Source organism: Carassius carassius, chromosome 49, assembly GCF_963082965.1.
Source record: "Carassius carassius chromosome 49, fCarCar2.1, whole genome shotgun sequence".
Taxonomy (NCBI): domain Eukaryota; kingdom Metazoa; phylum Chordata; class Actinopteri; order Cypriniformes; family Cyprinidae; genus Carassius; species Carassius carassius.
This window is the reverse complement of record NC_081803.1, coordinates 18,250,831-18,381,734: the sequence shown is the minus strand read 5'-3', so window position 1 is coordinate 18,381,734 and position 130,904 is coordinate 18,250,831. Positions and strand designations below refer to the sequence as shown.

General features: G+C 37.6%; 11 protein-coding genes across 15 annotated transcripts; 5 read left to right on the top strand and 6 right to left on the bottom strand.

Moving 5' to 3' along the window:
- Positions 1-6,835: 6,835 nt before the first annotated feature.
- antxr1b (ANTXR cell adhesion molecule 1b) lies at positions 6,836-27,882 on the bottom strand. Of its 2 annotated transcripts, none has more exons than XM_059545268.1 (18): positions 27,360-27,882; positions 24,312-24,383; positions 23,859-23,930; positions 23,485-23,566; positions 23,359-23,392; positions 22,593-22,672; positions 22,235-22,303; positions 22,008-22,088; positions 21,786-21,846; positions 21,450-21,548; positions 18,893-18,962; positions 17,569-17,782; positions 16,956-17,051; positions 16,408-16,449; positions 13,934-14,029; positions 13,679-13,846; positions 9,849-9,929; positions 6,836-7,508 (listed from the first exon to the last, which is right to left on the bottom strand). In XM_059545268.1, exons 1-18 carry the CDS (start codon positions 27,512-27,514, stop codon positions 7,062-7,064), a joined length of 2,019 nt encoding a protein of 672 aa, XP_059401251.1. In that variant the 5' UTR covers positions 27,515-27,882; the 3' UTR covers positions 6,836-7,061. The 2 variants fall into 2 exon arrangements, with proteins under 2 accessions (XP_059401251.1, XP_059401252.1); XM_059545269.1 differs by having other exon boundaries at positions 17,704-17,782.
- Positions 27,883-37,432: 9,550 nt separating this feature from the next.
- npffr1l1 (neuropeptide FF receptor 1 like 1) lies at positions 37,433-41,552 on the top strand. Its single transcript, XM_059544819.1, has 3 exons — positions 37,433-37,808; positions 38,087-38,186; positions 40,554-41,552. The coding sequence occupies exons 1-3, from the start codon at positions 37,523-37,525 to the stop codon at positions 41,368-41,370; spliced, it is 1,203 nt and encodes a 400-aa protein (XP_059400802.1). The 5' UTR covers positions 37,433-37,522; the 3' UTR covers positions 41,371-41,552.
- A 2,061-nt stretch (positions 41,553-43,613) lies between these two features.
- bmp1b (bone morphogenetic protein 1b) lies at positions 43,614-65,479 on the top strand. Of its 2 annotated transcripts, none has more exons than XM_059545150.1 (20): positions 43,614-43,957; positions 46,596-46,706; positions 47,262-47,411; positions 47,610-47,727; positions 49,810-49,988; positions 50,181-50,286; positions 57,026-57,150; positions 57,587-57,702; positions 58,000-58,102; positions 58,297-58,413; positions 58,504-58,649; positions 59,732-59,927; positions 60,005-60,130; positions 61,784-61,944; positions 62,074-62,254; positions 62,606-62,731; positions 63,548-63,675; positions 63,789-64,002; positions 64,077-64,327; positions 64,441-65,479. In XM_059545150.1, exons 1-20 carry the CDS (start codon positions 43,825-43,827, stop codon positions 64,573-64,575), a joined length of 2,922 nt encoding a protein of 973 aa, XP_059401133.1. In that variant the 5' UTR covers positions 43,614-43,824; the 3' UTR covers positions 64,576-65,479. The 2 variants fall into 2 exon arrangements, with proteins under 2 accessions (XP_059401133.1, XP_059401131.1); XM_059545148.1 differs by having other exon boundaries at positions 61,781-61,944.
- A 1,845-nt stretch (positions 65,480-67,324) lies between these two features.
- trim69 (tripartite motif containing 69) lies at positions 67,325-71,571 on the bottom strand. Of its 2 annotated transcripts, none has more exons than XM_059544488.1 (6): positions 70,563-71,571; positions 70,396-70,491; positions 69,445-69,678; positions 68,764-68,786; positions 68,544-68,662; positions 67,325-67,915 (listed from the first exon to the last, which is right to left on the bottom strand). In XM_059544488.1, exons 1-6 carry the CDS (start codon positions 71,082-71,084, stop codon positions 67,371-67,373), a joined length of 1,539 nt encoding a protein of 512 aa, XP_059400471.1. In that variant the 5' UTR covers positions 71,085-71,571; the 3' UTR covers positions 67,325-67,370. The 2 variants fall into 2 exon arrangements, with proteins under 2 accessions (XP_059400471.1, XP_059400472.1); XM_059544489.1 differs by having other exon boundaries at positions 68,544-68,659.
- A 3,363-nt stretch (positions 71,572-74,934) lies between these two features.
- Positions 74,935-77,315, top strand: pcna (proliferating cell nuclear antigen). Its single transcript, XM_059544639.1, has 6 exons — positions 74,935-75,392; positions 75,903-76,000; positions 76,177-76,244; positions 76,342-76,536; positions 76,633-76,756; positions 76,839-77,315. Exons 1-6 carry the CDS (start codon positions 75,172-75,174, stop codon positions 76,913-76,915), a joined length of 783 nt encoding a protein of 260 aa, XP_059400622.1. The 5' UTR covers positions 74,935-75,171; the 3' UTR covers positions 76,916-77,315.
- A 468-nt stretch (positions 77,316-77,783) lies between these two features.
- Positions 77,784-81,896, bottom strand: LOC132132436 (GTPase IMAP family member 8). Of its 2 annotated transcripts, none has more exons than XM_059544804.1 (6): positions 81,822-81,896; positions 80,952-81,534; positions 80,759-80,874; positions 78,994-79,573; positions 78,866-78,909; positions 77,784-78,723 (listed from the first exon to the last, which is right to left on the bottom strand). In XM_059544804.1, the coding sequence occupies exons 1-6, from the start codon at positions 81,829-81,831 to the stop codon at positions 78,086-78,088; spliced, it is 1,971 nt and encodes a 656-aa protein (XP_059400787.1). In that variant the 5' UTR covers positions 81,832-81,896; the 3' UTR covers positions 77,784-78,085. The 2 variants fall into 2 exon arrangements, with proteins under 2 accessions (XP_059400787.1, XP_059400788.1); XM_059544805.1 differs by having other exon boundaries at positions 80,759-80,868.
- Positions 81,897-82,384: 488 nt separating this feature from the next.
- si:ch211-139n6.3 (GTPase IMAP family member 8) lies at positions 82,385-84,569 on the bottom strand. Its single transcript, XM_059545069.1, has 4 exons — positions 84,498-84,569; positions 83,782-84,343; positions 83,659-83,699; positions 82,385-83,061 (listed from the first exon to the last, which is right to left on the bottom strand). The coding sequence occupies exons 1-4, from the start codon at positions 84,505-84,507 to the stop codon at positions 82,529-82,531; spliced, it is 1,146 nt and encodes a 381-aa protein (XP_059401052.1). The 5' UTR covers positions 84,508-84,569; the 3' UTR covers positions 82,385-82,528.
- A 157-nt stretch (positions 84,570-84,726) lies between these two features.
- On the top strand, positions 84,727-86,085 carry zgc:113625 (uncharacterized protein LOC553227 homolog). The gene is made up of 2 exons (XM_059544757.1): positions 84,727-84,775; positions 85,322-86,085. Exons 1-2 carry the CDS (start codon positions 84,727-84,729, stop codon positions 86,083-86,085), a joined length of 813 nt encoding a protein of 270 aa, XP_059400740.1.
- A 6,934-nt stretch (positions 86,086-93,019) lies between these two features.
- On the bottom strand, positions 93,020-93,863 carry LOC132132392 (GTPase IMAP family member 1-like). Its single transcript, XM_059544756.1, has 2 exons — positions 93,848-93,863; positions 93,020-93,648 (listed from the first exon to the last, which is right to left on the bottom strand). The coding sequence occupies exons 1-2, from the start codon at positions 93,861-93,863 to the stop codon at positions 93,020-93,022; spliced, it is 645 nt and encodes a 214-aa protein (XP_059400739.1).
- Positions 93,864-109,379: 15,516 nt separating this feature from the next.
- On the top strand, positions 109,380-110,375 carry LOC132132874 (trace amine-associated receptor 13c-like). Its single transcript, XM_059545415.1, has one exon. It carries the CDS (start codon positions 109,380-109,382, stop codon positions 110,373-110,375), a length of 996 nt encoding a protein of 331 aa, XP_059401398.1.
- Positions 110,376-118,978: 8,603 nt separating this feature from the next.
- LOC132132391 (trace amine-associated receptor 13c-like) lies at positions 118,979-120,025 on the bottom strand. The gene has a single exon (XM_059544754.1). The coding sequence runs from the start codon at positions 119,978-119,980 to the stop codon at positions 118,979-118,981; it is 1,002 nt and encodes a 333-aa protein (XP_059400737.1). The 5' UTR covers positions 119,981-120,025.
- Positions 120,026-130,904: the final 10,879 nt, after the last annotated feature.

Genomic DNA, 130,904 nt, shown 5'->3' with positions numbered 1-130,904 from the left:
TGGCCAAAAGTTTTGAGAATTACATAAATATTAGTTTTCAAAAAGTTTGCGGCTAAACTGCTTTTAGATCTTTGTTTCAGTTGTTTCTGTGATGTACTGAAATATAATTACAAGCACTTCATACGTTTCAAAGGCTTTTATCGACAATTACATGACATTTATGCAAAGAGTCAGTATTTGCCGTGTTGGCCCTTCTTTTTCAGGACCTCTGCAATTCGACTGGGCATGCTCTCAATCAACTTCTGGGCCAAAACCTGACTGATAGCAACCCATTCTTTCATAATCACTTCTTGGAGTTTGTCAGAATTAGTGGGTTTTTGTCTGTCCACCCGCCTCTTGAGGATTGACCACAAGTTCTCAATGGGATTAAGATCTGGGGAGTTTCCAGGCCATGGACCCAAAATTTCAACATTCTGGTCCCCGAGCCACTTAGTTCTCACTTTTGTCTTATGGCACGGTGATCCATCGTGCTGGAAAATGCATTGTTCTTCACCAAACTGTTGTTGGATTGTTGGAAGAAGTTGCTGTTGGAGGGTGTTTTGGTACCATTCTTTATTCATGGCTGTGATTTTGGGCAGAACTGTGAGTGAGCCCACTCCCTTGGATGAGAAGCAACCCCACACATGAATGGTGTCAGGATGCTTTAACTGTTGTTATGACACAGGACTGATGGTAGCGCTCACCTTGTCTTCTCCGGACAAGCCTTTTTCCAGATGCCCCAAACAATCGGAAAGGGGCTTCATCGGAGAACATGACTTTCCCCCACTCCTCAGCAGTCCATTCACTATACTTTCTGCAGAAGATCAATCTGTCCCTGACGTTTTTTTTTGGAGAGAAGTTCTTCAAAAGTCTTGGCCTCACTGTGCGTGCAGATGCGCTCACACCTGCCTGCTGCCATTCCTGAGCAAGCTCTGCACTGGTGGCACTCCGATCCCGCAGCTGAATCCTCTTTAGGAGACTATCCTGGCGCTTGCTGGACTTTCTTGGATGCCCTGAAGCCTTCTTTACAAGAATTTAACCTCTTTCCTTGAAGTTCTTGATGATCCTATAAATTGTTGATTTAGGTGCAATCTTAGTAGCCACAATATCCTTGCCTGTGAAGCCATTTTTATGCAACGCAATGATGGCTGCACGCGTTTCTTTGCAGGTCACCATGGTTAACAATGGAAGAACAATGATTTCAAGCATCACCCTCCTTTTAACATGTCAAGTCTGCCATTCTAACCCAATCAACCTGAAATAATGATCTCCAGCCTTGTGCTCGTCAACATTCTCACCTGAGTTAACAAGACGATTACTGAAATGATCTCAGCAGGTCCTTTAATGACAGCCATGAAATGCAGTGGAAAGGTTTTTTTGGGATTAAGTTAATTTTCCTGGCAAAGAAGGACTATGCAATTCATCTGATCACTCTTCATAACATTCTGCAGTATATGCAAATTGTTATTCTAAAAACTTAAGCAGCAACTTTTCCAATTTCCAATATTTATGTAATTCTCAACTTTTGGCAACGACTGTATACATGTATGTATATATATATATATATGTGTATATATATGTGTGTATATATATATATATATATATATATATATATATATATATATATATATGCACATATACACACACACACATATATATATATATATATATATATATATGTATGTGTGTGTAAGTGTATGTATGTGTATGTGTATGTATGTGTGTGTATATATATATATATATATATATATATATATATATATATATATATATATATATATATATATATATATATGTATATGTGTGTGTGTGTGTATATAGCCAATATGCTGCTGTTAACTGGCTCCAGCTAAAGACTGCTGGCAGATTCCACTGCTGTTTAAGAGCTCAAGAACTTCTTAAGTACTTCATATCTTTTGAAGTTGTGTGAAAGGGATTCTGAAACAGAATGGCAGCATGAGCCGCCTACAGATTGATTTCATATATCGACCTTCACCTTTAATTGATCACTTTATTCTGTTCTTTGAAACACCAGAGAAAACGGAAACATCAAAACGCCCAAGTTGCTTTTGAAGCTAGAAGCCTTTAAACACCTCTCTGCATCTGAAGCAGAATGGCAGTGTATTCTCTGATTTATGTAAATCCATTAGTCTCCTCAGGTATATTTTTCTTCATGTGTCCATAGTGCTTCTGCCAATACCAACACCGCTAAGACAAGGATACAAGACAAAAATCCCTTTGACTCTCTTTTGTAAATTCAGAAAAGAGGAGTGTCTTAAGTCCTCCAAAAGGGCATTGAGGTTCATCAAACTGCAGTTTTCAGCCCTCTGTGAATAGACACTTTCATTTGTAATGGAAAAACTTTGACTTGCCTTGACCTAAGGTTGTATATAGACATTTAATTTTATGTACATTAACATTCACTTTATTTTTCATCTATTATGTGACACGTAACATTTTTAATAGTTTCTCCATTAGTTTTGTGGCCAATTGTCCCTGTGAATTCCGGCACATTTGGAGCAACACATGCACAGAATGGAATTTTCCACCCTGTGTATTTGTTTCAAAACCAGCACTTTGTCTCCTGCTCCTATCTATCATGGTCTAATGACAAAGATTTGTTATAGTGGTGGTCCTGCAATAAACAAAAACTGATCATCATTTATACTCTAACAGTAACAATAAGAATAATAAAAAAAGGGGTTAACAAGCTATAAAAAATAAAACAACCTATATTTAAACATCTGCTAAATACATAAATGTAAATGTATTACAAACTTCTTGAAATGTTTACTGCCTTTTCAGGAGGGGCAATGCAACAAGGAATCAGTTACAGCAGTAACCAACCGTGAAGTCATTCTGACAGGTCAGTCTGCCACATTTCAGTGCGATTGAATCTTTTATCCCTCTCTTAGGCATTTACTACACTTGGCTCTTGAGAGCTGAGAGCTGATGTCATCAGCCACAGGACTGTGGGTCTGTCTGCCACTGAGAAGATTATTACACAAATCAACAAACGTGGCCACAAAGCCTTTGTGACGGAGACAGATATGTATTAATAGAGCCAGAAACCACTGCCACGTTAAGATCTGCAATAATAAACAGCATGAAGCCCTGGCCCCAGCGATGCTGGAAAGAATGAATATATTTAAGATATTAAGAATGAGAAGTGAATCCCACATTTATAATGTATTGTCTATGCTTTTATACTTCTGTAATTATTTCTATTTTCTCTGGCAAAATGCACAATACTGTATTGGTCACTTAATATTAACTCAAAGTTTAATGACTGGGCAGATGACATGAAGAAGCCTGTGTTTAGCTGCACTGTAAACAGACGCACGCTATAATCCAACATAAAGCTTCCGATCTGTCTGAAAAATCAGGGGATTTTGTCCATGTGTCTAAATGATTAGAACACACATTATTTTATTATTTTACACACAGTATTTTAACTGAAGCGCTGCAAGCCATGCTCATTTTCTCTTGTCAGCTTTGCCATAGGATGCAAGGCATTATTGCATTATGTATTGTATGGGAGTATGTGCAGCATAAACTTTTTATCTTATAAGCAAGTAAATGTAAACTTATGCTCCTGTAACTAGCTGCTAAAAAATTCAGCTTTACTGTGCAGGATTACATTACCTTTTAAAATACATGAAAATGGAAAGCAGTTATTTTAAATTGTAATAATATTTCGCAATATTACAGTTTTTACTTAATTGTTGATCAGGCCGGCAGGAATTGTGGGTGGGGGGAGTGCATGTACAGTGCTCTCTCCACCTTCAATACCACGACTAAGGTGCCCTTGAGCAAGGCACTGAACCCCCAACTGCTCCCCGGGCGCCGCAGCATAAATGGCTGCCCACTGCTCCGGGTGTGTGTTCACAGTGTGTGTGTGTGTTCACTGCTCTGTGTGTGTGCACTTTGGATGGGTTAAATGCAGAGCACGAATTCTGAGTATGGGTCACCATACTTGGCTGAATGTCACGTCACTTTCACTTTCATTAACCAGCAGAAAATTGCGGAAGCTGTTTAGAGCAATAAATTGCTATTTTTCTATTAATTACCTTTAAGTGACATCAGCCAAAGAACAAAGTAGTTTGAACCCTGTTGATCTGTAACATGTATAAAGTCATTTGGGTTCTTTTTAATGTAATGATGGCTTTATGTTCAGCACAAGGGCCCCCGAGAGTTAAAGCCCCAGGGCCTCTGATTGTGAGGTTTTGAGGAGAAAAAGGAATTTCTTATATATATATATATATATATATATATATATATATATATATGATAAATTAAAGTACAATCAATTTATCCTGTTTCCCACATAAATATTAAGCAGCACTACTGTTTTCAACATCGATAAAAATCTGAAATGTTTCCTGAGTAGCAAATATAATAATTTCTGAAGGGTTATGTGACATTGAAGATTGGAGTAATGCTGATAAAAATTCAGCTTTTTCATCACAGTTATAAATTACATTTTAAAATAAATCATAGTTCTTCTAAATTGTAACATTACCTCACAATATTAATATGTATTTTTGATCAAGTAAATGCAGCACAAGGGATTTGATCATAAAAAAAATTAATAGTAGTTTATTTCAATGGTTGTGGTCATTTGGTTATTTATTAACTTTAATAAAAAGTTGGTTACAACAGATAAACAAATAATGTCTTCACAGTAAAGCACATGAAAAACCCTATACAGGCTATATTAAAAAATGGCCTAATGGTTAGAGATGGACTATGTAACCCAAAGGTTGTGGGTTCGAGTCTCGGGACCAGCAGGAATTGTAGGTGTGGGGAATAAACAGCATTCTCTTTTACCTCCAATACCATGACTGAGGTGAGACCCTTGAGCAAGGCTCCAAACCCTCCCTTGGTGTCACTGCAAAAATGGCTGCCCACTGCTCCAGTGTGTGTGTGTTTGTTCATTACTCTGCTGTGTGTGCGCACTTGGATGAGTTAAATGCAGAGCATAAATTCTGAGTATGGGACACCATACTTGGCCACACTTTCTACACTATTTCCTTTATTAAAATTGTGGTACTTACCAAAATCCATTGAAAGCAAGGTATTGTGCTGTTAGCCCACATATAAATGCTGACACAGAAATATTAATTCCAACATTTAATTGAAGCGTGTAAAAACATGCTCTTCGTTACAAAGGAATAGCCTGACATGCTCTGAACATCTGTAACAGCTCAAGCACAAGTTTTAAACTCAGCATGAAAAACAACAACATCCAAAAAAAAAAAAAATGTTCAAGGTAAAATGAAGAAACAGAACAGTTCAAACTAAAAATCATAGGACTGCCATATGCTTAAATGAATAGTTTATAGAATTATTAAAAATTCTTTGGTAATTTACTCAATATCATACCATTTCAAACTTGAATGATATTCTCTAGCAGAATACACTGGAAAATATACAAGTTGTCTTCAAAACATTTGGTGTCAGTAGGGTTTGGGGGTCAGTAAATGATACCGATTTCATTTTTGAATGAACTATCCCTTTAAATGCAGCACTTGCAAACAGCACAACAGTAGACATTTTAAATAGAAAATCATAAAGTACCTTATGAATACTGATCTATTCTTAGCACAGCTGTTTGGAAATCCATATATACAAAACAAAAGCCTGCATCATTCCGCAAATCTTCATCCAGATCGTAACACTAAATATCAACCGCGTTTATTTTTCAGGTCAGTCACACAATTTTCTTTGGAATAATGCTGTTCAGGCATGATGTAGGCTAATCCGGAAGGCTAATTCATTCTCAATGGGTTGCAAGAATAGCTGTTTTCAGTTCATGAGTAAAATATGGTTTGTGGTTAACTAAATTGAGGAAACTTTCCAATGTTATATGTTATATGCTAATTCTCTCCTGGGTTTTAGGACTACAGGCTGAACTCTTTGAATCGTTTTGTCATTGTTTCCATCTATTCATGCAGTCACTTGAATCCTACCATTTTATCCTGCAGATGTTTTCTTGACATCTTCAAAAGGCATCAGAGCTGAACCGGATCTCTCAGGTACAACAGGACCTGTATTACAGCTGCTTCTCGTTCAAACTTTTCTTATGCATCTGCCAAGCTAAGTTAAGATGCTTAAAATGATGTCAATCATTTACAGTCATTATGTACTAACACTGGAGCCAGTAGGCATTAAAATGTGGCTACTTTTTAGCATAGAATAACTGTCAACAGACCGCTGAAGTGTCAAATATTAAAATGCATTAGTTTTCAATTATTTAATGGTCTATCGTCAAATTCCACAGTGAAAAAAAGGAACTATTTATTTGAAATGTATATAAAATAACATTATGTAATTTGCATTAAACAGTCTAAATATAATACAAAATAATAAACTTAATATGATGCATATTTGCCAGTCATGCATAAATGAAACCGGTAAGATGCACTTTTTAATTAATGACATAATTTTGTCTTTTTGATCTTATTTAAATGATCACAAATAATCAAAAAGCATTTGTTCAGTTTCTTTAGAATTAACACAAATAATTCAATTTATTCATTTAAAATGGTTGAAATATGGCTAGCCGTGAAACAAATAGCCTATTCAATTAATTAAAATGAGTTTGATTGAAAGTATTTTTATTTATAGATGATAAATATATAAACCTAGTTACTGTGTAAACGCATTCAGTTTATTAGTACTATTACAGAAATCCTACCCGTTTTCCCGCGACTGACAAATATGCATCACATTAAGTTTATTTTTTCATGTGAACTGTGCAAACCAAATGGATGGAAATTTCATATGCAAGTCAATACATAAATGTAAAATTTTAGTTTAAATATTTCAAAAATCTAAATGTTTATAATTTTTTTTATCTCTTTCTGGTTCTTTTGCTCTGACTCTCTTTGATGTTATGTTAATTTAAAACCACAAAACATTTTGCGAAGAACATGGCAAGTTGAAAGTCAACAAACCTCAAAACTACTTCATAAAGGTGCAGTTTTAGACATGTTTGTCAACCAATCAGAATCAAGTGTGCAATAATACAGTCACTGCCACGTTTAATCCCATCATTAGTCATTGTCATTTAGATCTACTCAGTCCAGGTAGCACTGTGGTTCCTCAGGGCCTGGGCGTGGTGGTGGACGAGAAGGGGGCGGGGCTCGTCCAGGCGGAGCTGCCTGAGGGGGCGGAGGCAAGGTGATGGCTGACAAAGGTGGTAGGAAGCTTGTTGGTGGCGGCGGTGTGGGTGGAGAGGGAGGCAGAGTCACATTGATTGTCAGACAGGTAGGAGGAAGAGCTCTGGTTGGAGGTGGTGTGTAAGGGGGAGGGGTTATGGCTGTTGGGGGTGGGGTTGATGGCAAAGGGGGCAGGATGGAGGTTGGAGAGTGGGCAGAGCAGCGTGGGGTGGGCGGCAGGGTGCCCTGTGGGACAGGAGGGCATTGGCTATGGGGGAGGGTATAGATGTGGCTGGAGGGGTTGTTGTAAAGCGGGTATCGAGGGGGCGGGCAGGATTTCACACGGGTAAATTTCATACAGCGACCCTAGAGAGTCAAACATTTAAAATCAATTAATTTAGAATGTATTTCATATAAGAAAACAAAAATAAAGTATTCAAGGAGTCATATAATACTTTTTCTATTGAGAGTAATTGGTAAAACATGTTTTTTAAGTTTTTTTTTAAGCCATGTATTTCTGAAAACCTTAAAAGGTGTTGACGCGTAAATGTGACATCATAAACTATTGTTCAATAGTTTGAGTTCGGTAAGATTTTTTTTTTTACATTTAACGTAAAAAAATTGATTATTTCAATCTTTCTATTTTATTTATATATTAAATATTAAACATTGATAATAATGTTTCTTGAGCAGCAAACCACAAAACCAGTCTTAAGTCACTGGCCTATATTTGTACCATACATTGTATGGGTCAAAATTGTTGATTTTGCTTTTATGCCTAAAATCATTAGGATATTAAGTAAAGATCTTAAGTAAAGATAATATGCATTGCTAAGAAAGTTCTTCATTTGGAAAAAATTAAATGCAAATTTTCTCAATATTTAGATTTTTTTATTTTATTTTTTTGCACCCTAAGATTCTAGATTTTCTAATAGTTGTCTCGGCCAAATATTGTCAGATCCTAATAAACCATACATCAATGGAAAGCTTATTTATTCAGGATGAAATCTCAGCTAACTGGTTTTCAGGTCCATGGTCACATTCTAGAGTGATTTCTGAAGGTTTGTGTGACATGAAAGACTAGAGTAATGACACTGAAAATTCTGCTTTGCCATCACAAGAATAAATGTCATTTTAAAATATATTAAAATGGAAAACAGTTATTTTAAATTGCAAATAGTATTTCATAATATTACACAGTAAAAGTACACAATAAGATTTTTCAAAAACAACAACATTTTACCGCAAACTTTTGAACATAAGTGTATATTAATATTTCCTTTTTTTATGTCAGGAACTTTAATTTCAAGGCATGCGTTTTGGGAAGATTATTAAGCATGTATATTGATTATGTCAAACTCTTGACTTTTCAAGATGAAGGAGAATCTAATTTCTTATGACACCTTTAAGAGTTTCTACTTTAAAAGAATTCTTATTCCACGGTATGGCTTTGAATTATAATGAAAGAATTTGTGAGATGAATTGAGTACAGTTTAGTGTTTTGTGTTATATAGTTCAGTGAAGTTTAATATAGCTCTAAAGAGTCAACAGAAGCTCTTGTTTGCCTGTGAAGATCCAAAGCAGTCTCACTGCTATAATTTTAAAGGCCATCTGATTTCTCTCCAACTTTCCTTTTCTGTTAACCACAGCAGATCAGACACCCCAAAACTCCCCTCAGTGCATTCTTCTGAGGGACAGGGGAGGGTGGTTAATGCTTTAAGCAGACTGCATTCCTTTAGGCAGGAGCAATATTAGCTGATTGGTCATATTGGTCTGAAGCCGAGCCAGTGTCCCGAGTACTTTCAATCTGCCGCTATTGCACTTATTGCTAACAGCTGGCCTTCTTTCATCCTCAATATACCTCACAATGTTTTTCATGTGTTCCTCACAAGCTGCCTGCAACTTTTTGGCATTACCTTCTATTACCTTGTGTGGAAACAGAATTTAATTGTTTTTCTTACTTAAAAATATTGTCATTGAGGTAAGAAATAATGAGTTTATATTTCTGAATGTCTATGCTGTATAAGTATCATTAAAAATAAATTAGTTTGATAAGAAGTTTATTTAATAAAGTATACACTACTGGTCAAACATTTGGAATAATAAAGTTTTTTTATTTTTTATTTTTAGAAGTCTCATAAGCTCATGTTCTTTTAAAATAATTTAAGATAACTGTTTTCTATTTGAATTTGTGATGGCTGATTCCTCTGATGGAATTTTCAGCAGAGTTTTCATTCTAATATGCTGATTTGTTGCTCAATTAATACGATTTTTTTCTTGGTGCTAACTCCAAACCTCTTAGTGTACCATGATTTCCACAAAGATTTTAAGCAGCAATTGTTTTTAACATTGATAATAATAATAAATGTTCTTTGAGGAGCCAAACAAAGCATATTAGAATGATTTCCGAAGAATCATGACTGGCGTAATTACGCTGAAAATTCAGCTTTGTCATCACAGGAATATATTACATTCTATAATATATTCAAAATGGAAAATAAATATTGTAAATTATGATAATATTTCACAATATTACAGTTTTACTGTATTTTTTTATTGAATAAATGCAGTCTTGGTGAGCATAAGAGACTTCTTAATCTTTATTATTCCAAACCTCTTACCAGTAGTGTGCACATGCCCCAAACTGACAGCATTGTTAATAATATGGAGCATCTGTGTTACAGTATGTATGACACCATTGGTTACCTTCTCTCCTGGCTGAGGTCTCATCACTGACACGCGGTCATATCCTCTCCTAAGCCACACCCACAAGGCATCCAGTTTCCCCTGGAAGATGAAAAACGCAAACACTCAGTCACAAAAATTTTTATTTTTTATAAAAAAAAAAAAAACACACAGAGCAGTTCATACGGACAGAGCCCTATGGTACTCATCTTTGGAATTTCATTTTATGCAGGTTGTTAAATGATGATTTTCCAATTTCTTGTCTGGATCAAAGAAATAGAATAAGCTGGCAGAACAGTGTCAGTTCCTAAAATTGGAATTTGGTGGACCAGACATCTGACTCCAGTACTTTCAGTTCAATGAATATTAACATTTCTCATTATTTGGCTGTAAAAATAACTGCTTAATTTATAGAAGGCAGTTTTTTTCATATACTACCTGTGACTGTCCTCAGGTACTGAGGACTGAGTGCCACACAAATAAATTGAAATCAATTATTAATGTATTCAGATCAATACATTTAAAGCTGTTTATGTAACAGTTTTTAATAATTTAGTTTAATGTAACAATAAACAAAAAATAAAAAAATAAATTTATTACTAATTTAATTTACTAATTTGCATTCACTGGTGGCCAAAGTGTGTCAAAGTTCATTGGTTAATTCCACATAAGAAAGTGGAAATCAATTAAAATAATTGAAATGATATGCATATTGTTTTTATTGTTACTTTTAACGACTATTTTAATCATTCATTAAATTGACTACATATTTCTATTTATTTGACTTTTTTTATTAATATGCTGATCTTAAGTGGTGCTCTGAGCCACACAGTAATAACTAAATGAGGATTTTTGCATTTTGTAGAAATTTCTTAGAGATTTCCATTTATTATTATCATACTTACATTAAACTTAACAGATTGAAACAGTTTTTAGTAAACAAATGTGTCCAATATGAAAAAAATTGAAATATTTCAGTGTAGCTCAACAGAATATTACCTGTTGAAACCTCCAATCGTACGCTGAGGTAAATAACTGTGTTCCTTTAGAAGTTATTGGTAACATTTGCCATACGCTGGCCTGGATAACATCACTTCATTACTCGAAAAGTTGTTGGCTTAAATGGAGACTTTAGTGAGAGTAAATATCTTGAATCTGGGTCAAATAAAATTTGTGTTTTGCAAAGTTTGCTGCTTCAGTATTTGTAGATTATTTTACGACATGTTTCTAGGGTTTACTGAAAAACAATGATGAGCATATAATACGTTTTAAAGGGCTTTTATTGGTGCAAAAAAATAAAAAATGTGTGTGCTTCTTTTTGTCCACTCGCCTTTTGAGGACTGAACACAGGTTCTCTATGGGATTGAGATCTGGGGAGTTACCTGGCCACAGATCCAAAATTTCAATGTAATTATCTTCGAGCCACTCTTTTATCACTCTTTCTTTGTGACATGCTGCTCCATCATGCTGGAAAATGCACGGATCCTCACCAAATTGCTCATGGATTGTTGTAAGAAGTCGCTCTTGCAGGAAGTTTTGATACCATTCTTTATTCTTGGCAGTGTTTTGGGACAGAATTATGAGAGAGCCTGCTTCCTTGGTTGAAAAGCAACCCCACGCAAGGATGGTCTCAGGATGCTTCACTGTTGGCACAACACAGGACTTTCAGATCCAATATTCTTTGTAGCAATTTCCTTGCATGTGCGGCCATTTTGATGCAAAGTGATGATGGCTGCACGTGTTTTTTGGAGGTACCATTGCCAACAAGAACATAATGATTGGAAGTGCTTCTTCCCTCCATCAGTCTGCTCTTACAATCTATTAAGTATGATAGTGATTTCACCTGACTAGTAGGCTATTCATTCACATTTTCACATGTGCTGCTGATATGATTAGTCAGTTTCTTTTTGTGAAAAGTAACCCAAAAAAATTGGCCAATGAAGCTTAAAGCAATTATTTACAATGCTTCTTATCACTCCAAAACAGCTTAAGCAGCAAAACTTTGCAAATCACAATATTTATGACACTGCCAAAACTTTTGGCCACAACTGTACACAGAATTTCTCTTTGTTTTTCTCAACCTGTATATGTGTTTCATTTCTGCCTCTCAGAGTGGACTGATACCCAGCATAATCCAGAGGAAAGAAGGTGGCAGAGAAAGATAAAAGGAGTTTGTTTTGTTAGGAAATGGACCAGCTCTGCAAAGCTCATCTCCCTTGGGTCAGCTCAGTTCAGAATCTGGTTTAAATTAACCCCGCTTCCATCTGAGAGAGACATTACGAAACAATACAAGAACTGCTTCCTGGACTGACTGAGACCACCACAACAGCACACGCCGCTTCTTCTGAGCTCCTTCCAGTCTTTCAATGAATAATCACGTCATTCGTTGTCAATCAGATGACCATACCATGATCATGACACCGTACTGGGTTATCTATAGCTGCCGTGTATTGTGTTTTTTGTGAGGACGTACTGGCATATGAACATTTCCTGCCTTTCTTTGTATTAATTCAAAACCTTTTAAGATGCCATCCCTGGCTTAATTATACCAGCATGAATTTTCCTTCTGGTTCAGGCTGGTTAGAGATGCTTTTCTTCTTGTCACCGGTTTGCCAGCAATGCAATCCTGTTCACCAGTAAAGCATGGTGAATTAAGCACCATAAAACTGTCATCAAATATAATAAGATATGTGACCCAGGACCACAAAACCAGTCTGAAGTCGCTGGGGTATATTTTTAGCAATAGCCAAAAAAAAAAAAAAAACATTGTATGGGCCAAAATTATACACTTTTCTTTCATGGCAAAAATCATTAGAATATTAAGTAATGATCATGTTCCATGAAGATATTTTGTAAATTTCCTACCTTAAATATATCAAAACTTAATTTCTGATTAGTAATATACATTGCTAAGTATCGTACGGACAACTTTAAAGGTGATTTTCTCAATATTTTTTCTTGTTTTGCACCCTCAGATTCCAGATTTTCAAATATTGTCAGATATAATAATCAGATACATCAATGGAAAGCTTATTTATTCAGCTTTTAGATTATGTATAAATCGAAAATTTCGAAAAAAAAATTACACTTAAGACTGGTTTTGTGGTCCAGAGTCACATATGAGATAATTTTAACAACTTTATTTTTGAAATTAATTTCCTTTTTTTTTTTTTTGTATTAAAAAAAAAAAATAGAAAATTACATTTTGTTTTATATATCATACATTGGAAAAACTTAAACAATTGCTTTTAAAAATTTTAATACAGAAAGATTTAATAGTATATTCTTATTAAATATACTCCAATAATCTTTGTTTTATCTACAATTATGAAAAATTGGCTATATTAAAACCAACGTAACTATATTACTGCACAAGCCAATGAAGCACTGATAATTAATAATCTCGTGTGTGACTTGACCCCCCCCCCCCCCTTATTGATTATTTAAAAACCTAATATGTATTTTTAGTTGTGGATGACCCAAATGGGATACAGAATTTGCAATACTCCAATTCAGGTTCAATTAAATCTTCATGTTACATTTTTGTTGCATTTCTGAGTTAAAAAAAATTTAACTAGTTGTGTAAAACAGACACACAAAACCATAATATGAATGTATCAATTGTAGGCCCCTGATTCTAATCAAATTGTAATGGTTTATCTTGAGGAATTGGTAAATAACGCATTGCTCTCTACGAGAATCAATGAAAGCACTGGCTGAAGCATAACATACAACTCCCCCAAAATGCATTTGAACATTTAAAATATCTAAATGTGATGTATTAGTTGTTTATATGCTTAATGTGGTGAACTAAACATGTGGTTTCTCTTCTAGGCCCCCTCAAAATCTACCTTGATTGGTGAGTACCACTTCTGATGGGAGATGGGTTTCCGCATGCCGTTGTTTAGGGTCCTTGTGGTCGAAAACTCAAATTCTTGCTCTGGCATCTTCACCCGAGCATTCTTTGCCTTCTCCAGTTTGGCTCCTTCTTCAGTGGATCCCTTATCTCCCCAGCGCACCTTTACTCACACATACACGTTCATATCATTGCAGCGGACTGGAGCGAATGGAAGCTGTTCTTTTCTGTCCTAACACCCTTGCCTTACTTCCATCCTTTTAATGCCACCAACTCCTCTCCCACCATAATACGAGGCATCCACCGTTGGCCATTTTTTCTTTGGGTTGGCTTCATCCTCTTCATCCTTCAGAGCAAGACAGTCTTAAGTACACATGGATTATCGATTAAGAAACCTTGTAGAGCGGGTTTTAATAATCAAGAATTGATTGAATTGTAATTATATGCCAAGTTCCATTAGTTTTAACTTGGCACTGAAAAACACCTTCAATAATATAATGAAATATTTACTATTGCTTACAAAAAAGGAGGATGGATAAAGATGCTTTGGCTCATGCTAACTAGCCAAACTGACCCTGTTATTATCAGGCACTAGAGACATGATCTGAAGTGTTTAGAAGAGCTGATTACATATGAATGCATCCTTTGTTTAATTTAATTATGCTCAAGGGTGCTCAAGAATGAAGTCATTATTTATTCTCATGAAAACAATCTAACACTCATTTATTCCAAGCACAGACAGGAAATGATGTCAGCATATTTCTGGATTTCATAGATCGTAACAAATCAGACGGAATCAGGCTTCCATATGTTCCCTCGCAGTCTGACTGCAACCGTTTTAATGAGGTCGGGAGAAAGAACTTTCTGAGATGAACTTTTAGCATGAGCTTGACTTATTGATTTTTATTTTGAGTACTACCCTAGATATCTTCTGCAGAAACAGAAATGTTATGAAGTCTGATGATGATTCTTGCTAATGATCCAGCATTGTCTTTAGGGTTTAAAACAAGTGTTTACATTTGAACGTTAAATTAATCAAAATAATAACTAATTTAAATGCAGCTTTGAACTGCTTCCATGTGTGAACTGTAATGACTTTATTGATAAATGGATAATAAGAAGCATTTTGCAAAAAGATAAAGGGGAAAAAAAGTTTATAAAACTAGTTTGAACATTGCATTTGAAAATTATTTATCAAATATATTGTTACATTTTAAAGCATGAGTTAAGCTTTGGGGTGGTTGGTCAGATTTTATTAAATGATTTTGAAAAAAGTCTCTTATGCTCATCAAGGCCAGACTTATTATTATATGATCCAAAATACAGTAAAAACAGTAATATTGTGAAGTATTATTACAATTTAAAATAATTGTTGTCTATTTTAATTTTAAAATAAAGTTATTCCTGTGATGCAAAGCTGAATTTTCAGCATCATTACTCCAGTGTTCAGTGTCAAATGATCCTTCAGAAATCATTCTAATATGCTGATTTGCTGCTCAATAATTATTTATTATTATTATTATCAATGCTGAAAACAGTTGTGCTGGTTAATATTTTTGTGGAATATGGAATCATTTTTACACCATCATGACCCATCCCTAGGACTGTACAGCACTGTTGATCTTTCTGAAGTTAAGTTCAGATATACATTTTTAAAGCGATGAGGGCAGGAGTTTATACTTCCACTGCAGACTGACACCTCAGACACCGAAAGACCTGCTCTAAGCTTCTGGAATTTCCTGTTTTGAAGGAGCAATCGGAGACTTGGAAAGTGGAAGAGCTACAACGTGTCCAGGTTGAAATGTGCTGTGGACAATTAAATTGTTCTCAAAAATTCATAACGTTTAAGAGGCAGTACAAAAATTCCTCAGCAGTGGAACTGCTCTTTGTCTTTTCGTCTCCAGATGTTTACTTTTATCCTGGTCAAAAAGGGTAAAAATCACTATGATTCATCTACATTAGAGGGTGGATTTTCAGTTGAAATTCGAGACCTGAAATCACATAATTTTCTGACACTCTCTGCCTTTTGTCATTATCAGTTTGCCACATCTGTGAAAACTTTGCCGAGCAAATGTTTGGAACAAATGTCATTTGGCGTCTCCTCACAAGCAAAGCCCTCCGATTAAAATTTGTTCCATGATGATAACAAAAACACTGCTGATCCTACCAAGACACCAAGGCGTAGCATTGAAAATCTACATTCAATTTGAATTATTATTTGCTAAAATCTCCCTCTCCACTTCAGTTCCAGCTATTCAAAATGTGATTTGAGAGCTACGGCAGAGGGGTAGATTTTCATAGAAGAATGACTTAAATATAGCACTGTTGCACAAAGTTATTGTATGGCTTCAGATGATTTAGAATGTAGTGTAAAAGTCATATTGACTATGCATGTATTATTTTTTTAATGTGCTTTTTTAATCATATTTTGAGCTTAATAGCTCCATGTACTATCCATTTTACATGTATACAGATATAACAACCTGGGCATTTTGTTAACTATCTCCTTTTTGTGACGCAGCAGCAGCCAAAGTATTACATGGGTTCATAACGACATGAAGGTAGGTAAATGATGACACAATTTTCATCTTTAGATGCATTATTCCTTTAAAGGTACTAAGTTACTTAATGTTCAGGTTTGAAGATGGACACACAATCAGATTTTCCCCCCAACATCTGGCTGTGTTAGTGTATGTGATCTTGAAGCGGTTCAGGATCTCTTACCGAACTGTCGTCCATGACTGGTGGCGGCGGCTCATGGATGATCTGTTGAGATAAGAACGAAAATAAATTGTCTTAACACTAAAATGTATGAAGCCTTTATATATAATGCATTTTATGGCATTAATTATGTCTGGTTAATGCGCTGTATAATGCATTTTATGATCCCATGAATAACTGTAAGCAGTAATAATATACTGTACATTATAATAATCACATTATAATGCTTATCTATTATTACACCTTTAGAAACTAGAATACATTAAAAAATATGACAAATCCAATCTGTAACCAAGGAATATGCAAATACTAGAATGCATATTAATTTCAGTTACAATTTTTTTGTGGAAAGAAGTACGAATAAATGCCTTTATTTTTTGATGTTGTAGCCCTTCATGTCACAGGTATCATTTTTGAAGGAATGGAAATCAGATTCAATGGAAATCAAATGTTATTTATTCCATCTCACTTCTTAGCAAGACTTTTGGGCTCTGAATGGGGTAACTTTTGAAAAAGAAAGCTGAGATGAGGGTCTCCAGTGCGAGACTTACCACTGTGCAACAGATGGGCCAAAACCACCAGAGTGTGGCCATAGTGATCAGCAGCAGCAGTATCAGCAGTGCTATGGCCAAGAACGTTCCGTCGGTCTGATGGACAGAGCAGAAACACACATCCAGTGGAGGTTTATAGTCCAAAGGACATAAACATTGAATAATCTTCCTCATGCCACACTCAAAACCCTTCTGGATGGGGGTCCACTTAAAAATGTGCAGTGTAATGTAGTTTAGTGAGAGAATGGTAATAGGAGATGCTGCAAGCTTTTTAAAACACTATCTTGATCTTAGCATGAGGGACTATGCAAGGAACCCCTTTAAAAAGACATCTTCTATTTAGTTTTGTTTTTTAAACCTTATGTGAAGTCAAATATAGTATCTGGTGAAACCTGTAAAAAAAGATCTTTCAGAGTTATATTTAACCCCACAATACACAACAATGTCACAAGGGCACATTCTGCACCGTGTTGATTTGCGTATGCATTTGGCTTCCACATAGCTTGAGAAAAAAAAAAAAAAATGCTGCGATCTAACAGTTTTCTCTTGGAATGGGACCCCACCAGATGAGTGTTAATTTTTAGAGAGGGCAAGTAGGACAGAATATACTGACTGTGTTCAGAGGGCAGACTGAAGATGGAGCTGAACTACAGGTACTGCCCAGTGTAGTGGTACTGGCAGTGGCTCTGCCCAGTGTAACTGTGGTAGTGGGCTTGGCACTGCTGCCCTGCAGGGTTACTGTACTCACACAGCTGACAGTCGTGATGGTCACAGAACTGGAGATAAAACTCAGGCCGTTGTTCATACTGACATGGAGGGAGGCAGTCCTATGACCGAAACAGAGAGAGACAAAACTGGGCTGACTGTCTCAAAAGAATGATCCAGTCAGGAAATATCTTGTCTATTATATTTCTCAGTGCAGTTTAACACATTGACCATATTTACAGGGGAGTCGTGGCCTAGTGGTTAAAGAGTTTGACTCCTAACCCTAGGGTTGTGGGTTCGAGTCTCGGGCTGGCAATACCACGACTTAGGTGCCCTTGAGCAAGGCATTGAACCCCCAACTGCTCCCCGGGCGCTGCAGCATAAATGGCTGCCCACTGCTCTGGGTGTGTGTTCACAGTGTGTGTGTGTGTTATCACTGCTCTGTTTGTGTGTGTGCACTTTGGATGGGTTAAATGCAGAGCACGAATTCTGAGTATGGGTCACCATACTTGGCTGAATGTCACGTCACTTTTATATTTAATCCCATTCTGCAGATTTCCTGCTGAATACAAAAAAGTATTCCAGTTGTGCTAAATTACACATAAAATACACTTAGGTGGTTGGTAAGAATTGTTTAGTTTTTGAAATGTTCACCAAGGATACATTTATTTGATCAAAATATGTACAATACAGTACAAAAACAATAATACTGTAAAATTACAATTTAATTTGTACCTTTTTATTGTAATATCATTAAATGTAATTTATTCCTTCAGTCTTCAGTGTCACATGATCCTTCAGAAATCATTCTAATAGGCTGATTTGCTGCTCCTTTGCCTCCTTTTATGTAATGGGTTATGCAGGAACATCCTTTTACTGCTTCCACTGTACAGTAAAATGTGACTACATGTAATTATATATTGCTTAAATTGATCTTTTCTATTCTTTTTTTTGCATTATTTTTACAGTAAAGTTACATAGTTACGTTTCATTTAGGTTAAAATTATGAACATTTACAACAGTTATGACAATTAATTAACAATATTAAAGCATTTGCAATGCTTCACAAGCAGTTTAAATTGAAAATGCTAAAGTGCATGGGAGAAGAGTTACTTTGAGAGTGCTGGGCGTCTTTCTGTCCTATATTTTAATTTAATTTTGGCTTGTGTTTTTCTCTTTCCATTCTAGCTTTATTTGCTTCAGATGATGAGAAAGTTTCCAGCAACACTTACGTTCCCTCCTCCTTCAGTACAGGCGCTGGGCAGAGCAGGTATGTGTCTTCAACTACCAGAGGCCTCTTCACTGGAGAATAACAACACACAGAAAAAGCAGCAGATTGGTGAATGTCCTCCGGCTTGAAATCTGTGATTTGTTATCATTTTACAAGGTGTTTGTGGATAATTTAACAGCAGCTCAACATACTGAATAGGCCAGTCTGAACCACCCTTACAAAAAAAATACACTGCCATTTAAAAGTTCGGAGCAAGTAAAAAAAATTTTTTTAAAGGAATAAATAATTTTTGCCAAAGTCTAAATAATCACTAAAGACATTTATAATGTGTCAATATATATTTTTTTCTAATAAATGCTGTTCTTTTGAGCTTTCTAAGCTTTTCTTATCAGAGTCATGAATGTATCATATTTCTCTCTTGATTCTTTTTCACAGAAAATGCAATATTATGGACAAGGGACTTTAGCCAGAAGCAACATTCTGAACTTAAAACAGTCATAATGATAGATTTTTTTCTCATAAACAAGCACTTTTTCTCTTCACAAGACATTAATTGATGGAGTAGTGTAGATTACTTGTGCATTATTGTGATGTTTTTTATCAGCTGTTTTGACTCTCATTCTGACAGCACCCATTCACTGCAGAGGATCCATTACATTTTTCCAAATATGTTTTATTGAAGAAACAAACTCATTTACACCTTGTAAAGCTTGAGAGTAGAACTGGGTATCATTAAAAATAAATACATTTAGTTTGCGATATTGATACAGATACCTGTCCGATACCTTGATTTCGATACCATTTCCTGAATGATACTTTTTTTTGATACCAGTTGTATAAAATCTGTTTCAACAAGATTACATTACACATTACCTCAAAAAATAGAAAAAAGTTGATGTTTTTACAGACTCGACGTATCATTTCCTGAGCCACTGCACAAAGGAGCAAAAAAACAAAACAAAACAAAGCAAAAGGGCACAAAGGAACAAAATGTAACCAACGTAAATTACACAGTGCCAATGGTTTAAAAAAAAGTTCAAATAGTTTTCAGTTTCCACATCTTTTAGGATACGTTTTAGTTTCCACATCTTTTAGTACTTTGAAGTCGAACATCTATTGATCTGCGAATCGAAATTTGGTACCGAATGATAAGACATTTTTCGATACTCAATGCAATGGTATTTTTTCGATACTCAATGGTTGATACCCTGCCCTACTTGAGAGTGAGTAAATTTAGGCAAATTTTCATTTTTGGTTGAACTATTCCTTTAATACAGTATTCAATGGCATGATGCTGAAGTGGTCTGGGTGACTGCAAGGGTGTATCTATATAGTTCTTAAACTGTTTTTGGGTGGTTGCTTACTGGCTCAAGTCAAAAGAGTCCACCCTCTATGATATTTTGTTTTGCAGCTATGACTCAAGTCCCTCTCTTATTGTAAATCCATCGGGTGTTGTTGATCATTTTCTTATAAAATTATACCTCTTCCAAATAAGCCGTATGATTTGAGCTGTTATTCATGTTTGTATCATAGTTCATGAAAAGTTATGCGCAGAAGTTTGAAAAGCCACTATGTATAGTGATGCTTGCCTTTGCAATAACCTCTAGTAATTATTTTCAGATGAAAAACACAGAAACTGTATTGCATACCCTTACCATTTTGGTTCAGCCTTAAACTAAAGGGCAGAATTTATATTCTCTTGTCATTTTTCCCCACATGAAAAATGAGAAACTGGAAAATGTTTGACTCCTAAGTCTATTTATCCTGGCCTAGACCCATGCACACACACTGGTGAGATGGGCTTTTTTGCATTCCCCCATGCCACCTGATATTCTTTAAGTAAAACAGCAGCTGTGAGAGAAGGATAGATGTTCAGAAATCATTAGGACATCAACACCGCAGCAGACCGATTTCTAACCATTTGCTTCCAAGATAAATCCAGCATTCCAAGCTGTGCGTGGAGACATTTTATTTGTTACTCAATATAACAGTTATGCAGGAGTTGACTATGGGGAATATAATTTGGCACTTTAACCTAAAATTGGTTTAACTCTGCACTTGCTTATCAAACTGTTACATACGGTATACAAAAAAAAAATAAAACCATCTAATATCTTTAACAAAAAGTTCTCGTAATATTTTCCATGGTGTGTTTTTAATGGTGTGTGGATGTGTGTTTGTGCACATGTGGTTTGCGTTGAAGTCAAGTCTTGTGATTTACAAGTGCTGTGGCCAAACTTTTTCGGGCAGCATGCTAGCTCACGTCCCATTGTAGAAAACATGACAGCCATACTGACATTTGGATTTAATTGTTTTTTTTTTACCATTACAAAAGACAAAAACAAAGCTGTCTGCACTGCCACATGAGTGACCACATTGCTAATGTAGCTACATTTGCCAGTGAGTTTAGCCTGGCCTGGACTCTGGAAACTGAAGGTTTCTATCAGTTGAGGAGATCACTGTTGGTAAGCAACTAATGCTAACACAGGATAAAGTTTTAATAATTCAGCAGCTGGCAGTGTAGGGAACAGGAATCGTTCTGTGCTGTTTTCACTTACTCACGGTGAGGGTGTTGTTTATACGGAAGCTGCAAAGAATTCTGTTCACATCGCGGGCATGAAGGAATCCGTTCCCTCGAACTACCACCTCAAAGGATTCTGGGATAGAGGAAGCACATTGTGTTTTATGTAAAATACATGGTGTTTCCTGATTTAAAAAAAAAAAGTAAAATAAAAAAAAAAAGCAGGGCTCAGTGGTAAGGAATTTTTCTACTGGCCCAGTTGGGGCAATGTTTAAAAGTTTTGTTTTTGTTTGGCCCAACGTTTTCATTGGCCCTGCCACAAAAAAAGAAAAAAAAGAAACAAGTCTTTGATTCAGGCCTGATGTCTGTTTACCTCCTGCACAAATACTTGAGGGCTCCACAGCGAGGATCTCTATACAAGATCTCTTCAGGATCTGAGGTAAGAAGAGACAAATGCATTGTATTTTAATGTTCTGAGCAAGACATAGATGTCCTTTTTAAATGAGCATGTCATTGCTCCTTTGATATATCAATAAAATCATCAAAAGAAAGAAATGATAGTAGCTGTAACTTAAACTTAATTCCATCCACTCACCGAATCAATGACCCCTTGCAGGGCTTCAAAGCCATCATTAACTGGAAAGACGTGATCTTTGCTGTCAGCTATTGTTGCCAGCTGCGACCAAATAAGAAATCATGAAAAATGCTTCTGTATTCTTTTGTTCTTACATTGTATTTCAAATACTGGAAGATCAAGATTGTGGTGACCTGCTCACAATGAATAGCCATATCATTCTGACCTCTGTGCAGATGCCACCTCACCTGGGTTTCATTAAAGTCTTTCACTCCAACGCAGTAAACAGAGGCTCCCAGCTGACGTGAGCGACCAGCCTGCCATTTATACACAAAGAAAGGGATCAGAACAATTTATTGGGTTGCAAATATGGGGTCATTAGAGTCAGCTCATGTGAAATACCAGACTGTGCAAATATGATCAAGATAATGAAGGACACACAGTTTGAGAGAAAGAAGGCTTATTTTATAAATAGCTGCTCTGCTTGCAGGTAAAGTCATAGCTAAAGATTGCTGATTTGAAGTTCATTTTTTCACACTCAGGGGAGAGAATAGGAATAGGAAAATATGTCAGTTCTGTAAAAGTATCCAAGGTTTAGGGTCTCACCTCTCTGGCTGCCAAGTCAAATTCATTCTCGCGTAATTCTCCATCTGTCAGAGCAATGATGACACTCGCTGTGCGGTATCCTAACAGCAAAAAGAGAGAAACTAACAGTCACAGAACCTCTAAAACTGTACAGAGCATGAATAATTCAACAACTTTCAGCATTGGAGATTTATTTATTTAAAAATTGCTGCCTGTAATTTCTTGAAGTAGACTGAAAGAACATGATCAGAGCTGTTTTTGTTGTTTACCATTTGCATGCAAATCCCCATGTTAACAAACTTTCACATTTATTACTGACTTGTCTTTGTAAAGAAACATGTAGCTTTGGAGCCGCTGCTGTGAAGCTGTACCAGGGCTGTACTAATGGGGTGCAACTGGTGTGCTTGATGAAGCCCAGCAGAAAACGGACCCCGGGAGACCGCCCTCCCTATGTGGCACCAGGCCCCGCATCAGCTAAGGACGGGCCTGTACTGTACAAACATTTCCAGTGTGAATAATGCACAGCTTGCATGGTTTTCCGAACCTAAAATTTGCATGTGCAAGTCTTCCACGAAGTTCCCTCTCGTGTTGAGTTTTATTGAAATCGCAGTAGGCCATATTTCGTAAATATGACCACCTCTTAATTTAACTTTTGAAGTTGTTGTAGCACTGCTGAAAAGCATATATAGTAGACTATACTTTAAAAAAAATCTATCAATCTAAAGTTTTAAAATGTCTGGTCAATATCATCTGTCACCTTAGAAGCCATCTAAATGTGATAACGTACCATCTCCTGTTCCATAGTATATTTGCTCGCTTGCCTAAAAAACACATAGATATTTGCTTCAATGACCAGTGCTTTTGTTCTTATTTACTTATTTATTGGAAGCAGAGGCAACAAAAAACTTCTTACCCTCTGAAAACCTTTGTGCATGAAGGTGTCTCCACCTGGTTGGACTATCTGAAGTTCCTCCAGCCCAGCACGAATCTGATCCCTGGACATTTAATTTTTGCCGTTTGACATTTTGTACTGCTTTTTGTTTAAATAAATAATAAAACATAGTTAACAAGATAGATAAAAATGTATGCAATTTTTTTTTTGGACCAGCTATGCCAAAAGAGCGGTCACCAGCATGGGAATGAGTGCTCCCTGCTCTTCTGGATTTGTTTAATAAACACAAGATACAAATAAAAGTGACAGCAGGTACACAGAAATCAAAGTAATCCAAGATATTCAGTCAGAGTTTTTGGTAGTATGAAATCACAGTATGTGCTCTGAACGCTTGCCTGTCTTCTGTCAGTTTCATCAAGATCCTTCCCTCCGTTGAAAAGACTATGAAGGACATACGGAGCTGGGGGCTAAAGACAGAGCATAATCGGTAAGATTTTATTTTTTTTATTTACAGACCATTCATGATATTTATGCTGCAGTTGCGCTCAAGCTGGCATTAATTGGACCTAATATGATTTCCATTATACTGTAGCATTTTATTTCTTCTATACAAGCTGTCATGTCCTTAGTATTTCAATTGGCTTTGCAGCCTTTTAATTATATGTTGTGATATTTTTGGACAGTGACTGGCAACTCAAAATTGTTTACTGCAGTGAAGTTTTTTTTTTGACAATTTCATTTCAACCTCAACAGATTTAAATAGATTATAATAATGACAGTAAACTGATTGCAATACAACAAAAACAACAACAAAATAACTATACAACGTGAGTTTCTTCCAGAATCACCTGATGAACTTGTGTGCAAGGTGATCAACAAAGTAGTAGATCTCATTCCAGTGGTGCTGTACACTTCCAGACCTGAGAATGAAGACGGGTTATGTCAAAGACAATACAGATTTATGCATTAAGGATAAAATAATAACATTTTAAGGATAAAAATCATCCACAATTTTTGTCATACAGTAAAAAAGTTTAGTGACTAAAAATGTATACATTTAATTTCATTAGGTAAAATATCAACCTTTTTCACAAAAATACTAACTTTTCTTCATATTTGTTTAGTGAGTGTTTTAGTGATTTTATTGGACACACTATATCGGACAAAGTAAAGGTTTTTTCCTCTTTTTTAGTGTTATTTATTATTTAAAACAAATGTATTTGTTTCTGAAATGTTTTGCTTATTTTGCTTGTTGAGCGTGTTTTATCTTTCTTTTTATTTTTTAATTTTTTTTTTTTTTTGACAAACGTCACTTTGATATTTTTACGTCTAATCCAATGAAATTCATTAAGTGTTGCTTAAGAGTCCAAATACTTTCTTAGGCCACTGTAAAAGAAATCAACAACTTGGAAGCATAGAAAGTAATGGAATTAACACATATAATGGATTTTGTACTGTTTTTCAGTGCAAGGGGTTATGCCGGTGAATCTTTAAGTTATGATTTAGTTGAAAACACCTTTCGCCTCATTGACACATTGGGAAAGAGCATCACAAGACATCACAGGTCTATGTGTCATCTCAGAAGGTGCGACATTTATGACTGCAGTCTGAGACATTATCACAAGATTTATTGCAGATTTACATTGCAGTATGTCCACAACAGTCTTAGGAAGTAGCTTCTGACACAGAGAATGATATCTGAGCAGCTAGTCACTAACTCTGTTGAGTGGGCTTCTTTCATGGCTCAGCTTGTGTAATAGTTCATCTGGCCGGCGGCCAATTGTGGTTGAGACAAATCAAAAAAGAATGCTAAGCTTACGTAAGCGACGTCAAAGCCATCCAAAGTCAGTATAAGCTTTTCTCCGTGCACATCCACCCCCACAAAAACACCAGTGCTGCTAATTCTGTCTTTATAAATTCAACAGATGGTGATGCACATTTATATTTAGATTGGGTTCTAGTTGAGTTATTTTTTAAATTCATTCATAAGTAGATATGGACAAGACCAGGCCTTTCAAGATCCAGACCAAGACTAAACCTTTCTGTGTTTAATTTCAGACAAATATATAATTCAAGAACCATGAAAGGCCATGCATTTCAATGAACTGGTAAAAAAAGAAAGACTGAATTTATTACAGCATTCATTTGAAACACTGGGTCATTTTTGTACAGTGGTCATTTAGAAATATGGATTTCTTGTCAATTCTCTGTAAAACGTCACCAACCTTTAGTTGAGGTCATTATCACCTTTAATGCTTTTGAAATAGGTTGATGTTTTGTCAGGGACCATAATCCAAGAGGCAGATCCAAGCCAAAGTTTATGTCTAAGACCCAGTCCACATTCTTTAACTGTAAATAAAAGACTACAGATGTATATGAATCATAGTCATTCAATTTTAAATGAATTTATTTGAACATTTTGACATGAGGGAAGATCCAGACCATCTGAGTCTCGAGGTGTTTTCTGTTGGTCCAGAAAGCTGGCTGTCCATTTTAATGAGATGAATTATTTTTTTTCTGAATGTATTTCAGATCTAGAACCACTTGCCAATCTGTGTCTGAGACCATACACTGAGGCATATCAACATTGTGCTTGTACTCTGCACTGTTCCAACAGGAAATTAAACTTGCATTGTTAGTTAATTCTTTGCAATCATCACTGAAAAGACTTATTACTATAGTCTGGGCTGTTGTCCTACACAGCGATGGCATTGTTCTAACCCGAGATTTGCATGCATATTAAATAAATGTACTCTAAATTCATTAAAGGGTTTTCACTGTTCACATGTCTTTTCTCTGAGTTTATCTTTGTTTGAAATGAAGAATATTATCCTCTTCTCGCTCCCTCCCCCCAGTCTCTTTCTCATTTACATTTAATTTGTGTTCAGATGCGAACTCTGCCTCAAAACAACTCTGTAAGGCTTTGGAACATCTGGCCCTGCTGGTGAAAAGGTTCAGCACACGAGAAATCCAAACACCCCTGAACGCTATACTCAGATACCCTCACCTTAACCTCATGTTAGCTAAAATTCTACGCTTTTCTATGGAATAATGAGCCTAAAATTATTCCAGACTTTTGTATTTGTTCTTGAACTGAATATATTAAATATTATAAGCAACCAAACCCAGGGCAAAACATCATTAACCTAGCTAGACAAAGGAAAATAATCATTTAAATCCAAAATATCCCACAACCATAGTGTAATCTGTAAGAACTCTCATAGTGTATTTTTCAACACTCTTAAAAGCTGACTTTAGTATGCAGTTTTTTTTCTTTCTTTTTTTTTCTGCTTCTTTTTGTCTTTGCCAAGCTCTTTCTGTTTTCTGGAGGTGGGTTGTTATCCTCATAGTTACTATTTTATGCTAAATGTTTCCATATGCATCCACATAGCTGTTAAAAAATGCAAAAGAAGATCTAGTACTGCAGCACAGTTCTGTGTTTGAGGATTTGGGCTGTGTAAGTGGAGCATGTATAATTTAGTAGAAGTATATACATATGAGATGACCGTGTATATGTTTTCATGCTTTCTCACAAAAACCACCTAGGTGATACAGGAGCTAACCTTCTAAAACACCTACAATATGCTGCAGAGAATATACATGTTAGGTATATTATTACATTTCAAAGACCTTCATATTGCAGATTATGCCAGATATATGGGCACATTCAAACCTTATGATTCACACTTGATTGGCAGCAGCAAGAGCATGAAAGACTGTAATGATGCTCCATGCTGCCTGATCTGTCTCGTGGGAGACCTAATAACTATGAATGCCTGCTTGACTTTTGGCCATCTAACCAGCAAGATTCTCAGGTGTCATTTCATAAGACACTCTCAAAGCTAATGGTAATAAAAAAAAAAGAAAAAACATAAAAGAAAAAAACAAAAACTCACTTGTCCAGCACAAAGTAAAGGTCAAATCCTCCATAGCATGAGGACCCAGCCTCCCAGCGTTCATAGCTCTGTCCAGCACAGTGGCTGAGCCCCACGATAAGCATCACAAACAAGACAATAAGCAGCCTTTCACCTCCACGCCAGTCCATGGACATTATTCCAGTCTGGTAATTGCAAACTTCCAAAAGTCAATGGCAATTCCCAGCAAAGCCTGAAACCAAAACATCCAACTATGGTGGAGATGATTTCCTCTGCAGCCTCTGTAGTCTCTGATCCATCCAGGTTGGAGCAGGTCTGGTCTCAGTGACAGTGCATGTCTATGGCAGAGTCCCAGAGCTCCAGTCAGACCGGCCTGGATCACTTCCTCACAAAAGACACACACTCAAATAGCTCTAATACTGCTGCCACAGATGTGTTTCAGGCTTCTAGAAATGCTGGCCCTCAGTGTGCCCTTGAGGCATATGTTGAACGTGACTCGAGTTCATTTGAAAACTTCATAAAATAATTTTATTCTGTGTGGTGTTGTCTGTATCTCTGTGAAACTGGGGATTTATCTTGAATAGGAAAGGGGAGTGACATGGATACTTTATGAAAAAACGTGGAAAACAGTTTTACTCTCTCTCTCTCTCTCTCTCTCTCTGTTGCTCTCTCATTTCCAAAATGGTCTTTTTGTTGAAGGTATTTTTCTTATCTACTGCCACATTGTGGTGACTTTCATAAATTCATTGGTAGCAAAGAATCATTAATTCCTGTAATCATTGTTTGTTTTCTTGCAAGAGGAAATTTTCTACAAATTGTTTTAATTTAAATAATAATTGTTTATTAAAAAAATATATAATACAATTTAATAAACATTACTGTATTTTTTCCTTAGAATAAATAAAGAATCCTGAATTGATTATTCTTATGAACCAGTTCTTTTCAATCAATCAAAAATCCTTGCGTAACCAGTGATGCAATGGGAGTGGTGCTGAATGTCTGAAAAGCATATATGAAATCTTGCCAATTCATTGGCTGATGACGCGGACTACTCCTCAACAGTGCTACATCACTCACCCAATAATAGTGAGCACATCATCTACTCCACTGATTCTCTTCTGAAGAAGCCTCTACACAGTGCGAGAAGCTTTTTTTTTTTCAATTCAATTCAAGTTTATTTGTATAGCGCTTTTTACAATACAAATCGTTACAAAGCAACTTTACAGAAAATTATGTTTCTACAATATTTAGTAGTAGCTAGTAGTTTGTGCACGTTTGACAGGATTTTAGAAAAAATAAAAAATAATAATAATAATACAAGACGTAGTCAGCTAGACGATGAACTATCAATATTATTAATTAATAGTAATTATATGATGCAGTCACACATGTAGCAATAATTGTTAGTTCTGTTTGTTGATTCAAGGTTAGCATCATCTGGGGTCTTCTGAGGGTCAGCATCATCTCTTCTCAGGTGTTCTGGATCCAGACTGGAGCTTGTGTAAATCCTAGTTACCACGGGATGTAAATCCCGTGGCAAAACATAGAAACAAAATAGAGACATCATTAGCATAGCTGCTGATCCAACAAAGTAAAATTAGTTTAACCCAAGCTAAAGAATAAAAATGCAGTTGCAACTACACTCACAATTTAAGAGATACATTATTCGAATGCTTGGCGAAAGAGATGCGTTTTTAATCTAGATTTAAACATGAGAGAGTGTGTCTGAACCCCGAACATTATCAGGAAGGCTATTCCAGAGTTTGGGAGCCAAATGTGAAAAAGCTCTACCTCCTTTAGTGGACTTTGCTATCCTAGGAACTACCAAAAGTCCAGCGTTTTGTGACCTTAGGGTGCGTGATGGGTTGTAGCGTGGTAGAAGGCTAGTTAGGTACGCAGGAACTAAACCATTTAGGGCCTTATAGGTAAGTAATGATAATTTGTAACTGATACGGAACTTAATAGGTAGCCAGTGCAGAGACTGTAAAATTGGGGTAATATGATCATATTTTCTTGACCTCGTAAGGACTCTAGCTGCTGCATTTTGGACTACCTGTAGCTTGTTTATTGACGAAGCAGGACAACCACCTAGAAGTGCATTACAATAGTCCAGTCTAGAGGTCATGAATGCATGAACTAGCTTTTCTGCATCAGAAACAGATAACATGTTTCGTAGCTTGGCAATGTTTCTAAGATGGAAGAATGCAGTTTTTGTAACATTGGAAATATGATTTTCAAAAGACAAATTGCTGTCCAATATAACACCCAGATTTCTGACTGTAGAGGAAGTAACAGTACATCCGTCTAGCTTCAGATTGTAATCTACAAGATTCTGTGTGGTATTTTTTGGTCCACTAATTAATACCTCTGTCTTATCCGAATTTAATTGGAGAAAATTATTTGTCATCCAATCTTTTACATTTTTAACACACTCTGTTAGCTTAGATAATTGGGAAGTTTCATCTGGTCTCGTTGAGATATATAGCTGTGCTATAACAGTGGAAGCTAATTCCGTATTTTCTAATAATATTACCAAGGGGCAACATGTATATTGAAAATAGAAGGGGACCTAGGACGGATCCTTGTGGCACTCCATATTTTACTGATGATAAATGAGATGACACCCCATTTAAGTAAACAAAATGGTAGCGATCGGACAGGTAGGATCTAAACCATCTTAGAGCCTGCCCTTGAATACCTGTATAGTTTTGTAATCGATCTATGAGTATGTCATGATCTATGGTGTCGAACGCAGCACTAAGATCAAGTAAGACTAGAAATGAGATGCAGCCTTGATCTGACGCAAGGAGCAGGTCATTTGTAATTTTAACAAGTGCAGTTTCTGTGCTATGGTGGGGCCTAAAACCTGACTGAAATTCTTCATACAGATCATTTTTATGCAGGAAGGTGCTCAATTGAGCAGACACAACTTTTTATAAAATTTTAGACATAAATGGAAGATTTGAAATGGGCCAATAATTTGCCAGTACACTAGGATCTAGTTTTGGTTTCTTAATAAGAGGCTTGATAACCGCCAGCTTGAATGGTTTTGGGACGTGACCTAAAGATAACGACGAGTTAATGATATTGAGAAGCGGTTCTTCGGCTACAGGTAACAGCTCTTTTAGTAATTTAGTGGGTACAGGATCTAATAAACATGTTGTTGGTTTAGATACAGTGATAAGTTTATTTAGCTCTTCCTGTCCTATATTTGTAAAGCACTGCAGTTTATCTTTTGGTGCGAATCGCGATGGATGAAACTGAAGTGTTAGACGCTGTAGAATCTACATTGGCTATTGTATTTCTAATGTTATCTATTTTATCAGTGAAGAAATTCATAAAGTCATTACTATTTAACGTTGGTGGAATATTTGAATCAGGTGGCGTCTGGTAATTTGTTAATTTAGCCACTGTGTTAAATAAAAACCTTGGATTGTTTTGGTTATTTTCAATGAGTTTGTGGATATGCTCTGCCCTAGCAGTTTTTAGAGTCTATAGCTGGACATACTGTTTTTCCATGCAATTCTAAAAACTTCCAAGTTAGTTTTTCTCCATTGGCGTTCAAGACTACGAGTTACTTTCTTGAGAGAGTGAGTATTACTGTTATACCATGGCACAGTACGTTTTTCTCTAACCTTTTTCAATTTGATGGGGGCAACAGCTTCGAATGTATTAGAGAAAATAGTGCCCATGTTGTCAGTAATTTCGTCTAATTCATGTGTATTTTTGGGTACAAATAGCAGTTGAGATGGATCAGGCAGGTTATCTGCGAATCTTTCTTTGGTGGCTGGAACAATAGTTCTGCCCAGACGGTAACGCTGAGACATATAGTTAATATCAGTTATACGCAGCATGCACGATACAAGGAAATGGTCTGTAATATCATCACTTTGGGGTACAATATCTATAGCAGTAAGATCGATTCCATGCGATATAATTAGATCTAGTGTATGATTAAAACGATGAGTGGGCCCGGTGACATTTTGCTTGACTCCAAAGGAGTTTATTAGGTCAGTAAACGCAAGTCCTAATGTATCATTTGCATTATCAACGTGAATATTAAAATCTCCCATGATTAGCAGTGGCAGTGAATGCTGTGTCTTTTTATCTATTCAGGGAACATGGGTTACACAAATAATCTGAGACATTCCCTTTCCCAGGTTCACTTAACACTGTGTAGGACTGATGCAATGGGAATGATAAACCACACACGCCAAGCTAACCACTGCTGCATCTGTCATAAAGAGTAATAACCAAACTAAACTCAGATGATTGATTCATGTACAAAGGGCCTGGGAACCAGGAGCCACATCCTATTCCAGGTGGTAAAACCTGATAAAAAGTGTGCGGGTAGGACCACCCTGCAACAACACAAATATCTTCCAAAGGGCATTGAGTACTGCGAAGCAAAGAGGTCCACCTATGGCTCACCAAAAAGACTCCAAATCTGATGATCAGAGGTAGGGGACTCGAGTCAAGTTTTATGACTTGTGACTTGTACATGTGTGACTCCCACCTCTGTTGATCTGGCAGTTTAGCATCCAGTCCTTTGACCTGAGTTTCACACCACACGTATAAGCAGAGCTTAAGCAGCACTTTTTTTTTTTTTGGTGGCCATGTTAACAGTTTAGAGATTTCCACCGCACATAGAAGCGGCATGTCAGCATGTAGCAGGAAGAGAGCAGAAGCAGCAGTTGTATTTGCAGTACACGCTATAAACACTGCAAATCTGAAAGCACAATGGGTGCATAATGCTCCCACTCTAATTACGAATTGCTTTGGCACTGCTACTTCAGTTTTTACATGTTTGCGAGGGTCCACGTATGCACATTTTGTCACCAGAATAGTACTTAGAGAATAGTACATAAAGAAAATAGTACTTTATGCACACCAATCGATTTTTATGACCTTGCATATTTTGTATGTGCAGGACACACATGATTTGCTTTTGCATTAATCAGTTGTTCCACAAGGTGGCAACACTGGCCTTAGCCAAAACTAAAAAAATCTAAGCCCCGGACTAAGAAAATAATGCTGATTTATTTAAGTGCTCTCAGTATTAGCACGTTAAGGCAAGCAATTAATTTTTTATTTAAAACTTAAACTTATTTAGTGCAATTAATGCAGGGGCGGAGCTAGGGTGCCCCCCCCCCTCGTTTACAACTGTTGCTTCTATCTATTTTTTTCTTGACAAGAATTGCGTTTAAAACATCTTTACAGCCATATCAAGCACGAGACTTTGAGGTGCGCACTCTAACTTTGCCTCAGAGCCAGACATTAGTCAAACGAGGATGGAAAAGATAAAAGTGACGAGGGAGTTTCAGTAGAACAACAGTGAACTGCGTTCAGATGAGATCTTGTCAGGTCATACAGTATGTCAGTAAAAACTAATTTTCCTGTCTTGTCAGCCATTATATTGTGCTCATGGCCTGAGCTCTTCAATACAAACACAAATGTGGTGGTGCATGCTGTATTATTTCATATCAAAACGTGAACGAAACTACAAGCAGGCAGTGTTGTAGTTATGTCATCAGTTAAGTCATCAGTTAACAAAAAGGCAATTAAAGCTGCCTTAGAACTATTTCTGAAATGGTTTTCAAAACTGTCCTGAACACTTCAGCACTGTCTGCCTCATCTAACACACCTGATTCAACTGGTCAGCTCATTAGTAGAGACTTTATGACCTGAAGTTGTTCAGAAAAAGTAAAGAGTTGAGAAAAACAGGATCCATGTCATGTTCATCAGCAGCTCTTAAATCTGCTAAAAACCTAATAACCCCGCTGCTGTGATGTGTTAATCCAAGAATACAGGAAGAAGAAGCCAGGCAGTTGAGTTTGTGGCAAAACCTTTTATAGTGTTTGTATATTTTACTATGCTACCTATGATATTTCATTCACAGAAAGTGTAACTGAAATGACATTACAATATGATTAGTTAAAACATTTCAATTTTCCATTTTCCAGTCATGTACTGTATTTCGTCATTGAGGATCTCTTAAAAATATTGTGTAAAAATCTTGTGACACCTCTAAACATTTAACATGACCTGTTTCCCATCAGATTGGGTAATTAACATGACCCATAGTCTATCTGAAGGATTCTACTTTTGTTCATATTTATGCCCAAGGTCAGATACCATAGCATTTTGCCCAGCATCAAAGGTCTTGAATTCTTTCATTCATGTAAATATGTCTCATATTATTTGTTAATATTGCAATTACTTTATGACCTGGTCACAAAGTTGGTCACAAACGAATAGGCTGCTAATTTGCATTTCTCAGAGTGTGGCCTAGACCTAGAAGCTCCCATGTACTTAGATGCATGAGGCTACCAAAGCACTCCAGCAGGTGTGGTTTTCTGCCAGCCATCTGGTCTCACTCCATTACCGGTTGACAATTGCAAGGTCCTCCTCCACAGTCTGTCACCAGTTCATCTTGGGTCGTCCTTTTTTTCTCCAGTCTGCTAGCATCCAGGCTAACACTTGGTGAGCCATTCTGTGGGAGCAGTGCATGACCAAGCCACTGGAGGTGCCATTTGCAGATGGTCTCTGACACCGGTGGAAGGTCTGACTTCTCCCTGACTTGTTGATTTTTCACAAAGTCATTTTGTTTGATTCCAAGGTTTCAGTTTCTTCTCTTGGGAAGTCTTTAACTGGCAAGTTTCCCTGCTGTAAAGGACTTGTTTTCGAGCATAATTTTCCTGCTTTGCCATATATTCTTCAGCTGATTAAAGGCTGTTCCAGCTTCTCTTATGTGGCAATTAAGTTCCTGTTTCAATGTCCCTACTTCTACTGATGGAGCTGCCAAGATAAGTAAAATTCTCTACCTCTTCTACCCTGTTATTGTCTATGAAGACCTCTCTTGAGATTGGGTGGTTGCCTTGTAGCATATTCTTGGTATTCTTTCCATTGATGGTCTGGCCAATGTTTTTAGCATAACTGCTGATGTTGTCCACAAGTAGCTGCAGATCCTGGATGTTCGTCCCTCCAGCCATTCTATCCCCTTGCCAGTGCTACATTCCTCACCACACAATCAATGGTGATAGTGAATAGTATTGGGGGTGGGGGTGGATTTAGATCCTTGCCTTGCACTGGTCACCACCTCAAACCAGTCACTATATCCATCTTCAGTACTCACTCTGCATTTGGATGTGTTGTAGATATGCTCAATGTCCCCTATGACTTTTGGTGGGATGCCGTAGGCAAGCAGAATCTTCCAGAGTGATGAGTTCTCCACACTTTTCAACAATTCTCTGCAGCGTGAAGATTTGTTCCATGCAAGAGCATTTTGGCCTGAAACCAGCCTGTTTTCTTTAAACCGAGGATTTGAGAAAACTGGGGAAAGGTGTCTCTGCACATGAGGGTGAGGGTGGTCTGAAGCTGGGCCTTTTCATAGGCTACATCATACTGCTTGGATCTATTACGCTTTGGATGATGACTTCCCTCACTGGTGAATCCAAGCTGACCTCTTTTAGTGAAAAAATGAAGAGGGAGTTTTGATAAATGATCCTAGTTTTTTTAGAAATAGCTGCTGTACTCAGATCACAAGAACTCCTGGAAAATATCCCACCCCTCTGGAGAGCGCAACTTCATCTCAAAGTTCCTTGACCAGGCAATCACCTCATCTAATGTAGGATGCTGCTCCTCTCTGCTTTTTTTCTCTGTACATGTTTGACTCTCTGAACGTTCCATTCTGTTCCATTCATTTGCAGTATTCACACCAGCACAGGAGGCTAGTGCCATGCTTTGGGTTACCAGGCCTCTGGGGGTTCCAAATTTCATCTCCACTCACATTCTGCCTGGTGAGCTTAGCCACCAGCCAGTCCCAAGCCTGAATAAAGTAGGAGAGTTAGGCTTCAGGTTAGCACCCTGTTCCTATATATATATATATGCATATATGTAACAGACCAAAGCATTCCAAAAGTAAAGCAGCCTACTGTAGTCTCCAAGAAGGATGCCAGTGGAAGCAAAACAGAAGCTTACACCCCGAGGACTTGAGTCCTGTCTGCCATGTCTGTGGAAGACCCACTTCAGGTACTTCCCATTGATACATCTGATTTCTTGGAGGACAAAATCCGCAATGCCATCTCCAGCCTCAAGAACAACAAGTCTTTGGGGTACGACGGCATAGCAGCCGAGATGCTGAAGGCTGACGGTGAGAGTGTGATCACCTGGATGTGCAGTCTGTGCAAACAGGCATGGAACTCTCAATTCCCGGAAAAGTCTATTTCAAGTTTAACCTCAATAGAATGTGTGACAGTGTAGACTCTGAGCTGCGTGAAGAACTTCCTAACAGCAAAAATTTAAATGCCTCGACACTCATATAAACTCGCAACTCCCACGTTTTTTTCTTTAGATTTGCGAGATATATACTTTTTTTTTTTTTAAACTGATAGCATATAGGCTTGGCTACATAAATGAGGTTGTCAAATTTTGAGGAAAAAAATGCTTAGGCTATTATTTTTCTCAGAATTGCAACTTTATATCACGCAAATCTGTCTTTATAATTGTTAGAAGAAAGTCAGAATTGCGAGTATAGGCCTATATATATATATATATATATATATATATATATATATATATATATATATATATATATATATATATATATATATATATATATATATATAAATAAAACGAAACTGATGTGATGTGAACAACCTTCTGAAGTGTAGGCCTACTAAAATCAAACATTTTCAACTGTGTCCTCCAAACTGACCCACAACCTAACCATGTGATATATTAATTAATTCACTCAGCAACTCCAGAGGCAAGCTACTAACAGGGGTCTACTACTCCCCGTCGATTCCTGGTGATTGGACAATCACTCTGAGTCACCCCCTGTCGTTTCAGAAATCGTACAACAGCGAGCTCGACCGGAGCAGTGAGTGAGCAGCGCAATTTTTCTAACAGGTGCATTCGACGCACAGAGAGACGTCACTGCAGGGCTTTGAACAGAAGTGATGGGCGCCGAAACTAAGGCACAGTGCATTATTCTTGTTCAAAACAGATCTGAGTTGAGACGAAACACACACACACACACACACCATAATATCAAATAAATTGATTAAAACTAGAGCTAGCCTATATCTTAACGTTAAGATTACTTTTATCATGTTACTTATATAGGATATATACAGCATGTTATACATAGCCTATGTGTGTGGGACAGTAGGAAAGGGACACTATCAGAGCAGAGTTTGCTGCCCTTATAAATCAAAGCACGTTACAGACACCGGTCGGATGAGAACACCCGAAGGAAGGAAATAAATAAATAAACAAATAAATAAATCAATTGTCCGAATGGACGATAGGGTATTCGTCTGCAGAACAAGTAGCGGTTCAGCTGCGCTTGATAGACCCAGCCAGTGTAAAAGCACAACAAGCGCGTGCTGCTCCCGCTGAGATACGAACAGCTTCTGCGCTGATTTCTGCATGCTCCTGGGCAGAAGAAGAGCAAAGGCAATGAAGAACCCTAAGAAGGCATAGAACAGTTGCGCATTGCAGTCGGAAAAGCCGTTGCAGCACAACACAACAACCTGCTCATCAGACAAGTGGATTTAATTAAAACGCGCATATTTCACGTGTAAGAATCAACAGGTGAGCGATCTTTTTGTCTTTTTGACATACACGTACATGTATATGTCGTAAGACTCTTCTATGGTGTTGTTTTTATTGTATTCTCATAAAAAAAAAGAAAAATACATTGAAATATTCCATATTCTTTAGATGATGAGCTTATTAAGTTTAGTGTTTGTACATTGAATAATTCTCAACATGCACAACAGAGAAAAATATTGTTTTAAGATTTATTAAATCCTATAAACCACTGAAAAGCATTGCATTATTTCAATATTAAATCTGAATTCAAATCTGCTACTTTACAGCTCCGTAAGTTTACACTATAGGCTACGCAAGCTCATAAATAAATCAAAGTCTTATTCCTGCTAAAATTACTTCACTTATGAATAGAGCACAGCAAGCTTATTATAATATATATATTTTTTAGAACACAAAGTCCTTTTTGGTGTAGTTGAGATATTTCCAGCAATCTGATATCTTATTATCAATTAATTTTTTGGGGGCTTTCTTTTCAATATTTCTGTGCAGCTTTAGTTTCATGTTTGATTAAAACAATGTGAATATTTTACCAGAATGGATTGTCATTTCTCTTTTCAAGACTCAGAATGAACAAAATGACCCTGAATCCCAATGCTGTCAACTTCAATTTGGCCAACTGCACGCTCCTGCCGTACTACATCCACTCGGCAGGGATGGCAGTCAGCTACATCTTCTCCTACCTTCTGGTGCTGCTGCTTTGTGTAGTGGGGAACGGACTGGTCTGCTTGGTGGTCATCAGGAACCGCAACATGCGTTCGGTCACTAATCTCTTCATCCTGAACCTGGCCATTAGTGATCTGCTGGTGGGCATCTTCTGTGTGCCCACCACACTGATTGACAGCCTTATCTCAGGTCAGTGGGCCATCATCTTCATCATCCAACCCATAATTATCAATATCATCTTCATGGACCCACATTTCCAGGGTTCTCAGAAGCGGAAGTCGTCATAGTTGGGTAAACTTCTATAGTGGTGAATGGGAGCTACAACGAATATATTTTTGCTGGTCCTATTTGATCCAGTGGCAACAGATGAAATCCACTTTATTGTTTCTAAGACTTTTCAAAAGAGGAAGAATATTTATAGAAACCGTTCCATTACATTCAGATTTCTTTGCTTGATTTCTCCACAGGTTGGCCTTTTAGTCAGATCACCTGCACGATGAGTAACCTGATCCAGGGCATGTCAGTGTCTGCTTCTGTCTTCACCCTGGTTGCCATAGCAGTGGACAGGTAATGATTGGTTATTATATTATATATTACATCTATCTGTCTGTCTGCTTTTCAGGGTTAAAAATCATGGAAGTTTGCAGCATGAAATTTAATGTAATGCATGTACTGTACTCAGGGAATACAGGTCAGCACTGATGGAAAATATCCAACCTCAGAAAGCATTCCTTGATAATTCCGATCTTGCTGCGATGCTCTATGCTAATTTAATGCAATTTACTTGCAAATTAAAGGCTACAGGCACAGTGCCAATGTCTGTAATTCTGTTATGTGTTTTTTTTGATACATTATTTGAGTTAACCAGTGTGTTACTGGAAGTGTTGTTTGAAAATAATATTGTTTTTGCAATTCTGTTTGTTAAATGACACACTTTCGCTTAAATTTGAAGTATTAATGAATTCTAGTTGAATTGCGCAGTTTTGCATCTGCACAGGATTCCTTTTATTAATCAGGTAGAAGAGCAACAACATCATTGTGAACTGAAGTGTCCAAAATATCTGGAGAATATTTCCACACTATAGTATCTAAACCAAATTTAAAGAGAGAAAAGGTTGGTTTATTGCTGTTGATTTGTTGGAAAATCCCTGCTGATGTTTTTAAGATGCTGATGTTGAAGATGTGTGGAGATCTACTTTAATGCGTGATCGCATTAAAGCAGTCAGAGCTAGGAATTTACTTTTCAAGCTCAAAGCTTAAGGGCCCCTTGAACTGTCACTCATTTTGACAGCTACGTCTGTTTTGAATGTTATACTTTCTTCTTTAGCACTTTTCTTCTTTTTAACACTGAAAAATAATCTGATTGACAATGTACGAGACTGAGTGCCTGCATTTTGAATCTGTCACAATGTAAGTATAATGAAAAGCAAATAATGATTCTGATATTACTTTAATTTGGAGACAAGATTAGAAACAACAACAACAAAGCAGAAGCATCATACACCTGTTTTTCTGAGACAGCACACTAGCTACTGTAGATGCCTCAGACAAAAAAATTAATGTACGCATTCCTTGGAAATGTTTAAGACACAAGAATCTAGACCAGCGTTTTTCAACCTTTTTGACTTCCTTCCATTGTCCACAAAAATATTCAAATTTACATGTATTTTCCAGCTGTTCGTGAATTACATTGAAGTTATTCATTCTAAAAATGCTCATGAAGTGTAAAGAGTGAAAAAAAAAAAGTCCAGGTCTAGAAATCACACATTTTAAATAAGGCCAAGACTGTGGAAACCCTGGATCTTCAAAAAAATAAAATAAAATGAAATACAATTTATGAGGGGGGCTGGTTAAAATAAGAAATAACCCTATAGCTATTTTTGCTGATTTCAATGCTTTTGTCTTCATTAATTAAATAATTGTAAGTCATTTTGAGGCCAGAACCGGATTCAAATTCAATCCAAAATTTATTTTGAACAAATAAACCAAACAAAATACTATTGAGCTTAACAGGCAGTGATCACACAATAACACTGTATGGAAAAAGTTCAATATGGAAAAATTAATGCAATTTTTGAAAGAAATAAGGGTTGGTAGTTTGTTTTCAGATAAATATTAAGTTCTGATGTAAAGCCATTCTTCAGTCAAATTTAAAGAGTATTTTGAATCAGTGTTATGTAAATATAACTATTTGGGTTATTCAGACTATTGTTTTGTGTGTCAGGGAACACAAACTCAGTTTGGTGGAACAACAGTAATAAATGATGATATTTTTGCACAAGGTAAGTAATAGCGATGACAACAGAGCAAGGGATAGAAGTAATGTCCTTTAACGATGTAAGTACACTGGCCAGGACACTCCTGGAAAAGAGATTTTAATCCCAGTGAATCTTTTTCCCAGTTAAATAAAGGTAATAATAATAGTAGTAGTAGTATTGCACACACCAATGGTCTTGAGTCACTGTATGGTAATCAATGATGGTTATATTATTTTACAGGTAGGTGATGAACACAATGGAGCCTGGAGAAGGAGACCGGAGCTTCAGAGACAAGCAGAACAGTACACAAGGTAGGTATCCGGGTAAGTCAACTCAGACAGTGACTGAGTGAACAGGGCAAAGGTAAATAGCGCTGGAGATGAGTGTGGCCATTGATCACAGGTGGCAGTGATTAGAACTCAGGGCAATGTATTCACTGTAAGGCAGTGTAATTTTAGTTAAATTTTTGTTTATTTATTCCTTGAAATTTAAGTGCTTCAATTGATACGTATTTCAGCATTATAATTATCGTTCAATGTAATTTTTTTGTCTAATTTTTTATTTATTTCAGCTTATTTTTAAAAGTGCAAAATGTTTTTAATCATTTTATTCTTATTTAACTATAATAACCCTGTTCTGAATTGAGTATTCAAATATTAAGCTTGTCTCTTAACAGGTTTATGGGGATCGTTTACCCTTTCCATCACCGCCTGAGGCCTGTCACTGCATTCTTCGCCATCATCTTCATTTGGCTTCTTGCTTTTGCCATCATCTTTCCTTCTGCTACAACCCTAACAGTCATTCAACTGGATGACATGTACATGGTCCAGGACAACCAGATATATCCACTATTCATGTGTTTTGAGGACTGGGCCAGAGCAGATATGCGGCGAGTCTATACCTTGGTCATCTTCGTCCAGGTGTACCTGGCCCCACTCGGAATCATAAGCATCATGTACGGCTGCATCGCTGGAAAACTCTCCAACAACTTACGTGAGAATCGAGTCCGATCCAGGAGGAGAATGAAAGTCATTAAGATGCTCATCATGGTTGCCATTCTCTTCATGGTCTCCTGGCTTCCGCTTTGGACTTTGATGCTTCTCACGGACTATCAGGATCTAGACCACCAACAGATTGACTTCTTGAGCAGCTATCTTTTTCCCGTAGCTCATTGGCTGGCCTTCTTCAACAGTGGTGTTAATCCGATCATCTATGGCTTCTTCAACCAGAACTTTCGGAGGGGCTTCCAGGCGGCTGTGGCATGTGGCTCCTGCAGATCTTTTGTGTCAGAAATTCGTCACACACACTTTGCTCTCCTGCCTCCTAACAGAGTATCTGACCATGATGGGAACCATAGGAACCATGATGTGAGGAAAGACCGCTGCTTCGCTGCAATGCCTCAAGGGACGGGTCATGGTATTCAGGGAATTCTCCTTGAGGACACGAATGGAATTACAGCTTCCCACAGAGTTCTTGGAGCCTGGATGGAGTGAATTGTGCAATCAAGGAGTTTATATTATATTCCAGGCGAAAGCTATAGCATTCCCAATTAGTTTGAAATTGTCATACCAGTTCATCCTTTGAGTTCACTTGAAGTATTTCAGGGCCTTTAACCAAATTCAGTTTATCCAAGAGAAGACGGTCTCATTTAGTGGTTTCGCTGAGATTTTACCTCCAGACATGGCTTTCCTTATTAAAAATTTTGTCCATGCTAAAGTGCCAAAAAACAAAACAAAAAAAAACGACAATGTTTTTGACAAACAGATAACAGGATGTATGACACATGTCTGAGAAATAATAATAAAAAAAATGTGCTCATGTAAAAAAAGAATGTTGTAAATACAATTCTTGGTTTGAGGAACATCAGGCCACAGGTGCCTTGAGTTAAGTTTGTAGCAAATATTTATTCATGAATTTACCTTACTGTTAAAAATATTTATTTTTTTATGATTTATTATTTTACATATGTGAATTCAATCTCAGTAACCTACTGTTGTGGTTTCTATTTTGTCAGTAAAGAGCTATACAGATGGAAACATTTTTGCAGTGTTTAGCATTTTTGCAGCAAACTTTCGTGTGCATGATTATGTATGGATATGTGGGAGGTATATTGTGCCCATTGCTTTAGTTTAAAGTGACATGTGTTAAAGGGAAATGCACAGACAAAAGAATGTGTTTGCATGTGTTATAATTTTATGTGTGGTGATGCCATGCTGTTATTTTTATATGAAAACAATTATTAGTTCAGTTCTTGCCTTTTAATATTCACTTCAGATAGTGTTACTTACAGTAGCCGAGCGAGCTCAAGGGCTGTAAATGATAAAACGCATGCAAATAGAAAAAATAAATAAAAAAAACACCACATTGACAACACATTAGTATTAGGATTATTAGTATCTTAAAAGGTACATATTAGTGCAAGTGTCATGAATGGATATCATTTCAGTGACAGCTTTTGTACCATTTCTTGTTTTTTTTTTTTTGGAGAGTGTATGTCTGTGCCAGGTTTACCAAGTGTAATGCTGTAACGACTGGGTGAAGGAGTGGCAGGAAGCAAGTGCGAGATTAATGATATTTAATGAAGACAATGATACAGACAGTACTTGAGACACAAACAACGCTGGGAGCAATGCACAGTCCAAGATGGTGGTGATGAGTGACGAATCCGGAAGGCGGAGGTGAGTAGGCAGCAGGAGAGGGTGACACAGGAACTGCGGGGAAGCGAGCCGAAGGGTAAGTGGTGTTGCTTAGTGGGGGGTTGCGTAGAGTGGACGGGGAGAGACGGACATCCAACGCAAAAACACACAAGAAAGCAAAGCATAGGTCATAAACATGAAACAACGCTCTCACGAACACAAGACGATAGACAAGCCAAATAGGGATGAGTGACAGCTGTTGCTGATGACAATTAACGGAGACGCCCACAAACTAATCAGTGCTGACGCGTAACACACAGACTTCACCCACAAAGAGCAAAACCCAGAGATCACGGTTGCAATTTAATGCAAACATGCTGCAGACAAAATGTTGTGTCAAGCCTTGATCTGTGAAGTTTTACCAAGTTTTGTATCATTGTAATGATAGTTATGAAATTTAAAAACATTTAAAACACATAAATTGTTGTATTGTACCTGGTTATTGCTGATTTGTGCTGTTATTCTAATAAAGATGCTAAAAGAAAAAAACAATACAAAGTGACTTTTCTTTTATTTAAGCATGTTTTTTGGTTTGCATTCTAAAAGTGAATTTAGCACAGCTAATTAATATATACAGATTTATAATTAGGCTTGGAAAGCACTGCATAAATAACTTTTATTTTTGAGCCTGCCACTCTCTGAGCCTAATTGGTCACCAAAGATTTTTCTTTGAACAAGTCATAATATATTTCAGGAAAGCGAAAACAAATAAAAGCTATGAGAGAAAGCTATAATAAATAGTATCACTTTCCTAAACAGTGCCTGAATCGCATTTAATATAAGTGATTCCTCAGGAGGACACAATTTATATCTGCCAGGTGTCAGCTATAGCAAGGATATTTTAAAATTGGTATTCCAAAGAAATATAATCTGCAATAAAAAAAATAAAAATAATTTGTCCAAATTGCGCCGGATTTTTATTTTAGACACGAGCGTTTCTGCTGCTGCTCTGGAGTGAAACGCACGAGTGTGCGCGTTCGCATTCTTCTCTAACGCAGATGGGCTCAGGATGTTTGAGTCCACTGACCTCCGATCTGTGATGTTGGTAAGCTTGATGCTGGCCCGAGTCCCGGGTATGTGAGCGAATCACTGGACTAGAATAAAGACACTGAAGAGAGCAAAGCCTCGCTTCTCTAAACCCGCCTTCCCGGGAGCTCCCATTTTCCCAAGTCCTTCCTTCCAAAATCCCACCGCAACCCGCAGCTTTCCGCCGGCTCCAGGTCCACATCTGCATCCGCACTCATTCCCGTCATGAATTCCCTGTGGACATATTTGCTTATGTTCAATCTTCTTTTATTACCGATTGCACTGAAAGTGGATTCAAACTATCACGCAGGTCCAGGACAAAGTGATGAAGTTGACTACAAAGACCCATGCAAAGCTGGTAATAGCCTATATAATTCACACATTGTTTCTAAACTTTATAAATCAAGAGTTTGTTTTTGTTGCTGATGTTATTTTGTTTTGTTTAATACTGCATTGTTTTATTTTAGTTACTTATTTGGCTTTGCTTTGGTTAATGTGTGATGTTTTGCTTAATGTTTTCTTTTGATTATTAAAGTTGTTTTGTTTTGGTTAAAATCGTTATTTTTGTTTTAAATTTTTAGTTTTGGTGAACATATTGTTTTATGTTTTGTTACATTTTGTTTTGTTTTGTTTGCATTACGCTGTTTTGTGTTATTTTGTTGTGTGTTGTGCTGTGTTGTTTGTGTGGATTTGTTTTGTTTACTGCATGACAGCATGAGATCTGGGACAAGTGAATGGGATCCTGGTGATTCGGCACCTCCCCCTATCCCAACTCAGAAATCAGCATCCTCAGGCAGAGCGTGTAGAACTAACCTAATTTACAGCACTAAATGTACTTTAAAAGCTTGAGTTCCCTAACCAAGTTTTGATGGACTATAGAAGTTTTAACTATGTCTCACAAAGAGCAGAGGGCAAATTTTTGCTACAGCAGTGAACAGCTGGCCACTGAATAGACAGCTAATTGCTATTATAACTACATTTAATATTTTACAGTGTACATGTCCCCATGTTCAAATAGCACTTTGCAAACTGAAACAAAAAGTTTTAAAGCTTTCATAAGAAAAATTATATATATAATTATATATTATAAAATTATATATATATATATATATATATATATAATTAAATATTATAAACTTGTATATATATTATTATTATTATTTTTATTATTATTATATACTGTATGCTATTATTTTCTTTATTTCTTGAGTGAAAAATGTATGATTCCTTTTAACTTTGTTAATTAATTTAGCACATTTTCCACATGCTTAGAGGCAACATTTCTGAGTTATGTGATTTTCACCTGCTTCATTGTTTTACACATGTGGATAACAGCCATTTTAGGTCGCTCGGATGGTTACCAATTGAAAGAAGAGTAGCATTCCTGAAATGAAAAATGGCAAATAAAATAATTAACAATAGAGCCCTAGTATATTTTACTTCATATTTTTCACAGTTTAATTTAAGACATGAATTTTATACTAGAAAGAGTAATGGATCTTAATCTATGTAGGTGTAGGACTTTTTATATTCATAAAATATTCAATATTATATTCATATGTCATTTGCATACAGGTGTACAGGAGTGGAATAGGTTGCCATTGGACATTAAGGTTTCAACAAATACTGTTGGTTTTAGTCCAAGAGTGAAGAGACTGTTTTTAGGTCATCTTAATAGAAATGATTTGCATTGTTGTTGTGTGTTTGTAATTGTAAATATTTTATTTTGTATGAATTGATGCTAATAGTGACACATGGCCATTAATCTGTCAAGCTGTTTAGACTGCAGGTTAAATTTAAACCTTAATTGGGAACTGCATCACCTCAAAATGGGTATGCTGACTTGTTTCTTTATTCTTTTGACACATAGAGAACAGTTTGACTGAAAGGGTGTGAACATGTCTTTATATGCGTGTTCATAGATTTGTCAGCTTTGTTTGAAAACCAAAGGCATCAACATGCTTATTTATGGGGTGTTGTGCTGTTAGGTTTGTTTAGCAAATGTTTCAAGCTTAAAATGTCCTGCCAGGCTAAAGTAATAAGTGTTCCCTGCTGCTGCAGAGTATATAAAACAATGAATTCTGCTGCTATATCACAAATCCCAGACATGTGAATGTTCACAGACAAGCAGAGCTATTATGTCTTCACAGAATGTAAAGAATAAAACAAATTGTTGACCCCATGTGATCAAAAAACGATTTATTGCTTTTATTTCTCATTAGCTCTAAATTAGAAAAGTTGCCATAACTTATCATTAAAAAAAAGTATTGTACAAAATGATTATTGTTTGTACAATAAAATGTTCTTGAGAAAATAAGAATTTTTTTTAGCTCTTCAATATACCCATTGTTCTCTTCCTGTCAATAACAGGAACATCATAACAGAAAAAAAATATATCAATGTGAAAGTCTTAATTTCTCCTTTTGCTTTTGGAAAATGGTCAAGGGACCACCCATGCAATTGCTGCACTTTAATTCCCAGGAAAATGGAAAGTGTCTGCTGAAAGACAGCTAATATGTTCTTTGAAAATGTAGGACATCAAATAATTAGAGTGCATTTACAGTTGTAATGTGCCTTTCAAATCCCTTCATTTTAAAGCCACAACACCTCTGCCATATTATTAATGGCTTCTGCCTGAATTGCAAAGTGTTCATTAGAATAGCCTTAGAGCAAAGTCACTGTAGTCTTTTTTTCGGATGTTGTTGCTGGCATGTGGTTCCTTTTCAGCATCTCCCCACATCCTGACTGGCCTGTATGGGAGCGAATCCATTAAAAGTCAGCATTGAGACTGGCATACAAGTTGCAGCTGTGACATCTGAGAGCTAATTGTGACTTTAACCTTATAACCCCCAGATTTAGTTTCTGGGGACCTGTTCACAGCCACATTAAGCTGGGCTGAATGCTTCTCATGGTGAGGTTTTTCCCTCATCAGTCTCAGAGGGTTGCATGCTGCTTGAGAAATTCACCTTGTGATGTGTTTTCACTCTTTGTTTTAGCTGCTTTTCTGGGCGACATTGCCTTAGATGAGGAGGACTTGCGCTTTCTTAAAGCCAACTATATGGATGCTACGGAGAATGACTCTTCTAACGTCTCTATACCTGATTCAGGTGAGTATGGTTATAAAGCACAGACTGCTGCTTCTATGTGATGATATTCAGTGCTGGGTAGTAACATCATTTGTATACAGTAATTAGATCATTTTAAAATGATATTTAACAACATATTTGGATGATCCCAATGTGTATTACAAAATGATTTATTGGAATGTTACATTGTTATTATTAAATTCATTATTAACTTTTTATCAACTCTCTGTACTTCCTTTAAAAACTTTAATACACTACATGTTGTGGAAAACAAAGTATGTAATATTTTCTTTCTTTTTTCATTTTTAGATAAGTATGGTACAAAATAATCCTGTGTGATATTAAAATCTACGAGTTAGGTCAAAAGTAATCTTAAAGTAATAAGAAATCCAAAAAATTCATCAGATTATATTAATGTGTAATCTAAAAGAATATGTTACGTAATGCACATCATGTAATTTGTAATTAAATCCACCCATCATTGATGATTAAATACTTTAATCTGTGCAAACTTTATAAAACATTTTGAGTAAAGCAGAGAACTATGTTTCGTCTGAAGTATTGTCTTTGCCCTAGCAAACAGATCCTCAGCTAACGTCAATGCAAAGGATGACCCAGTTTTGGCCAAACAAAGCTTCCTTCGCAGACGGAGGGCAGCCACAGCCAGACCTGAGAGAGTTTGGCCCGATGGCATAATACCCTATATTATTAGTAGCAACTTCAGTGGTACGTCTTCATATTTTTGTTTTGTTTTGTGCTTTTGTACATGCTCTCTTAATATTCAGTGTGATTTTTTCCATCCTCACTTAACTTCACACAAAATCTTATTTTTGTCTTAATATCCTTTGTAATTTTTTATTAGTAAGTTGGCTGTCTAACTCAAAGTGTTATCTAGATTTACTGATTTAAACCAAACCCCTGTAGGCAGCCAGCGAGCCATTTTCAAGCAAGCCATGCGTCACTGGGAAAAACACACTTGCGTGACCTTCATGGAAAGAAGCACAGAGGAGAGCTACATCGTCTTTACTATCCGACCATGTGGGTAAGTTCGCATCTGGCCTGTCTCTGTGGAGGACAACTGTTGCTCACCATTAATGTCTCTCTACACATATTGATTAGTCCAGTTTCTCCCTCAGTCCCTGATGCACATAAACCCACCTCTCTGCCAGCATTCAAAAGCTCCAATCTTTTCAGCAGTTTTCTTTATCTGGGTTTCTATAGGTACCAACTGCACAAACAAGTTTTCTTAATCTAGAGCAAATCTGGCTCCCAGCAGATAGTGCTGCAGTGTGGTTTGTGTCCGTTTCTGGGTGATGCTTTTTTTCCCTAATTGCATTCTTTCTGATTTTATTATACGTTTCATTCAAGTCACCATGAATTGCCATTCACAACCAATTTTCACAACCAACTCATATTCAACGTGACTTGAATAGACACTTAATGCAGCCAGAACTAATGTGAGTTTGCAAAATCAATGGTAAATGGACTGCATTTATATAGCGCTTTAAACAGACCACATGGCCATCCAAAGCGCTTTACAATTTGCCTCACATCCACCCATTCATTCACACACCGACTGCGGTGTCAGCCATTCAAGGCGCCATCCAGCTTGTCGGGAGCAGCTGGGGTTAGGTGTTTCACTCAAGGACACCTCGACACTTGGTCAGGTGGAGCCGGGATTGAACCACCAACCTTCCGGTTTGTAGACAACCTACATGTACCACTGAGCCACTGACGCCCCATCAATCAATGTCTTGGCTATTGGTTTATTTTAGAACATAATTTATTCCTGTAATGCAAAGCTACATTTTCAGCATCATTACTCCAGTCTTGAAATTATACTTTAGAAATCATTCTAATATAATGATTTGTCGCTCAAGAAACGTTCTAGATATTATTTTGTGAAAACCGTGATTTTTTTTTCAGGATTATTTGATATAAAGCAATGATAAAAAAAATTATAATTGCCATTTATTGGAAATAGAAATCTTTTTTAACGTTATGTGTTTCTCATCACTTTTGAATAAATTAATGCAGTTAATGTTAATTATTTTAATTTTTTTTACTGACCCCAAACTTTTGAATCATAAGTGAGCACTCAGAACATGTAGCAATAACCTGACATTCATCTACAGCAAATCATTTGTAAGCATGCACCATTTCAACCAGACCTTCCTCTAGTTTCTAGTATATTTTTTCAAGGAATTTTTATCAAATTGTTTGCCACCTAAGTTTTTTAGCACTGAATGAATGATAGACTGTGAGTGTACTGTATGTGTGGCTATTAGTGAAAAGAAGGACCTTGCTGAAGTTTAAATGGCTCTGACAGACACGTCACTACACCACAGTTCCCAAAACAGTATTCCCCGTGACAAAATTCACGTTTCAGATTCAGTCAGCACAAAGCCTTATTTTCTCAGCAGAGGCAGATCCTGACCTCAAGGTCTGAATGACTGCTGCATTCAGCTCATCGTGTGCCTCCTTTGAATTGAGCTAAACTTTGTTGAACTTTGATTAATTAAAAGACTGAATGATGAGGGATGAACTTGATGGTTGGCCATCGGCAGAAAATGGCAAGGTAAGGGGCACAGGGACCGAAGTGACCGTGCCAGGCCCAGAATGTTTTGAAGAACAGAAAGTTCAAAAGAACATTAATTATTTGGAATAGGAATCTTTTGTAACATTAAGGGCCAGATTTACTAAACGGGGCCAGATTTACTATTACTTTAAAAACAAACAAACAAACAAACAAAAAAAAAACTGATGGGAGTGGAATTTTGATCTACTGCTCAAATGAAAGAACACAGAAGGAACTTCTCATTAATGACCAATGCAAAGAGCAGTGTAAATTAGCATAAGGTCACAAACAAGCAGAGCCAATGTTCATCCTTTGGCATTCCACATAAAGTCATTCCAGCATTCGCAGCCATGTCAAGATCCTTGACTGGAAAATCTTGACAGTCCTTTGGCTAAAATAAAACCTTGTTCAATGTTGTATCTGCAACAGAGCAAGAAAGTGAAGATACAAATACAAATCAAACATTAATTTACCATTTATTTACCAAATGTGTCTGCAAAAACAGGTCCAGAAGTGTTTTCTAACCCATGGTTGGCTTCTTTGAAGGTGCTGCTCATTTGTCGGGCGGAGAGGTGGAGGTCCCCAGGCTATATCTATCGGGAAGAACTGTGACAAGTTTGGCATCGTGGTGCATGAACTCGGACACGTCATTGGATTCTGGCACGAGCACACACGACCCGACCGGGACCAGCATGTTGATATATTTAGAGAAAACATCCAGCCAGGTACACTAACTATCTAAACCTCTGCTACGAACTACTGTAGAATGACTTCTTATACTCCGGTATATGCTTTTAGTTGGTACTTATAGCCAGAATTTTAACTTTTACACATTAGCCTATATCTAAAATCCAGGATATTTCTTAATTGCATGGCATTTAGTAGAAGTGAGATAAAGGCTATGTTGTACTTTATAGGTCAGGAGTACAATTTCATAAAGATGGAGCCAGATGATGTGGATTCACTCGGGGAGGTTTACGATTTTGACAGTATCATGCATTACGCCAGAAACACCTTTTCCAGGTATGGACTCAAGCATTTAATGGCACTTGTACACAAGAAGATATTGTCATTATAGAGAAAATTAGATAATGTAGAACATCCACTGAAATAAACAGTAACTCTTTACAGTAAAGTGTCATTTGTTAACATTAGTTAATGTATTAACTTACATGAACGAACAATGAACAATACATTTGTAGGCTATGTTAATCTTTGTTAATGTTAGTTAATGAAAATACAGTTGTTCATTGTTTGTTCATGTTCACAGTGCATTATCTAATGTTAACAAATACTCCAAATTTTTTTCAAACTTCTAATTTTAATTATGTATTAGTAAATGTTGAAATTGACATAGATCAATAAATGCTGTGGAAGTATTGTTCATGCTTAGTTCAAGTTGACTTAACTACTGTTAACTTATTAACCTTAATGTAAAATGTAACCAAATAAATTTGGTTTAGAAACAGTTTTCACTCAGAAAGACTGAATGAATTGGTACGTTCCTGTAAATGTACTCCAGTAATTATTTTTATTTACAACTTAGTGTACAAAGTAGTGCACAAATGAATACACATTCTGCTAAATACCACTTCAATCTGATTATGCAGCCTCCCGCTGGCACTCTAATTATACTCTGTATGTTGATTGAAAAATCAACCATTATTTGTTCTCCAGCATATCAAACAAAAATAAAAATACAGATGGTGATTTCACTGCCTTAATTCTAAATGACAGAGACATCATTGCATGTGTTAGTGTCTTATTTTTAAGACTAGCGTTGAGCTGATGGGACAGAGCAGGACTTGAGGACTTGGCGCTCTCACAGACTGCTGACTAACCTGTTGTTAGTGGCTTGAGGATGGAGGTTCAGCCAGCTGCTTTGAGGGGGCCTGTTGTTTAGGACACGCAGGAAAGAATTCAGACAGGGAGCCAAGGCTGAAGTGCAGATACACTTTCGGTAGAGTGTCCTTTGGTCAGTTCTTCAGGGTCTCACAAAGCTGCTCTGAATTGACCATTTTGAAAACTTGCAGACAGTTTGGAAACAGTGAGGATAATGCTGTTGTACTCTTAACCAGAGAGAATTCATTTTCAAGGTTGTTGTGGTCAGCTTCTGTAAAAAGTAAACATTACTCTGTACTACTATATTCAGTGTTCCCATGGTCATGAAAAAGCCAGTAATTTATTTTATTTTATTGTTTTATTTTAATGTATTATTTTATCTTTTGGTTTGTTAATATTCTGTATAATGTTTTAAATTTGAGTTTGAACACAATATACAATATTATATATATATATATATATAAATATATATATATATATATATATATATATATATATATATATATATATATATATATATATATATATATATATATATATATATATATATATATATATATATATATTTCCTTTGAATATTTCCTTTGTTTACATTTTTCTAGTTTTCTTATTTTATGAGCTTGATATTGCTCTTAAACCAATGTTGTTCGATTTGTGAGTTCTTTCCTTTGAGTTAGTTATTAATCAGTCAAATGTATTCCCAAATTTTTTTACATGATTCACTAGCAAACTGGTCGGAATCAAAATGATTTTAAAAATCCTTAAAAGGCCATGAAAAAATGGTTCAAAACTGGGGTGGCCCCCTTTCAGAAGTTACTAATATTTCTCACTTCCTTTGTAAATTTTCTAGTATTACAAAATGTTTCAATATTTAAAAAGTACAGTTTAAATAGCATTTTAACATGACTTTACATAAAGAAAGGGGATCAGAATAAAAATAGTAAACTAAGAAACTATCAAAATAAAAGATGACATCAATTATCCTCAAGTAGTACATTTTCATTTACATTTACATTTAATCATTTAGCAGACGCTTTTATCCAAAGCGACTTACAAATGAGAACAATAGATGCAGTCAGGTCAACAAGAGAACAACAACAGTATACAAGTGCCATGGCAAGTCTCAGTTAGTCTAGTATAGAACGCATAGGTAGGTTTTTTTTTTTTTTTATAAAATTAAAAGACAAGAAAAGGAAAAGTGCTAGTGTTAGTTGGTTAAGTGCAGGCGAAAAAGATGAGTCTTTAGCTGTTTCTTGAAAATGAGTAAAGACTCAGCTGTACGAATTGAGATTGGGAGGTCATTCCACCAGCTGGGCACAGTCCAGGAAAGGGTCCGTGAGAGTGATTTTGAACTTCTTTGGGATGGTACCACAAGGCGTCGTTCACTTGCAGAGCGCAAACTTCTGGAGGGCACATAAGATTTAACCAATGAGTTTAGGTAAGCTGGTGCCGTGCCAGTGGTCGTCTTGTAGGCTAGCATCAGTACCTTGAATTTGATGCGAGCAGCTACTGGTAGCCAGTGTAACCTGATGAGGAGAGGAGTAACGTGAGCTTTTTTTGGCTCATTGAAGACAACCCTCGCTGCTGCATTCTGGATCAGGAAGGGTCTAATCTTCCTAATGTTGTATAAGGCAAACCTGCAGGACCGGGTAGTTGTAGCAATGTGGTCTGTGAAGCTTAACTGATGATCCATCACAACTCCTAGGTTTCTGGCTGTCCTCGAAGGAGTAATGGTTGATGAGCCCAGCTGTATAGAGAAGTTGTGATGAAGCAATGGGTTAGCTGGAAACACCAGGAGTTCTGTCTTCGTAAGGTTAAGCTGAAGGTGATGGTCATTCATCCAGCTAGAGATGTCACTCAGACAGGCTGAAATGCGAGCAGCTACCGTCGGGTCATCTGGTTGGAATGAGAGGTAGAGTTGGGGGTCATCAGTGTAGCAGTGATAAGAAAAGCCATTCTTCTGAATGACAGATCCTAATGATGTCATGTAGATGGAGAAGAGAAGTGGTCCAAGTACTGAGCCTTGAGGAACCCCAGTAGCAAGGTGGTGTGACTTTGAAACATCACCCCTCCAAGACACACTGAATGATCTGTCAGAGAGGTAGGACTTAACCCACAGGAGTGCTGTTCCAGAGATGCCCATCTTTCTGAGGGTGGACAGGAGAATCTGGTGATTAACCGTGTCAAAAGCAGCAGAAAGGTCCAGTAAGATGAGTACCAAGGATTTTGAAGCTGCTCTTGCTAGTCGCAGGGCTTCAGTAACCGAGAGCAGAGCAGTCTCAGTTGAGTGGCCACTTTTGAAGCTAGATTGGTTGCTGTCCAGGAGGTTGTTCTGCACAAGGAACATAGAAAACTGGTTGAACATAGCTCGCTCAAGTGTCTTTGCAATGAATGGAAGAAGGGATACCGGTCTGTAGTTTTCAAGAAGCGCTGGATTTAGAGATGGTTTCTTGAGCAGTGGGCTTACCCAAGCCTGCTTGAATGCTAAGGGAAATGTTCCAGAGTGAAGAGAGGAGTTGATAACGTGAGTAAGCGAAGGTATGACTGAAGAAGAGATCGCTTGAAGGAGGTGAGTGGGGATCGGATCAAGTGGACAAGTAGTAGGATGATTGGACAGGAGAAGTTTGGAGACGTCCATCTCTGAGAGTGGGGAGAAGGAGGAGAAAGAGTGTGCGTCGGTCATTGTGAAGTTGTCCTCAGTCTGCGGTGTGGAGAATTGGTCACTGATGGATCTTGTCTTATTTGTGAAGAAAACTGCAAAGTCGTCCACTGTAAGAGTCGATGGAGGAGGTGGTGGTGGCGGATTAAGAAGAGAAGAGAAAGTCTTGAAGAGTGCCCAAGCGTCACAACAGCTGTTAATTTTGTTGTGGTAGTAGGATGTTTTAGCCGTGAAGACATTTGCAGAGAAGGAAGAGAGGAGAGACTGATACACACTGAGGTCTGTAGAGTTTCTTGATTTCTGCCATTTCCTCTCTGCAGCCCTGAGTTTAGAGCGATGTTCACGGAGAACCTCAGACAGCCAGGGGGCAGATGGGGCGGTGCGTGTTGGTCTAGACAACAGTGGGCAAAAGTTGTCCAAGCAAGATGTTAAAGTGGAGCAAAGAGTGTCCGTAGCGCTGTTCGTGTCCAGAGCAGAGAACTGAGAGAGTGCAGGAAGCGAGGATAAAACCACAGAAGATAGGCGAGATGGAGAGAGTGAGCGTAGGTTCCGTCGAAAGGTGACCTGCGTTGGAGTGTGAGGCACTTCAGGAGTAAGTGCTAGGTTAGCAGTAATGAGGAAGTGGTCTGAGGTGTGCAGTGGAGCAACTGAAGAGTTGTCCACAGAGCAACAGCGCGTGTAGATGAGGTCCAGTTGGTTGCCTGATTTGTGAGTCGCTGTAGTAGACACTAGCTTGAGATCAAATGAGGTGAGCAGAGTTTTGAAGTCAACAGCCTGGGGTTTATCTAGGTGGATGTTGAAGTCACCAAGCAGTACCAGAGGAGTACCATCTTCAGGAAAGTTTGATAGCAGCACATCCAACTCCTCCAAGAAGTTTCCCAATTGACCTGGGGGACGATAAATGACCACAAAGTGGATTTTAACAGGGTGGGTTACAGTAATGGCATGTGATTCAAATGAACCAGTACCTGTAGGTGATGGCTGCAGATCAAATTTCCATTCTTTTGATATAAGGAGACCTGTCCCTCCACCCCTCCCAGTGGTACGAGGAGTACCACTGGGTACTCCTCGTACCCAGTGGTACGAGGAGTACCAAGATGCACTAATAATCCCTAGCAGATTTGGGGATATAATAACAGAGCTAGGTATAACTGTTCATTACTGATCACAGATTACAAGATCAAGAGAAAGAAAATGTATTACATTTTTAGAATATTTAAAAGAGAAAACGAAGAAATAGGGAGAATCACTAAAATATGAGTTATTTATCACCATTGTGTGAGTTATGTGTAATCATGTAATTCATAAACATTTCAATGTAATCTGATTATGCACATTTTAAGATGTAATATACTCTAATTACAAGTACTTGTTTTTTGGAATCTAATAATGCAATCCATCTTGCATGTAATCAGTTAAAGCAATCACTGTAAATAAGGAACAAAGATGTACCTTTTTACTTTTGTACCAAACCTGTGACAGCTTTGCACCTTTTTTCTGAGAGTGTAGAAATAGTTTTGAGTAAAATGCATGGGGTTAATGTCTTTTATAAAAATCTAAGGTGCATAGTCAGAATCTGACAGAAACTTCACACAGTTATTAGCGTAAAGGTCTGTGGGAAGCTGGCATGGTTTCTCTGCGATCGTTATTTTTGGTGTTTTGCAAAGTGGCCCCTTTCCTACTGGCCCCTATAGCAGAAATATTCACATTGTGCTGTTTTACCTCCAACATTTTGCAGTCAGGGAATCCTGGAATCAGGCCAAAACAAATAAAGCTCTTCCAGGCTTTTTGTCATGGACAATTGCAGGGCTGCAGTGCTGTTGTTCTCTGGCATGCATGGTGGGCTCCAGGGAGTCGCAGTGCTTTCAACTCCACTCTGACCGCTCTGCGTCCAAATGTTGAACATTCAGGGTGCTGTCGTCATGAGAAGTAGATGAGAGCAAAGAGCAATCATTCTGTCCTCCGTATAGCAGAGAGAAAAATTATATGTAGTGGAAAGGTGGCAGTCAAATATGATTCATATTTGATTGATGCAAACTGGATCTCTGATGTCATAATCATTTACAGTGGCATCAAAAACTATTTGGACACCTAGGACACTTAAATATTTCTAAAAATATTTCTTCAGCACTAAATCAACTTTAGAATGATTTCTGAATGATCATAGGACAATTAACCTTTGTTTATATCATTAAGTAAAACCATTAAAAAATTACTTAAACCAAAATAAGCATACACTGTAATAAAATGAAATATTAATAACTTTATTTCAGCTAGTTGTCAAAGAAACATTTTTATTTTATTTTAACTTAAAGTACTAAAAGAACATAAACAAAATAAACTACAACTAAAAATACATTTAACCGAAGAAAAAAAATATATATAATGGAAAACATTATAAAAATAAAAATGCTGAAATTTTAAACTAAAACAGAAAATATAAAAAATCTAATTCAAAATATGAATATGAGCAAAGCTAAGAGCATATAAATAAAAAATAAATAAATACTGAAAATAAAATAAAAGAAATCACAAAAAATTAGTTTTTAACAATATTACTGTCTTTATTTTTAATTAAATAAATTAAGCCTTGGTGAATATAAGATATTTACTTCAAAAACATAATAATGTAAAAAAAAAAAAAAAAAAAAAAAATATATATATATATATATATATATATATATATATATATATATATATATATATATATATATATTAATCTTTGATAGTGTCCCGACTAATCATATACACTGGCCCCAAATATATGTTTGGATACCGTAGACTCCTAAAATATACAAATGTCACAGTATTAAATAACAAAAAATGTAACTCTTTTAAAGCAAAAAAAAAGAGTTTTAAAGCAAAACATAAAGAAGATTTAATGAATAAATAAATAAATAGATGTAAAACAATGTCAAATTTATGAAATTAAGTGAAATAATGTCTCAGAAAAATTAAGTTACTTTAAGTAGAGGCTTGCTTAGTATTTCTTTGCTTGCAATGACATTTAGACAATTGTGGATTATTTATCGGTTAAAAAGAGAAATAAAAATGTACTTTTTAGTTCACTGTGGTCTCATCACAAGTCAATCATGTAGTGTTGATTGAGTTCACTCTCTGTACACTGTCAATGCGATACATTGTGAGTGCTGCCATGATTGGATTGTTTTTTAGAGGCATTTGTTATACTTTGAAAAGCTTCTGAGTGTTCACTCACAAATAATTTTTTGGAGGGCTATTGCTTTTGTGTTTGAAAATTAGGGGCATCTATCTTGATACCATGCTGCCAAAGTATGAAGTTGAAGGAGTCCGACCTCCAATCGGCCAGCGGACGAGACTGAGCAAAGGGGACATCGCTCAAGCTAGAAAATTATATAAGTGCCCAAGTAAGTGGCCCTTACATCTCAGGCATATGGTCTTTTTCTCTTTTAAATATGGCACAGCAGCCAATCTTACATCACTGCCCAACCATTTGAGGAAGCAGCCAGCTTTTTAGATTTCCTTCTGCTCTTGATTCCAAAGTGCAGGTTGTTTTTAACAGGTGCATTCGTGACTGTGACATCAGTTTAATTATCCAAGTGGGAGAATGAAACAGCTGTGTTATTATATTATCCCCTGTAACAGAACATTTGCTTTTGCAGTCATCTCTTTTAATGTTAGCTGAAATGATGGTGCTTTCCCAATTCAAAATAAAAGCATGATCCTACAAACTGACCTTACCATCTGCAAAACTCCTACTGTTTTCAAATAAGAGGATCCAGTTTCCAGGTCAAGCATCTGTGAGTTTGTCACGATGTGGTTTCGACTCTGGTTTGTGCACAGGATGTGGCGAGAGCCTTCAGGACAGCACTGGAAACTTCTCCTCCCCTGGGTTCCCTAATGGATATTCTGCATATCTTCACTGTATATGGAGGATTTCAGTCACGCCTGGGGAGAAGGTAGAAGAACTTCACACTGAATACTTACACATATATGAGTCTTTTGACACCTTTTGCAGCTAATAAAAATAATTTATTTCATATTTATTTCTTTTTTGCATTACAAACAATATAACACTTGCATTATCCTTGATAGAAAGGGAGAGTAAAGGCATTTCTAATGTTATAAAAAGATGTACTGTGTATTTAAAAAAATAAAATGGTTTTCTATTGAACTTTTGAAGAATGCTGAAAAAAAATCATATTTTTTGACTCCCAACTTCTCTCTCCTTTTGTCTGTGTTTCTTTCTTTGTTAGATCATTCTTAATTTTACGTCGATGGATCTGTACAGAAGTCACTTGTGCTGGTACGATCATGTGGAGATCCGTGATGGATACTGGAGAAATGCACCTTTGAAAGGTTCTCCTTATTAAGATCATTTCTGCATTTTTTTTTGTCTTAAATGCATGTTTATTATTTATTTTTTGATGAATGAAAAAAAAAACTTCTCTTGGCTGTAAAATTATTGGAAAGAAGGACAATGTGTATCCAAGTCGTTCTGGAAGAAATATGAGCCCCATTATTCTTTGATCAATTTGTTGCATTTGCTTTAGGCCGTTTTTGTGGAGGCCAGCTTCCTGAGGCCATCGTGTCCTCTGACAGTCGACTGTGGATTGAATTTCGCAGCAGCAGTAATTGGGTGGGGAAAGGCTTCTCTGCTGTTTATGAAGGTATAAGTCCACTGATCATCAGCTGAGAGCCTCATCTGTTCCTCTGTACTGATGTAGAGTTATTAAGTGATGTCCTGTCCATGGTCTCAGCTATTTGTGGAGGTGAAGTGGAAAGAGACAGTGGGCAGATTGAGTCACCCAATTACCCCGATGATTACCGGCCTAATAAAGTGTGCATGTGGAAGATCATCGTACCCCAGGGGTTTCATGTGGGCCTCATCTTCCAGTCATTTGAGGTAGGGTTCATTTGTCATGTATTCTATTACTAGCCTCAGACAGCAATGCACCAGAGTGTCTGAGACCACAATAACAAATACAAGCAGGCTCCGTCTCAGGAAATACTGTCATTTGTACACCATCACTATTGTTAATATAAATGACAGAATAATTAACTTTTTCATTAATAATGAAATTATATAGAAATACCACTTAAATTAGCTATATAGAATTTAAATTCTATTTATTATATACAGCTGCATTGTATTTCCTAATTTTTTGTTTTGCACAAATTTGAATTATTTAGCTTTTTTTTCTATCCAAAAGTACATGAAAAGTCAAAATCGAAATTATTAATATAAAAGCAGTTTCTGTTCTGAGCCTTTTTGTCGCTTTCCTAAAAAAGAAGTGCACTTCGGCATACTTTTAAAAAGAGTACTTATTATGGATATTAAGTACTTATAAAGAATATACTTAAGTGCAAAGTAAATGTAGGTTTTGGATAATTAATTGCACAACTTAATATCTTCTTATTAAATGCAATTAACTGAATCTTAGAGTAGGACTTAAGTACATCTTTATACAGTATATCATTTCATAGTTATTTGTATTGTTTTTGAAATATAGTTAAAGTGTACTTTATACCTAAATTATGTTCTTTTTAAAACACATTTAACCGACAAATTTGTTGCAATGTAATGTTTATAATATAATGACATTAAATGTAATAAAAAACAACACACTTGTTAAAATTAAGTATTTACATGTGCTTTAATTTGTTAGTCCACATCAAAATAAGTGTACTGTATTTACACATGACAAAGATTATGAAGAGAATGATTTAAAATGAAAGAAAGAGAGAAATGAATGTGGAAATGTCATGAAATTTTAAAGTCACTGAAGAGTCGAAAGCATGAAACTAATAAATACCTATGATTTATTGTGACGTTATCTGGTTGTCTTTTCATTGCAAGTGCTTATTAGCAATACTGACAGTGAAGCATTCTTGTGCTGTTTCTTACTGATTGTTCTGACAGAGGTATCACAAGAAACATTTCTGTTACAATCCTTTCCTCAAGAGCTTCTCTGCTTTCACACTCAGACTGAGAAACATGACAACTGTGCGTATGACTACCTGGAACTGCGAGATGGTGATTCTGAGAACAGCCCTTTACTGGGCCGCTTCTGTGGCTATGAAAAGCCAGACGATATCAAGAGCAGCTCCAACCAGCTGTGGATGAAGTTTGTATCTGATGGCTCTGTGAACAAAGCTGGGTTTGCAGCAAATTTCTTTAAAGGTGACAGTCCTTAATTGCAAATTGACTGCTTTGCCTACTTTGTGACCTTCTGATCTTGAGTTGTGTTTGTAATGCAGAGATTGATGAATGCTCCAGGCCTGATAATGGTCACTGTAAGCAGCGCTGTGTCAACACCCTGGGCAGCTACCATTGTGCCTGTGACCCTGGCTATGAGCTCGCGCCGGACCGCCGCAGCTGCGCAGGTGATACCAAAAACCTGTTCATGTTAACCAATGCACTACATACCATGCACAACACTCTAGTTATAGCTACCTCAAATTTAAGCAGAAGTTATTCTTCTACACTACCAGTCAGATGTTGAATTCACTAAGATTTTTTTTTTTGGAAAGAAGTCTCTTAAGCTCACCCAGGTGCATTTATTTGATCAAAATAAATAGATACAATTTTCTAATTTAATATATTTTAAAATGTAATTTATTCCTGTGATGACGAAGCTGAATTTTCAGCAGCCTTACTTTAAACTTCAGTGTCACATTTTTCTTCAGACATCATACTATATGCTGATTATGATACAATATTGCAGGCAGGGTAAACTTGTATCTAGTTGTATTTATTTATCTTAATGTCTAAAACACAATAGGGGATCATGTTCTACCCCTTTTCCCCAGACCTTCCCATATCCAAATGTAATTTATGTAGATATATTAAATATACATGTATGAAATATGTTGTCATATTAAGCAAAAACTATTAGAAACTGGAACAATTTCAGTTTTGTTTAAAGCGCTATATAAATAAAGGTGACTTGACTTAAATAAAGGTGACGTTAATGTTTGTATATATTTGGCCTATACAAATATATCCATCCTTAAACCTGTCAAGTAAATATAAAAGATTGAAATATATTTAAAAAATGTATATATAATTATATAAAGTCATATGCACATATATCTTCATTAAACTTATCTTCATCCACCCAGAGAATGTACAGGACGTATGTTAAAATTATGTATTGACTTCCTGGTAATATATAGCATTATGATATTTGTTGATATTTGTTTGATACTTAAGATGATAAGGAACAGACTGTGAACTGCCGTAACTGATCTGGAAAAGCAGAGTGCGGAAGCTTAATTATGCTCCAGATAAAAGAGAGCTGTTGCTGTTTCATTCACTGCTCTCCAATCAGGCTTTTCCGATTTTATGATTGGGAACACACTCCATCATATCAGCTTTGTCAGATTTTGATTGCATTCATTGTTAATGTAATTGTAGTGGAAAATTAGAGCATGTCTGTGTGAGGTCACCACTTTGTTAATGCTACGGACATGAATGGTAGGAATGACGCAGATTAATGTGGACTGAGGAGAGGGCTGCTGTTACTATTCTGAGCAATCATACTTCTTATGCCTGCCTAGAAAACAGAATATTATAGAGAATTAAGCCTGGGCTCTTTTGTTCCAAGCAAGTAATCAACCTAAGGAACGATTGATGGCAGTATTTCTCTAATATTGCAGTTTTTATTGATAAGCTATTACTAAATATAATGCAGAAACTTTAGTGTTAATTTGCATTGTGAAAATTTGCATTTACTTTGATATTTTTCAGTTTAATTTTAATTACACCTTTTTTTATTGTTTTTAATACATAAAGTTAAACTAAATGAAACATGGACTATTTGAATCTTAAAGCAATTAAGAGTTTACAGATTGGTTCTTTGATGCTTGTATTCAGTTTTCTTAAGATTTGTAACCAGCTTTAATGTTTCTGACAATGGCAAAGGTTATACTGTAGTTGCTGAAAGCTGGACATTTTTTTTGTCATGTTTGTCTCATTGCTTGCTTGTTGCTCAGTCAAGCAAACATAATAATGGTTCTTCCATCTGATCCCAGCAGCTGCCTGTGGTGGATTCATCTCCAAACTCAATGGCTCTTTCACTAGTCCAGGTTGGCCTCAGGAATACCCACCCAGCAAGAACTGTGTGTGGCAGCTCATTGCCCCGGTGCAGTACCGCATCACTCTGCTTTTCGATGCTTTTGAGATAGAGGGGAACGATGTAAGTTGACTATGTTGGAGATTTTGTGATTTGTTGCCAAAACCAAATAATCTTTTCACTGCAATGATAACGCAATACGCAGTAAATTCATATGAAGTCTGTTCATTGTTGTTGTCTGTCTGTTCACAGGTTTGTAAATATGATTACGTTGAGGTACACAGTGGCTTGTCCACTGACGCAAAGCTTCATGGGAAATTTTGTGGCACTGAGAAACCAGAGGCGATCACATCCCAACTCAATAGTATGCGTGTTGAGTTCAAATCTGACAACACTGTGTCTAAGAGAGGCTTCAAAGCTCAGTTCTTTTCTGGTGAGCATGAAAATGACCTGTTATCATGTTGAACAATATAAATACATTTTAGACAGCATTGACTTTTTTTCTGACAGTTTGAAAGAAAAAAATCTGGGGTTCAATACAAGTAATTTCAGAGTATTGTCAGCCTGTCCTTCAGCTAGTAACTACTACACTCAAAAATCACATTTACAGTAATGCACTTACAATGAAAATCTTGAAAGTCTGTGGGTGCAGAACTGTGAAGTTTCCTTTAAGAGGATGTATGAATGTTGGAGACTCTTTGTTTCATTGTTCTATATGCAATTGGGCGTATTCGTGTCCATCAACAGACTATATAATAGTGCACTTCCTCTTTTTCTCTGGAAGACATGGATGAGTGTTCTAGGGAGAATGGAGGTTGCCAGCATGAGTGTGTGAACACTTATGGGAGCTACAGCTGTCAGTGTCGCAGCGGCTTTGTGTTGCACAGCAATAAACATGACTGCAAAGAAGGTTAGGCTTGACATTCCCAATCATTCTTGTATTGAAAAATATTTGTATTGTGCGAAATAAACTGATTAGAAAGGCAGGAAAACTCTAAGGTGTTCATTTCCTTTGTAACTTAAAAAAATTGCTAAATTAAATGCTTCAAAGCTCCGTATTCCTTTTGAAGTCATACCTCTCTTTTTATAGTTATTGCTGAGGCTGCCCTGAAAACACTTCCTTTTCCTTTTTCTGAACTCTTTAAACTTGAAGTCACGATTACCTCTTAAAGGAATAGTTTCCCAAAAAGTTGTAAATGTCATCATTTACTCACCCACATGTTGTTTTGAACCTATAAAAACTTTGGTTAATGAACACTGGGAGGTGCCTGTCCCTCTACTGACTCTACTGACTATTGACTTTGAAAAAAAATTCAAAAAGGTCATAAAGCCAGTGTAAAATGAATCCATATGAATACAGCAAGTCTTTGAAGAAATACAGTGGCTTTTATTTACATCTTTAAAAAATTATATACACATACATAAAGCACTGCACATTTGGTAAACACAGAAGCTCAGATGTGTGTGTGATGCACGAGAACTGATGGGTTTTGTTTTTATGTTTCTGAATAAAATATCTTAGACATTTCTATATAGTTTATATATATATATATATATATATATATATATATATATATATATATATATATATATATATATATATATTATTATTATCTTATAAGTTTATAGATCGCATTTTTATCCTGCTCAGTATGTCTACAGAAATATTACGCATCCATTCCCAACAATCATTTATGAGATTTATGTCCTGGTTTTGTGCTTTCAGTGGGCTGTGATCAGGTCATTACCAGTGTTTCTGGTACTATTACAAGTCCAAACTGGCCGGATAAATACCCCAGCAAGAAGGCCTGCACATGGACCCTATCCACCACCCAAGGCCACCGCATTAAACTGGTGCTTGCATCATTCAGCCAGATAAAATTAATGGTTAAAAATGCAGTATACCCTGGTAAACAAGGGAATGGTTAAAACCATTCTGCCAGCTCAAATTGTATACTCTCCCATAGGCTATTGACGAGATTTACATGGAGGCTCATCAGGAGTGTGCTTACGACCACTTGGAGATATATGATGGCCCAAATGGCAGAGCAACCAGTTTTGGTCGCTTTTGCGGGAGTAAAAAGCCATCGCCTGTCATTTCCAGTGGCAATAGCATGTTCCTGCGGTTCTTCTCTGATAACTCGGTACAGAAGAGGGGTTTTAAGGCCTCTCATTCAGCAGGTATTTCATTCTCTCAGTAAGTCCTCCATAATAAATGTTTGATTTCAGTTAACAATAATCCCTCTTGTTTACAGAGTGTGGCGGTAGTCTGAAAGCGGAGATAAAGACCAAGGATATGTATTCCCACGCTCAGTTTGGTGACAACAACTATCCCGGAGCTTCAGACTGCCAGTGGGTGATCTCAGCAGAGAAGGGCTATGGGGTGGAGCTCATCTTCCACACCTTTGAGATTGAGGAGGAAGCTGACTGTGGCTATGATTACATGGAGCTGTTTGATGGCGCTGATGTCAAAGCGCCCAGGCTGGGACGCTACTGCGGGTCCGGGGTAAAGCCAGAACTTAAGATCTTTGCTAGACCAACATAAGCAATCATCATGCTTCAAAAGGTCTATACAATTTACAGTGCTAAGATTTATATATTTTAATTTTTTTTTTATAGCCACCAGAGGAGATCTACTCAGCTGGTGATGCCATTGTCATCAAATTTCACTCGGATGACACCATCAACAAGAAAGGTTTCCATGTTCGGTACACAAGCACCAAGTTCCAGGACACCTTGCACACTAGTAAGTGAGTTCTTCATGAAGAAAGAGCTCTGGAGAACATAGCAGCCAGGGGCCTCTGATACCTCCTGTGCACCTGTGTTAGTAATGCCACCCAGGGCCCCTTGTCCACCCCCACCACCCACAAACTGCAATGAAGAAGACCTAGTGGTACCAGACCCTTTCAAATCAAGCTTGATGTAGGGTTATGACAATACAGTTTGTCCTGTTGTACTTAAAACGATCCATTGAAATCTCAATAGGTAAATGGAACATCTGAGTGGCAGATACTATAGTATCACTATAAAGAGCATGGTTGACTACAAGCCAGCAAATAAGGAAGAAGTCGAAAATGTCCCTGATGGACTTTTGCCTCTCAGATATCTCGTCAGTTCCTCAAAGGCTAGAGTCTAAGATATTTTTAGATGATTCTTTTATTATCACATTTTATTATACAATTCACAAATCATAATTCTTTATTGCCACACATCTAGTTGGTGGTTTGGAAATGTATAAAATATAATTCAATGATAATTACAAGAATTACATCTTTTGTAAAAAAAAAAAAAAAAACATTACATGACTTACATTCTTACATGAGTTGTACATGATTATTCAGACTGTTAGACTTAAATTATATGACATGAAATTATGTACCTGATGCAATGAACTGTAAGACAAAAATGTTAATGCGACTAATAAACATCACATTGAAATTACATTGTTTATATTGCTTTTTGTATGGAATGAAGATGTATAAATTGAGCTAGGATCACCATGAGATATGAGTACACAGAACAAACTTGATTAGAAATCTTGGTCTTTTGAAACTACTTGTATAAAGTTTATTGTAATCCTGAAACCTTGAACTACAGTTCAATGTGTAGTAGTGGGCCAGGCTGGCTAAAAACAGCTCAGTTTGTTTGTCTTCATGATTTCTTTATCTTTTCTGGTCTCCTAGCTTTGGTCAGACTGATCTGTTGGTAAATGTAAAGGGGTTTTGGACACTTGGACAAGTGAAATTAATTAATTTAATGGAACAATTAATACATAACAAAATATCAAGGACATGTTTTTGAATTGTGGTCGATTTCATCATTTAAATAAAACAAAATCTTTAAGTGTTATTCTTCCGCCGAAAGATATAACCCCTCACGTAAATAATCTAGCGTAAAAGTATGCTGCGCATTGATACTTTCAAAACTATGGTTTAACGTCCTACCGTATTTTAAACATCTTCGTTGTTAAAAATTTCAACAGTCCAAGTTTTTTTTTCTTTCAAGTCGTCAACCTGACTTCCATTATTTATTTAAAGCCGTGTGCCACACTTCGAGTTATTCACTCTATAATTGCAGGGTTTTTATTACTAGGCTACAATTATATCTTCAATATAAAGTTGTTAAGTGGGATCCTACAGGACAAAATACAGTCAGATCAGAGTTACTCGTTGGGCGGTGTAAGTTTCCTGAATGACTTCATTACTCACCTGTTGGTTAATTTTCTAATCATTATAAAGGTGGACTACATGAGTTTTCGCGTGGGTCCAATTTTAATTATTCTGCGGCTCCTAGAATAGAAAACTAGTCGCTGATTCAGTCAGTCGGTTCTGTCTTTTCGTGTGGGTTTACAGAGCGCATCAAGAGTACAATTGCACCTCCTTGTGGTTAATGATGGTAACTGCATAGACCGTATGAAGTCTTGAGGAGGGAAACATTTTGCGATAGTAAAAAAAAGAAGCAACACATTTTTTGGTGTTTTTTTAATAACTTATTTCATTGTGTACATGTTTGTATAAAAAATGATATAAAATCATTAGGCTTATAGATATTACACTATGCTAGCATGCCCTTCATCCTTTGACTGTAGCCTAATGGTATTTCTGGCATTTTACATTTGCATATTTTCTCTTTTTCCGCAGGATTTGAATGAGAACCATGTTTCGTCTTGCACAGAAGCCTAGTTTTAAGCTGCTGCAAGTCTAAGATGCCATAAACCTGAACCTTAATTTTATTTTGCAGTTTACAACAGTGAGGTCTGTATGTGTATTAGTATTCCCATTCATCCTAGTGGCAGTGTAAGTATGCTTGTGTCCAGCTTTGCTCAGTATAACTGACTGGTTGATGGCACAAGAACATGCATAAGCTCCTCAAAACACCTGAGCTGTGATGTTAAAGGCAGCAGATAGAGGAATAAATAAGTCTATTTTAATGCGTTTAAGATCCTCTAAATAGAATCAGCCATTGGTTAAAAATATAATACTTCCTCATAATACTGTAATATACTGAAATTATTTTGATGATATGTAGCTTAAAATACACAGCCAATTTTGAATGGCAGACAATTGAAGAAAAAAAAGCCTTTTGCTTTTACAAAGGAGTAGTTACAACCATGCTGACCAGCCTAATTCTCACCCCGTTGTTTATTAAACCTAGGAATATCACAGAAACATGCAGAATATATGATATCTGCCAGGACTTATGTTTGGTAATGTGGGAAATGGTCATAGGCCATGGTTTCCAACCGTTTTTATGACTTGGTTTCATTTTCCATATGCCTTTCACTAACCCACTGGAACGTTAAGATGTTATTTATTTACTTATTTATTTTTATGATTTTATTTTTTGCAAATCTCATAAATTGCTTTACCTTCAAACAGATTTCTTAAAAGGCTAACTTAAAATATCTAGGTCCAGCCTAGTGTGTATATATATATATATATATATATATATATATATATATATTTATTTATTTATTTATTTAGAGAGAGAGAGAGAGAGAGAGAGAGAGAGAGAGAAATATTAATATTATGAAACAAATTAATAGAAATTCAGATTTTAGGTAGGAACACTTTAAGAGGCTCATTTTCGTGCACTTTATCCAGGAAGCCGAGGTTAAAATAAGGGTAGAGGGTCTCAGTGAAGGTGTCCTTGAAGGTGTAGAGGTGCGTCATGCTCTCGGCATTGTAGAAGGACACCAGGCCTCTTTTGTAGTCCAGATACACGCCGATCCTCGCCAGTGGCTCTTCCAAAGACAGCAATGTTGGCGGAGACGTCCCGGCCATATATTGAACTCCATATGATAGTGAGAGCGTCCAGAAGCCGTTGGCAGGCATGGTATTGATGACACCTTTTCTCGTGACGGATTCACGAGCAACTCCCACGGTCCACACGGTGCTGCTGTACACCTCCACCTCCCAGTAGTGGCGGCCTTTAGTGAACCCTTGACTGCCCAAGAGAGAGAGCGCGGCGTTGAATCGCTGTGGATTGTCCTGCACCGCGCTGTTGAAGGTCTGGTAGCGCACACAGGTGAGTGAAGATGTAAGACTGAGCCAGGGGTTCGCTGTTTTGGAGTTAAATGTGATGGCTGAGGGAACTAGAAAGTGAACAATGTAGCAGAGAAGAGTTAGTTCATGCATCCTAGAAATGAACATTTGCTCATGCTCTGGTCGTACAAAATGCAGGTGAGTTTGGGTGCCATCGGTTCAAACAGCTGGCAAAAAAAATTATGATCCACAAGTAATCCACAGAATTCCAGGCTATGTATTAATGTCTAGCGAAGCAAAAATCTGCATGCTTGTAAGAAAAAAAAAATACATTTTGAACTTCAAACCAACTTCTGGCTAAAATATGATTCTATTATCCATAATATTTCCATAATATTGATTTTATTATTTTGGATAATGGTCTTGTATTTTGTCCAGAAGTGATGGTTAAAAGTTAATAATATCTTAATGATGGATTTGTTTCTTACAAACAGGCAGATTTTTGAGTGGAATGGATAATTTGTGGATTATTGTGATGTTTTTTGGACTTTCATTCTGACGGCACCCATTTGCTGCAGAGGATCCATTGGTAAATAAGTGATGTAATAGTAAATTTCTCCCAATCTGATGAAGAAAAATCTGTCTACATCGTTGACATTTTTTTCATGCATTTAGGCAGCATGATTCAATGTGAATATGTATACTATACTTATTTTTTATTTAGGATCATTCTCAAACCTGGATAGATGCTTCCCTTCAGTGACTTCCACACTCTGTACTGCAGGGGCCCAGCGAAGCGGCCCTCACACAGTCTGGGAGGCTTCAATGCCGGCTTCTCAAACTTCAGTGGCTGCCTGCTTGAAACAACACAGGCCCAGACTTAAAAACAATTCAAGCACATCCTCATGAAAATATTAGTGTAAATATTAAATGTAACAGATCCATAGAGGTCTCTTACCTTTGAGGCAGGCCCTTTATACTCTGTAAAACAGACAGGAAAAAGGAGATTGATGAAATTGGCTCAGTTCGAGAGGCAGGGACAGAAGTTTTCCACATGAGATCAGTGTTTGAATCGAAGCTACACATTTTTTTTCTTTTCATCCACAACTCTGGAAAATCCCCTAGTGCTGCACTAATGGCATTATCTTCCCATTGCAAAGCTGAGATAATTACTCTGTATCCTGTGTTGACCAAAGTTATACCCCACAGAGCTTTCTGTTAGCAGTAAAGTATTGAAATTATTATTTAGGATATATTATAACTTTACATCATTAATACATGTTTTAACATTGCTTAAAAATATTATTTAGTATCATTTATATGAATATATAACTGTATACAACATTACATTGCATCTCATCTTTCTTTAAAGGGTCGTTCACACAGCATATCATGACATGACATTATGACAGCATATCATTTGAGGACAAAGGTCTCTATACACTTAATTGTAAGTAGGCGTTCCTTCTCTACTGCAGTATCCAACTGTATCTAATGCCAGATTACACAGGCGTCACTGTCTGCAGACCCATTGCCAACAATCTGACACTTCAGTTTTGCCTCAAATCACCACCTCCCAAATGAAAATAGATGTCTTTTGGTTGCTTTCTGTCAGTGTGACCAGTGGCTTTGCACTCACCCTGAGTAGTCTGTGAGGATCATTTTCACTGAGTTTGTCCTCAATGTCGTTCATAGCTCTGCGAAGGCGTGATATCTCCACACTGAGTAGGGCCTTGTGCTCATCCAGCCTTATCAGCTCTCGCCGTTCCTCCGTCTTCAGCTTGACTTGCAGGAGTTTCTCTTCCTGGTACAGGAACTGATGAAGCTCGCTGAACTGCACCTCTATCCTCTGCTTCAGATCTGCAGTGTGGTCCTGGGTAGAGAAACGAGAATTTGAGGTGATGTTTTGCCTCAGAGGGGGAAGTCAACATGCTTTTGACAATTGCAACCTATTTCGATTAGGTGAAACAGAATGTCTAATAAAAAAAAATTATTGAAATTGACTGGATGAAAAGTGACCATTTTTTGCTGAGTCTTAAGCACCAATCAATCACTTTACACACATACTGTACAAACACACACACACAACATTTTAATGGAAAATGTTTTTCTGTCAGCATTTATGCACTCACAATGTTCCAAAACTGCATTTTGTACTTCTGCAGAACATTTTTTGGAAAACGTGTCTCACTGAAAGTCAGTGGAGTACAAAGTTGTTTTGATGTCATTGTATGGACAAAATCAGTTGAAAAATTATGCTAAATATTTTCTTTTTGTGTTTGGAAAAAAAATTAAGGTGAGCACACTTTAAATAATGGTTCTTTATTGGCATCTATGGGTCCAGAAAAATGCATGGAATCTTTAATTGCACAAAATGTTCTGAAAAAGAGTGTAAAATTACAGTTTTTTCATCTGTGGGTGAACTACTTTTAAGAACATAACTTTTAATTAATGTTGAACTGAACCTACAAGTTATTATACTTACTGGAAAGCATTAAGAATTTAGATGATTAAGTGTTAGTCAGGTTAGGATTAGGAATTCTGCTTAAGAGGTATTGGAGATTGCGCATGAGGTTTAATTTCTTCTTACCTTCAGTTTCTTCACCTCCTCTTCAGTCTCTTTCTCACACTCTAGAGCACTGTTGAGCTCTTTTTGAAGAGCATTTGCTGAAGTAGTTAGAGAAGCCTGTTCAACACAAACACAATGAGCTTTCAGCTGAGCCAAGGAAGTTAAAAAAACATGTCTTTGATTCTTACCCTATATCTCTTCTGTGCATCTTGCAGACACACCAGCGTGTGAGCTCGGTGATCCTGAGAGATCCCACACACCAGACACACCAGCTCCTGGTCTTCCTCACAAAACAGCTTCAGCTCTTCTCTGTGTCGGTTGCAAAGTGGGGTTGGAGGAACTGTGTCTGCTGACAACCCGGTCAGCTGATCCCCACTTTCCGTGATCCCTTGGCAATAGCTCTCCACAATGTTGGCCACAATACGGTTGGGTCTGTAGCTCTGGCCTGGAAAAACTTTCCGGCACTGAGGACAGGAACCAGATCCACAGTGGACTTTTCCACGAGGACCGCTCCAGTAACTCGTAATGCAGGCCTTGCAGAAAGTGTGGTCGCAGGGCAAGGAAACCGGGTGCTTGAACAGGTCCAAGCAGATGGAGCAGGTGAGATCCCTGCTTAGGCGCTGCGCAGAGCTATTGGACACTCGAGGACTGATTTCAGCTCTCAGTTTTTGCTTGTCCATTTTGTCCGGTGTGGGAAGATTGTTGGACATCTAGTGTGTTTTGTGCTTTGATCTTCTGTGGTGTTTTTCTCTTCGTCTCTTCTCTCCCAGCTCTCTCAGAGCTCTGGCTGCGTATTTCCTGTTGATTATGAGAAAGGATAGGGGGAGCTGAGGGGGCGGCTCTAGTTTACGGCTTGATCCTGCCGAAAGTTGGCTGGACTTGCATGTCCCCTCTGCTTTGCTTCATCATGACGTCAGACCTACAGCCAAAAAAAAAGTTTATTTTTAGAGAACGCCCCTTCTATGCATTGGTCCCCATGAATTCCATTACAAGAAACTTTATTGCAGAAACACAGTAACCTGGTATTTCTCCAAAACCCTTTAATCCCCTCCATATCACGGTGCGTATGTCAGCACAAAAAGCTTTGTGAGTAAAACCAGATGTGCCCTACTTTCTTTTTAAACTTTCATAAAGAACATGAGTGTATTCAGATTTGAAAAGCTAATTTCTTAATGCATCATTCATGTTTGGTCTTACATCTTCCACCTAATGACATTTTAATATTTTATTTTATTATATTTATCAGTGTATCAAAGTTCTCTAACAAATTCTACCTATTTTTTATTCTATTCTATTCTATTCTATTCAGAAAATAAACTTTTCTTGCACTAGTACCGGTTACTTTTATATTAATTAATTCAATCTAAATCTAAGTTTGGTCTCACAACTTTCAATATGTTTTTAATACTACATTCTCTGTGCTTTGTAAGTGCTGTTAAGTTTCCAATGTTGCATGCCTCTGTCATTAGTGAAGTGAAGTGAAGTGACATTCAGCCAAGTATGGTGACCCATACTCGGAATTTGTGCTCTGCGTTTAACCCATCCAAAGTGCACACACACAGAGCAGTGAACACACACACACACACTGTGAGCACACACCCGGAGCAGTGGGCAGCCATTTATGCTGCGGCGCCCGGGGAGCAGTTGGGGGTTCGATGCCTTGCTCAAGGGCACCTAAGTCGTGGTATTGAAGGTGGAGAGAGAACTGTACATGCACTCCCCCCACCCACAATTCCTGCCGGCCCAGGACTCGAACTCACAACCTTTCGATTGGGAGTCCGACTCTCTAACCATTAGGCCACGACTTCCCCCTTTTTTTTTTTTTTTTTTTTTTTTTTTTTTTTTTAAGTGAAGCAATAAATAGTTTTCTCTCCTGACTGACAATAAAGTTAATCTTATTCATTTATTATAATAACCAAATTGTCATTTAGTATTATTTCAGTGTAAAATAGCAAAATTTTTAAAGTTAGTATTTGAGGACGACTCCAAAGACAGTTGTTAGTTGAAAGTGCCATTGTGGTCTGCACATGCCTGCAGCAGTGGCTGCTGTAATCTCAAGGGACTGCAAGCCAAAAAGAAAGAGTTGGATTTGAGTTCCCTCCCCATATTCCCCAGGACCGCTCGGCCTACGCTTCCTTCCTGTTCGTCTGGTATTGTTGAAGTTCAGTTCCATATATCCTGCCCCTCTTCCAAGTTCCCTGAAAAAAAGAGATGGTGCTACAGCTATAATTTAATACAGAGCAGAATAGCCCAAATGATGTTTGAATAAACCTAGATAGTCATGGAGTGTCTCTTGGGAAATACAAATTCAAAGTCTCGAGGGCTCAGAGTGACTCAGAACTGGGTTTTGGTTCAACTCTGCAGTCTCTGATGGTATCGCAGTCTTCACAGGAAACTTGGCAGTCATGATAGGGGCTTTTAAATCACAGACTCTTACAGTTGTTTACTAACATTGGGAAATTCCACCCCATTTCATTTGGGTGGGTTCAGGAGCTTTGAGGCTGTATTGGGAAAACAAAAAACCCCGCAGTAGGAACCAGCTAGTAAGCCCTGCGGTTGAGGATTATGCCTGCAACATGGGACAGTGTTTGAACCGTTCTCTGATTCGTGTGAATCAACAGCATACAGTCTCATGTGAGTTTAAGCTTGGGTCACCATTTGATCCCATTCCAAGGATGTTATCATGCACTCCTGAACAGATGCTCTTATATTCCTTCTGTTATAACATGCTACGGAGAAATGCTTATATATACACAACCTGAGGTCATGCTGTAGATTGCTTTTAATGCGGGAGACTGCAAAATAATAACTGTTGTGACATGTTTCAAAGACTTGACAAAGTTCATCTATAATATAGTTCAACCTATATATATATATATATATATATATATATATATATATATATATATATATATATATATATATATATATATATATTCCGAAAAAGTTAAGTAGAAAAAGGTAGAAAAGCTAGTTTTCTGATATAATTATCAAAGTTTTCTCTCTTTTTCAGTACAATGAACTGATAGTTAATCTAAATCTATGTATAATTATTATACACATAGTTTTAGGGCTTTATAATTATTATGCAGTTGATTTTTTTTTTCTTTCTTGACTTTAGCAGTTTTCCTACAAACATAGGTAAGGTAACAACATACGTCTTATCTCCTGATTGCAACAACAGAAAAAAAAAAACGGCAAGTCAACCAATAAAAAAAGGCTCAAATGATATTGATAAAATATCAGTGAAAACAGTCATATCCAGGCCTTTTTTTTTTCATAGTCCATGATCAAACAACTTTTCACCACATAAGTATTATATATATGGAACAATAAGGACATCTTTTATAGATGCAAATCACTTTTTCAGAAACATTTCGTTTGAAAATATCACATTGGTGGATCAGTTATTTAATGTAAATGGTTTTCTCTTTACCTATAAGGTGTTTATATATATATTTTCTGCGTTTTAAGTGTTTTTTGCTTTATATAAAATAATATAGAGACAATATTGTTCCATTTCTTTCTCCATTTCTTTTTCCATTTGTGAATATGGAAATTAGCCATTAAAAGTATAAAATGTATTATTAAATAAAACTTATTGCACTTATCTTTACATTCTACCCTAAGACCAAATAGTAAATCTTTCCATAACAACACAAATTGGTCATCAATATTCTTGACCGTAAAATCACATACATATATAGCATATATATAGCACATTACAATATTCCAGTAACACCTGGGGAATATGCACATTTTTTTTTCTCTTACATCTCCTTAAATTAATTTCTATGTAGGTGATATTTGTTTTTCCTCAAAGCAATACTTGGTAAAATTGGATATTGATGTTAAGTACACCTTTTGTGATTATTGCCCTGAAACTGTGATTCATTTGTTTAGCTTTTGTGAAACTATTTTGGCAAGATGTATGTGATTTTACGGTCAAGAATATTGATGACCAATTTGTGTTATGGAAAGATTTACTATTTGGTCTTAGGGTAGAATGTAAAGATAAGTGCAATAAGTTTTATTTAATAATACATTTTATACTTTTAATGGCTAATTTCCATATTCACAAATGGAAAAAGAAATGGAAAAAAGAAATGGAACAATATTGTCTCTATATTATTTTATATAAAGCAAAAAACACTTAAAACGCCGAAAATGTGTAAACTTTTCAATATTGTTGCATAATAATTTTTTTATGTTATTGCATCTCGACAACCTGTTTGTTAATAACAGTGTGCCCTCCTGAGGCAAAATGCTGAACTCCAAAATTAATAGTTTTCAATATTCGTCACGATAGATAGATAGATAGATTTTATTTCAGCCTTTGTTTCTCCTAAATACTTCCTTTAAATTTTATTTAAATGATTAAATTTCCGTTTTAAACATTAAAAAAATAGTAGTAGTAACTGGTTTGACAAAGCACAAGCTCACGCAGCACACAACCAAATGCGTATGAAAATACGCCCTCTTGTGGTCAGTGGCTGCACTTCCGTCCGTGTTCCAGGAGGAATCCAACGTCACAGGAAATGACGAAGGCAAGAGTGGGACAGTTTATGAAAGTCCCAGCAAAAGCGCGCGCAGTTACATTCAGAGCCTCGAGAGAACAGAAGACGGGACAGATACACCTGTGTTTCTTGCAGACTCTTTGGATTTGTACGTGCTGCCGCTGAAACACTTCGATAGGCTGCGATTCCTACATTTGAAGACAAGCAGAAAACCAGGCCGCGCTTGTGTCATAACAGGAATTAGATCACTTTTTTTCCTCCTCCCATAAAAAGCAGCACGATGTTTGAGGCACGTCTCGTTCAAGGATCAATCCTTAAGAAGGTTCTGGAGGCTCTGAAAGACCTCATCACCGAAGCCTGCTGGGATGTCAGCTCCTCGGGCATCTCGCTGCAGAGCATGGATTCATCTCATGTGTCTCTGGTGCAGCTGACGCTCCGGAGCGATGGGTTTGACTCCTACCGCTGCGACAGAAACCTGGCCATGGGTGTCAATTTGAGCAGGTAACGTTACTGAAGGAAATGATGCGGGTTTAGTTTTATTTGTCATGTAACGTTAACCGCGTAACTTAGAGCGTGAAATCTTAACATGTCTGTTTATTATGCCCGCCTGTGCAAGGTAAAAGGAGCCCGCCATTTGTAAGTAGTAAAAATGTGGCTTGTTCCTTTCCCGATTATGAGTTTTGTTGAAATGCATTTTTAATGCATCTCAGATGATTGCAGTCCAAAAAGGTTTAGTGGTATTTGGCGCGTAGAGTGCTTCCTGCATTCTCCCCTCACTGTTGAACGTGACGTCATTTACCCGCGCTCAAGCTGGTTGGCGCGAAAAAGAGCCGGGCTGTGCAATTAGACAATAAAAACTTGGTCAAAAGAGACACAAACCATCATTTAAACTGACAGCCAAATAACCAATGGAATAATAACTAAATATAGTGTTTTAAAATAAAACGTAATTGCATTTTTCAATAAGTGCCCAAAACTGAGTCTATTCTAATTATTTTTCTTGTTTTCTAGCATGTCAAAGATTCTGAAGTGTGCTGGGAATGAAGATATCATCACACTTAGGGCAGAAGACAATGCAGACTCTTTGGCACTTGTCTTTGAAACACTCAGTGAGTTCATAAGGCTTTATTACAATTTATTTGTTACATATTTAACCTAAAACTCAGAATAAGAATTCCAGTGTACATATAGCCAGAAAAAAATAGATATGGCTTATGTATTTACTGATAGTGTCCTATAAATTATAATAGTAAGAGCTCTTGCTGACCTTCAAGTGTGTTTTCAGATCAGGAGAAAGTGTCTGACTATGAGATGAAACTGATGGATCTGGATGTGGAGCAGCTTGGGATTCCAGTAAGACTTATTTCACAAATTCTGATATGAATGTGCATGTTTTCTTTTTGCTTTATTTTTCTCCAAAGATCATGTCCTGTTCTGTTTTTCACTTCAGGAGCAGGAATACAGCTGTGTGGTGAAGATGCCCTCGGGTGAGTTCGCCCGTATCTGCAGGGATCTGTCACAGATCGGTGATGCTGTCATGATCTCTTGTGCCAAGGATGGTGTGAAGTTCTCTGCCAGCGGAGAGCTGGGCACAGGCAACGTCAAGCTCTCACAAACCAGCAATGTCGACAAGGAGGATGAAGCGGTAACATTCTTTTTACACTGGGAACAAAAGTCAAGTGTAGCAGTTGTGCAGGTTTGTATGGTATGAATGAAATTGACAACACTGTGTTCCCTACAGGTGACAATTGAGATGAATGAGCCTGTGCAGCTCATTTTTGCTTTGAACTACCTGAACTTCTTCACCAAGGCCACTCCTTTGTCTAAAACAGTCACACTCAGCATGTCCGCAGACATTCCACTAGGTAAGGAGAATGCTTACATGCCCATATTAAATCACCTTTTGAGTAAAATCGGTTGAAGTGATTGTCTTTTTCCCTTCTGCAGTGGTAGAGTACAAGATTGCAGACATGGGACACGTCAAATACTACCTGGCACCCAAGATTGATGAAGAATCATCTTAAATTCAAGTTCAAGACTGAAGTCTGCCATCTGTCATATCAGACATGATTTCAATAGATGTTTTGGGAAAATGCATTTTATTCCTCTTTGTCTGCTGTGGTTTCCAGTTCAATGGATTCACATTTCTGTGGCCATCCAAGCCAGTTCGTATGATCGGCAGATAAATGCACACTTCACCAATGGTAGTTTGGTAATTTGCTTTACCAGGCTCTGTGGGCTGAATCTAGAGTTCTTAAGACTCACTTTTGACTCAGTCTCATTTTCCCTATCTTTGTGCTCTTGTCTTTTTGACTCCACTTAGGGTTTTTGTCCAACTGCTCATTTCAGTGTGTAGATAATGTCTGTAAATATGCTAATTGGACACATCCAGTCAACCATTAATAAAACTTTTTGTAATGATGATTTGCTTCTGTGTGTTTTCTTATGGCATTACATACTCTATATTTTAACAAAATGTACTTGTAGTAAAATGTAATTAAGTGTTTAAAAGTCTGCTTGGAGCAATGTAAATTAATTTGGCCACTAGAAGGAGCCAGCTATTAATGAAATGTACTAGAGTATAAGGTTTGCACAACAATCAATTATATATTTTTTTGTCCGTTTCCTTGTCAAAGCCCTGCTGGCTTGAATGTTTGATGTTTTGAAGATTCCCAAAAGAGTCATTGCAGTAGTAAGAAGTACATGTATTTTGAGACTTTGGTCTCTGCAGAGCAAAAGTGGGTGTTTATGACCTTGTGGGTGTTTTCAAACTGCTTGGTGTTCCCAAGTCATGCAATCAAAATGACCCCCCTTACCTAACCCAACCCCTAAACCTACCATCACTATGATGTCAGCCAATCGGGTATGGTCTAAAAACACCCTGATCTGGTAACTCCCATTACTTTCCTGTAGAGACCTATACTTGTATTTTCAATTAAATTATGAAACTACTTATGCAGGTTTAATGTTTTTATTTAACTTACATATTTAACTTCCAAATACAATAATCATTACATATGTGCTATTCAGAGTATTTTTAGTAGTTCACAGTAAAGAAAGGTACAATTAAATATGCATCTAACAGTCCTTTTTATGGTCTACACAATTGTAACATCTGTAGACTAACTATAATAGAACTTATGCATATTTCGAAAAGTTTCCCTAATTATAGTTGTGTACAGACACACTTAATCTCACAAGATATTGCATTCTTTGTTATCCTTATGCTTTTTTCTGTGAGGGTTTTCTGTGGCACTATTTTCCTGCATGTCAGAAATGAGGTCCAGAAGTTTTTTCACCTGATTGGATTTCTCATTGTTGTTGTTAAATGCACAACATCTTGAATGACAGGTTTTGATCAGTTCCTGAAGTTCCTTTTCGCTGCCGTTGATGTAATCCGTTAAAGTCTTGTTCTTCAGCTTCTCTTTACCCGTGAAAAGAATTACAGTCTTTAAAGTCACATCGTCGCCAAACTCTCTCTTCAGATGTGGGAGAACCTCTCTCTCGCCCTCTGTGAAACGGCCAAGCTGCATGACCAGCAAATACACATCAGGCCCTGGCTGAGCGAGCTCCTTGCACTTCTTTATCTGTTTGTCCTGACTTTTAAGGTCTTCATTAAAGAAATCTGGAGTGTCTATAACCCTAATCCTCATTTCATAAACAGTTTTCTCTGCCATCTGGCACTCCTTTGTTACTGGCACAGAACTAGCATGTGATTCAAAATGGTGCTTTTTTAATATTGTATTTCCTGTAGCACTCTTCCCACATCCTGTCTGTCCCAGCAGCACGATGGTCAAAGGTTTTGGCCGATCCACCTTGTATCCCCCTGACGCTGTATAGTTAGAGTTAGTTAGATGATACAGTCCATGCTAACAGTTTCAGTGCAAAGGAACCAAACTGTTATTATCTGCTGGTATATATGTAGGTGACATGTTATTTTAAAATGATTTATAGGTTTGACTGATTGAACTCACCTGTATTATTTAGTGATTGAATCTCCTTATTGGCATGCATCCCTCTGGAATTGAAAGAGTAGTTCATATAGGGTCATATGTAAATTAACTAAACTCTTATTTCCTACTGCTCATAATATATTGCCTACCTTACTTTTGTAGTTTCTGATGTTTGGTTCTTCATGCTTTCTTTGTATTTCATCAGTTCTTTGATTAGTTCAGTACTCTTCGTGAGTTTGCTGTAAACACACAGTCTGTTTCCACACTCCTCCAGGATTTTTTCATGGTCATTTTTGTTTGACAATGGTGTGTCCATTTTATTTGAAGATACCTTTTTATCACCATTAACCAGCACAATTGTTTGTTCAACCATTTTCGGTCCAAGCTTCTTCTTTACTTCATTAAACATCTCCATCTCTTCTGGTAACACCATACTGTCCTGGAGTACAAGGAGTAACACACGTGGACCTTGGTATGATGGCTTCAGCTCATCCATTCTGTTAGCTTCTGGATCTGATGAGCTTGGTTTATGAAAAAGGTCTGGAGTGTTGATAATACAGACCTCCTCACCACCAACATTATCCACTATCTTCTCACACATGACCTTCTCTGATCGGAAATTATCTTTTTGAAAAATTTTGTTCCCTACGAGACACTTGTTGTTGCTTATCTTTCCCAGCAGGACCACTGTCATCATGTCTTTACTTCTAGATGTCTGAACGCTCTTTTCTGTAATAAAATTCAAACAAATCTTTGAAAAAAAAAAAAGAAATTTGCAATTTGAATGCAGAATGTAATTTTTTTTAAACTAATGTAGGACACGTCTCCACTTCCTTCAACTATAGAAAAGTGAAGCCAAAACATCCCACTATAGCCGCTGTCATCTTGCGCCAGTAGCGTCTTTTGGAGCCTGAGTCTGTGCAGTAGTGATCATGACGTGGAGCCGCTGAACCAAAGTCCCCCCCAAACTTCCGCAGACCCAACTGTAAGCTCCCGATCATGACCGCACAGCTAATTTTATACCTTCAAGTAACTAATAAAATGGCAAACCTATTAGAAAATGAATGCTTGAACATAAACCAGCGTGATTAGAACTACCTAAAATGATAAAAACCGTCTTTGAGAACTGTAATTTGATTTTTTTTTTTTTGGCTTCTCTCCCAATTGCTTACATGGAGAGGGCAGGCTTGATGACCTAAACCGCAGCCAGCTATCAGAAGGCAATCAAACTGTTTTGTCTTAACTTTTCAGGATGTGCATGGCAAACTTGGTAGAACACAATTACTGGTAATTTAACATGGTTGGTTTCACTGTTTTTTTTTTTTTTTTTTTAAATGCAGATTCCATATTGGACATCAAGTGGTGATCTAACACAATACCAAGTCCATAATTTCAATTTAATGTAATTAGTTCATATTTTCATAGTTTCGATGATGAGGTAATATCACCAGTATGTTGATGTTGATGTATCACAAATCGTTGAACACACTCTTTGATAGCATTTATGTTGTTTTCATTTTACTGTACATGAGTTGTATTATCATTATTCGCATTTAGCATGTTTTTGTCCCTCAGCTGTCTGCAACCGTATCAGAACATATCTCCTGATAACCACTGATTTATTAGACACTTTTCATCATGATCTTATACTTTTGTGAACAGCCCAGATCCTTAATCATTATACTGTCTGTGGCAAATATTTGTTCAATAGGAAATATACGTTACTGCTTACACCTTTAATGAAAAATAAATAATAAAAAACTTTAATCACGCAAGCTTTCTCCATTGTGTATTGAGATAACTTGACTTCATAATGATGTGAAATGCACATTAAAAAAAAGCATGTTGATTTAATTATTTTCGTATTCTTTTAGATAACAGAGAAAGGTAAGATGAGAAATTTGTAAGCTATACCTTTGCTGTTTTCAGACACCGATGACGCTTCATTTTTTGGCCCCATTTCTACATACGCATCAATGTCCTCATATATCACACTGGATTCAGATGATGTTACAGGTTCAGTTCTAGGCCTAAAGGGATTTATAGTTATGTACAGAGACTTTTATTTTTTACATTGATTTAATCCCTGCTGTCATACGTGTCTTACCTCTCTGCAAGTGCGGAGTTGCTTGATTCTTTAAACTGCTTTTCATGTATTTTCTTCCATTCTTTCACTACCACATTGGTCAGCTTGTTAGCATTTTTCTTGTCGTGAACACACATTCTCCATCCACACTCATCTAATAGTTTTTTGAGATTCTCATCTGCGTGGTCATATGGTTCTTCAGATTTATTCTCCTGATTGTTAACTAGTACTATGACAGTATTTTCCACCATTTTCTCTCCAAATATCGCTTTCAGCTGGCTGAACATTAACATCTCTTCCTGTGAGAGCTGTTTGTTCTGCAGAACCAGAAGAAACATGCGTGGCCCTGGATATAGGGTTTTTATCTCCTCTATATTCTCCTCTGTTTCTCTATTTTGGTGGAATAGGTCTGGAGTGTTTATGATACAGACCATCTGATCATCTACTCTTTCTTCAGCTCTTGTACATATGTTGTTACTACCTTTGAAGCAGTTTGCCTTTAATATGGTATTCCCTATCATAGACTTATCGTTGCTGTTCTTTCCCAGCAGCACCAAAGTGATCTTATCTCCTCCACCAGATTGCGTCACCTTTGCATTCTCCACTACAATAAATCACAAGCATAATTCATAGCTTTTTAAATCTTGTTAAGAGAAAACTGGATGTTGTATTATGATAACTTGAAACTTTAATCCATAATAATCTTACAACATTAATTTGCAATTCACAAATATTTGAGAAGACTTAATTTTACAAGACAGAGTTGGAATTGAACTTGAGTATCAGACTGATGCCATTATTGCAACTATCAATCTCTGTCAAGTCAAAACACACTACATTCTTACAAAAAAATAAATTGACTACAATTTATAGAAGAAAAGGTTTACTTACATTGTGACATGATGATTTGTATTACAAGAAACAAATGATGTGCAGAGTGTCGAACGTGTCTCTAGCACTCAGTGACAGTTGTAAGTAAATGAAAGTGAAATAATACACTTGTCTTAAATGCATGAGAACAAAGGGCTTGTCCAAAATCTGGTAAAACACGTTGAGTCACTAGTATGCTAGATAACAGCTGTACTTGGTTTTATTTCATCATTGCATTTTTGTAAAAAGGTTGGTCTTAATGCAGTAATCTAAAAGAATTTGTATAATTTAGTTGGTTTTTGATTATGTGTGGAAAATGAGTAAGAGTGGCCAAAGAAAACATTTATTAACATTTCTGTTATTTGTACTAAAGGTAAAATATCCAAGCAATGGTGGGAGGAGTTAGTGAAAATAGCTTTTGGCAGTTTTATGCAAATGACACCGAACTCCAGTTTCTATCTATTATAGTTTGTTACCAGAAACTCTAGCAAAAAAATGTTTGAACAGTGATTTACTTCAGATTCATGATGTTAGTGAGAATGTATAAAGAAACTGTAGACGGTTGTGTTGCTTATGTTTATTGCACAATCTTTTGGTTACACATATTACACTGTAGGATGATAACATTTCTTTTGTATTTAGCTAAATCAGTTTTATAGCACAATATCAATCACACAGTACATATTAGCTGGACTGAGCTGATTTCTAACTGGAATATTCAGTTTTTCTCAGATTCCAGCTTGCATGTTGTTTTGTCCTATAAGCTGTCCGACCAGCTCAGTGCTTTTCACATTACTCCTGTAAACATAAACCGTCTCCTTACACTCATCTAGAATCTTTTTGAGGGTCTTATCAGCTTCAAAGTTCTCGCTTAAGTTGTTTTCTTCGCTACCTATAATCACAACAAACGTGTTTTTGAGCTGTTTCTTACCAAATCTCTCCTTCAGTTGGGCGAACATCTCCATCTCTTCCTGTGAAAGAGTTTTGTCCTGCAGTACCATGATGAACATACGTGGACCTGCGTATGATAGCTTCATCTCCTCCATACTATCAGCTATTGAATCTGGGCTTGGTTTATAGAAAAGGTCAGGAGTGTTGACAATACAGACCATCTGATCAGCTACTCTAGCCACAACCTTCTCACATGTTGCTTTTCCAACCACGAAACAATCATACTGGAGAATACTGTTCCCTATCAGGCACTTGTCATCGCTGTTCAATCCCAGGAGCACCAAGGTGATGATACTGCAGTCACTCTCCCCTTATGGATAATAAAAAAATATATAATTAATAATTTTAAAATAACTGTTTTTGTTTAAATAAGCCTCTCATGCTCACCAAGACTGAATTTATTTGTTCAAATAAAAAATAAAACAAGCAGTATTGTCAAATATTACAATTTAAAAGAGCTGTTTTCTATTTCAGAATATTTTAAAATGGAATTTATTCCTGTGATGGCAAGGCTGAGTTTTGTTAAATTATCCTAACATTATTCTATATATGATTAATTTTTATTTTTATTATCAATGTTCAAATTAGTTGTGCTTAAGCTTAATAATTTTGAGAAAACTGTTATACTTTTTTTTCAAGTTTGTTTGATCAATGGAAAGTTCAAACTAACAGCATTTATTTGAAATTTAAATCTTTTAAAAAGTCTTTACTGTGAATTTTGGATCAGTGTGATTATAATTATAATACAGCATTGCTGAATAAAAAATATTGATTTATTAAAAATAATAAACATACTGACCCCAAACATTTTAACGTACGTTTACTTTCATTAAAAAACATTTTTTAGTGCAGCATTTGGAGTTGGAATATTAATAATTTCAGATAATTCAACATAAGAAAGCATTACCTGGCATTGTTTTTGGTTGTTCGGGGTCATCTTCATGTAATCTACAAGATGATGTTGAATTTTAGCGAAAAAGACAAAAATCAGCTTTGTGAACAATGCAAGACACAATGTTTCCAAGTTTACCTGCCAGGATCAGCTTCCTCTTTCTCTGCCGTTTTTGTAATATGTATCAATAGCTGTCTGACCAGATCTGAGTCTGCCGTATCTTTGCTGAAGACACAAATTCTCTCCTCACATTCATGTAAAATCTTTTTGAGGTGTGTATCCGCTATGTTGCAGGATGTCTCTTTGCCGTCGATCAACACCACAGTAATATTTTTAGTCATTTTCTCTCCAAATCTCTCCTTCATTTGGGTAAACATCTCCACCTCTTCCTGGGACAGCTGTTTATCGTGGAGTACCAGGATGAACATGCGTGGACCTGTGTATGATGGTTTCATCTCCTCGATAGTATTAGCTTCTGGTTCTTGGAATATTCTACAGAAAAGGTCCGGGGTGTTTATAATGTAGATCAGCTCGTCCCTCATTCTTCCTAGAGCCTTTTGATACATGGACTTTCCTGGCTGGAAGCAGTTATACCCAAGCATGGTGTTTCCTATCAGGCACTTATCAGCGCTGTTTTGTCCCAGGAGCACCACGGTGACAACGCTGTCATCGTCTGAAACTTGTGCAGTTTTATTTTCTCCTGTGAAGATTTAAAAGAGTTTTCCCACAATTAAATGCAGTAGACAATTTTGAAGTAAAAATGTATAAAGTGGCAGAGAATATAAAGAAAATGAGCAAAAGAATAAAATCTTTAAAAAGTTGATCAAAAACTCAAACCAACAACTATGTTTTACCTTTTGGCATGTTGAATTTCCAGTCTGTTCACCAGGTTGCGAGAAGCACCTCTGGTTATATCTGTCATGAGGCGAAGCAGGAAATTAGTGATCAAATGAAAGTAAAAGATAGATGTATGTAAAAAAAAAAAAAGGATAAACCGGTGGCGTCACAAGAAAAACTGGTACTAATAGGGTCAACCATAAAAACAGTTTCAGTTGTTGTTGAGAGAAACTGTTGCTGAAGGAAATGGCTTGTTCTAAGTGCCTGTTTTGTTGCCCCTCTTATACTCCTCCAGGTAAGTTGTGTGCTAAACCTTTTAACTTGACTGTATAGTATGGTTTCTAGTAAAGAAAGTTCTTCTCATAACTGCTCAAAGATTTATCATGTTTAAAGAGTTTTGAATTTTGTGAGTAAATGGAAAGTGTCTTAAGTATATTGTCAAATATTCTGTGAAAGCAAACAAGGAATCTGCCAATTATTGTTTGAGTAATTTTTGTGAAAATAAAAACATGCATTAAAAATACAATAAGTTAACATCAAAGTTAAAGGTCAGATAATTATAATATGTGACTTCTTAGTACAGTTGGAGGGATTTATTAATGAGTATTAATATGTGATGGGTATATGACTAATACTTTTAATGTACATAAAAAAATTAGGATTTGCATAATAAAGCATATATGCATAATAATATTATACAATATAATAGGCCAGGCTGAAAATGCAGAACTCGGTTTTATACAGTGTCTCAGGCATACCATGCTCTGCCTCTTTATCCATTAAGGCCGTTTATTTTGTCTGTACATGTTTCATTATCTTTTTTTTCATCCTTTGTTGATAGGTCCACCACTTCGCATTGTATTGATTGGAAAAACTGGAGTGGGAAAAAGTGCTGTGGGAAACACTATCCTTCGTAGAAAGGTTTTTGAATCAAGCCCTTCAGCAAACTCTGTCACTGAGCGCTGCAAAAAAGGAATGGTCAATGAGCGAAGAGAGATTTATGTGATTGACACACCTGGAATCTTGGATACCAGCAAATCAAAAGACCTCATCAAAAGAGAAATAGTGAGATGTATTCAGATTTCAGCACCAGGTCCTCATGTGTTCCTGCTGGTGTTACAGATTGGCCGTTTCACTACTGAGGAGCAAAGATCAGTCCAGGCCCTGCAAGAGCTCTTTGGACAAGAAGCTTCAAAATACATGATCGTGGTCTTCACTCATGGAGACGCACTCGATGGCAAAACAATTGAAGACTATGTGAAAGACGGCCATCCAGAACTCCGCAGAGTGATCCAGAGTTGTGGTAGTAGATATGTTGTTTTTAATAACAATGATGGGAAGAATCGAGTTCAAGTGAGGAAATTAATTGAGAAAATTGATGAAATGGTGGCAGCAAATGGGGGACAATGTTTCACTCAGGACATGTTTAAAGAAGCGGAAGAAAAGATTCAGCAACAGAATGTGGAGAGAGCAGCCGCAGAGCTAATGGAATATCAGTTTAGCTTTCTTGGGATGCTTGACAACAGAGTTGCTTTGTTCCAACAAGTATTGTTGGAAGGCATTCGTGAACAGTTTGGTTTTGATAGCGGCTTTTATGGGACTTAAATCTTAGAAAGATTGGAACACTACTTCTGAACTTAAACACAACTCATTTTGTGTGACGTTACACAGTGGTGGAATATGATGTTATTTGACTCTGCAGCGCATAGCATAATGAATAATTACATATGGAAGCTTGTGAATCTAATATGAAGGCACTGTAATTTATAGCACTTTTTGGTTTCTGTATTGTTTAAAAATTATTATTATTATTTTTTTTTATACTAACACGTCCAGTCATGATATGTCTAAACTACTAAATGTGATAGTTTGACTGATTGCATCTGAAGGCCTTTGATTTAAATACTAAGTTTTAAGACTTGGTTTAACCCGATACAGCAGATATTACCAATCAATCCAATCCAAACAGGGACTCCACTAATAAGTGTAATATTTGTACTTATATAGTGATTGTATACATTAGACTAACAGTTGATTATATACCTGATGTACAGTTATTACTTACATCAAAAAAATTGTATTTAGTAAATAAAACTATCTTTATAACGGTTAAATATCACTGCCATTCTTTCTTCTTGAAGATTACATTTCTTAAGAGTAATCTGAATATTAACGTGTAATATTTGCATATTCATTTTAAGACAACAGTGGGAAAACAGTAGTTTTTCCATCGTCCTTTAAGATATGCTAAGAATCAGTTATGCTCTGTAAAATTTTAAAAGTGTTAAATACAAGTAAAATGTTTATACTGTGAAAGCTATGGATGTGTTTATATATAATGTGTTATTATTAATAGTATATTAGTATAGTTAGTATATTAATACATACTTTTTAATTTTTTTTTATAATCTTTTAGTATTATTATTTTTATTATTATTATTTTTGCTATGCACATTCCTTAAAATAATTACAATAATAATAATGATAACAATAACATTAATATCTAAGTATTTTGGGGCTTTTGAATGGGAAGAAGAAAAAATAGCATTTGTATTTTATTTAGGATATGTTTTATCAGTTCGCACATTTCCTTACCTTTTGAGCAACATGAACACATTTGACCTTTTGTGTTCCACAAAGAATGCCCTGTTGGTTCGTAGAAATATATATTTTAAACCTTTGTATTGTGCTGAAAATTGTTTACCTAATTTGGTATTCCTGTGCAAAAATCATTGACCCTTTTAAAATTGCTTGTACAGTACAACCCCAATTCCAAAAAAGTGGTGACATTTTGTAAAATGCAATAAAAATCAAAAATCTGTGATTTGTTCATTCTCTTTAACTTTTATTTAATTGACAAAAGTACAAAGAAAAGTTTTCCCTGACTAAATTTTGATTTCGATGGCTGCAACACACTCCAAACAAGTTGGGATAGAGGCAAAATAAAAGTGAAAAAGTGAAAGAACATCCAAATGAAACTGTAATTAAACAGGTGACCTGGTAATAGGTGAGGGTATATGTTTGGGTATAAAAGGAGCATCTCAATTTTTGCAAATCTGGATCATGGCTCATCACTTTGTGCCAAATTTCATGAAAGAAGTATCAAACAAATAAAAAATAACATTTTTCAATGAAAAAAAAAATGCAATGAATTTAGGTCTTCCACCAATTACCATACATAAAATTGTGAAAAGATTCAGGTAATCAAGTGAAATCTCAGTCTGTGAAGGGCAAAGCAGGAAACCTAATTTGAATGCGCGTGACCTTTTAGCCCTTAGATGCCATTGCATAAGAAACCGTTGTGCTTTGGTGATAAATATAGCCATATAGTTCAGCATAATCAAAAGGTCAGAGGTGTCCACATTAAACTTTTTTTTTTTCTGGTAAAAAAAAATTGACCGTGTCAGGTGTGCTGTAAGATTTAGCTTGGGGGTGCTGTATGTGCAGGGAGGGGGGGTGCAATAGAGGCTGTTAGCACTAAGTGCAGATAGATATAGATTCTATTTATACTATTTTAAAATAACAGTTTATTCTGCTAATTACTTATTGCAAATAGTGCAAAGTTTCTGCACTTCGGCACTGTAATAGTGAGTGAAGTGACATTCAGCCAAGTATGGTGACCCATACTCGGAATTTGTGCTCTGCGTTTAACCCATCCAAAGTGCACACACACAGAGCAGTGAACACACACACACACACACACACACACACACACACTGTGAACACACACCCGGAGCAGTGGGCAGCCATTTATGCTGCGGCGCCCGGGGAGCAGTTGGGGGTTCGATGCCTTGCTCAAGGGCACCTAAGTCATGTTATTGAAGGTGGAGAGAGAACTGTACATGCACTCCCCCCACCCACAATTCCTGCCGGCCCGGGACTCGAACTCACAACCTTTCAATTGGGAGTCCGACTCTCTAACCATTAGGCCACGACTTCCCCTTTTATAATACATTATAAAACATTATGCAGTAATAACTTACTGCATGTAAATTTTCATTAAGTGTAAATTTTCATTTTAATTAAAATTATTAAATGGATGTCACCTTATTGGGACAAAATAAGCTACACCCCTTGCTACACCTACCCTATCCCAACCCATTACTTTATTTCAATCTTTTTGATTATTTCCTTCATTTTTCTTTTTTTTTCTTTTTTTTTTAATAAATGCTTCTCTAATTTGATATGAAATTTTCGAGGCGATCAAGAGTCAAGAGTCAAGAGTCGATCTTGTCAAAAAAAGTATAACCCACACTTTTGTAATGTTGACTATCCCAATCACATGTTGGTGGGTGAAATTTATGTAAATAGAGTTGTGGTAGTAGATATGTTGTTTTTAATAACAATGATGGGAAGAATCGAGTTCAAGTGAGGAAATTAATTGAGAAAATTGATGAAATGGTGGCAGCAAATGGGGGACAATGTTTCACTCAGGACATGTTTAAAGAAGCGGAAGAAAAGATTCAGCAACAGAATGTGGAGAGAGCAGCCGCAGAGCTAATGGAATATCAGTTTAGCTTTCTTGGGATGCTTGACAACAGAGTTGCTTTGTTCCAACAAGTATTGTTGGAAGGCATTCGTGAACAGTTTGGTTTTGATAGCGGCTTTTATGGGACTTAAATCTTAGAAAGATTGGAACACTACTTCTGAACTTAAACACAACTCATTTGTGTGACGTTACACAGTGGTGGAATATGATGTTATTTGACTCTGCAGCGCATAGCATAATGAATAATTACATATGGAAGCTTGTGAATCTAATATGAAGGCACTGTAATTTATCGCACTTTTTGGTTTCTGTATTGTTTAAAAATTATTATTATTATTTTTTTTTATACTAACACGTCCAGTCATGATATGTCTAAACTACTAAATGTGATAGTTTGACTGATTGCATCTGAAGGCCTTTGATTTAAATACTAAGTTTTAAGACTTGGTTTAACCCGATACAGCAGATATTACCAATCAATCCAATTCAAACAGGGACTCCACTAATAAGTGTAATATTTGTACTTATATAGTGATTGTATACATTAGACTAACAGTTGATTATATACCTGATGTACAGTTATTACTTACATCAAAAAAAAAAATATTTAGTAAATAAAACTATCTTTATAACGGTTAAATATCACTGCCATTCTTTCTTCTTGAAGATTACATTTCTTAAGAGTAATCTGAATATTAACGTGTAATATTTGCATATTCATTTTAAGACAACAGTGGGAAAACAGTAGTTTTTCCATCGTCCTTTAAGATATGCTAAGAATCAGTTATGCTCTGTAAAATTTTAAAAGTGTTAAATACAAGTAAAATGTTTATACTGTGAAAGCTATGGATGTGTTTATATATAATGTGATATTATTAATAGTATATTAGTATAGTTAGTATATTAATACATACTTTTTAATTTTTTTTTATAATCTTTTAGTATTATTATTTTTATTATTATTATTTTTGCTATGCACATTCCTTAAAATAATTACAATAATAATAATGATAACAATAACATTAATATCTAAGTATTTTGGGGCTTTTGAATGGGAAGAAGAAAAAATAGCATTTGTATTTTATTTAGGATATGTTTTATCAGTTCGCACATTTCCTTACCTTTTGAGCAACATGAACACATTTGACCTTTTGTGTTCCACAAAGAATGCCCTGTTGGTTCGTAGAAATATATATTTTAAACCTTTGTATTGTGCTGAAAATTGTTTACCTAATTTGGTATTCCTGTGCAAAAATCATTGACCCTTTTAAAATTGCTTGTACAGTACAACCCCAATTCCAAAAAAGTGGTGACATTTTGTAAAATGCAATAAAAATCAAAAATCTGTGATTTGTTCATTCTCTTTAACTTTTATTTAATTGACAAAAGTACAAAGAAAAGTTTTCCCTGACTAAATTTTGATTTCGATGGCTGCAACACACTCCAAACAAGTTGGGATAGAGGCAAAATAAAAGTGAAAAAGTGAAAGAACATCCAAATGAAACTGTAATTAAACAGGTGACCTGGTAATAGGTGAGGGTATATGTTTGGGTATAAAAGGAGCATCTCAATTTTTGCAAATCTGGATCATGGCTCATCACTTTGTGCCAAATTTCATGAAAGAAGTATCAAACAAATAAAAAATAACATTTTTCAATGAAAAAAAAAATGCAATGAATTTAGGTCTTCCACCAATTACCATACATAAAATTGTGAAAAGATTCAGGTAATCAAGTGAAATCTCAGTCTGTGAAGGGCAAAGCAGGAAACCTAATTTGAATGCGCGTGACCTTTTAGCCCTTAGATGCCATTGCATAAGAAACCGTTGTGCATTGGTGATAAATATAGCCATATAGTTCAGCATAATCAAAAGGTCAGAGGTGTCCACATTAAACTTTTTTTTTTTCTGGTAAAAAAAATTGACCGTGTCAGGTGTGCTGTAAGATTGAGCTTGGGGGTGCTGTATGTGCAGGGAGGGGGGGTGCAATAGAGGCTGTTAGCACTAAGTGCAGATAGATATAGATTCTATTTATACTATTTTAAAATAACAGTTTATTCTGCTAATTACTTATTGCAAATAGAGCAAACTTTCTGCACTTCGGCACTGTAATACATTATAAAACAGTATGCAGTAATAACTTACTGCATGTAAATTTTCATTAAGTGTAAATTTTCATTTTAATTAAAATTATTAAATGGATGTCACCTTATTGGGACAAAATAAGCTACACCCCTTGCTACACCTACCCTATCCCAACCCATTACTTTATTTCAATCTTTTTGATTATTTCCTTCATTTTTCTTTTTTTTTCTTTTTTTTTTAATAAATGCTTCTCTAATGTGATATGAAATTTTCGAGGCGATCAAGAGTCAAGAGTCAAGAGTCGATCTTGTCAAAAAAAGTATAACCCACACTTTTGTAATGTTGACTATCCCAATCACATGTTGGTCGGTGAAATTTATGTAAATAGCCTCTCCCAACAAGGGCAATGTCATCAACAAGAGCAAATGTGCGAAGATACCATCGACACTGAGGCGCATATTGGAACTGTACAGAGACATATACTGCCATCAAGATGACATCTTTCTTGGAAAGTCCTTGGTTATTAGATCAAGACAATGCCAGGTCCCATTCTGCATGCGCTACAACAGCATGGTTTCATAGACACAGAGTGAATAAGCAGTCCAGATCTGTATCCTATTGAAAATGTGATATTGGAAAAAATTTTGCTCGTAAAATTTTAGCAATTAATATCTTACATTTTCAAACAATTAAACATTGTAATTTAAAGGAAAGTTGATGTGACACAGTGTTAAACATTCCTCTGTTCCAACTTTGGAGTGTGTTGCAATCATTAAAATTAGTTTATATTTTCAAAATAAAATTAATTGGACATTTTTTCTTTTGTACTTTAGTCTATTAGATAACGTTTAAAGATAATTAACAAATAACATATTTTTGATTTTTATGGCATTTCAAAAAATGTCCCAACTTTTCTGGAGTCGGGGTTGTAAATGTTGTGTTTGTGTCTTTTTGTCAACTTGTTTTCTTTAGCGCACGTTTTGTATTTCTGTATGTTTATTTCTTCTATGTAATTCAGTGGGGACCATCAACTTTACAGTTACCCACATTTTTCAAAATCTTCAACACAATAAAGAATCTCATTATTGTTCAACACAATAAAGAATCTCATATGGTTTGGAACAACTTGAAGGTTAGTAAATGATGAATGAATGTTTTCTTTCTGGGTGAACGATCCCTTTAAAATTCCTGTTTCTGGTATGAATATGTAAACTATGTTCTAACACTTTAAATAATGTTCAAAACAACCCTCTTAAGCTTAACAACAATAAGGAAACAGTACACCTGTATTTCTTCTCTGTTGATCAGATGTGCATGTTTTTTTAGAAGGAAGAAATTCTTCAGCTTGTTTCTTATACGGAAGAAACTGTATTTTCACAGAAACAAAGTTAATTATAGGCATAACCTGTCAAACTATAATTTACATTCTCTTGCTGTCATCTTAAAAGGAAGAAACTTTGTAGCTTTAAACATCACAAAAATGTATGGAAACTTGTGGGACCACATTCTTTTAAAATTTTACCTCTGACTAGCACTTGGAAATGGTATTTAGGTGTGGATTTTTTCTAAAGTATTTATAGTACTGAGTTTCAGGATCCAGATATTGTTTCAGTTGTTTGACCTACAGTAGTTGTTTGCACAGATACTATTTACACTGAACTGAGCTGAATTCAATGATGAACTGCCTTTAATTGAAAACTGAGTGTTAACTATTGTCATTTTGCATTATTGACACACTATTTTCCTATTTAATACTGTAGAGTTGCTTTAAAACAAATTGTATTGTTAAAAGCGCTATATCAATGAAGGTGACTTAAAGATGACATGACTTGTTTCTTTCTGACAAAAGAAACGGTAGTGCATGAATAGGCTTAAAAAAAAATCTTTATTTGTAATTGTACTTGATAATACATTTAACATAACACCAATTAGCAAAAATGAACGAATGTTTTTAAATCATACTACTATCACAGAATCAGACAATCAGATTTGAACAACCGTTTGCAAGTGTCTACTGAACTCTGCAGTCTTTTTTCAGTCTCTATCAGTCTCTCAGCCTGTGAAACACTGTGGTCATTGTTGTTAAATGCATGACACCTTGACCCACAGGTTCGGATCAGCTCTTGCAGTTGTGTGTCAATGTTTTTAATGTACTCCGCTACAGTCTTTCCTCGTAATTTCTCCTTGCTAGTAAACAGAACGATGGTTTCTTTTACCACTTCAACACCAAACGCTCTCTGGATGTTCTGAACTATTGCTCCCCCTCCATCTGTGTATCGGCCAATCTCCATGACCAGTAAATACACGTCAGGCCCTGGCTGAGCGAGCTCTTTGCACTTCTTTCTGTTGCACATCTGTTCTGGTTGGTTTTTTAGGTCTTCGCCAAAGAAATCTGGGGTGTCAATGACCCTGATTTTAATTCCACAAACAGTTTCTTCTGCCATTTGGCACGTCTGTGTTGCCGGCACAGAACTGGCATTTGATTGAAAATGATGTTTTCTCAAGATGGTGTTTCCAGTGGCGCTCTTTCCACTTTCTGTCTGTCCCAGAAGCACGATGGTCAAAGTGTTTTTCCTCTTGATAGCAGCATGGTTTCCTTATTTTTTTGAATAATAAATAGATAAATAGATAAATAAAATGTCAATTTAAAACAGAATAAAATTATTTTAATTTAATTTTGGTTTAAACTGCATCCTTTTTAGATCTATTTTTTTACCCAGCACTTTTTTCAGTGGGCTCTAGGAAGGATAAGCGTTCAGTCTAAAGTAATTCATCCTCATCTGAGGTCTTGGTACCATCATCATGCCACATCACGCTAAAATCTTCCAAAATCCACCTCATGGAGAATGTGTTAGCCTGTATAAAATATCTAAAATCTACTGTACTGGCTCAAAGTTTAATGCCAGAGTAGAATTATCACTATATCGCTATTTTCATGGAATGTTTTTATGCTTTAAATTTTGTGTGTTTTTTGTTGTTGTTGTTTTTTTTCAAAAAGTATTGAACTGATTTAAATATGTCACTAGGGCAAAAGCATTTAGCTGAGATTTTTTTTTTTAATTGTAAGAAAGATTTGTGTTTGTCTTGGAAGTATTTGGAAGTAATTCTCTTATTACGTGAAAGGTTTTCCTCTAAGTCTAGGAAATTCTTTCTTAATGTGGAATTATAGTATGATAGAAATGCTTATTGTGTTTTAGTTATTATTTTATAATGTAGAATAATAGGTTATAAAATAATAATGGATGTTACCTGACATATGCTCTTGTGTCACTGCTTCCTGTGGTCTACATGTCTCTCTTTCCACAGAAAGGGATGAGCTGCAGTTGAAAAGAAAAGAAATTACTCATGGATATGTTGCTTCTGGAATCATGAGAATAAACTCCTTACCTTTCATGCTGGTATATGTGCATATCAGGCACACTCTGCCAACATATAATAAGTTGTTCGATTAAGTCACTTTGCTTTAGATTTTTGTTAAAATCACACACTTTCCTTCCACTTTGATAGAGAACTCTTTCCAGGTTTTCATTTGTTACTCTATTTGGCCTTGCTGATATCTTATCATCGCTACTGACCATAACTACAAGAGTATTTTCCTCCATCTTCTTTCCTCCATCTGCTGAAAATGTGCAAATGTTTCTATATCCCTCTGAGAAACATGGCCATGTGCAGAACAAACAAAATCATGCATGGACACCTTGGTGATGTCTCCATATGCCTCTTAATTACAGTCTGAGGCTCATTAATAACAGTAATCCATTGGACACCTATCTCCAATGATACCTCTTCATCAAATGGGGACTGCTCTGGCAGGAAATGTTCTAAGCCAAGAATATGATTTCCCACTAGACACTTACACCAGCTGTTTGCACCCAGCAGAAAAATGCATCCACAGAACTCTTCAGTGTGGCCATCTCCTGTAAAGAAGTTCAAAAAAGCATTTATTAAGATTAAAGCACACCTAATTACCTAACATTAATCAATGAGCAACATTTTCAGTTCAAATACATTTACATTAATTTGGGGGTTCACTTGGAATCAGTCCTAAAACATTGGGATTGCTAACACACAGTTCCAGTTGAGTTTAAGCTAAGCTCTAAATCTTACTCTATTTTACATAACATCAGTGAGTCTCTGAAACATGCTTAAATGTATACAGATTCCCCAATAGTGAGCCTTATCTATGTAAAATTAAAACACTTTAGAAGCTTACCTTTCGACATATCAAAATGAGCATGAAGTTTCTAAATATTTCACAAAAGGCAGTCAAAACTTCAGATGCATTTTTAAAATGTTTTTTAAAGAGAATATCTGGTAGGTGTTTGCAGTAACTGAAAGTGAAAATCGTTTATTTATTTATTTATTTATTTATTTATTTATTTTTCAACAAGGAAAAGGGCTAGTTCACCTCTGAATGTACTTACTAACTCACTTTACAGTGAGAGTTACATTTTGTGTGTGTATTTACATGCACATTTGTATAGAGTATGTATAGATGTGAATAAAGAATGAGAGAAATACTTGAGGTGAACATGATTTCAGCATTTGGTTCATTTATAATCTTCCATTTCAGGTACAAAGTTATTTAAAAACTTCTATTTAAAGTGTGTGTCTGTGTGCATATTCAGTTTTTTTTTCTTCCATAAAATGTAAATTAATTCTTAGAAATATGTTATTTTGATTTCCAGAAAAATAAAATGCTTGACATGAATGTACATTTTTGGGTGAATTATAACATCTACTGTGGTACTATGAGGCGAACTGTGTAATTTCTGTGCCACTGGTGGCCAAAGTTATTGCAAAAATAATTAAAGTTTCTAGTTTTCTGAGCTATAAATTAGCATGCCTAAAAGCAGTCCAGTGTTTTGAGAGCACCATGTACCAAAAGTGTTTTTAACCATGAATGACTAATTTAAATTTGTCTCTATCAAATGTGCCTCACACCCTGAACCCAAAAATCTTTGATCGCCTCCTGGTGGCTTGTTGCCATACACTCCACTGTCTGTCTTCTTTTTTCTTTTTTTGTTTAACAGTGATAGTCTATATTTATAACAGTGATAGAATTATTTTACCACCAGAATTTTTTTTTTTGTGTGCATTATAGTAAATACACATTATATATATTATAGTAAATGCACATGCTTCTGTACTCAACTGTTAAATATTAAGATTTTCTAACAGCTTATTAACAAATGTTCACACCTATCACTGGTTTGATGGGATTGCAGTATAGTGCTAATTTGGCCTGTTTAATAAAGCTGAAGGAAGTGCCTTTTTAAAATGTCTTTTGAAGTGGATCAAATTAATTAGTGATCATGTAGTCTGCCTTTAGGGGGAGCTCTCGCGACAGGTTTATTCCTCTCAAGCGCAAGGACAGCATACTTGATGGTTTTTGTCAAAGGCATATTAATTTAACTCATTTTAAAACTTATATAACTTTGTTCTCTAATGTCTTGTGTTTTACAAACAAATCTCTTTTAAACAGCTTATACATAAAACTTTAAGTCATTCAGCAAATTAATATTGAATCCTATATGTTGTTGTGGTTTTGTCTGACAATGCCTTGTTGCAGTTGTCACATGCTCCATGGATGGTGTGACAGTTTAAAAGTGCAATGTAAATAAGAAAACGTTTTTGTGTGCATAACAATATGTGTAAGTTGTATTTACTGATAAATTCAAATGATTCAAATGACACTCTACTCCAGAAAACATTGTGTTGATTATTATGAATTATCTTTTATGCAAGACTTTTTGTTGAAGAACTCATGCTTGAGTTTCTGATATACTTGGTAATAATTTTCTCTCATTTGGGACTCCAGCAACAGGCCTTCATGAGATCTTTAGAACAAAAGCTTCAGTGATTTTAAAGAAGGAATGCAATTCTGAAGAAGGAGAATGACCCAGTCCTGTGCCAGCCAACGAATAAAGTAAAGGCAATTTAAAAAGTCAAATGAATTGTTTAATCACCCCAAAGGTTTTATTCAGGTGTCATTTATGCACACTAATGTATGTATGTCTGCTTCATCATATATAAGAAGAAAAGGACGAACATTTGAGTAATCCTGTCAAACTCTATCATAAAGCTATGTGTTAAAAGGAAAATAAAGTCAAAGGTCAACCTGGTCTTTCTGTGTTCTCTGCACTTTACTGACATAATGATTCTCTTGTGACCAATCAGCACTTTTACTTTTTTTATTTTTATTATTACCATGTTATTTATCTGACAAAATGTGTAGTGCTCTAGAGAGACTATTAGCACTTTTCACAAATGTTTGGCATCCATAATGATGTCTCATTCTTCAATGTAAAGTGTCTAGAGAAAAAAAAAGTCAAAACACTGAGTCAAAGTTCAGCCTTGTCTCTAGTCTCATCTGTGTTCGCCTTATGATGCAATAATTCTGTGAACTCTTTTGTGACCAATCAACATTTTTACCATGGCCTGTTTTTTGTTAAAATGTGAAACTCTCTTGAGAGTCTGTTAGCACTTGTCACAGACATTTGTCATCCATAGTCTCATTAAACATTCTGTTAAAGCCTAACAGTCAAAGGTGTTATGTAAACTGATTGGAGCTGATGCAACTAGAGCTGTTGTAGAGATTGTACCTGAGATCCCTTCCCATTGGGAGTGGGTTACTCATCATTACACCAAAATTTTTGTTTGTCTTGTACAATTTAATTTATAGTTTAAATGGTTTAGGAATATTTGGCAGAAAAAAAGTATATACACACCCTTCACCTTTAAATCTCTTTTAAACAGTTTATACTAACAACTTGTCTGTTTATGTATTTTTAAACAGTTAAGAACTCCTGCTTGAGTTTCTGATATACTTGGTGATCATTTTCTCTCATTTGGGACTCCAGCAAAAGAACTTCATGAGATCTTTAGAACAAAAGCTTCAGTGATTTTAAAGAAGGAATGCAATTCTGAAGAAGGAGAATGACCCAGTCCTGTGCAAGCCAACAAATAAAGTAAAGGCAATTTAAAAAGTCAAATGAATTGTTTAATCCCCCATTAAATTCAGGTATCATTTATGCACACTAATATGTCTGTATTCTACTGTAGAACAGAACACAATAATATTATATTTAGAAATAGTTAGAAAAATATTCATTTTTTTTGCCATAAAATGAAAATTAATTCTTACAAATATCCTATTTTGATTAAAAAAAAAAAAAACTTGAAATGAATTTAAATTTTTTGGGTGAACTACCACCTCAGATATTGCATTGCGAAGTGTCTAATTTCTGGCCAAAATGTTATTGCAAGAATAATAATAGTTTCTTTTTTTTAACTATGAATTGGCATGGCTAAAATCATTTCATTGTTTTGAAAGCATCATAAACCCAAAGTGCTTACCATGAATGGCAAATTTATATTTGGCCCTGTCCTAAATAGCCTTCTAAACCCTCACAGTCTTCCTCTGAGTCCAGACTTTTGTGGTGTAATGCCGCTTTGACTGTCGGGTAGAAGTCCACTGCGGACCTCACCTTAGTGCAGGATCAGCAGAATTGCGCATCGAGGGCACGATTGGACATGAGCCAATCTACAAAAAAAGACACATCTATGGTCCATATATTTATAACTGTGATGAAATATTTTACCATCGGAAAAAAATACACCCTTCACTTTTAATGTCAGGGTTCCCACAGTCATGGAAAATCTTGATTTACTATGAAGTTAAAATGCATGGCTCTATGATCAACTGTAAAATATTAAGGGCCAGATTTACTGACAGCTTAATTTACTTTTATAAATGTTTTATTTTATAAGTGTCATGGTTGGTAATTTTTTTTTTTTTTTTAAATTTCTTCTGACCTTCAATTCAAAACAGACCCATGATTTTATGCCATGACATTGATTACTAGTATTTAATCACATTTATGGGCTGATTCTGAAAACGTTTCAATAATATTGTTCATTCATATGAAATATATTTCATCTTATATATTTGGAACTGGACATTCTGTCACAGTTATGTACACCCTTTTCATTCAAAATGGAAAATAATGGAAAAGTCATTGATTTTCATAGGTAGCTAGGTGTGGGAACCCTCTTTTGAATGCGTATGAGAGGCCTAGAGAAAAAGAAGGTAGGTAGATAGGTAATCGCTGGCTTCATCAAATCTAAGAAGAATAGGAAGAACATTTGAGTAATCCTGTCAAACTCTATCATAAAGCTACGTGTTAAAAGAAAAAGAAAGTTAAAGGTCAACCTGGTCTTTCTGTGTTCTCTGCACTTTACTGACATAATGATTCTCTTGTGACCAATCAGCACTTTAACTTTTATTTTTTATTAACATGTTATTTATCTGACCAAATGTGTAATGCTCTAGAGGGAGTATTAGCACTTATCACCAATGTTTGGCATCCATAATGATGTCTCCTTCAATGTAGTGTCTAGAGAGAAAAAAAAAATCAAAAGACTGAGCCTTGTCTCTAGTGTCCTCTGTGTTTGCCTTATGATGCAATAATTCTCTGAACTCTTTTCTGACCAATCAACACTTTTACCATGGCCTGTTTTTTGTTAAAATGTGTAACTCTCTTGAGAGTCTGTTAGCACTTGTCACAGACATTTGTCATCCATAGTCTCATTAAACATGCTGTTAAAGCCTAACAGTCAAAGGTGTTATGTAAACTGATTGGAGCTGATGCAACTAGAGCTGTTGTAGAGATTGTACCTGAGATCCCTTCCCATTGGGAGTGGGTTACTCATCATTACACCAAAATACTTGTTTGTCTTGTACAATTTAATTTATAGTTTAAATGACTTTGTTATATCTGACAGAACTTAATTTCTGTGTACATGAACACAAAAGGCAATAATGTCAGGTACAACTAAAAGTAAAGTTTAAGCTTCTTTATTTATTTATAGCACCACTGGTGGCGTATCTGTTAGATGGTCAGTTAAATACATGTAGCTGCAGTCTCAGTTCCCAGTTAGGATGTTTACACACTAGTAGTTCAGACCAAAAAAAGAAAAGTAAATACATTTAGCAGTTAGCTTAGTGTTGCTTAGTATCATTTTTAATGATGAACCTAAAGATAGAAAATAAAGGGCATCGGACTACAATCACAACCTGATTGGACAGTCTTATGACTAGAGATGGTTATCGTTTGAATCTTACTGATCCCGATTCTGATTATCGCTTCCAATTAGTTTAAATTCCAATAAGATAACAAATCCAATATAAAAAAAATATTTTGTCAAACATTTATTCTGTATTAATATTCAAAATATTAAAGTGTTAAAGACAAGTAAAGACAAGTAAACAGTCAGTAATAAAATAGAAACAAATCAATTAATAACATAAATAAATACACTGAACCAAATGTCAGGTACATAAACTGTAATTAAAAATTTAAAAACACTACATAGTTTTCTTTTCAGATGTAATGCCAAGCCAGCAGAGGGAGCCATCACCCGAGTACTGACTGAGCGCTCCCTCTGCTGCTTCTACATTCACTTCCTGTTTGGGACTACTTAAGCTGGAACCATGTGCTTTCTCATCGCGAAGTATTGCCAGTTTACCATGCCTTACCAAGCGTTTACCTGTTATTCTGATTGTCTGCATGTGTATGATTCTGCCTCGTTCTCTGACCATTGATTCCACGGATTTCCCTTTCTGGATTGTTTGCTTGTGTGGACTGATCTCAAGGTTTGACTTCTCTGCCTGGCTTCTCACTAACGTCACTTGGATTATCCCTTGGATTGTTGTAAGATCGGACTGCTTGACTGTTATCGACCCTCTGCCTGTTTCCACGTGTTTGTTGTTGGATATTTGCAATAAACTTCTGCATATGGATTCTAATGCTGCCTCAGCGCCCTCATTACAGAATACTTCGCCTACCGTGAATCCAGCGGAGGTTTCCAACTTACAAGCCGCATTCGCTTACCAAAGCGAGATTCTGAAGAATTATCAGGAACAACTTGCAAAGCTACAATCAATCAACGAACACCTGACGCACTACTTACGATCTCTTCCTCCTCCCACGCCTTCAACGGTAAGCTTTGCTCTTCCTAATAAGTTTGATGGCTCTGCTGAACAATGCAAAGGATTCATTCGACAAGTAAAGCTATATTTTGAGTTTCAACAGGATCGATTTGAAGAAGAGATGTGCATTTCTCATGACTTTGCTCACGGGAAAAGCCCTCGATTGGGCTTCAGCGGTGTGGGATAGCGATACACAACTCCACTGAGTATTTTTTACTTCAACTTCAAGAAGTTTTTGGATATCCCGCAGGGGGCAGGGATATTTCAACACAACTCATGAATGCAAAACAAGGTAACCGCACCGCAGCTGATTACGCTATTGAATTTCGCACGCTGGCAGCTCAGAGTGGAATGATGTCTCTCTTAAAGCTACCTTTTACAACAGCCTCAATATTGATTTGCAAACTGAACTCGCCTGTCGTAGAGAGGATTTCTCATTTTCAGAACTTGTTAATCTCACCATCAAGATCGATAATCTCATGAGACATACTCCCAAGCAACGTACTGACAGAACAGTTTATAATCATTCCCCTATCAGCCATCTCACAGTTGAAGAATTATCTGTTGAACCCATGCAACTTAACGTTTCTCGATTGACGGAGGAGGAATGAGCAAGACGTCGACAAAATCATCTGTGCTTCTACTGCGGTGAACCAGGCCATCGCAGTATCGGTTACCCACTCAAGGCCAAGTCTTCAACAGGGGTAAATATTCACAGTTTCTCGGACCTTAAAAATAAGTCGCTTACACTACCCATCACCATAAGAACGGATACTCTGTCTCTTGATCTCACAGCGCTGATTGACTCTGGAGCAGCTCTGAATATCATCAACAAGGACATAATTCAGAAGTTTAATATTCCTACCCAACCATGCATTCCACCCATTCAGATCAAAGCTATCGACGACACTCTCATCAATCAAGGTATACAATGTCAAACCAAAACCTTGAAACTTCAAACCGGTTTGTTCCATCAAGAAAACATCACCCTGTATGTCGTTGACTCACCCAAATACGAGGTCATTTTAGGATTTCCTTGGCTCACCATCCACGATCCTTCCATTTCCTGGTTCCAAGGGGAGTTAACTCGTGGTCTACATTCTGTTTGAGGAACTGCCTTTCAATTCAGCCTCAACCATGTCTCACCACTAGCATTGAGAGTCCCGAAACCCAGGTAAAAGTATCCATCCCCAATCAATATCAAGATTTGTCTGAAGTTTTCAGCAAGACTAAGGCCACACAACTTCCTCCACATCGTCCATGGGATTGCGCCATTGATTTGCTTCCCAATGCCATGCCTCCCAAAAGCAGAATTTACCCATTGTCCAGGATTGAGGATCAAGCTATGGAGGAATACATTGAGGAGGCCTTAGACTCAGGGTTCATTCGTCCATCCACATCTCCTGCAGCTGCCGGGTTCTTCTTCGTGAGCAAAAAGGATGGTGGGTTAAGACCTTGCATAGATTACCGTGGACTTAACAATGTCACAGTAAAATTCCGCTATCCCTTGTCTTTGGTACCTCCGGCCCTGGAACAACTACGAGAGGTCACCATTTACACCAAACTAGACCTACGAAACGCATACAATCTCATCAGGATCAAAGAAGGTGATGAATGGAAGACTGCATTTCTCACCACTAGGGGGCACTTCGAGTACCAGGTAATGCCTTATGGGTTAGCCAACTCTCCAGCTGTCTTTCAATCATTTATAAATGAAATCAAGGACTTCATGAACAAATTTGTTATTGCCTACATCGACGACATTTTGATTTATTCCAAGACAGAGACTGAACATGTTACTCATGTGCGTGCAGTATTATCCCGTCTACTGGAGAACCAACTCTATGTCAAGGCTGAGAAATGTGAGTTCCATGTCCATCAGACATCTTTTCTTGGCTATCAAGTCAGTCACCAGGGACTGAGGATGGACTCAATCAAAGTTCAAGCAGTCACGGATTGGCCTCAACCTACTACCATTAAGGAGCTTCAGAGGTTTCTAGGCTTTGCCAACTTCTACCGCCGTTTCATCAGAGATTACAGCACTATCGCCTCTCCTCTCACCTCACTCTTGAAGGACAAACACAAGAAACTCGGTTGGAATGAAGAAGCAAGCCATGCTTTTACCACCCTCAAGTCAAGTTTCACCTCAGCTCCCATCCTGAAACATCCTGATCCTGATCTACCGTTTGTCTTGGAGGTGGATGCATCAGACTGCGGAATAGGAGCTGTTCTCTCCCAACGTCATGGACAACCAGGCAAGCTTCATCCATGTGCATTTTACTCCAGAAAACTCACGAGTGCAGAAAGGAACTACGATGTTGGTAATAAGGAATTATTATCCATGAAAGCAGCCATTGAGGAGTGGAGACATTGGCTAGAGGGCGCGCACTACCGATTCCAAGTCATCACCGACCACAAGAACCTTGAGTATATAAAGGGAGCAAAAAGACTTAATCCTCGCCAAGCTCGATGGGCCCTCTTCTTCACTCGTTTTGATTTCACCGTTACTTATCGACCAGGCAGCAAGAACGGTAAGGCAGACGCTCTCTCCCGTAAACATGACTCCCCTAGAGAGGATTTCAAACCCGAAACCATTCTGCCACCCACTGTCATTCTGGCTCCAGTCTCATGGGACATCATGGAGGAAATTCAACGCAGACAAGAACAAGATCCGCCACCACCACAATGCCCACCAAACAAACAATACGTACCCCAAGACATGCGTCTCCAAGTACTCCAATGGGTTCATACATCCATCAGCTCAGGAAATCCAGGTATCTCACGCACCCTCAACCTGTTAAAGAACTCATTTTGGTGGCCTTCAATGACCAAGGACACAACCAACTTCATCAAATCCTGTCAGATCTGTGCTCAATCCAAGACCCCCAAGGAATTACCCTCAGGCCTACTTCAACCATTACCCATCCCACAACGACCATGGTCTCATCTCTCTATTGACTTCATCACTGACCTGCCACCATCTGACGGATTCACAACCATTCTAGTCATCATCGACAGATTCTCAAAGTCATGCCGGTTAATTCCATTAAAAGGATTACCTACTGCCATGGAAACAGCTTTAGCTCTCTTTAACCATGTATTTCGTATCTATGGCTTACCTGAGGACATTGTCAGCGACAGAGGAACACAATTCACCTCCCAAATCTGGAAAACGTTCTGCAAGCAATTGGATATTAACGTTAGCCTCACGTCTGGATACCATCCTCAGAGCAACGGCCAGGTGGAGAGACTCAACCAGGAGATTGGCCGATATCTACGAACCTATTGTAGTAGGGAACAACATAGGTGGTCAGAGTTTCTTCCCTGGGCCGAATATGCCCAGAATTCTCTCACTCATGCGTCTACAGGCCTCACCCCCTTTCAGTGTGTCCTGGGGTATCAGCCCCCTATGTTCCCATGTTCAGGTGAACCTTCCTCGGTTCCGGCAGTTGACGACTGGATTAAACGTAGTGAGAGGGTGTGGGACAGTGCTCATGTGCGTCTTCAACGGGCTATAAGGAATCAGGAGATCCAGGGCAACAGACGCCGACGTCCACACCCTCCCTACGAACCTGGACAGCGGGTCTGGCTCTCTACGAGGGACATCAAGCTGCGGCTGCACAGCAGGAAGCTCAGCACTAGGTACGTAGGCCCTTTCAAGATTCTCAGACGTATTAATGAGGTAACGTACCAGCTGGAGCTTCCTGCTAACTACCGTATCTCTCCCTCTTTTCATGTGTCCCTTCTCAAACCGGTCCACCCGGAGGCTGACCCCGCCCAGGTAACCCCAGAACCACCGCCACCCCTGGATGTAGGTGGTATGCCCGCCTACCAAGTAAAGGAGTTACTGGACTCTCGGCGTAGAGGGGGTCAGCTCCAATATCTGGTGGACTGGGAGGGCTATGGACCTGAGGAGAGGTCATGGGTGGCCGCCAACGACATTCTGGATCCATCGCTCACAGAGGAATTCCATCGAGCCAGACCTGACCGTCCAGCACCCCGACCGCGGGGACGTCCTCGCCGAGCTCCAGGAGTCGCTCCTAGAGGGAGGGGTTCTGTAATGCCAAGCCAGCAGAGGGAGCCATCACCCGAGTACTGACTGAGCGCTCCCTCTGCTGCTTCTACATTCACTTCCTGTTTGGGACTACTTAAGCTGGAACCATGTGCTTTCTCATCGCGAAGTATTGCCAGTTTACCCTGCCTTACCAAGCGTTTACTTGTTATTCTGATTGTCTGCATGTGTATGATTCTGCCTCGTTCTCTGACCATTGATTCCACGGATTTCCCTTTCTGGATTGTTTGCTTGTGTGGGCTGATCTCAAGGTTTGACTTCTCTGCCTGGCTTCTCACTAACGTCTCTTGGATTATCCCTTGGATTGTTGTAAGATCGGACTGCTTGACTGTTATCGACCCTCTGCCTGTTTCCACGTGTTTGTTGTTGGATATTTGCAATAAACTTCTGCATATGGATTCTAATGCTGCCTCAGCGCCCTCATTACATCAGAAATAAAATATATATATTAATAAAATATATTAGATATATTCAGTTAAGATCAGGAAATGATTTTCTTTTGTTCTTAGATTAACATTAATGACAGGCAGCACATTTTTAAGCTGCTGTCTTTTCAACACCGAATGCATGCAGCGCTAAAAATACTGTAGAAGCATTTTCTTTCTCATCGGCTTACGTTCACTTAAGACAAAAATGCCTGTGTTTGATGATATACTGATGTAGTTTTATGTATACTGGTCGATAAATATGAAAGAAGTGGCCCAGAACAACCTTTTCTACAGTGGAAATACATGGAATGGTTCGATAATGGACACAAACTGGGAACCTGCACTGCAACCGCTGTTCTCTGTGCATGCGAAAAAAAATAAAAAATAAAACCTTTATTCAACCGTTTGTCTCCTCCGCATCATCTAGCACCATTTTGGAAAGTATCTGCTGAACGCAAACAGCATCTGATTTTCGGTGTCAGCTGCACCACACTGATCCCTGTGTTATGGCTGACACAGAACATCATATGTTGGATACTCTCCAAAATGGTGTTAGGGTGAATAAAGTCAATATTTTTTTTCTTTTGCGCACGAAAAGTATTCTTGTAGCTTCGTAAAATTACAGTTGAACCCCTGATGTCACATGGATTGTTTTACCAAAATCCTTGCACATTTCTGGATGTTGTTTATGTAAAAGAACTTTGCCGTCTATAGGAGGGTCAGAATGCATCAAAATATCTTATTGTGTTCCGAAGATGAACCTGAAGGTCTTACAGGTTTGGAATGACATGAGGCTGAGTAATTATTGACAGAATTATTATTATTTTTTGGGGGGGTGAATGATCCCTTTAACCATCTTTTTAAACACAAAGCACTTGCTTGTCTTTCCTTCACCTCATGGTTCAAAGAGTTTAAGCAGCCCTATGCTTTTGGGGTACATTTACATGGAGGTAAAGAATTACAACTACTTGCGTTACTGAAATTAAGTAGTTTTTTTTAAGGGAACAGGGTGGAGACAAGGACCGCCTCCAAGGTGGATCAGGCAGATCCGGTAGACATGGCAGATCCTCCGTAGCCCTCAATTATCTTGGGGAAGACAAGAAATCTTGGGGGTCACACAGGAGGAGCGGGCTCTGGTGGGTGCACAGGGGGAGCAGGGCTGGCTTACACTGGGTGCTCAGGAGATGTAGGAGGGCTGGACGGGACCAGCGAAGGTGATTTAGGAGATGAAGGAGGCTCAGTGAAGTGCCTTAGAGCAGAATGGCATGTTTTGGAATGGCATGCTTGCTCTAATGACATCAATTTGACAGATTGGGAAGAATCCCTTTTGTTAAAGGGTTAGTTCACCCAATAATCAAAATTATGTCATTAATGACTCACCCTCATGTAGTTCCAAACCCGTGAGACCTCCGTTTATCTTCGGAACACAGTTTTACACAGATTTAGTCAGAGAGCTCTCAGTCCCTCTCAGTTCAAAATCAAATCACCAAAAGAATCAGTTCGGTTCAGACGCTCTGTGTGTCATTCTGCTTCACGCTGAATCACACATGCGCAGTATCGTCAGCTCCTCGGTTCTCGAATCGGACGCGTCAGATGGAAACGGTTCTTGACTCGGCTCGGCTCGGCTCAGTGTTCATCTTCAGTTCTCTCTTCACAGCAGTTCAGTCAGTGTACTGTTTGAGTACATGAATTACTCCGGGATACTGGATTGTTTTAACTCAGAGGGAGTGTCAGCCACGTTAAAAAAGTTAACAGCTTAAGTCATTTGCGGATTAATGCTTATTGGAGACGTGAACCATTTTAAACGATTCAGTTCGATTTGGTGAACTGGTTCAAGAAGATCCGGTTACATCGAATGATTTATACGCGAACCGGATATCACTACACTGCAGAGTTTTGAACTCTCTCACAACAGACACGGAAGAGAAGACAATGATTAATAAAGTCGTAGTTTTTGATATTTTTGGACCAAAATGTATTTTCGATGCTTCAAAACATTCTAACTGACCCTCTGATGTCACTACTTTGAAGATGTTTTTATTACCTTTCTGGACATGGAAAGTATACCGTGCACACAGTTTCAATGGAGGGACAGAAAGCTCTCAGACTAAATCTAAAATATCTTAAACTTAAAGTTTGTGGTTTTTTGGGGGGGTCTGGTAGAGCGTTAGGACCCAAAAGTGGTGAAGCTTAATATCAGACAAGCAGATAATCTTAACCACTCCTATCCAACCGTGTATTTGCTATAAGCAAGAGGTTGAGTGGAAGTGTGCACCACAAACCCCACTCTTTATTCATTATTCTATTTCACTTGGAAATACATCACAAAGTCAGTTGCAACTTCCGGTTCACGGGTACTTTGATATTGATATTTTTTTTAAGGTGCTGAAGTTAGATATTCCTGTATTATGACCACTAATGCACATACAAACCCGATTCCAAAAAAGTTGGGACACTGTACAAATTGTGAATAAATACAGAATGCAATAATGTGGAAGTTTCCAATTTCAATATTTTGTTCAGAATACAACATAGATGACATATAAAATATTTATCCTGAGAAAATGTATAATTTTAAGGGAAAAATAAGTTGATTTAAAATTTCATGGCATCTCAAAAAAGTTGGGACAAGCACATGTTTACCACTGTGCGGCCTCCCCTCTTGTTTTCATAACAGTCTGCAAACATCTGGGGACAAGCTGCTCAAGTTTAGGAATAGGAATGTTGTCCCATCCTTGTCTAATACATGCTTCTAGTTGCTCAACTGTCTTAGGTCTTCTTTGTCGCATCTTCCTCTTTATGATGCGCCAAAAAGTTTCCAATGGGTGAAAGATCTGGACTGCAGGCTGGCCATTTCAGTACCCGGATCCTTCATCTATGCACCCATGATGTTGTAATTGATTCAGTATGTGGTCTGGCATTGTCATGTTGGAAAATGCAAGATCTTCCCTGAATGACATGACATCTGGATGAGAGCATATTGTTCTAGAACTTGGATATACCTTTCAGCATTGATGGTGCCTTTCAAGATGTGTAAGCTGCCCATGCCACATGCACTCATGCAACCCCATATCATCAGAGATGCAGGCTTATGAACTGAGTACTGATAACAACTTGGGTTGTCCTTGTCCTCTTTAGTCTGGATGACATAGCGTCCCAGTTTTCCAAAAATAACTTAAAATTTTGATTCATCTGACCACAGAACAGTTTCCACTTTGGCACAGTCCATTTTAAATGAGCCTTGTCCCAAAGAAAACGCCTGTGCTTCTGGATCATGTTTAGATATGGCTTCTTTTTTACCTATAGAGTTAACGGTGGATTGTGTTCACTGACAATGTTTTCTGGAAGTATTCCTGAGCCCATGTTGTGATTTACATTACAGTAGCATTACAAAAGGAAAAAAACACTCCTTACAATCCGATCAAAATTTTAGTTGGATCTGGCCAATTCAATCCGATTTACGTGTTTACATGTGACTTTTTTATTCTGATTGTGCTTCTAGTCCTATTACGATCAGATTAGTAGTTTGAGTGGATACGTGTAGGACAGTGTAAAATGTAACTGTTAAAGAAGTTCTGAGTTGCACTCTGTCATGAAAATATTATTTGAATAATTTCAGTAATTTAAAACTAAATCTGATTAATCCATAATATTTTACCAGTAGGTGGGTCCAAATGTGAATAATCAGACATCATGTTGAATGGGTGGTCGCAGTATAAAACATCATGTCCGTGATTTGCTTCAGGAGGCCAAACTGGCAAGCATCCTTGAACAAATTTGGAATAGCTCTCTGATGAAGCACTGAGTCTACTTAAGATTGAGCTATTGCCAAAATGCTTAACTGGGGAGCGACAAACACGGACAATGAAACAATCCAATACTGCTTTCCGAACAACGAGTTGTCTTGTACCAAAAATGTAAAACCTGGAGCTGAGTATATTATGATGTACATATTCATTTCTACAGTATCAGTGTTTACTGTGTTTCTGAACCTGCTGGTGATCATCTCCATTGCTCACTTCAAACAGCTCCACACTCCAACCAATGTGCTTATCTTATCTCTGGCAGTGGCTGATCTTATTGTGGGACTGATTGTTACGCCAGTACAGGGCATCAAATTAATTGAACCATGTTGGTTCTTTGGTGAAATATTTTGCTCAATATTTCATTTTATTTTCTATGTGGTTACTACAGCGTCTCTTGGTAATTTGATTGTTATATCTGTGGATCGTTACATTGCTGTGATTGACCCTTTGCGATATCCAGCAAGGGTCAATACTAACAAAGCAGTTTTTTCTGTTGTTGTAAACTGGGTATTTAACTGCATATATTCTTTTTTTCTTTTGTATGAGTCTATAATCTATCCAGAGAAAAATCATACATGTATTGGAGAATGTATGCTTATTATTAAGTTGGGATATATCATAACAGATGTCATAGTTACTTTAGTAACTCCATGTTGTTTAATAATTTCTTTATATATGAAAATCTGCTTTGTAGCAAAACATCAAGCTGAGCATATAAATTCACTTTTAGACAAAAAAGTCAAATCAGAAAAAAAGGCTGCAAGAACCTTAGGGGTTGTTGTAATGGTTTATCTTCTTTGTTGGATACCATACTACATAGCCGCTCTTACGCTTGGGCAAGACACAGATGACTCTCTTGTTATTAATATAATGTACTGGATTTTATGCATGAATTCATGCTTGAATCCACTTATTTATGCTATGTTTTATAGATGGTTTCGAATATCGACAAAATACATTTTGACTCTGAAAATATTTGAACCTTCATCAAAATACTTAAATTTGTTCATGCAAGAGAAATGATTTTATGTTAATATTTTGCTGCTGCATGACTGTAAAGCATGTAATGCACACATAAGAGGGAGATAGTTCACCCAAGAATGAAAATCATTATTTGTTCACCGTCATGCTGTTTCAACTCTTTGACTTTCTTTCTTCCGTGGAATACAAAACATACTTTGAGACATCTCAGCATTCTTTAAAATATATTTTATTCCACAAAAGAAATGGATACCAGTTTGAAATGACACAAAGTTGACTACATGATGTTAGAGTTTTGATTTTTGGGTGAATTATAGCCTTAAGTTTCTTGTTTCCAAACAGAAGAGTTTGGATTCTATTGTGATCTTCCTTGTGGTTTTGAAATGTTTAGGTACAGTGTCTAATGATTACTGTAGACCACAGTGACAGATCTGAGCCTTTCAAATCATTATCATCTAAAGAAACGTCTTAGAATTTATTAACTCAAAAGTGGAAAACTGGTGCAAACACAAATCATGTTTAGACATTAAGAATTATGCTAATAAATAGCTAGAGTTAATCACAAAGTTTGTTTTGGCCTGCTTAGCTGTGCAAAGGCTAAATCAGTTAAAAGAAAAAAATACTTCTAAATGGCAGTAATTGAGAGAGAATGCAGTTGTTTTTGCTAAGTTCAAGTAGTTTTTCAGAGATAATCTTCATTTAAGTGAGAGACTTAGCGTTGAGCCCTGAGGATTTTTTTGCCACTGGCCTAGTGGAATGGGTGGTCACAATTTCTTAAATAAGAGATGACAACAGGGAAATGATGGATGAAATTACAAAAAATGTGTGGGACTGATATGTGATGATATTGGACAGTTATTACATCTTTCATGTTTCCTCTTTTCCTACTAGTGCCTCTGAACTTATCTAACACAGAGCTATGGAGAGAGGTTACTGAAACTGTAAAGAGCAGTTTTGGTGGGCTGTTTATTAAATGCCCAGCCTAGTTTGATTAACAAGAATAACTGAGTAGATGTTTTTTTTTAAATAGGTGATGCTGTAATTATTGACTTTAAATATTGGCCAATTTACTTTAATTTCATTTAAACGGACCTAAGGTACACAAGTCGTGGGAACTGATGAGGTCATTGTCACAGGGGAGGAGTGGCGAACTCCAGGGGGAGGGGGGATTTGTCATGTGATACAGCAACTACGATAGCACATTATAACTGATATAGGTTTGTTTTATTTATTTATTTTTTATTTTTATTTAAAACAATTCCAAACATGCTTAATATATCAGGAAATATCTCAAATCTCAAATATGCATTTTGCACCTTTGTAGATTGTTATTTGATCCATAAATGATGATGGGAAAGTAGTGTAATCTATTAACTCCACATAAAAAAGTGGCATATATATATATATATATATATATATATATATATATATATATATTATACTTATATATATATATATATATATATATATATATATATATATATATATATATATATATATATATATATATATATATATATATATATATATATTATACTTTTTCCAGCCTTTAAGAGTAAATTTATAATTTTCACTTGCCGTTGTGCAACATCACAATACAAGGAGACGCAAAGGACAAGATCAGGTCACTGGCTCTCCAGGCAATACTCATCATATAAGGGCACTCTCCATATCACACTTCTGTTTTGTGAAAAGTGTCAAAATATCCATTGTTAGTTACAAATGGCAGTGTTGTAAGCTAAGGAAACAAAACCAGCAGAGAATGATGCTCATTAAAGTTTTAGTGATGGTTATTTTCTGTGGGTACTGTAAAAGACAACAAACAGCCACATAACGATCGACAGCAATTAAAACTAAATTACAGAGAGATGCTGATAGGAGCAATCCAAGGGTATTTATAAACACTCCACAATTTTTTCTCCAAAATACCAGCATTGTATTTATGCTTGGAGCATTTTCCCTTGATACATGATGAGTTGATGGCAGGAAAGCAGTATTGAGTCTCATGATCCTCTGTCTCATAGACCATGTGTGAGTCTCCTCCTGTTAGGAGTTTGTTCTGCTTTCCTTACTGTCCTTTTATTTATAGTGTCTGGATTAGACTGGCCAACCCATCTATGGCTCAGTCTAAACTTCTGTAATGACATTGTCTCGTACCCCCTCCATCTAATAATAAAAAGAAGAGTACTCATATTACATGAAAGCATATAGAAACACATGTTATATATCCACCTTTTCCTGATGTAAAAATGGGCCCTACCATTTGTAAATTCTATGGGTCTAGCTTCCAGTCTCATTTGCATCCAGCTATTTTTAGATGTACAAAACAGTTTGTTTTGCTGCTTGATATTGACAGTTGATGTGTCCTATCATATCAGTGTAATCTGTTTATTGTCATTATTAATACTGTTATTCTTAATTAAGAACACACTGGTTTGTACTGCAAACAGTTTTACCGTTTACTGCACAATGTTATTCTCCTCATTATGTACATATAGCAGCTAATGAAACAGAAGTATCACCCATAGACTTACTTCCACATTGAGGACAAAGGTGGATAGGGCCTGATGATTTATGATAAATTATATATAAAACTATAATATGAAAAATTAGAAAAATTTTAACTGAATTCATAGTGCCCTACATAGTTCCACAAATGACTGTGAAGCTTTAAGAAAATTAAAGATAAGTCCTGGAAATTTAATAGCCTATTTCAGTTTTACTAGATGTTTTAGTTTTAGACCAGATGGTGGATCAGCACCTAGAAAGGACCTCTACAGCCCTAAAAAGACAGCAGAGACCGGGACATCTAGAGCCCCAGATACAGATCCCCTGTAAAGACCGTGTCTAAGACGACCATCAGGACAAGACCACAGGAAAGAGATGATTCTTCTGCACAATCTGACTTTGCTGCAGCCTGGAATTGAACTGCTGGTTTCGTCTGGTCAGAGGAGAAGTGCCCCCTCAACTGAGCCTGGTTTCTCCCAAGGTTTTTTTCTCCATTCTGTCACCGATGGAGTTTTGGTTCCTTGCCGCTGTCTCCTCTGGCTTGCTTAGTTGGGGTCACTTCATCTACAGCGATATTGTTGACTTGATTGCAAATGAATGCACAGACACTATTTAAACTGAACAGAGATGACATCACTCAGGGGCGATTCTAGGATTTTTTCAACTGGGGGGCACAAGAGGGGCCACGATTAATACAGAGGGGCCAATCTTGTGTTGTTTGAACTGTATATCTAAATCATTTCAAGAGTTCAGTAACCTTTAAAATCAGTAATAAACAGTGATACCCTATTATATTTTAATAGCAGTTATTCACTGCTCTAAATCAAAACAATCAAATACAATTTACATAAACTTTTCACTTTACAAAAGTGAAAGAAAAACTTTAATTAAATAAAAGAATCCAATGTATGAACAGTGTACAACTCACAAATAATAATAATAATAGAATTTATTTATAATAGCCTTATATAATATAATATAAATAATAGCCTTATTTATATAAATGCAGAATAACATTAATAATTCATAGAAATAAGTACACAATTAATTAATTAATATAACTAATATACATTTAATATAATAAATTGTTTTTGTTTATTATCCACATCCCATTCAATTTGCATAGCAGCAGTTGCAGTAAATTTGCATTGATGAAGAAACAAAATATACTTATGTCAAGGCTAATTATTCTTGAGCATATTGATTTAAAAATATCATATATCCATACTTTGTTAGATAGCTACTTGTTCAAAAAGGTAGCTTTAGTTTAACATGTAAAATATGTGGATCCTATAGAAACAGTTTAGAATAGCTTAATTAGTCCAGTGTTATTTAAGTATTAGTTATTTATTTTGCTATTTAATATGCATTAAATATTTATGTATGATATTTGCGGACATATGATGAACATGATAAAGCCAGGTGCTAAATAATTTTTTTCATTTTGATTACACACAAGATGAAAAAAGATGTTCAGAGGGATTTCTTTCAGAGATATCTTCAGAATACAGAATATAAGTGTATAACTGGAGAGTTTGGTGCACATAGCTGCTACATAGGCTAAGATGTTTGGACTGCAGTATGACAAAAAACTCATTTTGAGAAAACGGCATTTAAAGATTTGTAATGTAAAAGCTAATTATTTTTTTTTAGTGGAAACAACTACCGTAAAACTTCAAATAATAGCCCGGGCTTCTATTTACCCAAATCGCTGAACTGCACCGGCTTGTATTTGAGACAGGCGTCTATAAGAGACAGGCCTTTAATTTAGTGTTGAGATGTTCAAGCATGACAGTAGGAGGTTACCACATTATATTACGTTTTATTTATAATTAATTTGAATGTGTTTAACAAATCATTTAATTTAAGAAATGTCTTTGGCTATTGGCAGCATAAAAAAAAACATAAAAAACGAAACGATGTGACAGCAATGGGCAGAACAATACAAGTTACCCCTAAACGAATGTGTTTAACAATTCATTTAGTGTAAGAAATGTCTTAGATTATTGGCAGCATAAAAAACGAAACGATGTGACAGCAATGGGCAGAACAATATAAGTTACCGCTAAAATCCATCGAGCATATGAACTTGTTGCCTGAAACATATCAACAAGAAAGAATGAAGGCTACCCTGTAAAACAACTGCAATCATGTGATAGAAAATTACTCTATTCATCACTATCATCATCCCCGCAATCCTCAATTACAAGTTCATTGGCGAATTCCTCCTCCACGTCGCTCTCCTCCACTTCTGCCTCTCCAGCCTCCGCTAACTCTGCCTGCCTTGCTTGCACTAACAGCTCTCGCCCAGATGCGCACGGCTCTCCCTCTTTAAAACAATGGATAAGGTGATCCTCACTTCCATCAGAAGCTACTGTCAGGCCACATACCTAAGGATAACATCCCGAAGTTAATGAAATATATTATCTCCTCTTTCTCCCTCGCACACACACACACACACACGCACGCGCGCGCAAGCATACCTTAAAGGAATTTTTCAGCCGCTCCGTATCCAGCTTTTCCCACGCTTGAAGTACCCAGGAAACCAACAAGCGATGAGCTGGGGCCCTCATATTTCCTCCAGCTGTGTACTCTTTGTCCACATCCCCTGCCATCCAGATGTCATAGGACTTGTGCAGGCTGGCTTTGAATGGTTGGTTCCATACGACGTCAGGGGCCTGTATGTACTTTGTACAGCCACCGGGTATCACAGCCGTGGTTATGTTGTAGCCCCTTTTGAGCTCAGCTTTGGTCGCTGCGCTGATATGACAGCGATATGAATCCCAGGTTAGGAGACGAGGGGCGAAGTTGAGCTTTCCCACCACTCTCTGAAGCCAGTCTGCAGTCAGCTCCTCGTTCATCCATCCATTTTTGGACGTGGCCACCACCACCCCACTGATATTCTGCATTAATTTCACCTCCTTGATCCCCCCTTTGGAGACAATGTAAGGTTTCAATTTGGTCCCGTCTGCTTTCGCAGCCAACACCACAGTTAAGTGGCTCTTCTCATGGCCTGTGGTTTTCAGTGGAAGACTGCGTGCACCTCTTGCATCCACCGTTGTAGAGCCCACCATATCAAACCACACCGCTGTTTCGTCCATGGCTATAATGTTTTTCGGCTGTATTTTCTTTGCCTTAATAATCCGCGTTGTATATGTGACAAAATTTACCAGTTTCTCAGTGAAGTGCTTGGCGTCTTTCTGGGGCACAGTTGTGCTTCTTCTGACTGAAAAGTCGTTGCGCCTCAGGAATTTGTCCAGCCAGCCAGTGCTCGCAGTAAAACTCTCCTCATCCCTGCCGTCACTCACTGTTGCATACACTTCTTTTGCCTTGGCCCTGATCATTTTACGTGAGACTCTGAGATGCTTTGCCCGCATGCTGTGGATCCACTCACACACTCTCACCTCCAGTTCTTCACTGGCCTTCTTATGTTGCCATAGTGATGAGTCGTTCATGAACTGTTGTTGTGTCTCTCACGTGGAATCTAATCAAAACATAGAACAGACGATCTGACGGGTTTGAGAAGATCAAATACAACCCGATACTAAAAAACAGACCAGGCCTCTATTTGAGACCGGCCTTTATTTACCCAAACCTGTCGTCACACCAGGCGTTTAAAAGAGACAGGCGTCTATTTGGGACTCGGCTATTATTTGAAATTTTACAGTATTTAGCTTTCCAGCTAATAAAGACAGCAATGGCGGAGCACCATGGTGATTTAGAACGCCAACTGAATTTATGAGAAATCTACAGTCAAAGTCAAAGTCACCTTTATTTATATAGCGCTTTAAACAAAATACATTGCGTCAAAGCAACTGAACAACATTCATTAGGAAAACAGTGTCAATAATGCAAAAATGATAGTTAAAGGCAGTTCATCATTGGATTCAGTTATGTCATCTCTGTTCAGTTAAATATTGTCTGTGCATTTATTTGCAATCAAGTCAACGATATCGCTGTAGATGAAGTGTCCCCAACTAAGCAAGCCAGAGGCGACAGCGGCAAGGAACCGAAACTCCATCGGTGACAGAATGGAGAAAAAAAACCTTGGGAGAAACCAGGCTCAGTTGGGGGGCCAGTTCTTCTCTGACCAGACGAAACCAGTAGTTCAATTCCAGACTGCAGCAAAGTCAGATTGTGCAGAAGAATCATCTGTTTCCTGTGGTCTTGTTCTGGTGCTCCTCTGAGACAAGGTCTTTACAGGGGATCTGTATCTGGGGCTCTAGTTGTCCTGGTCTCCACTGTCTTTCAGGGATGTAGAGGTCCTTTCTAGGTGCTGATCCAGCATCTGGTCTGGATACGTACTGGATCCGGGTGACTGCAGTGACCCTCTGATCTGGATACAGACTGGATCTGGTGGCCACGGTGACCTCGGAACAAGTGCAAGACGCAAATAGACTAAAGGTGTAGTAAAATAAAGACCTATATGTATATTTTGGATTTTTTTTTCACCACAAGTCTGAAAGAAGACATGTTATTGAAGACAAACAGCCCCAAATCTCAAAATTGACCAGTAAAAAAACGATGTTTTTGCATGTGTCTCACCCTTAGACTGTAAAAAAAAAGTCTCAAGTGTGGAGCGTTAGATAAACATCATACGATTTGTTTCGTCACCTGACTTAAGTGAAAAAAGTCGCTAATCGACTGCATGATTCAATAATGACTTTATTAGAATTGCATTTATACTTTTTTTAAACCATTGCTTTAAATTGCATTGTTGCCTATATCGGCGCGTTCGGCCGAAAAATAAGTAAATCGTAACGCAGTAAACCCCTTTTACATTCAGTATCAGAGGAGCATAGTAAATATAATGATTAGCATCTTGGTCTGCTCTAGGAGATAACATCGCCATCGAACCTGGTCTGTCTAACACCGAAATACGTTAACGTTAGTACCAAACACTTCTTGCACTGCAACAACACGCTAATCGAAAAACATAAGCTATATAAAATAGATCAACTTACCGTGTGCTTTTTTTCGTTGGAAAACAGCAGCTCGCTATTCTTGGTCCTCGTTGAGAAGCATCGCGATGCAATCATGAGTTACTAAACTGAAAGATTATGATTTGAATTTGTGAGTGACAGACAAGTAGAAGGGTGGGGGCACACTGGGGGGCCAATGCCCCCATGGCCCCTCCCCTGGCTACGCCACTGACATCACTAAATTCAATGATGAACTGCCTTTAACTGTCATTTTGCATTATTGACACACTGTTTTCCTAATGAATGTTGTTCAGTTGCTTTGACACAATGTATTTTGTTTAAAGCGCTATATAAATAAAGGTGACTTGACTTACTAGAATCTAGTAATCTCTTTTGCTATTTCAATTTATTAAAAGCCCCCTTGGCAGATGGCCTGAGAAGATTTTAATGCAGAATTAATATTACATGCAGTATGCAGGTGTTTCTCGTGAAGGTTATAATTCAAATCTTTCTAATTTTTTTAAATCAAATTTTTATTGTTATTTTATCTTCTTTTAAATCTCTTTTTGAAATATCCACAGTTCTAATCAGCAAACCTCTAAGCTTCTCCAAAGTTTCGCCCACAGTCTTATAATGCTCTCTCTTGAACCATGAATATGCACAGTGGACAATTTGAGATGCATCACTTTCATAAAAGTGAGCACCCAATCTTGCTTATGGCAGCTGTAAGGTTAGAATTAAATTCTTGTGAAGAATGAAATTTTAAATGAATGCTTTATGTAATATTTTATTCCTCAGTTGTTCAAATAAAATTTAAGATGTACATGTACAAGTATGTAATAATTAGTAGAAACATTATAAATAGCATAATGGATATAAACATGATAATTAAGTTTCCTGACAAATTGACAAAAATTTACAGGTTTGGTTTGTGAAGAATCAAGAGAAATTGAAATTTGAAAAATATTGTTAATAATCAATGTTCTAATAACACAACATGTGAGGCAGTGTTGCTGTTAAAATTTCTCCCTTTGGCTGAAATGTCACAGTTACACAGAAGAACTCAAGAAAACAATACATTTATTTATTTAAGACGTAGATTGATTATGGATTGTCTATTTAAAAATGATCTCAAATGCATTCTAAATGACAATATATAGTGTACTTCATTAGGGATTGCTTTATTGGTTTGAAGCACAAAAAGTGTTAAAAATATCATGAATGATGATTTGTAAAAATATTGACCTGAGAGGATGCTGGTTGAAATATTCTAAAAGTTAAGATGTATTTAATTGATTTTCTAAACCAGGGGTAAAATAAAGCATATATAAGAGGATTCAGACATGAGTTAACATATAAGACCCATACTAGACAATAGAGTATGGTGGGCGGTATTCCTGTGTTTTCAGTTAGAGTCAAGATATAATATGGGATCCAGCAAAGCAGATGAACTGCCACATTGATTCCTAATGTCAGAGCAGCTTTGCTCTCAGATTTCCTCCTTACTGAACCTTCCATTACACATTTACCACTCTTCATTAGAGAGTTTATGACTTTCACCTGCTTTTGTGCAACATAAAATATCTTTAAATATAAAGTTATGATCAGGGTACAGGGAAACAGGAAGCAGAATATTAAATCAATTACTCTCCATTCATATGTAATCATGATGTTACATTCACCATAACAAACATCTGTTCTGTGTGAGAAACTTATTGCAATTGCAATATTATAAGCTGAAGAAAAACACCAGCAAAGACAGTTAACAATTAACATTCTAGTCATGGATATTTTCTGTGGGTACTGTAAAGGGTGACACACAGCCACAAAACGATCAATGGCTATTAAAACTGAACTACTGAGAGATGCTTGGAGGACTAGTCCTATGCTTAACACAAACAGACTACAGAAAGTGTCTCTGAAGTACCAGCAAGTCTCAATCAACTTGATGGCCTCTATAGGTATGACAATAAGTCCAATAAGCATGTCGGAAACAGCAAGAGAGAGAATGATCAGGTTGGTTGGGGTGTGAAGCTTCTTGAAGTGAGAGATTGAGATGATCACCAGCAGATTCAGAAACACAGTTAATGCTGACAGCAATGAGAAAAACACATATAAAACATTGTATTCATGTCTGGAGCGTTTTCCCTTGGTACATGATGAGTTGATTCCAGGAAAGCAGTATTGAGTCTCGTGATCCTCAGTCTCATAGGCCATGAGTGAGTCTCCTCCTCTTAGGAGTTTGTTCTGCTCTCTTTACTGTCGTTTAATTTATAGTGTCTGGATTAGACTGGCCAACCCATCTATGGCTTAGTCTAAAATTCTGTAATGACATTGTCCCCTGCCCCCTCCATCTAATAAAAAAAAAAAAAAAAAAGATTTTAAGAGGAGTACTCATATTACATGAATGCATATAGAAACACCTTTTTCCTGACGTAAAAAGGGGCCCTACCATTTGTAAATTCTATGGGTCTAGATTCCGTTCTCATTTGCATCAAGCTATATTTAGATGTACAAAACAGTTCGTTTTACTGTTTGATATTGTCGGCTGATGTGTCCTATCATATCATTTTAATATGTTATTGTCATTATTAATACTGTTATTCTTAATTAAGAACACACTGGTTTGAACTGCAAACAGTTTTACTGTTTACTGCATGTTGTTATTCTCCTCGTTCCCCTTCAGGAACTCGAGCTGCATCCGAAAACACTATGGCAACGCCCTTCATCGTGACCAGCTCTGAATAATATGTGAAATCAGTCTCATGAATGGGCGTGACGTCATATGTGGGTGACGTAGCGACCAGGAAGCTATAAAAGCATGTGAGGTGGAACGAGCGTCAGCTTTTTGTCATTCAGCTGTCATTTTGTCAGATAAGTTTTTGGGCTAAAGCAGGCAGTGTTCAGGCAGTGTGTTTTCCCTGCCCTTGGTAATATATAGGTGTAGGGACACATGCAGTATGTTGTCTTCTTGAGAGCAAAGCTAGTAGAATCAGCTCTCGAGTTTATGGCCCGCGATGCGACCGTTTGTTACTGCTTTGTTTCACTCTCAGAAGGCTCTCTTTGAGGAGGGAGCCTTCACTACCGTTTCTGTCGGTGCCGGTCCTGCTTTTGCCGAGGCGGAGCGGTGGCTGTGCTTGTGGGTTTCACTTTCCCGCCTGTTCTCGGGGTTTCGGAAGCCCGCGTTGCGTTGAGGTACGACGGCGACTAAGTTCGCGGGGATTGCACGAGATCTGGCGGACAGGTTGGATATGGTTCTTCCTATCTCCACCCGCATTCCCTAGATCTAGAATTCGTTTTCGAGGCTTGAAAGCGCACCTCTGACTGTGAACTCGCTGCAGCATTTATTGATCTTCGAGGAGATTAATATTGTTTATATTGTGTGACTAAGCGACTTGCGTGCTGCCGAGGCAACGTGTGTACTACATAATTTTCAGTTTTGATGTGAATTTTACCACACCAGACTGTGTTTACTCGTTTGGTTGTTTGGCTCCATTTAATAATGAGGAATTAAATGAGGCATTTATCTGACTATGAGAAGTTAGATAGCCTATATTCCTTCGATATGAATTGTATCACAAGCCAGACCATATTTACTCATCTGATTGATTGATGGCATTTAATTCTGAGGAATATAATGGTTGATCACTGAGAAGTTATATATACAGGATCACATGGGATATAAAATTTTAGTAAGATCACATGTTTACCTCTCTTCCTCTGAGGTTGAGGCGGTCAGCAGGGGGTGCTGGGCGGTGCAATCCCAACCTCAAGATTTTTTTTTTTTATTCGTCACATACGCAATTATACATAGCATATATAACTGTGACGAGTGGGGCGGGGCCGAGGGACGTGGGAGCGAGGCCGGTGGAGTGATTGGAGATGAGATACACCTGTTCGACCCGCCGGTCTCGAGGCCCACGGAGGAGATGGAAGGATATAAAACTGGAGCGACGACAGTGAAGGACGAGAGAGGACCAGGCCTGGGCTTTTAGTTGTATTTTGGTTTTTATTTGAGCGCACCAGTCGTCCGTGAGGGGCTGGTGCCCTGTTTCGTGTTTATTTTGTATTATTAAAATGTTATTTGATTGTCCGCCGGTTCCCGCCTCCTTCTTGCCGATGGCGAGGAGGTTTTAATTCATTACAATAACCAGCAGTGAAATGTGAGTATTGTGTTCCTATCTTGTTCCAGCTCCTCATTCTGGGGGTGTCACTTCTCGTACTCCTCAGAGTCTAGAGTCAGAGTGATGCTCCCAGGCTGAAGGCTTTGAGCAGTTCTGAACCTGCAACCTGCCAAGTTTGCTACATGTGGTACTGCCCTGAGCAGGCTCTGGTCAATCGAGTCTTCCTAGCAGATGACGTGGGTGAATCGTTTATGAACCTGCAATTTTCTGTTATAAAAGTTCAAAACCTAGACGAAAGAAAATCACGCAGTCGTGAGATAATCCGTTCTTTCAGCGGAAATATTAAATTATTTTAAGATTGGCACTAATTAGTGCTGTACTTGAATCACGAGACAAGCCACAATGCACATGTCCTGGTGCTTGCTGACAAGGAAAACTCCTCCCAAGTTTTTATTATTTTAAACAGGGAGGCGATGGAACAGAAGACGACACTACAAGCAGTCGATCTGTGTTTCAAACATTTCTTTGTATATGACATCTACTACCTAAAGCCCTCTGCTCCCATTTTAGAGTTTTTGGAACACACAGTCTTTAATAGTTTCTTCTGCACACTGTCTCCTCCTTAAAAACCTTGTATTTAGTAATCAGTAAAAAAACTTTTTTATTTGATTGATCATCAGTAGGTCCAGAATTGGATTTGGTGCTCTGCATTTAACCCATCCAAGTGCACACACACAGCACTGAGAAGTGAACACACCGTGGTGTGAACACACAACCGGAGCAGTGGGCAGCTATATCCAGCACCCGGGAAGCAACTGGGCGTTCAGTGCCTTGCTCAAGGGCACTTCAGTCATGAACACTAAAAAATGTTGGGTTAAAAATAACCCAACCTGTAACCCAACTATGGGTTGGTATAGCACCTTCCCATCTATGGGTTATTTCAACCCAACCCATTGGGTTAAAATCCTGTTGGGTTAAAAGTTACCCAAAAGTTGAGTTAATTATTTATATTAATTAACATCAGTATTTTTATTAAAAATGACTTAATACAACCATGTTTTGAAACTACTTTGTCGTAAATTACAGATTTTATTTTAATATGCAAATAACACATTCCATCCATCCACCCATCCATCATCTTCCGCTTATCCGGGGCCGGGTCGCGGGGGCAACAGTCTAAGCAGAGACGCCCAGACTTCCCTCTCCCTAGCCACTTCTTCCAGCTCTTCCGGGGGGACCCCGAGGCGTTCCAAGGCCAGCCGGGAGACATAGTCCCTCCAGCGTGTCCTAGGTCTTCCCCGGGGCCTCCTCCCGGTGAGACGTGCCTGGAACACCTCCCTGGGAAGGCGTCCAGGAGGCATCCGAAATAGATGCCCGAGCCACCTCAGCTGGCTTCTCTCGATGTGGAGGAGCAACGGCTCTACTCTGAGCTCCTCCCGAGTGACCGAGCTTCTCACCCTATCTCTAAGGGAGCGCCCAGCCACCCGACGGAGAAAGCTCATTTCGGCCGCCTGTATCCAGGATCTTGTCCTTTCGGTCATGACCCACAGCTCATGACCATAGGTGAGAGTAGGAACGTAGATTGACCGGTAAATCAAGAGCTTTGCCTTACAGCTCAGCTCCTTCATCACCACGACAGACCGGTACAGCGACCGCATTACTGCAGAAGCTGCACCGATCCGTCTGTCAATCTCACGTTCCATCCTTCCCTCACTCGTGAACAAGACCCCAAGATACCTGAACTCCTCCACTTGAGGCAGGAACTCTCCACCAACCTGAAGTGGGCAATCCACCCTTTTCCGACTGTGGGCTCACCACCTGCAGGAGGAAGCGTAAGGGGCCGGTGCATAGAGGATCGGGCGACAGTCGAGTCTCTGTGCTGGCAGGAGTTGTAGGTGGAGGGAGTGAATGAACAGCGCTCTCTTTCACCCTCAATACCCATGGCTGAAGTGCACTTGAGCAAGGCACTGAACCCCAAGTTGCTCCTTGGGCACTGGATCTATAGCTGCCCACTGCTACGGGTGTGTGTTCACTCCTCACTGCTGTGTGTGTGCACTTGGATGGGTTAAATGCAGAGCACCAATTCCGAATATGGGCTACCATACTTGGCAAATATTATGACTTTCAAATAAAATGAACCTAACATATAATTATAAAACAACAAATAATCATAAAATCAAGTATTAATAATAAAAATATACCAGCTGCTGGAACTACTGATGATCAATCAAAATAAAAAAGTTTTTTACTGATTACAAATTTTTTTAAGGGGGAGACAGTGTGCAGAAGAAACTATTAAAGACTGTGTGTTCCAAAAACTCTCAAATATGAGAAGAGGGCTTTGGGTAGTAGATGTCATATACAAAGAAAAGTCTGAAACACAGATCGACTGCTTGTAGTATCGTCTCCTGTTCCATCGCCTCCACGTTTAAAATAATAAAAACTTGGGAGGAGTTTTCTTTGTCACCAAGCACCAGGACATGTGGACTCTGGCTTGTCTCTTGATTCAAGTACAGCACTAATTAGTGCCAACCTTAAAAGAATAAAAAAAAAGTTCAGTTAACATGCATTGTGATGATATTTCATTGATACACTCACTTTACAAATGAGTGAATTTAAATGAGTTAAAAGCTATATTGAATTTAAATTATTTAAAGTGATAATTCACCCATAAATTAAAATTCTGTCATCATTTTTTTTCAAAATATCTTCTTGGAACGATTTGTATTGTACAACGTGTGTTTTATACAAAATAAATAAAGGTGACTTGATTACACAGGGCACTGTAATTTTAAGTGTTGCTTTTACTTACAGGTTGAATGTCAATGAAGGACTGCTTCATTTCCGTGTATGATGTGCACACCATTTTTCCATTTTTGTGGTATGGTGCAGACAGCAGGAAGGGTTTTAAAGACAATTTCTGCAAGAAGGCCTTTAAATGACAAATGTACAGAGAAAGCACAAGTTTAAAAAAAAACTAAGCTTACAGTTTAATTTTTTACAGTCTTTGTGGGGATATCATTTGCACTAAGAGACAGACTAAACCAGTTTTCACTCCCTCCAGAAAGTTTGTGGCAATATTTGCGGCTAATGTGAGTAAGTTTTACCACCCTTTACCCTTTGACTGATTTGGACTTGTAGGGAGGAACAAAAGTACACTGTAAATGAAAGGAAGCTTTGTTGGACGGAATGCAACAATACACTTATTTCACCTCATTTGTCTTTTTTCATAATTTTTGGAAGTCATACTGTAGGTCTAAGTAAAACTGAAAATATATGTATCATTAATTTAAATAGGTTACTTACCTTGAAATGTTTCAATTAACAGGCAGAAATTCTATTTTTGCAATTTTTCCTTCATCAAATAGTCCATTATCTAAAACATAAGTATAAACACATTTAGTACAACACATTTAAAAAACATGTCAATCAATCTAGCTTCATAAGAGATATTGCTGTAAATATAGGGTATTCTGATAGATGCATAACAATATTCAATATGAATAAACCATAAAAACACTATTACTGTACAATTAATTAGTGCTGGTGCGCTAAGACGAATATGGCTTCTGATTTACACTCCCCTCTTAAAGGTTGGTTGTAGGAGTAACGTTATGTAAATTTGGGGCACTGGTATTAATTTCCGCTAAAAGAACGGATTGATTCACGACTGAGCGTTTTTCTTTCGTCTAGGTTTTTAACTTTTATAACAGAAATAGCAGGTTCATTCAAACGATTCTCACGGAGACTGCTGTCTGTCGCATAACTGATGTGTGAGCTCAGAGGCAGAGCTCGCTCGAGCAGCTTCTTTCACTGTCCGATCCGATAAATGGTCCGTGCGGTTTTTCTAGCTTAATTCTAATGATTTCGTCAAACTTTCACATTTCACCAGACATTTTTATCAACTTTAAGTAATACTTGTTTAAAACGTTTTGCAGCTAATCTTTTAATGTATTAATGCTGGCGAACCAAAATAGGATTCCTCTCTGGGGGAAACAAACGGACTAAAGGGAACGAAAACTTTTTTAACGTATAAAAAAAGAATAATTAACGTATCAGACACATTACTTAATGTTATAACAGTTATATACATCATACGATTATATTAACAGTTACTTACCTTTCATAATCATGCAAGCTGCGCTGAGTCACTGACCGGACCGTTAAAATTTGAACTTAGTGAAGCGGGAAACATATTTAACCCAACAGTTGGGTTATAAGTAAAAATAACCCAACGACGAAAAAAAATGACCCAACAAATTTTAAGATAACCCAACACATTGACCCAATATGTGTAACCCAACGGTTGGGTTAAAAAAACAACCCAACGTTTTTTACTGTGTGGTTATTGAGGGAGGAAGAGAGGACTGTTCATTCACTCCCTCCACCTACAACTCCTGCTAGCACAGAGACTCAAACCTGAGACTTTCGGGTTACAGGTCCAACTCTCTAACCATTTGGTCACAGCTGTGAACGTCTCGGTTACGTCTGTAACCTCGGTTCCCCGAGAAGGGAACGAGACGATGCGTCGATAACGCTTTGGGAACGCATTCTGCGTGAGTGCGTCTGAAGCATCCATGTCAACTAGTCCAATGGCGAGAGTGAGCGTCAGGAGTGACGTCACGACCAGGAATTGATAAAAACCCCAACCGGAGCAACCGGTGTTAGCTTCGACAGTGCCGAAGCAAGTCGATCACAGGAACGAAGGAAGTATGGCAGGGAGATGCATCGTCTCGTTCCCTTCTCGGGGAACCGAGGTTACAGACGTAACCGAGACGTTCCCCATCGAGGGAGAGACGATGCGTCGATAACGCTTTGGGAACGAGAATACCCAAACCGCCATATTACAAGTGCCTGAGTGTCAGCCAGAAAAAACCAACGGCTCAAGAATTAAAAACCTGAGACCCGGAAGTATCGTCCAGGTCTAGGCTATAAAACCTGACGAATGTGAGTGGCGAGGACCAGCCTGCCGCATCGCAAACATCCTGAAGAGAGGCCCCAGATAATAAGGCTCTAGAGGCCGCCATACTCCTAGTAGAATGAGCTCTGACCCCCAAAGGGCACGGTAGGTCAGAAGACTCATAGGCAAGAAGGATAGCCCCAACTATCCACTTACTAAGTGTCTGTTTAGTGACAGGAAGACCTATCTTAGGTGACCCGAAACAAACAAACAGCTGATCGGATTTCCGAAAAGAAGAAGTCCGATGAACATAAGTGTCCAATGCTCGCACCGGGCACAAGAGGTTAGACTTTTCCTGGTCCGATGATGCAAACGTGGGAGGACAGAAAGCCTGCAGAACAATAGGTCTCGGAACAACGGTCGGTACCTTAGGGACGTATCCCTGCTTAGGGTAAAGAAATGCTTTTACCATCCCAGGTGCAAATTCAAGGCAGGTGGGAGAAACCGAGAGAGCCTGAAGGTCTCCGACTCTTTTTAGGGATGAAATAGCAAGTTGAAAGGTAGTCTTAAATGAAAGAAACTTCTGAGAGACAGAATCTAGGGGTTCAAAAGAAGCCCTAGAAAGGCTTTCTAAAACTATAGCCAGGTCCCATGCCGGCACTCTAGTACGAGTTGCAGGTCTCAGCCTCAAGGTGCCACGAAGGAAACGAGAGATAAGAGGGTCACGACCCAGAGATGCACCACCCACTGGGGCGTGGAAAGCCGAAATGGCAGCCACGTAAACTTTTAAGGTGGATGGACATAGACCAGAAGTGAAGCGATCCTGTAAAAACTCAAGAACTGAGCCAACAGAGCAGTGGACGGGGTCACACTGATGTTGGTAACACCAAGAAGAAAAAACATTCCATTTGAGTCTATAAAGTTTCCTCGTAGCTGGAGCTCTGGAGCTAAGAATGGTCTCCACAACCTCAGTTGTGGTTGTCATAGTCTCTATGAGTTGCGCCCCCTCAGAGGCCACACCCAAAGCTTCCAAATCTCTGGCCGGGGGTGAAATATAGTGCCCCCAGCCTGAGATAGAAGGTCTTTCCTGAACGGGATCTCCAAGGGAGGACCGTCGAGGAGATGAATCAGGTCCGCAAACCAGATTCGACTCGGCCAGTGTGGAGCTACAAGAAGTAGACTTACTCCGCCCTGACGGACTCTCTCCAGAACTCCTGGGAGCAGAGCAACAGGGGGAAAGGCGTACAGACGTAGCATCGGCCACGTCTGTACCATAGCGTCCAACCCCAGGGGGGGTGGATGAGTAAGGGAGAACCATAGTGGACAGTGCGTCGTGTACTGAGACGCAAACAGATCCACTTCTGCTTGGCCATGAGATTCCCATATGAGCTCCACCACCTCGGGGTGAAGCCTCCATTCCCCTGACCTCAGCACCTGCTTCGACAGGGTGTCTGCTCCAATATTCTGAGTCCCTGGTATATACATTGCCCTCAGAGAGCGTAATTTCCCCAGGGACCACAGGAGGATCTGGTGCGCTAATTTGCAGAGTGGGCGCGAGCGCAGACCCCCCTGACGGTTGATGTAAGAGACCACCGATGTATTGTCTGTGCGGACCAGCACATGATGGTCCCTCAGGTCTGGCAGGAAGTGCCTCAAAGCTTTGAAGACCGCCATCATCTCCAGGCAGTTGATGTGCCAAGAGTGATGATGGCTCTCCCACAGACCCTGAGCTGAGCGGCCTTCCATTACCGCTCCCCAGCCGGTAAGGGAAGCATCTGTCGAGATGGCAACCCGATGACAAAGAGCTCCCAATACCGGACCCTGGGACAGGAACCAGTGTTCTCTCCATATGACCAAGGCGCGGAGACACCGCTGCGTGATCTTGATTGTACGAAGTGGGTTTCCCCTCGGGGAGAACCCTCTGGTCCTGAGCCACCACTGTAAAGGTCTCATGCCCAGCAGGCCAAAGGGGATCACATTGGACGCTGCTGCCATGAGACCCAACAATCTCTCGAACTGTTTTACAGTGCGTGACTGGCCTAGCTTTAGCTCTGATGTGGCTGTGAGGATGTTGGCTACACGAGCGGGCGAAAGAGCGGCTCGCATCGTGACCGAATCCCATACCACCCCAAGAAAAGTGGTCCTCTGTAATGGAGATAGCACACTCTTCTTGGTATTGAGCCTCAAACCCAACTTCTGCATATGAGCGAGGACGACATCTCGATGCCGAACCGCCAACTGTTCTGATTCCGCTAAAATCAACCAATCGTCCAAGTAATTCAGAATATGTATGCCCTGCAGCCTGAGCGGGGCCAGAGCTGCATCTACGCATTTCGTGAATGTGCGGGGTGAGAGAGCTAGACCGAAGGGAAGTACCCGATACTGGTATTCTTTGCCCCCGAAAGAAAACCTTAGGAACTTCCTGTGCTGAGGGAGGATGGAGATATGGAAGTACGCATCTTTTAGGTCTATCGTGACGAACCAGTCCTCGGATCTGATTTGAGTCACGATCTGTTTGAGTGTCAGCATCTTGACTTTTAATTTCTGAACTGTACGATTCAACAGACGCAGCCCTCCATCCTTTTTTGGAACAATGAAATAACGGCTGTAAAAACCCGATGCCCTGTCGGGAGGATACACCTGCTCTATAGCATTTTTCGCTAAAAGAGATTTCACTTCTTGCTCCATGACCAGAGCCTGCTCGGGATGCACTACTGTGAGCAACACCCCGTTGTAGCGAGGGGGACGAGAACCGAACTGGATTCTGTAACCCTACTCTACTATCTGCAGGACCCATTGAGATATATTCGGCAGACTTTTCCATTCTGTCAGACATTCTACTAAGGGAATCAGCCTCTCGAAGCTGGCCTCTGGTGTAATTTGAACAGCTAGTGCGGGGACCTGAAGCCGAAACGCAGGAACCACCCGAGCTAACTACTCTTGAATCCCCCTCATAGGGAGCGAGCCCGACGCAGCGTCTGAGAGACACAGCGCCAGAGACCCGCTGGAGACCGCTGCGCCCCGAGGCACCAAGGGTGGCGGGGTTGGCAGGACGGCCCCGTGAGAGCACAGAGACCGGACGGGCACCGTATACTGAGGTGTACACCGCACCGTCTCGGTTGGGGCTGCCCTCACAGGTCTGACCCATTTGGCATCAGGACCTTTTCTTCTGAGCCGAAGCTTTCTTAGCGAGAAGAACGGTCCTCAGATCCGGCTTCTGCTTAGATTGCTTTGGCTGTGAGTGCTGGCTCGGTCCCCGTGATTTTTGAGGGGGAGCGCGAGACGCAACACTCTCTTTTTTGAAAAACACGATATGAGGAGCATGAAGGCTGGGGCTGCCTTGCACGCCCAGCAGCATCAGGATTAGATCGGCGAGGGAGAAAACTTTTAAAAGCTTCAGATTGCTTTTTATTTTCTTGAAATCTTTCAACCACTTCATTCACTGCATCACCAAACAGACCTTCATGAGAAATGGGAGCGTCTAAAAGAAAAGATCTATCTTTATCTTTAATATCTGAAAGATTAAGCCAAAGGTGTCTTTCTGTAGAAACCAAAGCAGCCATAGATCTACCAATAGCACGTGCTGTTTCTTTAGTCGCCCTGAGAGATAAATCCGTAGCCCGACGAAGTTCGCGAATTTCGTCACGGCTGACTCCCTCACTGTTATCTAACTCCCCCAGCAGCTCAGCCTGATAAGCCTGAAGCAAAACCATCGAGTGAAGGCAAGCTCCAGCCTGACCTGCTGCTGTGTAAGCTTTACCCACAAAATTAGATGTGATCTTTAAAGGCTTCGTGGGCAAAGTCGGGTTCTTAATAGATGACGCTGAACCAGGGGAAAGATAGCTCGCGAGCGTCTGTTCCGCCCGGGGCATCGCTTCATAACCATTTTCTTTCAGCCCTCTTATATCAGAATAAATGCGCACTTGAGGGCTGAAAAGACGTGATGAATATGGCTTATTCCACGATCTAGACAGCTCACTGTGAAGATCAGGGAAAAAAGGGAGACCCCGTGATGTAGGAGATGTTTTAGAAGACAGAAAACGCTCGTCTAATTTGCTTTTAGGACGAGCGCTCTGTTTATCAGATGGCCAAGATATATGTAACTTATCTACAGCTC

Excerpts from the sequence above, each read along its gene's own strand:
- LOC132132436 (XM_059544804.1), bottom strand. Across the intron at positions 80,875-80,951 it reads AACTCCGCACTTGCAGAGAG|GCCTAGAACTGAACCTGTAA; the intron begins GTAAGACACGTA and ends AAATCCCTTTAG. Across the intron at positions 78,724-78,865 it reads TCAATCACTAAATAATACAG|CGTCAGGGGGATACAAGGTG; the intron begins GTGAGTTCAATC and ends CTAACTATACAG.
- npffr1l1 (XM_059544819.1), top strand. The coding sequence starts at position 37,523 with ATGAACAAAATGACCCTGAATCCCAATGCTGTCAACTTCAATTTGGCC. Across the intron at positions 37,809-38,086 it reads GATTGACAGCCTTATCTCAG|GTTGGCCTTTTAGTCAGATC; the intron begins GTCAGTGGGCCA and ends ATTTCTCCACAG. Across the intron at positions 38,187-40,553 it reads GTTGCCATAGCAGTGGACAG|GTTTATGGGGATCGTTTACC; the intron begins GTAATGATTGGT and ends GTCTCTTAACAG.
- antxr1b (XM_059545268.1), bottom strand. The coding sequence starts at position 27,514 with ATGTCCATGGACTGGCGTGGAGGTGAAAGGCTGCTTATTGTCTTGTTT. Across the intron at positions 21,549-21,785 it reads CTCAAGTATTTGTGCAGGAG|AATCCTTTGAGGTGGTAGTT; the intron begins GTAAACAGACAT and ends CCTCTATCCCAG. Across the intron at positions 9,930-13,678 it reads AGTGGTACTCACCAATCAAG|GGGAAACTGGATGCCTTGTG; the intron begins GTAGATTTTGAG and ends TTCATCTTCCAG.
- si:ch211-139n6.3 (XM_059545069.1), bottom strand. Across the intron at positions 83,700-83,781 it reads GAGGAAGCTGATCCTGGCAG|ATTACATGAAGATGACCCCG; the intron begins GTAAACTTGGAA and ends ATCATCTTGTAG. Across the intron at positions 83,062-83,658 it reads ACAACCAAAAACAATGCCAG|GGGAGAGTGACTGCAGTATC; the intron begins GTAATGCTTTCT and ends ATTATCCATAAG.
- pcna (XM_059544639.1), top strand. The coding sequence starts at position 75,172 with ATGTTTGAGGCACGTCTCGTTCAAGGATCAATCCTTAAGAAGGTTCTG. Across the intron at positions 76,245-76,341 it reads TGGAGCAGCTTGGGATTCCA|GAGCAGGAATACAGCTGTGT; the intron begins GTAAGACTTATT and ends TTTTCACTTCAG. Across the intron at positions 76,537-76,632 it reads TCGACAAGGAGGATGAAGCG|GTGACAATTGAGATGAATGA; the intron begins GTAACATTCTTT and ends TGTTCCCTACAG.
- LOC132132391 (XM_059544754.1), bottom strand. The coding sequence starts at position 119,980 with ATGGCCTATGAGACTGAGGATCACGAGACTCAATACTGCTTTCCTGGA.
- zgc:113625 (XM_059544757.1), top strand. The coding sequence starts at position 84,727 with ATGGCTTGTTCTAAGTGCCTGTTTTGTTGCCCCTCTTATACTCCTCCA. Across the intron at positions 84,776-85,321 it reads CCCCTCTTATACTCCTCCAG|GTCCACCACTTCGCATTGTA; the intron begins GTAAGTTGTGTG and ends CTTTGTTGATAG.
- bmp1b (XM_059545148.1), top strand. The coding sequence starts at position 43,825 with ATGAATTCCCTGTGGACATATTTGCTTATGTTCAATCTTCTTTTATTA. Across the intron at positions 50,287-57,025 it reads GCCAGAAACACCTTTTCCAG|GGGCATCTATCTTGATACCA; the intron begins GTATGGACTCAA and ends TTTGAAAATTAG. Across the intron at positions 62,255-62,605 it reads CAAAGCTCAGTTCTTTTCTG|ACATGGATGAGTGTTCTAGG; the intron begins GTGAGCATGAAA and ends TTTCTCTGGAAG.
- LOC132132874 (XM_059545415.1), top strand. The coding sequence starts at position 109,380 with ATGCTTAACTGGGGAGCGACAAACACGGACAATGAAACAATCCAATAC.
- trim69 (XM_059544488.1), bottom strand. The coding sequence starts at position 71,084 with ATGTCCAACAATCTTCCCACACCGGACAAAATGGACAAGCAAAAACTG. Across the intron at positions 69,679-70,395 it reads AGGAGGTGAAGAAACTGAAG|GACCACACTGCAGATCTGAA; the intron begins GTAAGAAGAAAT and ends TTCTCTACCCAG. Across the intron at positions 68,663-68,763 it reads ATAAAGGGCCTGCCTCAAAG|CAGGCAGCCACTGAAGTTTG; the intron begins GTAAGAGACCTC and ends TGTTGTTTCAAG.